Source organism: Myodes glareolus, chromosome 21, assembly GCF_982192425.1.
Source record: "Myodes glareolus chromosome 21, mMyoGla1.1, whole genome shotgun sequence".
In the NCBI taxonomy this organism is placed as follows: domain Eukaryota; kingdom Metazoa; phylum Chordata; class Mammalia; order Rodentia; family Cricetidae; genus Myodes; species Myodes glareolus.
The window spans coordinates 10,808,960-10,953,138 of record NC_142046.1 but is presented as its reverse complement, the minus strand read 5'-3'; the positions used below and the strand labels follow the sequence as shown (position 1 = coordinate 10,953,138).

General features: G+C 44.3%; 2 protein-coding genes across 11 annotated transcripts; both read right to left on the bottom strand.

Annotated features, from left to right (window-relative positions):
- Window positions 1-20,155: 20,155 nt before the first annotated feature.
- LOC148118658 (uncharacterized) lies at window positions 20,156-21,931 on the bottom strand. Its single transcript, XM_087900120.1, is given in 2 exon segments — window positions 20,156-20,959; window positions 20,961-21,931. Coding segments are annotated over 2 exon segments (1,137 nt in total). The 5' UTR covers window positions 21,849-21,931; the 3' UTR covers window positions 20,156-20,710.
- Window positions 21,932-53,618: 31,687 nt separating this feature from the next.
- Window positions 53,619-125,942, bottom strand: Gapvd1 (GTPase activating protein and VPS9 domains 1). Of its 10 annotated transcripts, XM_087899691.1 has the most exons (28): window positions 125,787-125,930; window positions 117,237-117,351; window positions 107,840-108,057; window positions 105,818-106,661; window positions 103,450-103,536; window positions 101,512-101,646; window positions 101,183-101,372; window positions 98,751-98,831; window positions 96,503-96,663; window positions 93,811-93,940; window positions 91,537-91,662; window positions 89,403-89,576; window positions 86,662-86,802; window positions 84,828-84,962; window positions 84,194-84,313; window positions 82,263-82,340; window positions 81,775-82,139; window positions 78,437-78,524; window positions 77,529-77,609; window positions 73,254-73,376; window positions 71,336-71,465; window positions 68,257-68,366; window positions 67,669-67,828; window positions 66,256-66,443; window positions 61,242-61,455; window positions 57,059-57,131; window positions 55,757-55,954; window positions 53,619-55,561 (listed from the first exon to the last, which is right to left on the bottom strand). In XM_087899691.1, the coding sequence occupies exons 3-28, from the start codon at window positions 108,022-108,024 to the stop codon at window positions 55,421-55,423; spliced, it is 4,458 nt and encodes a 1,485-aa protein (XP_087755817.1). In that variant the 5' UTR covers window positions 108,025-108,057; window positions 117,237-117,351; window positions 125,787-125,930; the 3' UTR covers window positions 53,619-55,420. The 10 variants fall into 10 exon arrangements, with proteins under 10 accessions (XP_087755817.1, XP_087755816.1, XP_087755818.1 ...); XM_087899690.1 differs by lacking the exon at window positions 117,237-117,351 and having other exon boundaries at window positions 125,787-125,942; XM_087899692.1 differs by lacking the exon at window positions 117,237-117,351 and having other exon boundaries at window positions 71,336-71,462; window positions 125,787-125,942.
- Window positions 125,943-144,179: the final 18,237 nt, after the last annotated feature.

Here is a 144,179-nt window from a genome sequence, read left to right as displayed (position 1 = left end):
GCTAGGACAGCTGTCACTGTAGGGCTAGGACAGCTGTCACTCTAGGGCTAGGACAGCTGTCACTGTAGGGCTAGGACAGCTGTCACTCTAGGGCTAGGACAGCTGTCACTCTAGAGCTAGGACAGCTGTCACTGTAGGGCTAGGACAGCTGTCACTCTAGGGCTAGGACAGCTGTCACTGTAGGGCTAGGACAGCTGTCACTGTAGGGCTAGGACAGCTGTCACTCTAGAGCTAGGACAGCTGTCACTCTAGGGCTAGGACAGCTGTCACTCTAGAGCTAGGACAGCTGTCACTCTAGGGCTAGGACAGCTGTCACTCTAGAGCTAGGACAGCTGTCACTCTAGAGCTAGGACAGCTGTCACTCTAGAGCTAGGACAGCTGTCACTCTAGAGCTAGGACAGCTGTCACTCTAGGGCTAGGACAGTTGTCACTGTAGGCCTAGGACAGCTGTCACTCTAGAGCTAGGACAGCTGTCACTCTAGAGCTAGGACAGCTGTCACTCTAGAGCTAGGACAGCTGTCACTGTAGGCCTAGGACAGCTGTCACTCTAGAGCTAGGACAGCTGTCACTCTAGAGCTAGGACAGCTGTCACTGTAGGGCTAGGACAGCTGTCACTCTAGAGCTAGGACAGCTGTCACTCTAGAGCTAGGAATTCTGTCACTCAGTGGGTGGAGTTGAAATATTTTCTGTCCCCAAATTTCATCATTAGGGAACAGTGGTGCCAACCTTGTCCCAGGCACTTTGGTTCCTCTTAAGAACTGTGCCCTCAGTCTGGAAGCACGGATTTTGCTCTAGGGGGTCCTCAGGTTGATTATGGCATCAAGGCCTTGTTTCGGCTCCATTTCCTGTCAGGCCAAAGAGAGACACGGGAGCGACCTGTGTTGGGAGTACTGAGCAGGCCCTGGGCAAGTGTCACCAGCTCCCTGGATGCCATCTATGCAGGCATTTCTGCACGCTCTCTTCTTGCGCCTCTGCATTCTACTGCAGGGCACCGGCTTTCTGTCTAATGGTCTCAGGAAGCAGATCAAGCTGGGTAGGAATTCTGCGCCCTTAAGCAGTAGCCACACACCTTATCTGTGCCTTTGACCCCCTGTCTGGATGGTGGAGTTAATGCTGGAACTCACCTCAGTGTCGCTGTGTGGGCAACCTCCCGTAAATGCCCCGAGCCCATCTCCAGGGCTTCTCAGCTGCATAGTGGACATGTCCTCTGCGACCCCAGCATCCTCTCAACCTTTCCACCACGTCCAGTACAGCCAGGCTCAGCATCCCATTACACTCTCACTCCAGCTTCTTCCCAGGTGGCAGCCTGGCATGGCTGCAGAGGTCCTTCCCACGCTCTGTCCCTACGTCTTACACCTTGATCTTCGGCTGCTCAGTAGACCTGGAAATCTGCAGGGCTCACAGACCCAATGTGGCCCACCGAGAGCACCGTGGTCACAAGAGAAGTCTAACATGGGTTGTGATCAACACCATGGCCAAACGACACATCTTGGGGAAGAAAGGGTTTATTTAGCTCACATGTTTGTCACCGGCCGTCACTGAGAGAAGCCAGGGCAGGAGCCTGGAGACAGGAGCTGAAGCAGAGGCCACAGGGGTGTGCTGCTGACAGACCTGCTCTGCATGGCTTGCTCAGCCTGCTACACTCTTAGTCAGCTCAGGGGTGGCATGGCCCAGAGTGGCTGGTCCTCACATATCAAACACTAACCCACAAGGCCATGGCAGAAAATTTTGCCTACAGGCCAATCTGATGGAGGCATTTTTTTCTCAGTTGAGGTTCCCGCATCCCAGATGACTCTAGTTTGTGTCAAGTTGGCAAACACCTAACCAGCACATGTGCCAACATAGGTCATCAGGGGCAGGTACTTGGGAGCCAGTCTTCCATGTCACAGCCAGTGGGAAGAAGAGAGCATTGGATCTGAAGGGACCCACTGACACACATGGACACCCAGCTCCCTGTGGGAGCTCAAGCAGTCTCTCTAATGGTTGGCTTGACTGATTTATCAAACCCTGGACCCAGAGATGCTTTCTACTGAGTGAGGCTCAGAGGCCGGAACCTCCATGGTACTGTGTAGAAAGCATCAAAAGACTACAGAAGACAGATGTGGAGGTGCATGCCTGTAATCTCCACATCTGGAAGCTGACATGGGAGGATCATGTACTTCAGGGTAGTCTAGGTACATAGCAAGACATTATGTCAAGACAAAAGCCAAGCGCTGGTGAGATATCTCAGGGGTAAAAGTGCTAGCTGCCAAGCCCAACAACCTGAGTTCAATCCTGGGAACCCACACAATGGAAGGCAAACTGGTGTAGGAGGTCCTTCTGTTCATGTGTTGCTTTCATTGATTAATGAATAAAGAAACTGCCTTGGCCTAGTTGATAGGGCAGAACTTAGGTAGGCAGGGAAAACAGAACTGAATGCTGGGAGGAAGAAGGGCAGAGTCAGGGAGATACTGTGGAGTCGCCACCAGAGTCAGACATGCTGAATCTTTCCCGGTAAGCCACTGCCACGTGGCAATATGCAGATTAATAGAAACGGGTTAAACTAATATAAGAGTTAGCCAGTAAGAAGTTAGAGCTAATGGACTTAAAGCAGTGATTTAATTATTACAGTTTCTGTGTGCTTACTTTGGGTGTAAGCTAGCCAGGTGGCTGGGATGAACAAGCAGCTCTTTCCTTACAACAGAAAAGTGCTAACTCCTGACTGCATCCCCACACACAAACAAATCAGCGTTTTAAAATCAGAGGTGTTCATAGAGGTCAGAACTGACAGCTGGTGGTACTTATCCTTTAAAATCCACCACTGACCCCCCACCCTCAGCCTCTTCTGTTTGCAGGTTGGAAAGGACAGGGAACAGAATCAGTGAATAGATCATCCAATCATGGTAACCCCAGATAAGTGTGCAACCGCTCTAGACATGGAAAACAGAATCCAGAACTGAAGTCATGTCATAGGGGTCACTGTGAGTTCCTGCCCCGGTTCCCATGCTAAGCAGCTCACAACCCAGAGGCCCTTGAATGAAAGGGGCGCTGGACCCCCATGAAGAAAGACCCCATCACAGTTTTCTCAAGGCACTATAAAACCGCTTCTATCCTCCTCCCAAGACCACTTGGCAATATGACCCTGTATTAAAAAAAGAACACCAGGGATTACAGGATGGTGACTCTGAGTTAAGCTAATTCTAGAAATCTCTCGAGATATTGATGCAGTCCAGTCTGAGCAGAGACTTCTGGATGAGTTCCGCAGTGAGCAAGCCACCACACTTCTCTCAAGTCACATTTGGGGTCCACACAGAACTCAGGGACCCTCCTCTTGGCCCTGCCCCTGCCTGCCAAGATCATGCAGGGGTACTGAGTGGCTGGGGTGGGAGCTCTTGGAGGTTCAAGCCTCTCTCACATGCCTCTCATTTTGACCGCTGACTTGAGTGTTTGGGGACAGAGCAGTGCCAGTCAATGAGGTGAGCAACGCATCATCCAGTGAGGTGAGCAAGGCAGGCACCATGGGGGCCCGAGTCCTGCAGGAATGCATCTACAAACTGCACAGAACACCTGCCCTCTGCACCTGCCCTCAAAAATTGCTCTGCTGCTGCATAGCATAGCTTTTGGCACAAATTCCTCTGCTCTGCTTGCACAAGTGATGCTTCCATCTTTCTCCGCTCTTATGTCTTGACTACTTATTTTGGCTTTGTGCTCCCAGAGAGCATTCCATCATGCATCTTGTTGAGCCCAGATGTCAACGTCCCTTCAGTTAGTGTGTGGGTCAGAGCAACCACAAACCATCCAGACTCAAACACATGACTGTAGAGCCCATTTCCTAATGGAGGAAATGTCAAGAAATGCATGATCTAGGTCAGAAAATGAGGACAGATGCCCTAGATCCCACTCACAGGGCTCTGGGGCTTCCTCGACCCAGCTCAAGACTGTGAGATGGGAAGTTGGAAGCAATGCTGTCTCTGCTCACTGCTGTAACTCAACACCCGAGGCCAGACTTTTAATAAAGTTGATTGTGCTAAAGTTTCAAGAGTAAAGGCCGGCTCTGCATGGCTTCTGGCCACACTGCCACAACAGTGGAGGGCGCCATGTAGGCGTGCTTGTGAGATAGACTGGAAGGAAGCCAGAGTGTCACAGGACAGGCTTTCTCTTCCTATAATCCTCTTGTGGGAACCACCCAGGGTCCTGCAAGAACGTATGAATCCCCCGCCCTGGGAAGACAGGCAGAGGTCAGCCTTGAATGCTGCTCCTGAACCATCATCCACCCCTTTGGCTTTTTGAGAATTGGCCAAAATTCTCAAACTGGGAATTGGGTCTGCCAGCAAATCCCAGGATCCTCCAACCGCCACTTCCCCTGTAGTGGGACCCACAAATTAATTGACTTTTTGTTTGTTTGTTTGTTTGTTTGTTTTTCTTGTCAGGGTTGAAAACCAATAAGCCATCTCCCAGTCTCCAGATATTTTATTTCAATATAAATTTGCTTTCCCACCCAAAATGCCTCTGCCCAATCTCCATCCATCTATGTTCAAGAAGCTTGTCAGTCACCATGGAGATATGCAGTCCTGCCTGGGCCCAGAGAAACCATTCTGTAGCACGTTACACACCACAGGGCTTGGGGAAATCCCCGTTCACCCCGGGGACACTCTGCCACTCTAAAACAGTGGGTTTGTTGAAGGGTGTAATTGTCCTTCAGAAGATTCCCGATACGTCACTGGCCACAAAGCACAGGACTTTGCACACAACACTGGCTGTGTTTCCACAGTCAGGAGTCAAAGGGAAACGGTGAGAATGGCTCCAGTCACTATTAACCCTAGCGGCCCTCAAGTAAAATGTTGGTTTCCCATTTCTGCAAGGAGAAGTGTTCTGAGCCAGGACCACAGCATCGGTGTCGTGCTGGCAGCTAAGCTGAAGCCAATGGGTGCTGTCTAGCCTGACTACTGGGGAAAGCTGGGGCACACAGCCATTTCTCAGTGACTTTGGCACCTGTACAGACACCAGAACCCATAACTGCTCAGGTCCTCACACAGAAAGCAACTGTCTTCAGATGGCTTACGGTACTCTGCGCAGGTGTGAGCAGCTGCTAGCGCCTGTGCTCCTTAGACACTGGGAAGAAAAGAGTCTGTCAGAAAAACGATCAGGCTCACAGCTGTCCTGTTTCTCCAAAATGTCTTCCACTGAAGGTGGCAGACTCCAGTGATACAGAGCCCACAGTGCTGAGGGGAAGATGGGCTGCTTTCATTGGTTTAATAAAGAACTAAATGGCCAATAGCTAGGCAAGAAGAGGTTAGGCAGGGCTTGGCACAGAGAGAGCTCTGAGATGAAGGAGGGCAGAGTCATCAGGAGATGCAGGGAGAAGCAAGATGAACATGCCATGTTGAAGAAAGGTGCCAGGCCACATGTAGAATGTAGATAAGAAATATGGGTTAAGGCCTGGAGGGATGGCTCAGCCATTAAAGGCTAGGCTCACAATCAAAAATATAAGAGTTCGGTTCCCAGCACCCACGGCTGTCCCTCCAGGTATTAAAAAAAAAAGAATAAGAAAAAAGAAATATGGGTTAAGTTGTAAAAGCTAGTTAGTAATAAGCCTGAGATATTTGGCTGAGCACTTATAATTAATAGTAAGTCTCTGTGTGGTTATTTGGGAGCTGGCTGGCAGAACACAAAATTACCCCTACACACAGATGTGGTGGGCCTCCTAGTGACTGCTGGTACCTGCGCCATCTGAGGCAGGAACATCCCTGACACAATATACCCTGTCCCCCATATTCTCCGGCATTTAATTGTCTGGTCCCCAGTTGGTGATATTGTTCAGGTAGGATTAGGGGATGAGCCTTGCAGGTAGAAGTTTGTCACTGGGGTGGGCTCCAAGCTGCTGCCCCTGGCTGTTGCTATTCCCCATGATGGTGATGGACTCAGCACCCTGGATCCCTAACCCAAACACTCCCTCCTTCAGCAAGTCGCCTGGGAGGTGGTGTTTCCTCACAGCAGCAGGGAAGTGACTGAGACACAGAGGTTTCTAGAAGAATGCTTTGTATCACTCTGCCAAGCAAGGTCTCAGTACCAGGATGAAGACAGTGTAGATGTGACAGGAGGTGACGGGGCACTGAGCCAACACTCACCACCAGCTGCCCAAGGCCAAGGGCAGCAGTGTTCCCAAGGAGCGACTTCCTGTCATCACCACCTGTTCCTCCCACCTCTCAGTCTCCCACACCCACTTATTCAATGGGGACTGGAGAGATGACAGCGCCTCAGAGCACTGGCTGCTCCTCTGAAGGAGTTAGCTCCACATAGCAGCTCAGCCACTCCAGTTCCGGGGACCTGGCATCCTCTTCTGGCCTCCACAGGCACCAGGCACACACTCATGCACTGTCCCAATCTCCAGTCCCAGGCTCCAACCATATTCTTCAACTCCAGACCCCAGCCACAGGCACCAGCCCCACTCTACCCAGAGGCTGCAGCCCTGAGTACAGGCTCTGGCTGGCCTAGACACCTGTCCTAGGCTTCAGCCCTGGATTCTACCCCCAGGATCCAATGGCAGGTTGCACTCCAAGCACTACCCCAAGTCTCTAGTCTGTTGCAATCCTATGCTCTGCACCTGAGAGAGGTATGGCCCTTGCTATAGCCCAGGATCCTGGCCCAGGAACCAGCTCCAGATTCCAGCCAAAGTTTCCATCCTCATGCTCCTCCTTAGGAGCCACCCAGCAACATTTCCAGACACTAACCACAAAATAAATCCCAACTCCCAGCCCACGATCTCCTTGCACTGACTTCAGACACCAGTTACAGGCCCGTCCCCAGCTCAGGCTCAGACTCCATGTTATCATTCATAAAGAGATGGGGCCCAAGGCTGGTGTCATGAGGGGCACCCAAGACCTCTGCGGGTCCCCTTGGCAGGTGGGAGACTGCGGCAGGTGAGAGACAGACAGACAGATACGCCATGCAGAGAGAGTTTATTTAGTGGGTTATGGAGGGGAAAGGGAAGGGGAGAAAGAGGGAGAGAAGGGAGAGAGGCAGAGGCTGCCTCTCCAGAAGGTTGGGAGTGGGCAGGGCTTGTCTCTTAAAGGGACAGGGCACCCAGGTGACAGACCAGGCCAGCGGATTACAACACTCCATCCCTAGACTCAGGCTTTATGCTTTTTGTAGGACTCTTGCAGGGCATAAAGCTTGAGTCCCAGCACTGCTTTGGGGCAGTTGCCTGTCAGCATGGATGTGGAGGCAGGAAGACCAGACAGTCTATGGGGATTGCAGGCCAGGCTGGGCCAGAGATTGTGCCTCAAACAAGCAGCAAATAGTGACGACCTGTCTTGAAAGACAAATGATGAGAATTCAAGTGCATATATACATATATGAACATATATCCAAGTGCACATAGACATATATGAACATATATCCAAGTGCATATAGACATATATGAACATATATTCAGGTGCATGTAGACATATGTGAACATATATTCAAGTGCATATAGACATATATAAACATATATGCAAATAAGCACAAGAAAAGATGCTCACTTTTGTCAGTCAAGCAAGGGAGGAATGTGAAGTGGTGACGGTAACTAAGACAACCACAGAGCAGACCCATTTCATGCCAGATCTGACCGACTCAAGTTCCAGAACCAAAGATGTGGCAGAAGCATGTGCATTTCCAGAGGCCAGAACTATCTGTCTACTTGTCTCTGCTGCCCAACCCAAGATGATGAGTGTCCAGCCTTCAACCAGAATTATGTACACAAGTGTGAGGCTGAAGGCATAGGAAAAGCCATGCCAGTGTTCCAGCTTCCAAACGTGTGTTCCAGCTCCCGTGCCTGTGTTCCAGCTTCCCTGCCTGTGTTCCAGCTCCCATACATGTGTTCCAGCTTCCTTGCCCGTGTTACAGCTCCCATACATGTGTTCCGGCTCCCATACGTGTGTTCTGGCTCCCGGGCCTGTGTTCCGGCTTCCCTGTCTGTGTTCAGGCTCCTGTGCCTGTGTTCCAGCTTCCCTGCCTGTGTTCCAGCTCCCATACATGTGTTCCGGCTCCCATACGTCTGTTCCGGCTCCCATACGTCTGTTCCGGCTCCCATACGTCTGTTCCGGCTCCCGGGCCTGTGTTCCGGCTTCCCTGCCCGTGTTCCAGCTTCCCTGCCTGTGTTCAGGCTCCCGTGCCCGTGTTCCGGCTTCCCTGCCTGTGTTCCAGTTCCCGTGCCTGTGTTGCAGCTTCCCTGCCTGTGTTCTGGCTCCCGTGCCTGTGTTGCAGCTTTTGAACTGACTGACAGGAATCAGTGACTGTGGAGTTGATTGTGGCCGCTGGAATGCTGCAGATCTTGGGCTGTCTTGAGACCTCTGACTAGCCACTGCTGCCCACCTTTGTGTGTGACTCACATGCTTGACTAACAAGCCTGGAATGTACTAAGAGAACCAAAGCCAAGGATGTCAGGACATCTGAAACCGCAACAGAAATGTCCCTGCCGGCAGTGACACATTCACTTGGTGTTTCTGAGAATATATCCAGGCTGGCTCAGGCTGGTTCAAACCAGTTCAGGCCGGTTCTGACCGGTGTAGGCCGGTTCTGACCGGTTTGGGCCAGTTCAAACCGGCTCAGACAGGTTCGAACCAGCTTCGACCGGTTCCAACCGGTTCGTACAAGATCAAACCAGTTCTGACCGGTTCATGCCGGATCAAACCGGTTCCGACCGGCTCAAACAGGCTCTGACCGGTTCCGACTGGTCCAACCAGTTCAAACCAGCTCGAACCGACTCCGACCAGCCCAAACCTGATCCTAATGGCTCAGACTTGTTCTGGCCGGTTCAAACCGGTTCTTGCTGGTGCAGACTGGTTCTGACCAGCTCAAACCGGTTCCAACCGGCTCGAACCAGTTCCGATAGGTTCAAGCCGTTTCCAACTGGTTCAAACCAGCTCAAACAGGTTCCGACCAGTTCAGGCCGGTCCAGACTGGTTCTGATTTTTTAAATTGGATTATTTGTTTTTTTGATGTCTAGTTTCTTGAGTTTTGGAGTTCAGCCCTCTGTCAGATGTGGGGTTGGTGAAAACCTTTTCCCATTCTGTAGGCTACTGCTTTGTCTTATAGACAGTATCCTTTGTCAAGGCAACTCTTATACAAGAAAGCATTAATTGGGGGCTTGCTTACAGTTTCAGAGGTTTAGTCCATTATCATCCTCATCCTGGTCAGGAGCATAGTGGCAAACATGGCATTGGAGTAGTAGTTGAGAGCTACACTCTGATCCACAGGCGGGGGGGGGGGGGGGGAGGAGACAGACACGATCTGAGGTGAATTAGTGAAATTCCTTTTTGTTTATTGAAAAGCCACAGCCAAGATTGAAAGTAGACTCAGTGATTCAGGGACGTGATCAAGCGGCTATTAACTTCTAGCATTTCTCCTGAGGCAGAAGCTGTAAGTTCAGCAACTATCTAAATGCCTACTGTTCTCAAAGGTTCAGTAATTCTACCAGGCACCCTCTGACATCTACAGAAGGACTACCATCCCTCCTGCTAGAGCTGAAGAGAATGACTGATTTAGCAATGGAGGCCCCAAATCCTTGGGAAAAGGACTTCCTAGGGGACTGGAAACTCCATTTCAATTTAAGAACAGTTTTCACCCCTCAAGGGGCATGATTCATTGTTTGCCCAGAACTGATCCCTAGTTCCCTTGTGTCTAAGGCTTACAGAGTGCTGCTCCCGAAAGGGAAGGTCCTGAAAGGCCTTACTCTTTTCCCACTGTACGTTCCGATTTCTCTGTACTTATTAACTGAACTCTTGCCCTTAATGGCCTCAGGCTCTGAATCTGGATTGAAAGCATTTTACCCTTGGGGTCTGGTATGTCTAGTAAATCTCTAACTTTCCTGTTCTTGGTGTAATTAGGAGGGCACATTGGGGTTCCTGGCTTCTCGGTGGTGGGGATTTTTTCCCAAAGAATTATTTTGTTTAAAGAGGCTGCTGTTTTATACATTTTCACCCTTCAAAGCCCACACAAAACTTCCCAAAAGAAAAAGCATAAAAGAACTCTCATAACACATAGAGAGAATCATTGAAAATGAAAGTCATAAAGTGTTGGAGAATTGTGGCCTGCAATGTTGATATGCTGGAACTTTGTCCAGCAGCAATGGTCGTCATGTGGTCATGCCATTTGGGTATCTGCACAGCAAGTGACAGAAGCAAAAAAAGCAATAGTCATATCATAACAAGCATATATATGTGCTATATTATATGCTATATACTATATATATACACACACATACATACATATTTACATGGGGGTCACTGAGTCGGGGTTATTGGGAACTTATCTTCCAGGGATTGGAGTCAGAGACAAATGGCTGGGGGTACCAGGAAGTGCAGCATAAAATGGAGCTTCTTTAGCCATCACGCCCTCTGACCTTCACACACTTGCTGTCGTACACACCCACAACACATAAATGTTAAAACATTTAAGAAATGTTTTATTAGAGTGTATTAATAATACAGAATAGTGTGTTTCATTCTGACATCTTCATACAGGTATATAAAGTTTTGATCGCATTCATACCTCAGTACTGCTTTCCCCTTCTGCCTCCCACTGATCCCCATTCCTTTCCAAGCTGGTTCTTTCTCTTGCCTTTGTGTGTGTGAAGCAACACGCTTCACTCTTGCAGGAGCATGGGTGAGGGGTTATTTAAAGAGCATGGACATCTTACTAGTGGTCTCTCCACTTAGAGACTGTTAACTGTCTCTGTGGATGCTTCAAAACTGTCGAAGATTTGTGTTATGTTTCACTATGGTGCATGTGCAAACACAAATGTCTGTGTGTTTGTGCAAGTGAGTGTAGTGACAGTGTGGGCCAGAAGAGAGCACCAGACCTTCTGGAGCTGGAATTATAGGTGCTCTGAGCTGTCAGATGTGGGGGCTGGGAACTGAATTCTGGTCTTCTGTAAGAATAGTAATAGCCTTTAAAGCTGGGCCATCTCTCCAGCTTTAAAACTCAGCCAACCAATGACTCACTCAATTTTTGTGTGTATGCACACACATACCTGCCATGGTGCATGTGTGGAGATTAGAGGACAATTCACTGTATCCCATTCTTGCCTTCTGCCATGTGGATTACAGGTGTAGAACTCTCAACAGCATGCATCTTTACCTGTGAACTATCTTGCCAACTCCTGGAAGCTGTTGAATAAAGCTGTCTCTGTCTTAGGTTTTAGCTCTTGCTCTGAGGCCGGACCTTTCTTCTCTTCTCTTCTCTTCTCTTCTCTTCTCTTCTCTTCTCTTCTCTTCTCTTCTCTTCTCTTCTCTTCTCTTCTCTTCTCTCCTCTCCTCTCCTCTCCTCTCCTCTCCTCTCCTCTCCTCTCCTCTCCTCTCCTCTCCTCTCCTCTCCTCTCCTCTCCTCTCCTCTCCTCTCCTCTTCTCTTGAACTCAGTTTTCCTCATCTTAGAGCCTTCCCAGGGTCCTTTCCATTGGTGCAGGATACAGCCTTAGCAAGTCAGTCAGTGGGAACAGAGGAGAACCTTGAGGCTGTTCTGGAAGCTTCAAAACCCGCTGCTTGTATCTGACCCATCTTGACGATGGCAGAGGAGGAGCAGGAGGACTTCATTCAGCTGAAGAAGGAAGGCTGGGGGATGGGGAGGACGCCTCCCACCACATCCTCTCTACAACCTGTTGTCCCTCTTTCTCTCGGGTGTTCCAGTGAAGTGCTGGGACTTGCAGATGCCCAACACGACCCAGATTTCATTAGTAGAGAAATGTTCCCACAATTTGGAGGCAAAAGAAAGGTGAGGGGTGGGGAGCAGAGGAAGGGTTAGGAGGGGGTCACATGGTCTCCCAGCAGCAGGGCCTGCAAATGAGTCCCCCACACTGAGAGCTGCTTGAGAACAGTTAAGAGTCCTAGGTTGCCAGACAGAGCACAGATGGACACCATTCTGGAAAAATGTGCCTCCTCCTCCTCCAAGCCTCAAGCACAAACTCCAACTTGCATTAAGGGATATGAGCAGGGATCGTAGAGACTGAGAAGTAAAGGTGCGTGCCGCCAAGCGTGATGACCCAGTCCAATCCACAGGATCCAGAGTGGAAGGAGCGCACAGACTCCAGCCAGCTGTCCTCTGGCTTCCGCATTGTCGCGGGAACATTAGTGATGTCATTGTATCTGGTGTGAACACTGGATGTTGAGATTGTTTTAGACAAGCCTAAAACCTGAGGAAATCTTCTATATCTGATCAGGATTATTTTCTGAGATTTATGGAGCTATTTTTCTTTTTTTTTTAAATGTACAGTGTTGTTTTGTCAGCACACATGTCTGTGTGAGGGAGTTCGATCCCTGGGAACAGGGGTTACAGACGGTTGTGAGCTGCCATGTGGGAGCTGGGAATCAAACCTGGGCCCTCTGGAAGAGCAGCCAGTGCTCTTCACTGATGAGCCGCCCCTCCAGCCCCGGTTTAGCTGAAGATTTGTGGACTTGACTTTAATCACAAGACATTCCTGGCAAATACGTAATTCTTGTACAATAAGGACTGAGAAGTTCGTGGGTCGTGTGTTCCTTCAGGCAACAATACACAGATCAGAACAGAGGCTCTGGTATGAGAAACTTGACTTTAAAGATAACTTTTCTGTAATTATCGATAACTATGCTTCTGCAGAGATGCTCAGGGTGCAGAGCGTTGCAGATTGTTCCCTTGGCACTGCAAAGTTTCCTTACATCCTCGAATGTCCCTCTGGTTGTCCCGAGCAACTCAGTATACCAACACACTGTGGTGTGTGTGCACACACATACGCATGCATGTACACGTACACATGGAAAGGACTACCCTGAATTTACTTGTCATATTCTCCCTCTGCCTGGCATCTAGTGGCGCTCACTAACTAAACACTAGCTGATGGCTCTCCCGATAGAGTCCCACAGGCAGGAGGGGAGATGACTTGGTCAGTAAATCCTTTGCACACACACACCAGTAACACCAGCCCTAGAGAAGTAAAGGTAGAGACAGGAGAGCCATAGGGACCCACTGCTTAGTCAAATCAGTAAGCTCTACCTTTCTTGAGAGACCTTGTATCAACAAACTAAAGGGAGCCAGGTGTGGCCAGTCTTTGATTTTAGTCCCAGCACTGAGAGGCAGAGGCAGGTGGATCTCTGTGCGTTTGAGACCAGCCTGGTCTACATCAAGCTTCAGGAGACCCCAACTCAGAGAAACACACACTCACACACACACACACAGAGAGAGAGAGAGACAAAGACAGAGACAGAGATCATGATCTCATATTCTGCACCATATACCAAGTCTGAGAGTTGCAAAGTCCTTCTGAAATTGCATGGCCACTCCGTCACATCACTCTTTTTAGGCATGAACGACAACACAGGAAGCTGGCTAACTGTCCTGTGTGTATATCATAGTTAGGATCTCACAGTTGATGAGGGTCATTCAAAAGGGAAGGTCCTTACCAAGCCCCTCCCAGATTTTTGTCTTATTTTTTGTGTATGTGTATGAATATTGTGTGTATATGCACATGCAGGTATTTGCACGCGTGTGCTTGTGCATGTGTGTATGCGTTTGTGGAGTTGAGGTTGATTTCAATTTCTCTTTTTCAGTTAATATGCTGACCTTTGCACGGGGGCTGGAAATCCGAACTCAGGTTCTCGTGCTTGCACAGCACACTCTTCACCCACAGAGCCATCTCTCCAGCCCCTGACATGTTTATTAAAATTTACATTTACATAATAAGAACTAATGAAGGACAAATTTAAAAAATTAGAATTTAAAAAAGCAACTTGACGGAAACAACCAAATGTGTGGACATGAATAAGGAAAACCGCAACACTTCCAGCAGCGCTGGTGATGAGGAGAAATGTCTGGGAGTACATTTGAACAGCAGCTCCTGATAGACCTTAATCAGGGAATGCAATCAATTACATTGGCTTCATTGACTGTGTGCTTGCATGCATAGGCACCAAGTGTGTGGAGGTCAGAGGACAACTTGCAGGAACTGGCTCTCTCTTTCCACCACCTGGCTCTGGGGAATGTGTCCTCAGACCCAGCAGTGAGTGACTTTATTCACCAAACCCTGTAACATGAGGGGGCTAGGAATTGAACTCAGGACCTTTGGAAGAGTTAGGTAATGCTCTTAACCACTGAGTCATCTCTCCAGCTCAGCTTTTAAAATCTTTATGTGTGGAGGTATTTTGCTTGCATGTAGGTGCCGCGCCAGCACGGCAACTGTAGTTCTTCTGAGTGAGGGTCGTTGGGATTAACACACAACACAACTTTAGGTTCTGCAGACAAACCTTTATTTCACTTTCTCACACAGTATATATAACCCTCAGCAGGGGAGGCCAAGCCAGCAAAGGCAGGAAGCTCATTATCATAACTCACATGGCTTAGGGGTAAACATCCTTAGAAACATTGCTGAAAACAACAGATTGTTCCTGTTTTCAACCAACCACAAGAGTGTAAAACAGATCAAGTGGGGGTGCAAAGGCCTGTCCTCTAGGGACACAACAATTCCCCCCTTTTATCTTAAAAGCATGAAAGCCCCTGTCTTAGGACTCCCCCAGATAGAGACTCTTACCCATCTATGGGAGGCCTTAATCCCTGTCTTAGGCGAGCTCTCAATACCAGGACAGTTGCCCGTCGTAGGGATCCCTCATGACTTCTGCAGCATCTGCAGCCAGACTCGGGGCGCTTCCTGATTACCAGAAGACAGCCCGAGCAACACTTGTTGAGTGATAGTGTGCTATACGTGGGATTGCCACATATAGCGGCAGAGAACCCAAAAACAGATAACCCCAATAGCAATATCAGCACAAGTGAGAGCATTCCAGACAATTGCTGGACCCAGCCCCAGAGCTGGGCCATGGCATTCCACTGACTGGATCCAGACACAGCAGAGACCCATGTGCTATTAATATTAATAATATGATGAGCTGTCTGCAGATATGCATTTAACTGTTTAACCACATCCGAAGCACCCACAACATCAGCAGGTGCAATGCAAGCTGCACTACAAGAATGAGAACAAGACACCCACTGCAGGAGCCAAAGGAAATCCACCCACTCCTGCAAAAGTGGAGTCTGTCAATCCAAATTCAAAAGTCCAAGTCCAATATGAGAGTCCAGAGCGCTCTGTGTCTGCAGGGCCCCATCAACCTCCCCAGATAGCACAGTCTCTGCAGTCACAGCCGTCTGTGAAATGGCAACTCCAGCAACCATGGCCGCAGTGGCAGTGACAGCGAGAGCAGCAACAATTGCTGCTGTTATCCCGAAGTCTGCCACTGTAGATAAAGGATGATCTCCTAATGTTCTTGAGACACCAGCTCAGACAGAGGAATCAAAACAGGCACTCGAATGATTAAAGCTCCATCAGAAACGTCCCAGCAATTACTCCTGGATGAACAATTAAGAATATCACCCTCCAAAGTGCCATTCCACAATACAAAGAAAAATAGGGCAAGAATGCAAACAGAGGATAGAATAGTTCTATTGCGTCCAGTAGTATAATTTATCTTTAGAGAGGTTTACTCACACCTGGGAAAGGTGGAATTTTTCATTGCGAGCCTATAGCCATACCGCCACATGCCTTTCCTACCTTTTAACAAATCAGGCTCTTGAGTGATGCATTCTCCCCACATAACTATGGAGTGGAAATTAAAATCTCTATCAAATTCCTTTTCAGGATGGGATGCAGTATATCTCTAAATCCTATCACCCTACCATGAGTATGATTATTAGTAAGCATTGTGCAATAATAAACATCCATGATGAAAGAACTCCTTCACCAATGACAGGTTAGCAAAAAGTGAGGGAAAGAGGGGGCTACTTTTACTAACTGGCATTAAAAGTGGGGTGTTTTTCACCAGACTCCCCATCACCTATGATTCAGTTGTTGTTACCAGAGTCGACACCTGAAGCAGGAGTGTCACGGTCTTCATCCTGGGTTACTGGCTTTATGCACTGCTCTGGCACCCAAACTGGTTTATCTACTCCTGGAGAAAAAGCACATACAGCTCCCCTCACCTTTGCCAACAAGGGGGTTGGTTCCATCCATATTCCTGTTTGCAGATCTTTCCAACGAACCCATCCTAGGCTCTGAGCCTAACTTGTGTATGGCGCTCCATAGGCGAGCACCCTTCAGCATCCACAGTCAAAAAATTTAAATAAAGAGAATGGTGGATAATTGAATTGCAGGGGAGAATATGAACTCCCCCCTTTTTATTTTTTTAAAATATTGCTTGAGGGTCTGATTGGCTCTTTATACAATTGCTTGACCCATTGGGTTATACGGGATGCCTGTTTTATGGGAAATTTCATAGAACGAACAAAAGGATAAAATTTTTTTGCTGATATATGCTGGGCTATCTCTCTTAATACTCTTAATAACCTCAGGTTTGCCCATATAGGCAAAAACAGATAGGCAGTGTGCAATGGCATCTTTTGCTTATTCTCCCGAATGCAAGGATGCAAAAATTACTCCTGAAAACGTGTCTACTGATACATGAACAAACTTAAGTTTCCCTGAGGCAGGCAGGTGTATAACATCCATCTGTCCAAAGGGCCCCCCTTTTGCATCACGGGACCTTTCCTGGTCTGGTGGTAGCTCCCTGAGGGAGCTGTGATTATTTTTCTTTCTCCCCCCCCCCTCTCTCTCTCCCTCTCTCTCTCTTTCTCTCAATGTCCAGGGCACCACAGTGAAAGCAGGCTTTATCCCCAGTTGTTCGGGGTCCTTGCCCAGGCCTGATGGCAGCGGCAATCACCTGGCCCTGAATGAAGTGCCCATCAATATCCCGGCAGATCCGGATGCATTCATTTAAGCTTTTTTCCTTATGTGGCCACAAGGCTTCCTTACAGTATTTATTTGCATTCTCAAATGCCAGCTGCTTAACTATGGACATAGCTGTGGTCACATCACCAAACAATTTCCCTGCCAACTGTAATAACCTATCCACATAGTCCTGAAATGGTTCTGAAGGCCCTTGTAAAACCTTTGACAGCTGATCCTCCGCCATCTTGTTTAGCAGGGCTTTCCAAGCTTTGGTAGCTGCAGCAGACATTTGGAGATATACGGCAGGATCGAGCACAATTTGATTGGTCAAGTTAGCATAAGCTCCTGCTCCAGTTAGCATGTCCAGTTAGTTAGTTGTGCTATGCCTGTCCCGGTTGAGCATTTAACCTAGCCATTTGTAAACAATTTTCTTGATAGTCTCCCCTCCACAATAAGTAATCTCCTCCTGATAGTACCGCACAGCACAGCTGCTGCCAATCCCTAGGTGTAAGATTCAATGCCGCAAGAGATTCTACTATGGCAAGAGTAAAGGGGGCCTGAGTGCCCTATGCCACCATGGCCTCTTTCAATTGCTTCATCTCCTTAAAGCTCAAGGCCACATGTTGTCTCAGCATCTGTCTTGGATTGTTTGGATCAGGTACCTCTATGACCGGAGCAACTGTGTGCCAGGGCTGAAAACAGACACTTCCTCTTCTTCCTGAGCCCTCTTTGGTATCCAACTCATCTGTCAGTCCCCAATGGACCTCCCTCCTTCCCCAGTCCTCATTATAAGCAAATGGGGCTGACGGCACACATAAGGAATCCTTCACCTTACAGCACTTCAGTCTTTTCTGAAATACCTTAATTTCTTGTGTTAGCTGTTCTTCCTCATCAGATAAACTATCCTCTGCACCAGAGCTGAGGCTGTCACCCCCATTTTCTGACTCAGAGGTTATTGCTATCTGGGTTGGGTTTGCGCCCGAAAGCAGGGAGACTTTGCGCTAGCCTTGGTCCTGAGCCAGATTCCAAAGTTCCCCCTGGTACCCCTGACATTTCTTTTAGGTCCCTATGCAACTCCTCTGCTGATCCTATGGACCGACAAGTCTCTTTCTCCTTTATTTCTTCAAGTATTTCTTTAGCCACAGTTACCTCTGGTCTCACTTTCACTTTATCAGTAAGTAGGGTGATGCAGATCAGGCACCATAGCAAAAAGGTAAATATAGGGACGCTATGGGCACCCTCCTTTTGCAGCCGTTTCTGCAACTCTCTTTTTACCTGTTTCCAATCAGAAATGTTCAAACTCCAACCTATCAAAAATAGGTGCAGCTATATTCTTAAGAAAATCCTCTATAGTTCTCTGTTTGACCGCAGTTCCTTGTTGCTCTAACAATTTTGATATCTCCCTTACTGCTTATGGATCCCATTTTTACCCCAATCCATCCTTATTGGCCTAGGACGACCCCGTCCGCTACCCCTTCTTTCTCAGATCTTGGTGGAACCTCCACTTTGCCACGCCAGCACAGCAACTGTCGTTCTTCTGAGTGAGGGACGTCGGGATTAACACACAACACAGCTTCAGGTTCCGCAGACAAGCCTTTATTCCACTTTCTCACACAGTGTATACAGCCCTCAGCAGGGGAGGCCGAGCCAGCAAAAGCAGGAAGCTCATCACCTTAACCCACATGGCTTGGGGTAAACATCCTTAGAAACATTGCTGAAAACAACAGACTGTTCCTGTTTTTGTTCCTGTTTTCAACCAACCACAAGAGTGCAAAACAGATCAAGTGGGGGTGCGAGGGCCTGTCCTCTAGGGACCCAGCAGTAGGTCTATGGACTTTTGTACCTGGCTTTTTATGTTAATTCTAAAAATAAACTCAGGTCCTTACATTTGCATGGCAAGTATCTTACTGAGCTTTCTCCAGCCCACTAAAGTTGTATTATTTCTACATCCATCTTTTTAATAAAAAACTAGCACGGGGTTTTAAGAAAGTGTTTACTGACACTATATTGAGAGCCCTAGTCCCTGCATTGTGTGCATGCTTGATGACTTGACTGCACTGGCATGTAAGAGCGTCACGGGGGCTGGAGAGATGGCTCAGAGGTGAAGAACATTGGTTGCTCTTTCAGAGTTCAAGTCCCAGCAACTGTACAGTGGCTCACAACCATCTGCAATGAGATTTGGTGCCCTCATCTGGCCTGCAGGTATATATGCAGACAGAACACTGTATTCATAATAAAAAATAAATCTCGAAACAAGACAAAACGCTTCATACCCTTGCATAAGATCCGAGTTTAGTTCCTTGTACCCATTCTGGATGTCTAACAAATGCCTGTAATTCCAGCTGCAGCGGACTGGATGTCTACTCTTGGAAACCCTGGGCAACATGAGTGTGCACACAAACTACCATGCCATCTCTACAGCTCTCTCCATCTTTTGACACCTTCTTTGAGAACACATGGGGTGGTGTACTCTGGGAGAGGACAGTTGGAAAAGTCTAACTTTTAGTAAGATCTCACTATGGTAAAATTGCAATTCTTAAGATAACTAAAATTTCCTACATTAAGAAAATAGGGTGAGGGGCTGGAGAGATGGCTCAGCGGTTAAGAGCATTGCCTGCTCTTCCAAAGGTCCTGAGTTCAATTCCCAGCAACCACATGGTGGCTCACAACCATCTGTAATGGGGTCTGGTGCCCTCTTCTGGCGTGCAGGCATACATGCAGGCAGAATATTGTATACATAATAAATAAATCTAAAAAAATTTTAAAAAAAAAGAAAATAGGGCGAGATGGCTCAGCCAGCAATATCACTGTGGCCAAGCCTGATGACTATTCAGATTCCTGGGGTCCTGCAACTTGGACACACACACACTGGAAGATGGCGCTGGCAGTGGCAGCATGCTCCTTTGAAGTCCCAGATTGACAGCCCCTCCCTCACACTGTTGCCACAGCTCGTGCAAGTTAAGCTGCCGACGGAAGCAGCAAAGGGTTCCAAAATGGCTAATCCAGGAATGAAGGCCCACCCCACGCGATTCCACTCAGAGAATCCATCCCACTGACTCACACAGCACCAACTCGTTCGCAGAGCTAGGGTACTGAGTCCAGGACACTAAGCCACTGAATGGCTCCCCTAAGAAAGCCAATTTTCAAAGCAACATCACGAACAAACAGATCCGTAGTGGCAGCGTTTTAGCCAGGGATGCTTCTCTGAGACACCACTACAGCTCCATGAGAACATTCCCCAGAAACATGCAGGGCTGGAGGACTCAGAGCTTCTCTTACAGAGCGCCTGTGTCACCTAAGATCAGCTCGAGGGGATCTAATGCTCTCTTCTGAGCTCTGCAGGCAGCTGACACATGTGCACACACCCCCTCCCATGACATAACAAGCATAAAAAGTGGCAAAGTACAAAGGACCAAGTAAATTTTGTGCTGGAAAAAGACATTTTTATTAGAAACAAATGACAAAGTACAGTCACACCTGGACAGTCGAGGACTATGACAAAAATCTGGACATTTACAAAGTCAGATTTTACTGGCTCATTAATTACAAAAGTACTTAAAAATTGCGTATAACAAAAAGTACCAACAGAATTATGACTAAGAATCCGAAATCCACAGTATACTGACACAGCAGGTTTTATACTTCTTAGGTTTATGAGATTTAGGGACTCAGCTTCATTTCAGGGGTTTGAACATGTTAACATTGCAAGAGTCCAAGTATTCCTCTATTTAGAGAGTCTGGGTCTGTGGTGGAGCCTATTGAAGACTTTCCCACACTGGGAATTCAAGGTAAAATGTTCCCCCATACTGCTAATAGTGATAGATTTTCCCTCCAGTCTTCCCATGTATGCTATCAAGGATGAGCAAAAAGCTTTTCCAGGTCAGTATTCATCTCCAGTTAAGTCCTCAGTGCTCAAAGGCTTCCCAACACGCTTTCAACTCATAGGCATTGGCACACCAAACTGTGGCCCATCTAACCAGTGCAGATTCACTGCGTTCACAGGCTCATTTTGAACATGAGCTTGAACGTGTGGAGTTGTTCTTCTTATGCTCAGCCTCTAACTCATACTGAAAGCGTTCCACCAATCGACTGTGTACATTCATGTGTCTTCGAAGACTCTTGGAGTATGAGAATGCCTTACCACATTCTTCACATTTATAGGGCTGCCCGTGTGTTCTCATGTGATTCTGAATGTAACTGGAACAACTGAAAGTTTTCCCACACTCCTTACATTCATACGGCTTTTCCCCCAATGTGAGTGGTCAAATGGTTTCGTAAGGAAGCACTATATTTAAAGGTTTTCCCACACTGCGTACATTCATAAAGTTTCTCTTTGGCATGGCTTTTTTCATGATTCCTAAGGGAATAGACACATAGATAAGCTTTCCCACACACCTTGCACTTGTAAGGCCAGGCTCCACTGTGAGTCCCTAAGTGTCTTCTTGCACATTGCCCAGAAGTGAAGGTCTTTCCACACTGCTTACATTCATAGGGCTTCTCTCCAGTGTGGGTTCTCTTATGTGCTTGAACATGGCTGGAATGTCTGAAGGTTTTCCCACACTGCTTACATTCATAAGGTTTCTCACCAGTGTGAATCCTTTTGTGTAGTCTAAAGGAACAATAATTCTTGAAGGTTTTCCTGCAGTGTTTACATTCATAAAGTTTTTCTGTTGTATGAAGCCTTTTATGCAGGTCGAGGGAACTGGAAGTCCAGAACATTCTCCCACAATCCTTACACTCAGGCATCTCTCCGGAGTGAATTATTCTATGTCCCCGAAGGGTATCCGCATTAGGAAATATTTCCCCACACAGCTTGCATTTATGCCTGTCTGTGCTATGAGTTAGCATATGCCTTTCAGCACAGAAGCGGTAACTAAAGGCTTTCTCACAATGCAGACATTTGTAAGGTTTCTCTCTACTGTGGATCTTTTTATGATTTTTTTTAAGGGAGCTGGGACACATAAAGACTTTACCACATATTCTACATTCACAGTATTTCTTTACATATTTCTGATAGTCACACGGTCTGTTTTGAGGGTTGAATGTAACATGCCTCTTTAGGGACTGACTCAGGAAGCTTTGGTTCAGGCATTTTCTTGTTTGTGACAGGATCTTGAGGTGCGGTTTCTCTACACTGGTCATTGTCTCTAAGTTCACAGTCTCTCTTTACCATTTGGATTCTGTAAGATTAAGAAATATAAGAGTTTGCTTAGTAACAATTTTATACTTATTAGTAGATATTAGATTTATACTGGGAAATAACAAGGTATTTTAGGCATTTATGCCCCCAAAGTGTGGGCAGACACTTTGGAAGTGTCTGGAGTAAATGTGTAAAGAGACAAAGCCCTGAGAGAATGCACATTGCTGACACGGGCACAGCCATGTCTCAGACTAATGACAATGGTAAAGCCCTCCTCCAGGCTGAGTGCTAATATTGACAGTGTGCTCAAGTATTACAAACGGCTGACTGGTGTGTGTAAAGACTAGCAACAGCAGCTTCCCCATCCCCGAGACTGCTGCCTACAGACACCTCCTGCAGACTCTAGCTCTGTGGTGTGATGATAAAGCACTCAGGTTCCACACGCTGCACACTGCCCACCTGACCCCAGCTTTCACAGAAGTGGATTCTCGGGTCTGAAAGCTGCCTGGAGTATCCTGTGAGTCTCTATCATCTCAGGCAGCAGTCTTGAATCAGTTCTGGATGTAGAACTCAGACGTCTGGACCATCTGTTCCTACCAGGGATTTCTCGGGTAGTCTTCCTTGATCAAATCTGATTTTTCTTAGCTCAGAATGAATCCACAGCCTCTCATTTCCTGTGGAAACAAAAGCAAAATCTCTTCTCCAAAGTAACATACCTTTTGACTTCAATTTTGAAGCCAAGATATTTTCAAAATACCTATCTTGGATTAATTCAGCAGCATTTATAAACAAAAGTCTTTTAGCAGCTGTTGCTCCTTCCTCAGTGTTCAAACAATTCAAAGAGAGAATAATAGTATACAGTATCAAGATTCTCTGTGTATTTTCCATCTCTGTGTGACTTTATTCTGCAGGAGCTCCTTCCGCTCCTTCAGCGAATAGCCACTGAGATACCAGCCCATTGGGGCGTGGTCTCTCTCTCTCTTTAAAAAAGCAGCGGCTGTCCTCCATTCTCTCTCTGGCTTCCAGCTCCACTTCCAACTCGTAGGCTCCTTTCCTGATCGCGCAGAGGGGCTGTTGTCTGGGACGGTAATCTGTAAGTTTTTTCCCCTTTGAATAAATAACCATTCTATTAATCATAATTCCAAACTGGTGTTTTGACTTACGCCTTCATTTGGCACACAACGTTTGGTTGTAGAGCCCCCCATCACCCCCGCTCAGCTGCCAGCCGCCAGCTCGGCTAGGCACAAGCCCTCCCTCAGCTGTGGCCTGTGCCCTGTGTGTGGAGCCAACAGTTCAACATAAACTATCACACAGTGGCTTTTCTTGCTGCAATTCTTTATATTTTCTCATTACATGCCTCAGATTGGCTTCAAGCCCCCACGTGGATTTAAACTCCACACCTCCGGAGCTCCACAGGCTCGGGACAGTCTCTGCCCGCCTGGTTTGCTCTTTTCTGAGTTGTTTTTAAATTTCCCTTGCAAGTGCAGTGCATGAGTGGTGTGAATCAGAACGCAAGCGGTTGCCTAAAGCTGCAACCCCTCGGGTCATGTGGAGGCATACATAGCTTCCGGGTTGCTCTTCTCTACCCCTGGATTCTGGGCTCCTGGTTCCGTGTATGGAGTTGATTTAATTATATTTTCTTAGTTGAGCAACTTATATTTCCTAGTTTTTAACAAATACTAAGGTGGACACTGAAACAGAACCCTGTTTCCGTCACCTTTGCAGTGGTTCTAGTCGCGACCTGGCAACAGTACTGCCTATGAGATAATAGGTAATATGGCAGTTTTTGTTTCCAACGCCAATTTTACTGTTTTCTTTATTAATACAATGGATTATGTCATGCAAGGTTTATATGACTATGGGGATACATTAATTTACTTGTTACTAGGTTTCAGTTTTCTCTTCAATATTCTGTCATTAAGGAAGATACGATTTTTACGGACTAATAATGAATGACTAGTTGAAAGAATTAAAATTATTGAAAACCAGGGGTTATCTGAACAAGTGGATACTATGATAGACAAAATTGACTCCATAGCCAAGGGTACTAGGAAGTTACCTGAAAGGGTTCAGGCTGTTGAATTTGACGTTCAGACGTTATCACAAAGTTTTGATAAGGTAACAGATAGAATGTACCTCCAGGATGGGAACCAAAAAACTGATACGTTAGTGAAATCCCTAGAAACACAGGTAGGTCAGGAGATTCAGGATTTAAGAGAGACAATGATAAAAAGATTAGAAATGATTGAAGAAATTATTGGAGCTGGTGAACAGAATAAGAAGGCACAAGGACAGGATACAATGCCACCACCAGCTGATAGAACTGGCTTACCCAGGGTTCTAATGACATACCCTGTAATTTATTCTGACAAAGGGTCAACTTCTAAAGGCTCAAAGGGAGTTAAAGAAGTTAGATGGATGCCAATAGCAATGAATGATTTAAAAGAAATTAAGCAAGCTGTCGTTAATTATGGCTTGCACTCTGCATTTGTTAAGGAAATGATAAGGACTTGGGTTTCTAATGTCAGAGCTACCCCCCATGATTTCTCTCAGTTAGTGTCTGCAGTTTTAGATGATGGACCTTCCTTGATGTTTGGAATTTATTTCAGAGACGAATCCAAACATATGGAACAGCAAGGAAGAGCAAAAGGTGCGGAGGTTTCCCAAGATCAAATTCTTGGTGTAGAAGCATATGCTGATCCACAAGTCCAAGCTCTTTATGACGAAGAAGTACTGTCCTTATGTCACAAAGCAGCCTTGAATGCTTTGAATAGAATACAAGATCCAGCAAAAATGGTCGAATCATATACCAGGGTTAGGCAGGGACAGAGAGAACCTTTTACTGACTTTGTGCAAAGATTAATTAAGGCTCTGGACATAGGGGTAACAGACCCAGAAGCTAGACCAATACTTCTTGAATCTCTTGCTTTTGAAAATGCAAATACAGAATGAAAAAAGATAATTGGGCCTTTAAGGTCTAGATCAGCACCTATGGAAGAATGGATTCAGCATACGATGAATGTTGAGATGTTTAGCTATAATGATGAATCTTGGGTAGAAGAAGCGATTTCCAAAGCTATGAGGAGACATCAAGCTACCAGGTGTTTTAATTGTGGCAAATTAGGACATCTGAAAAGGGATTGCAGGCAAAGAAAATTCTAGGAATAATATCTCCTCTGGGAATGACAAAAGTAGGAGACCTCAGCCTTCAGGTATATGTAGGAGATGCAGTAAAGGCCGACATTGGTCCAACGAATGGAGGTCAACAACAGACAGACAAGGCAACCCGATACCATTGGGAAACCCCTTGAGGGGCCTCTCGCAGTCCCCTAAGCCAAAAGTGGCCCAGTCATTCCCAGTTACAGTGGAAAATGTGTCTCACCAAGAAAATTGAAAACTCTAATGTCTGCCGTAAAAAGTAATACTGGTCTAAATGATGAATTACATGTAGAGAATGAGTCAAAAAGTCCAATAGGACAGAGTAAACATATATTTTGCAGACTTCTATTAACGATCAAAGACCAAAGCTAAGAGTCTGTATAAATGGCATTTTTATTGAAGGCTTATTAGACACAGGTGCGGATGTAAGTATCATTACTCCAGAATCTTGGCATCCGAATAGGCCTCTTCAAGAGGTAGATGTTCTGTTCCTGGGAATTGGAACCCTATCTCGTGTAAAACAAAGCACGAGATGGGTTGAATGCATAGGTCCTGAAGGGCAAATAGGAAGACTAAGGCCATATATAGCCAATATTGCAATAAATTTATGGGGCTGTGACCTGCTACAGCAATGGAATACCCAGATTAACATTCCTGTAGTTCCAGGAACTCATAATTCTGGGAAGGATATAATGAGATATTATGGGAAAAGGTCACCAGCCATTCAGGTTGTACAAGAACATACAGAAAATAGCAAACCTTTAGAGGTACCAACAGCCCTACCTTTAAAATGGCTAACTGAGAAGCCAATATGGATCAAGCTCTAGCTGAAAATAAATTACAGGCTTTGGAACCGCTGGTAGAAGAGCAACTAGATGTTAACCATATTGAAGAATCAATCAGCCCTTGGGATTCTCCTGTGTTTGTTGTAAAAAAGAAATCTGGTAAATGGAGAATGGTGACAGATCTAAGAGCTGTCAACAAGGTAATTCAACCTATGGGTCCACTACAATCTGAAATTCCTTTGCCTTCTCTATTACCAAGAGGATGGCCTCTTATAGTTATTGATTTGAAAGACTGTTTTTTCACTATACCTTTGCAAGAAAAGGATAGAGAAAAATTTGCCTTCACAGTGCCTACTTATAATAATTCTCAGCCTACTAGGAGATATCAATGGACTGTCCTCCCACAGGAGATGCTCAGTAGTCCCGCATTGTGCCAATATTTTGTTAATAAGCCATTGGAAATAATTCGTAAGCAATTTCCCAAGTCCATAATTTATCATTACATGGACAACATTTTATTATCTGATTCAAATAAAAATACTTTGGAAAGTATGTTTGAAGAAGTAAAGAAAGTCTTGCCTAGGTGGGTATTACAAATTGCCCCGAAAAGATTCAAAGAGGAGATTTTATTAATTACCTAGGTTACAGAATAGGGTTAGAGAAAATTCGAACGCAAAAGGCCCAAATTAGGAGAGACCCATTATGGACTCTTAATAATCTCCAAAGAGTGTTAGGAGACATTTCCAGTCTACAACCAGCTGTTGGGGTAACACCTGATCTAATAGTTCATTTAGACAAAACCTTGGATGGTGATAAAGATTTGAATAGTCCCAGAAAATTGACAGCTGAAGCAGAAAAGGAACTTACAATGATTGAGGAAAAATTACAGGAGGCACATGTAGATAGGGTGAACCCGAATCTTAGTTCCATCCTAGTCATACTGCCTTCCAGAATTTCTCCTACAGGGATTTTAATGCAGAGGGAAGATATTATTTTAGAGTGGATATTTATACCTCATAAACCAAGTAAAAAATTAAAATCTTATGTGGAAAAAGTCTCTGGGGGCTGGAGAGATGGCTCAGAGGTTAAGAGCATTGCCTGTTCTTCCAAAGGTCCTGAGTTCAATTCCCAGCAACCACATGGTGGCTCACAACCATCTCATAATGGGGTCTGGTGCCCTCTTCTGGCCTGCGGGTATACACACAGACAGAATGTTGTATACATAATAAATAAATATTTAAAAAAAAAAAAGAAAAAGTCTCTGAATTAAATATAAAAGGTAAACTGAGACTTTGTCAACTAGCAGGTATAGACCCAGCAGAAATTATCGTGCCTTTTACTACTGAGGAAATAAGAAAGTTACTGGAAGATAATGAACCATGGCAAAGAGCTTGTGCTAATTTTTTGGGAGAAATTAACAGCAACTATCCCCAAAAGTGATAGACTTAACCTCATAAAGAGAACTTCTTGGATTCTTCCTAGAATTGTGTGTGATGCTTCAATAACTGGAACCCAGACATTTTATACTGATGGAAATAAATCAGGGAAAGCAGGTTATAAATTGGAAGAATTGAGTAAGGTGGAACAAAGCCCTTATAATTCTGTCCAAAAGGCAGAATTATATGCCATTCTTATGGTGCTAAGGGATTTTAAAGAACCTCTTAATATAGTTACAGACTCAATATGCAGAAAAAGTTATCTTGCATATTAAAACCGCTGAATTCATACCAGATGACACAGAGTTGACTTCATTATTTATCCAGGTACAGGACATAATTAGGAATAGGCTTTGTCCAATGTACATAACACACATCCGGTCCCATACTGGTCTGCCTGGCCCTTTAGCACAAGGTAATGCTGAAATTGACCAATTATTGATTGGAAGCATGTTGCAGGCCTCAGAATTTCATAAAAAATATCACATCAATAGTAAAGGCTTAAAGAAAGTTTTCCATTGCATGGCAACAAGCTAAGGGCATATAAAGAGATGTCCTACTTGTTTCTTTCTATAATCAAACACCGTTGCCTGCAGGGAGTAACCCAAAGGGTACTCAAAGGAATGAAAGCTGGCAGATGGATGTGTTCCACTTTATGGAATTTGGTAAATTAAAATATGTACACCACACCATAGACACATATTCAGGTTTTCAATGGGCAACTGCCCTGAGCTCAGAAAAGGCTGATTCGGTAATCACACAATTATTGGAGGCTATGGCCATCATGGGTATTCCTGCACAAATAAAGACAGACAATGGTCCAGCATATGTATCTAAGAAAATGTAATGCTTTTTTGCTTATTATAATATAAAATAGGTATACCAAATAATCCTACAGGTCAGGCAGTTAAAGAAAGATCAAAACGTACTATAAAGGATATGCTGAACAAACAGAAAGGGACGAAAGATACCCACGGAAATAGATTGCATAAATCTTTATTAACCTTGAATTTTCTTAATGCTAATGAGAAAGGAACAACAGCAGCAGAGAGGAATTGGATAATGGAAAAACTTCTGAATTAAACCAACCTGTTTATTTCAAAGATGTGCTGACCTCTCAATGGAAGCCAGGAGATGTGCTACGTTGGGGAAGGGGTTTTGCTCTTGTTTCCACAGGAGAAGAAAAATTGTGGATACCATCAAAATCAATAAAGGTTCGATTTGAAGAGGAGAAACCTCTTGGAAAGGAGAAATGACAGCTCATCCACAATGATGATATTCATACAGGTGGTAAGAAAAACATATAGAATGGAGGCAGGGTTCTGTTCTTATCTCCACAGGAAAACACTCATCTTTGAAAAATTCAAGGGACCCTGGATATTTGAATACTGACAGATGGGAAAATAGCTGCCCAATAGGGACTATCAAGAAAACTGAATAGGTTCTGTAAGTAAAATATACTAAATCATATTTCTAAATTTATAGAGCTGGTTTTGGAGTTGAACTCTGGCTCAGTCCCTCTCTAATTCCAAGCCTGTTGTTAAAAGAGAAACCCAGAGTTTCTGGAGTTTCTGTCTCATGTCAAGAGCCATGATATGGGACAGAAAGAAATATGAATTTAGAAAACATTTTTACTTTTCTTCATATCTATCATACCTTTCATTAAATATATCTATTAGACTTTTCATTGAATAAATGTATGTCTGTATATGTCTTTATGATTAATGTTTAAGTTTTCCACAATGAACAATGAGTTTTTCCTGCAGTGACATTTGAAGTTCCCAGGAAGAAGATGGGGCTCCATAGAAACAACTCCACCCTGTTGAGATGACGTCATGATACTGGTAGCGCTACTACAAGACCTGTTTTGGGTACCAGCTGCACAAGTTGGTTCCAACTTGGTTAGCTGAAATAGTGCACATCTTCTACAACATTCTGGCCAGACCTCCACAAAATACTCAGAGACTATTTGCAATTTTAAAAGACATTGATCTTGAAATTTAACCGTCATTTTACTTTCACAGGATCCCCTAGAAAGAACGTCGCCCCCATGACAGCTGGAAGTAATTCTAGAGAACGATGTCCCCTGTCCCAGTAAAGTTTGTCCTTGGGTTTAGGGACATCATTTAGGGGATGGTTATAATTAGTATATGGTTGAGGGTTGGGGGAGAAATTTTATAAGCACAGGAATCTTTAAAAAAAGAGGGATAATTGTATGATGGGATAATAGATTTGTACTTGTGAGTTATTGTTTTTAGACAAATATATTCATATCGATTCTTGTATATTGAAACAAAGTTAAATTATGTTGACTATTGTATGCATGCATGCTTCTACCTCTGTTTAAAATATTTTTTATGTATTGATATATATATATATTGTATTGATATATTTATTTACCATATTGCATTGTACATTTCTACTTCTGATTAACATACTTATATATTGTTTATGTATTGATATGTATATTTACCATATTGCAATGTATACTTGTACATTGTTTATATTTGGAGGACATATTGTCCTCATTTATTGCACAGTTGTTTATTGTCTTAGTCTTTAAGTTAGATAGGAATTGAGAATTATATAGATCAATAGTCATCTAAGTTTGTCATTTATAATTAGACTAATCAGGTTCTTTAGATACATAGAGATTATATTCAGTATAGATAGATAATCTTCAACCTCTTCAAACAGCTGTAGAAAATGGCCTTAATCTAACTCAGAGTTCTGTGGTAGTGAGACACAATTGCTCCTGGCAACACTGATCTATTCCTGAGAGAATGTTGAGCACCAAAGACACTCCACCTAGAGCCTTTCTTCTTGGCAGAACTGACTTTTGGGTAAAGAAATGCCCATACCTCAACTACTGACAGAGTTACAGAGTATCCGTAAATGGATAAAACAGGACTGTCATATCCTGCCAAGACAGGGTAAGATAGTTTTGAAAAGTTTCTTGCCTTTGAAAATGGTATGTCAGTTACGTTAGGCCTTAGCCAAAGTTGGTTGCTTCAACGCTGCAAATGTGACTTTGGGTGTTTGCCCAGGTAGCCAGTTGTCTCTGTGATTTGTTACATGTTCTGGAAGTTGTTTGATTGCACGTCCCTAATTACTTGGGTAACATTATTTCCCTTCTCAGATCTTCGACGGGGTTGAAGATTATATAAATGTAGCTACTTTCCTCTCATGACTTGGCTAAGTTATTTATTATACAAGACTTAAGCTAGTTAGAATAGGATATTTGTACTTATTGTATATAATTTCGTAGTAGGCTTAGAACTCTCTTACTTAAACAAAAAGGGGAGATGCTGCAGGAACTCCTTCAGCCAATAGCCACTGAGATACCAGCCCATTGGGGCGTGGTCTCTCTCTCTTTAAAAAAGCAGCGGCTGTCCTCCATCCTCTCTCTGTGGCTTCCGGCTCCGCTTCCGACTCCTAGACTCCTTTCCTGATCGCGCAGAGGGGCTGTTGTCTGGGACAGTAATCTGTAAGTTTTTTCCCCTTTGAATAAATAACCATTCTATTAATCATAATTCTAAACTGGTGTGGGATTGTTTATGACTTATGCCTTCAGCTTTATTTTAACCTCTATTTCTTTTATTTTTACTTTCTGGGACAGGTTCTTTGTATTTCTTTGTCCTGGAATAACTCTGTAGACCAGGCTGTCCTTGAACTCACAGAGATCCACTTGTCTCTGCCTCCCAAGTGCTGGGATTAAAGGTGTGTGCTACCACACCTTGAAGTCATAGAGGTCAATCTACCTCTGCTTCTCAAGATTCTCAAATCTTAATCAAGGGATTAAATGTGTGTACCACCACACCCAGCTACTCTCTTTCTTTTTTTTAAAGAATTTTAATTTTAGCCTGCGTATATTTTTTAACACATAGTAAACCATTTGGAGGTTTTTTTCGTCTTTGAATCTCTCTTTACTGTATCTCTCTCTCTCTTTTATGACCACATGAGTCTTTAATTTACCAAGCAATATGGGTAGGACTAAAGCTGTGGCTTTGATGGCTGGATCCAGCCCATTCCTTAGCTTTCCAGCCTCATGGCAGAGGTACCAACCGTAGACATTTTTATTGCCACAACTCTATGGCGTTTCAAGGTCCCTGCCATCAAGCAAGCTGCAGCATTCTGCTCACAGACCACACTCAGTCGTTCTGCCTGCCTGACAGAGTCAGAGTTTGCCCTGGCAGGACGGCCCAGAAAGCTGACATTTTAAAACGGCACAGCTTTTTTCCTGCTATGGCTGAAAACTGCAAAGTATGCCGTCAGCTTTTCATCAACACTATTTAAGTGTTTCGTGGCAGGACCTCTTAATGAGCTGAAGGGTTTTGCAGCTAAAGCCGAGTCAGGAAGCCTCTCTTAGATGAGAGCCTTGCTTGCCTCTAGCAAGCAGAGCACACCTGAGCAATTGCTGCTACCAAGAAAACACGCTGTACTCTATTCTTTTCCAAGCTTTCTCAAGCTTTCTGTGGATTCACCATCTGTAACATGGTGGTGGGGAAATCACAGCAGCAGGAGCACGGGGCAGTCAGTCACATTTTGTCTGTGGCCAGAAAGCAGACAGAGATGGATACTGGTGTTCAGCTCACTTTCTTTAACTCAGCGTAGAACCCGTGGAGTGGCACCACCCATGTGGAGAGAGGACCTTCTCATCTCCGTTAACCCTGCCTGGAAACTTACAGACGTGCCCAGAGGTTTGTCTCAGAGGTAATTCTAGACTCCGTCAACTTGGCCATCTATTTTAATTGTCACAGTACCCAAGCACCTTAGATGTCTTGTGTTCAGAACATGTTCTCTACACAAAGAACACTGACTTTAGTGCTAGGCAACACTGAGCCGGGACGCCAGGGATCGGTTAGTAGTTTATGGGAACTGGCGTGAGTTGTGTGGTCCTCTGCTTCTGTCTCCATCTCTACCAAGAGACAACAACTCCTCCATTGAAGGACTGTAATGAGGAATGAGTGACATAATGCAAGAAGAGCGCCCAGCACACAGTGTAGCATAAAGTAAGTGCTCAGTTACAGGGGCCTCCTGTGCACCGGGCCATTCTAGCCGCAGAGGGGGCAGTGCAGTCTGGAGTTGCTCCCATTTCCAACAGAAACAAAGCTTGAGAAGTTGACTTGTTTGCCATCACACAGAGCCAATGAGAAGAGCAAGGACTTGACATTGCCTAATTACTACCTCTGGATTCTTGCTAATTTGGTGATTCAAGCCCATGAATCACTTTCCCAGTGCATCTAGCTCACTGGCAAAGTGGATTTGGGTACTAAAGAAGAGATCAGCTTTTGGTTCCCACTGGCCCCCATGTTTCACAGCCAGTCATTGCCAGGGAAGTGGCATCTGTGGCAGGTTCTGACTCACCATCCTGGAGACCCTCTCTGGGATCTAGAACCTTTGGCTGTGGGGCTGACTACTCTGATAGCCTGGATCCTCAGGGTCCTTTTGCATTTACTCTCACGTGTTTTCTTGTCATTAGCATGGTGTGCACAAGACATAGATCAACTGTGTGCTGGATGACATCGCACTCTCTATTTGAAGGGCAGGAAGGTTTCCAAGTTGTGTCTGGGTGCTGTGAGTCTCAGTGAACACTGCCAGAAAGGATGCCATCTGTCTCCCCAAGTTGTCAGGTCCTAGAGCCCGAGTCCCTCTCAAGAGCCCTTTTGAGGGAAGCTCTTGCTGTGGCAGGGGGTCCAGAGGTGACAAGGATGAAAAGGATGTGCTTAGTTTCTTTCCCTGTTGCTGTGATGACATACTCTGGCAAACTTACAGGAGAAAGGTTTGCTCATTGTACCCCTGGGTGCACATCTCTAGGTTACACCCCTAGGTGCACAGCTCTAGGTTACACCCCTAGGTGCACAGTTCTGGTTATACCCCATCACAGCAGGAAAATCAAGGTAGTCAGAGCTCGGAAGCTGGTCCATCGTGAGGACTGGAGTTCAGATCCCAGCACCCATGCTGGATAGTGCCTGCTGTAACTCAGCTCCAAGAACCCTGGTACTCTCTTCTCAGATCTCCACAGGCGTGCACACATGCATGCATATGCGCGCGCACACACACACAAATAAATAAAAGGGGAAGCCTATCCCACTCCTTACTTCCTGGCTTAAGCTGCAGTCACTTGCTCCTACACCTACATTCCGCCATACGATGTTATCCTTCATCTTCACCAAAGGCCAAACCAAGAGAGCACTTGATCTAGAGATTTGAACCCCTAAACTAGGAACTAAATTAACCTATTCGCAGTAACTTAACCTGCCTCACCTGCCCCCTCATAGTGATAAAACCAACTAGGACAGGGTTCAAGAAAATAGACCATGGGTCTCATTCCTTGATGGGGTCATTTCATGTGAGAAGAGTGCGTGGGCGTGGGGGCACATGCCTATCTATAATCCTAGTACTTTAGAGCCTGAGGCAGGAAGATCGTGAGTCAAAGGGCAGCCTGGGATACTCAGTGGGACTTTCTTAAAGGAGAAGGAGAATGAAGAGAAGGAAAGGGCATATGGATGGAGTTGTCACAGAAGTCGTGCCCAGCAGCTTGTTTAGGTCCTCCTCCTAGATTACCCGTTCTCTGTCGCTGTGATAAACACCACGGCCAACAGCAACATGGGGAGAAGAGGACTTGCTTCTCCTTACAGCTTGCTAACCAGCAAGAAAACAAGTCATGGGAGATGCTCAAGGCAGAAAGGTGGAGGCAGGAACTGAGGCTGAGCCACAAAGGAAGGCTGCTTACTGACAGGTTCCCTTTGGATTGCTCAGCTTGCCTTCTTACACCACCCAGGACCACCACCTAGAAGTGGCCCCATGCTGGGCCCTCCCACAACCCTGCTTCCAGGCAATCTGATGGGGGCATCATCCCAAGTGACTGGTTAGTGTCAAGGTGACAAAAGCTCAGCATCACCTTAAAGGTGCCACCTCATGATAGAGCATTAGTCTAGGTGGATGCAAAAGGCTAAAACCCTGGTCCTCTCATTGAAAAGAAGGGAGGTAGAGAGAAGAGAAGGAAATATTCAAACACAGACCAAGTAGGTGTCCGCCATGTGCTGTTAGAGAAAGACAAAGCATTTCTGGGAGCCAGGCTACAAAGGACACCCATCCACCTCAGCTGTGCTGTCTGCTTCTGGTGGAAATGGGGACAGTCTGTTCAAGTCACATAGGGATTCCTAAAGATCCTTCTGGGGCTGGAGAGATGGCTCAGTGGTTAAGAGCATTGCCTGCTCTTCCAAAGGTCCCGAGTTCAATTCCCAGCAACCACATGGTGGCTCACAACCATCTGTAATGAGGTCTGGTGCCCTCTTCTGGCCTGCAGGCATACACACAGAAAGAATATTGTATACACAATAAATAAATAAATAAATATTTAAAAAAAAAAAGATCCTTCTGGAACTGGGGATTTAGCTCAGTGATAGAACACTTGCCTAGCAAGCACATGGCCCTGGGTTAGGTTCTCAGCTTGGGGGTGGGGGAATGAGGGGGGAGATCCTTCTGGAAATAGATATCTTGCCAGCAAGGCTGAAGAAAAACAAAAGTAGGCCCTGACTTTTCTGTGCTGAACCAGAGACTAGGAAGAGCACTGTCTCTTCCTAGTCTGTTCCTCTGAGGACAGGCACGAAAGAGGCAGAGTCGATCCCCGCGTGCAGAAGCAAAAACAAGGCAGAGAAGCCAGTAGCCCCTTGCACCAGAGCTCTCTGTGGGGACCGTGTGTCTGCTCGGCCCCTGAGGCATTTTGTGTTTTGCTTCAGTGAACTGTGCTGAGGGATCAAAGAAGGAGCACCTCATGGGAGAGGTGAAATGCCAGAGGGGTAGGTCTTTTGAGGGATGTGCTTCCTCCCTCCAAACACACCTCAAGGGAGCTTCTGGAACTGCGTGCATTACACACCTCATTCTCTGTCTCTCTCTATGCCCCGCCTACACACTTCTGAGCCTCTGGCCTGCTCCATGCACCACATGCCTGCCAAGTAAGATGTTTCCTATGGATTTCCCCGAAAGAAACATTACATAAGCCCAGCATGAAGGAGCACACGGAGTCCCATGGAGTCACACAGAGACAGCAAAAGGTCACTCTTTATGTTCCATTACCAGACAAAGGTGCTAATTCGACAGGGCCTGGGGAGCACCCTGCAGCGTGATGATTCCAGGGTTTCCCATATACTCAGTACTTGGTTTTATAAGTGTGGAGCAGGCTTGGAACACTCTGAAAATGAACACACCTGCCATCCCCAGCGTTTGTCACCCTGAAGACTGCATGCCTTGCAAACACATTTTACTGTTCCTGAAGACTGCATGCCTTGCAAACACATTTTACTGTTCCTGAACGGAGGGTAAGGTCTTCCAGCCCAATTCCATTCGTGCCCCGTGACGATCAACTGAAGAGCTGGACCTCGAAAGTCAAGCCGTGTTTCCTTTCTTAATCCGTCGCTCATTTATTCCCTTGAAAATCTAAGACCCAGAGTCCCTGCTCACAAGCAACTCGGGTTCCTGGTAGGGAAGCAAGCAAATCAAGAAACATTGTAGTGGGTGTTCTGAGAGAACACACAGAGCTATGGGAACATAAGAAAAGAACCCTGGGAATTGGGGAGATGGCTCACCCAGGAAAATACCTTCTGTGCAATCATGAAAGCTAAGCTGGGTCCCTGGAAATAGCATTCCAAAGTGAGGCACAGAGGTACGTACATGTACTCCTAGTCCACGGACGTAGAGACGGGAGGATTCCCAAGGCTCACTGACTAGGCAGGCCAGCCAAATCAATGGATTCCAAGTTGATCTCTGGTCTCTGCAAATGCCACCTGCACAAACATGAATGTGAACAGACACACACGTGTGCATGCATGCACAGACATACATACACATGCACACACACACACACATACAAAGAAAAAAAGTAAAGAAACCATCCCTAATCTAGATTCAAGGGAGGTAGGAGAAGACCAGCAAGACATAAAAAATAGGGTGGCACAGGCAAGGAGCAAGGCATGGCAGAGCATGATTCTGCCAAGGCAGTGGCCCAACATAGACTCAACAGAAAGGAGTGCTCGTGAAGCAACCATTGAGATCTCCTCAAAGAATGAGCAGCAATGAGCTTCTTCCAGTGCCGCTCAAGGGCAGAACTCCACTGCCCTTGATGTCTCTGTGCCATCCACAGTAAGGCCAGTGATCCAGCAGACAGCCTGGAAGACCAGGCTTGCCAACATGCTCACTGCCTCTGCCCTCAGCCACCCCTCCTGCCCCACCATCTGCCTTGACCTGTGGCATCCGCCCACTCCTCCTGGCTCATTGAGACAGTTCCTGGAAAGCAATCAAAATAAAACATGTTTTGGTGGGTACGGTTTAGCGAGAGGTCCTTTCGGGTCCCGCTGGAGTGTCTCGCCATGCCTGTGTTTTCAACGTTGGGCTGAACTTTAAATGGAAACTTTAAATTCAATGTTGTAATGAAACTTTAAATGGAAAGTACAAGCGAGGCTTTTTAGAAATCACTCACCTGCAGCCTGTCATTATAACTAAAATTCAGAGACAGGAAGTGACTTCCCTGGCAATCTAGACTCGGCGGAGGATCTTCTGACTCTCTGTCCACTGAGCATCTTCGGAATGGCTTCTGTTGTAAACAGGAGTTGACGGTCCGGCAAACCCAGCGATGAACAGACATCCATGGCTTGAACTAGGAATTGTTTCTTGACAGATCCCTGGAGGTCCATAATGATCAGGCTCCCCTAGCAAACAGCCAATAGTCAATGTCCATTATCCAGGTATTCCAGATAGTACCAGGTAGTAGAAGGTGCCTCCTTCATGATAGATTTCATAGGAGACACTGGGGAGCTGTCTTAATCCATCTCTATTGCTACAATAGAATGCCTGAGAATGGGTTCTGTATAAAGTGAGGAAATTTCATCAGTTCCTCCATTGCAGATGCTAGAAAGAAAGTTCAAGAACCCGGTGTTGACCTCTGTTCAGTTTCTGGGGCCTTTATGCTGCATGAGCTCATGATGAGAGCTGAAAAGCAAGCAGGGATGTGCAGAAGCTAGTCCACACTGACCGACAGTCTCACTTCCTGGAGCCTGTCTCATGGGAGGCCACGAACCCAGTTCCATAAAAACTCCATGAGTCCCATTCACAAGCCTACTCAGTTCTTACAGGTCCCACGACCTCTTAACACTGTCACACTGGGGGCCACGTTTCATCCTGAGCTGCACAGGGAACCAACCATATTCCAGCTACACAGGAGACAAAGAAAAACAATATCCAAGTTGGGGAGTTTGCATCCCAACAACAGAGGTGGGCCATAAACATGAAGATGCACCAAAAAACTAACTCTAACACGGACCAGAGGCTGAGCAGGAGAATCAGGGAGACCTTCCTCAGTGTTGAGGAAGTATCCAAGGAGACTAAGAATGAGGGGATAAGCTAGAGAAAGTGGGAAGGAGGGAGAGGGCTGAACAAAGAGAAAAGTCTTCCATATGTATGAAGGTGGGGACGTCCAAGCAGGCTGGAGAAACACTGTGATCACAGATGTACATGGAAGTGGATGTGTCCTAGTTAGCTTGTAAACTTAATAGAACCCAGAGTCACCTGACAATGAACTCCCAGTTGAAGAAGTGTTCAGATTACATTGGTTAGTGGACATGTAGATGGAGGTCTGTCTTGCTTGCTAATTGATAAACAAGGGATTGGCCCACTGTGGGCAACACTATTCCCTAGGCAGGTGGCCCTGAGTTGTATAAGAATATTAGCTAAGCATAAACTTGTGAGCAAACCAACAGGCAGCAGCTCTCTATAGCCCCTGCCCCAGGTTTCTGCTTGAATTCCTGCTCTGACTTCCCTCAAAAATGGACTATGTCCTACAAGTGTAAGCCAAATAAACCCTTTCTTTCCCAACTTGCATTTTTTTTAAGATTTGCCTATTAATTATGTATACAGTGCTTTGCCTGCCTGTAGGCTTGCATGCCATAAAAGGGCACCAGATATCATTATAGATGGTTGTGAGCCACAATGTTGTTGCTAGGAATAGAACTCGGGATCTCTAGGAGAACAGCCATTGGTCCTAACCTCTGAGCCATCTCTCCAACCCCCACAAGTTGTTTTCGGATCAGATTGTTTATCACAACCACAGATGGCAAACTAGAATGGGAAGGGTGGTGCTGAAGGGTGTTGGGTGTTACTGTTGGGGTGAAGGGCCTAACATTGTCTCTGGAGGGTTTGGCATCAATCCTGAATACCTGTGGCTGAATTTTCAGCAAGAAGAGGGATAGAGATTACGTGGCTTTAGGTAGATAAACCTAGACATTTGTCTGGGGATTTAGGGTGGTGACAAGGACCTTGTGAGGAGGGCTGCAGAGTGACGAGGACGCTATAATGCAAAGGGCCATCCCAGCCAAGCCTTTGATGGGCTTCTGAAAATCGCCATTGCTGTTGCAAAGACACCAACAAAAACTAGTGAGCATATAGGATTTGATTTAGAAGTCCCATCCTGATCCTCTTGGAGACATAAAGACTGTGATGTCATTTCTGTAAACAGTGCAGAGAATCCTAGATTATGGAGTCTAAACCATGACTTGACAGAGTAGGAGACTGGCCCAGAGTAACTTTTCTGGTTTTTGCTTTTAAATAGTGCCCTCTAGAAGGGTGGGGTACCTCTTCTCCCTCCTGCACACTGACGAGGTCCCTGCCAACTTGTAACGCACACACAATAAACCTTGCTTTTGCATTTTGGTGAGTTGGTCTCCCTGGTGGTCTTTTGGGGTCCCCATGGACTAAGCATAACAATACTTAGCTTCCTTGCATGTACATATGTGTACCAAATGTGAGGTTGTTGGATCTCCCGGAACTGGGATCTATGTTTTCATGTCCTCATAGGGAAGTAGGGAAGACAGACAGCTCAGTGGTTAGAACACTGACTGCACTCACAGAGGACTCAGGTTCAGTTAGCAACACCCAATGGCAGCCTCACTCTGGCTTTTCTAGGCTCCAGGCACACATGTGGTGAACATATATACATGTAAGCAAAGCATTTATACACATGAAATAAAGAAGACTGTGCCGGTTCAAGATCACCCCGTAGTACATATGGAGTTTGGGGCAGCCTAGGCTACAGGACACCATGTCTCAAAGACAAAACACACAAAAGAAATAATAAAATAAACACTTTTTAGTATTTATATTTCTTTATTTATTTGCAGCAGGATCTCTCTATGTGGTACTAGCTAGCCTTGAACTAGATCTATAGACCAGGCTGGCCTTGAACTCATAGAGATCCACCTATTCTGCCTCCCAGGTATTGGGGGCCTTGAGAACCAGCCTCAATACCCGCTCAGAACTCAGAATAGGATGTCTATGGGCGAATGAGGATCTGAGGGCAAAAAAAAATTAATTCAGGTATGTTACCTCTGCATGCTCTTTATTTTGAGGGGGCAAGGGGAAAAAGTGAAACAAAGGGGCACAGAGAAGAAGAGGAAGAATGAGTAATCTCCATGAGGTTTCTAGTTTTTACGCACATAGTTGGAAAATTTCGTAGGCAAAGACAATGATAATATGCATATCAAAATCACAAAAAAGGCAGGTAGAACCTGACAAAGCAGTGCTCCGGAACAGGTGACACCACCCCAGAAAGAGCCAGCATCCAAGGGGAAGCACCTGACATCCCAAACCACTAGATAAAGTTACTAAACGTCCCTGGATCCACCCGTTCTCCTCAGCCAATCTCTTTGGTGATAACCAGCTTTGGGGATGCCCAGATTTGTTTGATAGCAAAAGTGGGGCAGGCTCCCTTCATGTTCAGTGCCTGTCCTCTATAGAAATTTCTACGTGTCTGTGAGCAGGTAATTTTGTGGGATTGACTCTATGTAAATTTGAGTGTTAGAACAAAGAGTGAATGTTGCCACTCTAAGGCCTCATGGTGGGGGGAACGGAGCAAGGTCACTCCTTTGCCTTGCAGAAGTCACACTGCTGAGGTGTTCTGGGAATGAATCCCATTTCGAAGGGAAGAGCCATGGCCTGACAAGGTTTTTACAGACGTGACAGTGACTTTCCCAAATGACAAACGTTCCTGCAGCTGTGCAGAACAGGGTGCCCCGTAAGTTGTCCACTGTGGTCTGCTTTATGAATCTGTCAGCTCTACACTTACTGTAGAGGCATGTGCCATCAGTGCCAGGCTAAAAGCAAATTAAAAAAAAAATACCAATTAGGCATGATGGTTCATACCTGTAATCCTGCCTCTAGGGAGGCTGAGGCAAGAGATTGCTATGAGTTTGTGGCCATCCTGAGCTACCTTAGAATGGACTGGGGGTATAGACAGCATGTCCACATACTCTAGAGCTAGGCCCGGGTGTCAGCACCTGCAATTCCTATTGACGAGCCGTGACAGCTGTCATGGTTACCGTCTAACACTGTCTTTGTGATATGGTTGTATTTATTTGGGGAGGATTTGTTTTTGCTTTCTGTTGTGGTTTTGGTTTTTTGGTTGTTGTGGGGTGTTTGTTTGTTTTGTTTTGTTTGAGGCAGGGTCACCCTATGTAGCCCTAGCTGGCCTAGAACTCACAATATAGCCTGGGGCAGCCTCCAACTCACTGGGAGCTGTGAATAAAGCCTTGTGCCACCATGCCCAGCCTTGTCTTGTGCTTTAATTACATAAATGTATTTTGGAAGATTTTAAGGGTTAACTTCTGTTCTCATCCCCAAAGATGTGTAGAAAGCTTCTCTCTGATGCCTGTGTGTGGCTTCATTGGTAGATGACATCAAATTAAGATGAGCCCAATTTGATTAGGATTCTTAGAAGAGGGGACAGACAGGGAAGACAGCTCTTGTGATGTGGAGGCCAAGACAGCAGTGGTGTCAGCCAAGGGTCACAGAGTGACAGACTCCACCAGGATCTAAGACAAGGGGAGATTCTGCCCAATGGAGGCGAGGGTGATACTACTGGCACCTCCTTTTGTGGCATGGCCTCCACAGCTGTGGAAGGACATTGCCATTGTTTCAAGTCGTTCATAACTTTGTCACAGCCCACAGACGTGACTGGGGAAGCTGCAGCTACGGCCAAAGTCACTGGAGAAGGACCACGTTGTTCTAGAGGTTTCTGGAACCTACACTGCACTGGGCACCTCTTACCATGGCCACCCCACCCAACCCCATCCCTGCTCAGAGTGACATCATCCTGGAAGGAGAGTCGGTTTCTAGCCTTCGAAGTGACACCAAAGGACAGGAACCTCTCTGCCCTCCACTGTCTCTCTCAGCCCCACAGACCTACTGTGACAACCATCAGGCATCCTTCTGGGTGCTTCCAAACCTTTGCAGGAACTTGGGAGCCAGGGAAGGCATGATGAGGGCCGGAGGTGTTAGGTCTCCCACAGGCTAAGCGACCCCACCCCAAGATTGTCCTGGCCACAGGTTCCTTCAAAGCCTGTGTACCCTGAACCTCATGGGATGGTATTCTTGGCCACAGCATCACTTCAGTGGAACCTCCACATGTGGCGGGCAAACATGCCTAGGTCCAGAGATGCTCACTAGGAACCATCACTGCACAGGGTCCTGGTGCACGCCCCCATGAAAGGGGCCTCTTTTTGTATTTTCTCTTTTCCCTACTCCACTCGTGACCCTAGAGCCTCGAACTCTGTCTAAAAGATTCACCAGCCTGGGAGGCAGGTTCAGGGGTTGCTCCTGAACTAGGAATGTTCTAGAAGGGCAATCAGGCCAGCGGGAAAATAGAGCAGAAAATCAAAGGGCAGATCTCCCTTGAAGTTCAGGTCCTTTGTGCAAAGTGCGAGCCCCTGGGCTTCACACGGGAGCCCGCTCAGCCAAAGCACCAGGCCCAGGAAGTTCACTCGCATCCCTTCTGGGCCCAATCACCAGCGATGGGGATCCCAGCCTCTGCCCCTCCAGTGGGAGGACTCCTCCAGCCTAGCCCTGGCTGGTGAACAACTTCCAGGTAGAGAGGAAGGATTAAATGGAAGGCGCAATAAGTGAAACAATTAGAATTTCTGCCTCATTATCATGGTAATCTTATCAGTTGGATAATGAGGTATTAATGGAGACTTAATGTGCATCTCATAACAGAATCCCTTGGAGAAAACACACAGGGAAATTGCTGTAAGCCCTCTTAATGATGGAGAAGTCCCCAAACACCATATTCCAAAGGATGAAAAATGCAGGCTGTAAATGAGGAAGAGCCAAGGTCAATAACACCACGGGGACGGCCCTAATGGCGGATTTGGAGATATATGTAATAAAAATTGCATGTTGCTTTTAGACCTCACCCTCTGTTGTTTTCAAATGTGCATTCCTGGTAATGAAACCCAGAGTGCAGACAGAGTGATTTGTATGTTTTGGAAGCCATGGGGGGGATGGCAACATGTCTAGAAACCCATCAGGCCCCCCACAGGGAGCCCTGGGAAATGGGGTGTCTCGCAGACAGGCCTTCAAGGGGCGGGGAGTTCCCTAGTTGGGAGTAGAGAGGGAAAGCCGATCCAGGGTCAAGGTCATTTGGGAAACACTAGCAAAGAGAGGGGACCCTGCCCCTGTGCTGGGAAGGGAAAAGTAAGGTGAAGACTCTCACAGAGAGGCCTGGGAGGCAGGCCCCGGAGCCATATCATGGGGCTTGATTCCACCCCAGAGGAACAGGAGCAAAGATCTCCAGACCTGTAAATTGATGCTTACCTGAAATCCCAGCTCTTGAGAGATACAGACAGGAGGGTCAGAAATTCAAAGCTAGCTTTGGCTATGTAGCAAATTCAGGGCCAGCCTGGGCAACATAGTAAATTCAAGGTCAACCTGGACTACAGAGCAAGACACAAAAAGAAAGAAAAGGGGAAAAAAGTGCATGGGGGGGGAGGTGATTGAGTTCTCTAGAGTCCTAGGTAGTTTTAATTGTGAACTTGACACCACCTCAGAAGGATCGCCCAGACAGACTGGCCTGTTGGCGGTCTGTGGGGAATTGTCTTAATTACTGATTGACTGGAGGGGGGGCACCCACTGTAGGTGGCACCATCCCTTGGCAGATGGTCCTGAGCCTGAGCCAGGCAAAAAAAGTTTGCTAAGCCAGCAAGCCGGGCTCCTCCAGGGTTCTGCTTCAAGTCCCCACCCTGGCTTCTCTCCGTGATGGGCTGTGACCTGGAAGCTAAAACGAGCCCTCCCCTCCTCTAAGTGGCTTTGGTCAGAATGAAGATAGAACCCAGGGTTACAGCTCAGCAGAGAGAATGCTAGCCTGGCATGGAGACCGAACCCATCACTAGCACCACGTACCAGGTGTGCTGGCACATGCCTGCAGGAAGCTGGGAAGCAGAGGCAGGTGGATCATAAGTCCAAGGCTCTACTTCATAACAAATTTTAGGCTAGCCTGGGCTGCGTGAGGCCTTGTATTAGGATGGCCAAAACAACACGGGCTGGAGAGCTAACTGTGAGATAGCAGAGCTGGCTGCCAAGGCTGGCTCAAGACCTAAGTTCCATCTCTAGGACCCACATGATGGAAGGAAAGTGTGTTAGCCTCTGAACACACATGTGCATCCCCCCACACACATGTAGTAAGTAATAATAATAAAATAATATAAGGAAGAGAAAGAGTGCCACAGAATCCAAAAGCTGCCGGCCCTCAGAATCACAGAGGAAAGAGGATCTGTGCCCCACGGTAGCCCCTGACCTTACACTTCCCACATTGGCACAGGGGATTCAGTCAGGGGCTGCAGGGAAATGGAAAAAGCCCGTGCGACTCGTAAACAACACGAATATCGATGACAGACGTGCCACACTTTGGCTCCTTCCCTAGCCAGTGTGTCTCCTTTCTGGCTTACTGTAGGACGCAGTAGGTAAGGAGAGTGTCCCGGGACACCGCAGAGATGTCTCCTTTCTGGCTTACTGTAGGACGCAGTAGGTAAGGAGAGTGTCCCGGGACACTGCAGAAATCACTTCTGACTTCCCTGCGACTGATCCTGAACAAGGTCCCCTGTAGAGAAATCCTCAGTCCTGGGTCACCCTGCCAGAGAGCAAGGCCTGGACTCTGTTTTGAGCTGGAGGCTTCGGCTGCAGCCAGCACACAGCAAGCATTCCATCATGCCAGGGTCGGTGCTGAGTCTGAGAAGCAAGGAGACAGACCCCGGGTCCTCTGCCTCTGTGACAGCCATTCCTGTAAAAGGTCAGAGGATACCAAAGTCACCAGCGAATGGGACAGCCACAGGACAGGCCTCCTTCCCTTTGGACCTAATGCACCCACTTCACAGACAAGGAAACTGGGATGCTGACTTCCCAATTTCACTCAGGAGCCCACAAACAACTGAGGCACTGAAGAAGGACGATAACACTGTGTGAGGCCAGACATGACCCCTAGGGAAAGGTCGGCCTGATCCTGAGAAAAGGCGGGAACTGAGCAGACAGCCGAGTCTTGCAGCTGTGTTCTGTTTAATCACAGACTGCAAATTGAATGAAGTGAAGACAGCGCTGCCTCTTTGAATTTCCCCCAGGCCCTGTTTAATGAATAAATAGGCATGATTTGTAATTAGCTTCCCCATTGTGTGAGGCTTCTGGAGCACCTGAAGCGAGTTAAGCATGCCCCCCTGCAATCTCGCCGACAGTATTAGCCAGTGTGGCCGGCAGGCTTTCCCTGCCTGGTCCACGGTGCGTGTGACCAGAATGATCAGCAATGCCTCTGCAGTGGACATATTGAGAAAAATTGGGTCTGGGGGGCTGGAAAGATGAAGACACAGCGCCCTCATCATGGTACCTCCCAGTGTGGGAGCTGGACTCTGCGAGGCCTGTTTATTTTCCTCAGCCAACACAACCTCCTCATCCAGTCCTTAGGCCCCCACCACCCCTGCTGAGGCAAAGGTTCTGCTCACTCAGGCCGCTTCACTGAGGGATCCAGGTGGAGCCGGGGGTCTTCACCCATCTGGGCCACCTCGATTTTGAGCAAGCTGTCATCTGCCGACTTGCTCTTGCCAAGTTCTCTGGCGTCCTGTATCATTTATCCTGTAATCAAGGCTGCTGGTCTGTCTTTGCCTAGTTTCTGTGCTAACCATGTGGCGGGGGCTGCAATTTCAAATCCTAATGTTTTCCTGCTTGGGGCTGGTGGGAGGGACCCCGGGCACAGGTAGCCGGCTTGATCGCTGCCACGTTTTCTAACCCAGAGGGTTCCATCCATCTTCATCATGGACTCAATCTGTGCCGGGAAGAGGCTGCCTCCCGGCGGGGCTGCTACACCCCGCCACCTGGAGGCTTCCTCGTCTGTATTCCATCAGGATCTGCTTTTCTCAGGATCTGCAAGTGAAGGGACCCCACTTGGCAAGCAGGCCCTCTCCCCAGAAACTGAGGGAAGCTCAGCGCCAGCCGGCTCCTGTAGAGAGGAGTGAAGGTCACCTGCCAGCTCCCTTTGTCATTGATACTGCTGCTGTACGAGCAGGAACGCGGGTCTTCCCTCCCTTGGGGACTAAAATCCAGTCTGACTTTAAGATTCCTGCTGGATGTCACACCCTAACAAAGGGACACCGAGCATGTACATTCTTGTACCAAGGGACACAGAGAGAAAGAGATCACAACAGAGATCATGAGACACTGCCATGGGAACCCCCCTCTACAGTTGGCATTGCCTCCTCTGTTCCCTGGCTCCCGTGATCCACCATGGTCCTGTGAGGCTGGCTTTGTAGAAGGCAGAAAGAATCAGATCCTTAAGAAACTAAAATACAGACTTGGAAATTCTGGAGATCTGGATTCAAATTCTGCTTCTGCCTCGTTCTTTAGTTGTTTTTCTGTTTTAAAACCTACAAATCACTCTGTAGAGTAGGCTAGCCTCAAACTCACAGATCTACCTGCCTCTGCCCCAGAGTGCTGGGACCAAAAAGCATCTGCTACCATGCTGAGGGTCTCAAGTAACCCAGACTATCCAAGAACTCACTGGGTAGATGAGAATGACCTTGAATTTCTGACCTTCCTGCCGCCATTCCCAGGTGTGGGGATTGTGGACATGCACCACCACACATGGACTCTCTCCCTCCCTCCCACTCCTCTCCGTTCTGAAAATAGTCAGAGCTGCACATCTTTAAGCCTAGCACTCAGGAAGCAGTAGCAGGCAGATCTCTGTGAGTTGGACACCAGTCTGGTCTAGGAGAGCCAGAGTTACATAATGAGACCCTGTCTGAAACAACAACAAAGTTGTCAGTGGGGCTGGAGAGGTGGCTCAGTAGATAAGAGCACTTGGTGATCTTCCAGAGGACCTGGGTTCAATTCCCAGCACCCACACAGTGGCTCACCACCACCTGTAACTCTATTTCCAGGGGCTCTAACACCCTCTTCTTGCCTCCATGGGCACTGCACACACATGAACACATATGAGTAAAATTTAAAAAACAAGTATTTTTAAGTAGTCCTCAGTAAGGAAGTAGACAACATATCCATATTACATTGTTTGCACCCATTTAAAATTAAGGTTAGAGCTGTAGTAGGATTATTTCATGGCGAAAGTATTCGCTTGAAGATACCTCTCAGACAGATTCTGTTCTGAGAATTATAACGTCTGGTGGGCTGTGGGATCTGCCCTTTACTTTCTATACAGCTTTGATGAGCTGCCTCGCTTTTCTGAGCCATTGGGGTGTTTAATTGTCAGATTGACACAATGTACCATCACATGGGTGATCTCGGTGAGGGAAGCTCTAGAGCAGGTTGGCAGTGGGCTTGCCTGTGTGTGTGTCGGGTGTTCTTAGCTGGGTTAATTGCTGTTGCCGCCACAAACGCGGGTGGCAACACTTCGAGGGCGGGCCCCGAACTGTACACAAGCGAGAGAGGGAGCAGAAAGAGGCTTGAAGTGTTCGTTTTCTCTGCTGCTTCAAGATCCTGTCTTGAAACACCACCATGATAGAATGATAGACTATAACCTGGAATTGTAAGCCTCTCTCTCTCTCTCTCTCTCTCTCTCTCTCTCTCTCTCTAATTATGTATTCAGTATCTGCCTGCATGTACACCTGCATGCCCGAAGAGGGCACTATATTTCATCATAAATGGTTATGAGTAACCATGTGGTTGCTGGGAATTGAACTCAGACCTCTCGGAAGAGCAACCAATGCTCTTAACCTCTGAGCCATCTCTCCAGCCCTTTCTCTTTTAAACGTGTTCTTTGTCAGGGTGTTTTATCACAGTAATGAAAGGGAAACCAGGACAACTGGGCCCACAGGGATAGCCATATTGTGGGAGGGACATATATATGTAAAGCACGGGGCACCACTCTTGCCAGATAAAAACGGCCTTAGAGGGGGCGGCACCTCTGTGACTAGGGACACAGCATCCCCCAGTGGAACCCCAGCAGAACGGGGCGTGAAGGCTCCTGGTGTCGGGACAGTACTGCTAGGTCTTTCATATGGGAGCCTTCGGGCGAAGGACTCAGGCACTACAGAAACTTTGACACTGGGAATGATGACTGTCTCACACGACGCCGGATGAAGGAGTCTGGTGTGTTCGCGTGTGTAACGTGGGGACCTGCACACATTCTGGGTCTGTCAAGAGCTGTTCTTGCCCGGCTCCTGCACAGCAGTGGAAGCTGAGAGCTACTGTGTTCCAGCCCAGAGCCCACAGGGCCGCCTCACAGACAGTGCTTTGTGCCTGTCGTTGGCCACAAGATGTCACCCAAGGAGCGGCAAAGCGGGGACCTGGGAGGAAGCTGCCAGACCTGAATCAACCAGCGGATGCCATCAGATCTCTGCAGAGCTCAACAGCAGAGGCCACCTAACCTGACTAGGTGGAGCTGTGTTCTTCCTGGGCAGACGCATCAAAGCGCTGGGAACGACTGCGATCTCACGCTCGAAGGACACGGAGGCCCCACGGGCTCTCAGCAGGTCCCTCGTGGGCTGCACGTAGACACAGAGGGCACCGAGCATGGCCTCGGCCCCTGCCTCGCGGCTTCCCACCTAGTCATTCCCAGTAGGTAAACAATGTTTCTTCGTGTGGCAGTCACTGGCTTTGCGACCCTAGGGGAGCAGAAGGAGGATCAGCCAGTGCATGGGCAGACTACAACCTTCACCCCGGAGAGTTCATAACCAGTAGTGGATGTTCCGGAGCAGACCCCGGGCTCTGACAAGGGATTTGATGCCGCAGTTCAGGCCATCTGAACTTCACCGCGAAGGGAAACTGCCGGGATACAAACACACCTACAACCTCCTTGCAGTCCAGCTACAGCCCACCTATACACACCTGCAGTCCAGCTACAGCCCACCTGTACACACCTGCAGACCAACTACAGCCCACCTATACACACCTGCAGACCGACTACAGCCCACCTGTACACACCTGCAGACCGACTACAACCCATCTATATACACCTACAGACCGACTACAGCCCACCTGTACACACCTGCAGACTGACTACAACCCATCTATATACACCTACAGACCAACTACAGCCCACCTGTACACACCTGCAGACTGACTACAACCCATCTATATACACCTACAGACCGACTACAGCCCACCTGTACACACCTGCAGACCAACTACAGCCCACCTGTACACACCTGCAGACCAACTACAGCCCACCTGTACACACCTGCAGACCAACTACAGCCCACCTATACACACCTGCAGACCGACTACAGCCCACCTGTACACACCTGCAGACCGACTACAACCCATCTATATACACCTACAGACCGACTACAGCCCACCTGTACACACCTGCAGACTGACTACAACCCATCTATATACACCTACAGACCGACTACAGCCCACCTGTACACACCTGCAGACTGACTACAACCCATCTATATACACCTACAGACCGACTACAGCCCACCTGTACACACCTGCAGACCAACTACAGCCCACCTATACACACCTGCAGACCGACTACAGCCCATCTGTATACACTTGCAGTCCAGCTACAGCCCACCTATACACACCTGCAGACCGACTACAGCCCATCTGTATACACCTGCAGTCCAGTTACAGCCCACCTGTACACACCTGCAGACTGACTACAACCCATCTATATACACCTCCAGACCGACTACAGCGCACCTGTACACACCTCCAGACCGACTACAACCCATCTATACACACCTGCAGCCCACCAGGAGAGGGCATGGGCATGATCTTCACAGGAAGTGGGAACTGCAGAGCCGCAGACCGGTTTGGAAAGAGATAGTTCCTGCTAACCCCTCCCATCAGCAAACATCTGGAGATACTTGCCTGTGATTGTGCAGGGAGCAGGGAGGGGCACTAGGAAGTCACTGCTGCCCTGAAGGACTGAGTGGGTGAGGCCTTATTGGAGAGGGAAGGAAGGAGTCGCTGGGTCTTCCAAAAGGGTATTTGCGGGAGACAGAGGTAACGATGGCGGAAGAGACAACTTTGAGGGGCTGGAGTGGAGCTGTAGGAAGATGGGCCTCACTGGCAAAGGTGGACAGACCAAAGAAAAAAGCAGCTTGGGCTGCTGCAGATTAGGCTATTGCTGTTAGTATTGCCTTGTGTGTGTGTGTGTGTGTGTGTGTGTGTGCACGAAGCCAAGAGAAGGTCAGGTGTCCTCCATCACTCTCCAACGCTCCTTTAGAGGCAGGGTCTAGGGTCTCTCCCTGAATCTGGGGTTCTGGTTTCTCACTAGGCCGGAAGCCACGGGCACCCAGTGGTCTTCCCTCAGAACCGGGACTCCTCTGACCTTCATCCCTCTCAGAGCTGGGGCTACAGCAGGGTGAGGACACTGGAACTGTTACAGATGTGCTCTTCCTGATAAAGCACTTCCTGTTCTGGGCCTTGAACCCCAGCACCTGGGAGCAGAGGCAGCAGGTCTCTGTGAGTTTGTACCAGCCTGGTCTACAGAGTGGGTTCCAAACCAGTAAAGGATACATAGAAAAATCCTGTCTCAACAAAACAAAACAAATAAATAAAAACAAGAAAAACCAAAAAGCCAATTCCAGGAGTCCACCACCAAAAATGACAATTTGATCATGATGGGTGACATCAGCTCCTCTGGCTAGGTTAGTCAGGACCCACAGAAGAAACCCTAGCTGTCAACAGACCCAAGTCACAAAATTTCTGTCACAACTATGAATCAGGAGACCCAGAGAAGATCAACTGAAAACTCACTTTGGCCATTCATAAGCGTGGCACAAAACTCCACACAAGTCAGAACGTGGCTTCCCAGACAACAGAAGTAAAATCACTGCATTTCAAGTTTGTTGTCTACTGCCAAAAAGCATGTTGCAGGCAAAATGGATTCTGTTTTTGTTTTTTATCTCCTTAGGCAGAGATTGCCCCATATGACCATATGATAAATGACTATAGTCTGTGGACTAACTTAAGCAGAGGGACCGGGTACCCAGAGCACTCAACCTGCCATGTTTACATGAGAAGAGGCATGCATACAGCCGGGGGACTTCAGGCCAGGACACCACGGCAGAGCTCAATGTCAGAGACTCCATAACCTGAGTTAGAGGGGCTAAGTGGACGCAAATAGTACAAGAGACACAGGCACCTCAAATTTAGCAAGAGAAATTGGAGTGTCCCAATTTTAGGCAAGTCAGAGCCACGTGTTAACTGAGTACTGTGAAGGAAAACAGCCCTCAGCCAGCTTTCAGATGCCTCCTGCCCAGGCAGAAGCATGTCTTCCTGGAAGAACCTTCCATCTGCCGGAGAGCCTTCACAGGGCAGCTGCCTTGCAGACAGGCCCGCCTTTCCACAGCCTGCCTCCACTGAGGTTAACACTGCAGCTGGAGAGCACAACAAAAGCCAGTGAATACCGAGCATCGATCAGGTAGGATGCGTGTTAAGACAGTGGCCGGTCAGTTCAAGGACTGCTGGTCATTCTAGTTCTTTCCAGCACCATATAAATAAGGTTTTTGTTGAGAGTCTTTTTTATCTAGCCCAGGCTGGCCTCGAACTTGCAGTCTTCCATATGGACAAGTATCTATGGCTAATTTCTTAAGTATAAACTCATGGAGAACATCAGTGACATTCAAGAGGTAAATCACATTTTCACAATGCTTCTGAACATGGAATACAGAGCACACGCAATGAAGAACACGGAACACAGAGCACACGCAGTGAAGAACACAGAACACAGCACACGCAGTGAAGAACATGGAACACAGCACACGCAGTGAAGAACACGGAACACAGAGCACACACAGTGAAGAACACGGAACACAGAGCACACGCAGTGAAGAACACGGAACACAGAGCACACAGCAGTGGAGGAGAACACCATCTCTGCTCCCACCACTGGGTTCCCAGACTGACACCCTGGAGCACTCGTGGGACTGGGCGGCAGGATGACTGTGGGCCCGTGGGTACAGGCTCCCAGGGACCTCGCTGGAGGAGAGCTAGCAGGGCTTCATGAACAGCGAGGCACAGAACCAGAGGCTGAGGCCGGTGTCACGTCTGCAGACGTGTCCACAGCTCAGAACCAGAGGCAGAGGCTGGCGTCACGTCTGCAGACATGTCCACAGCTCAGATGGCAATCCTCCATCACCTAAGCCCACCCTGCTCAGCTCTGCTCCTCCCACCACAGCCACCAGCTCTTGGAGCACTCACCAACATCAACCCGGCAAAGCTCAAGTATTTTGGGTTTTTATTGACTTGCTCGGCAGCCCTGCTCAGTCTCCATGGCCAGGATCACAGGTGTGAGCCACACCTCTCAGGCACTTGGCATTCAGATTTCCAACAGTCCACCGTGTGAAAGTGCCTTAGCTTCAAGAAAACAGTTCCTGCCAGGTGGTGGTGGTGCATTTCTTTAACACCAGAACTAGTTCAAGGCCAGTCTGGTCTACAGAGTGAGTTCCAGGACTGGCTCCAGAGGTACAGAGATAAAACCCTGTTTGGAAAAAGCAAATCAAACAAGCAACTGAAAAAAGTTCCTGATCTGCCTTCCCAGTCACAGCAAACAGAATAAGCTGCTAGGTCTCAGAGAATGGAGGAATGCAGACTCTCCTTCAGGAAGCAGCAGAGCTGAGCTGCAGGAGCAACAGGCTGCCCCTCCCACACCACACTGCCAGGCTGCGCGTCCATCTGCCTATGCAGTCCTCTAACTCATCTGACAGGTGCATGCCTTCCTTCCCTCTTCACACACCCGAGACTCCTAGTTGGGCTTTACTTAGTGCAGAAGCAACTCCACGGATGCCTGGCTCAGCTTGCAGGGAACGCTGTTCTCAGGCTGGAACACACCCTCCTGTTGGACTGGTGCGTAAACACTACAGGAAAGAGAAGTTACAAAGTCCAATTTCAATGAAGATGTTTAGGACACAACAGGGAGGGGACAACCATGTAGCACATCTACTTCCAATGCCCCAAAAGTCCAAGACCAGCAATTAATTACTGTGGTCAAGATTTTCTTCCTAAGGTAGGAAGAAAAAAAACCAAGATGTTTCCTAGTTTAAAAAAAGTTTAGGGGCTGGAGCTCAGCGGTTAAAAGCCTTGGCTGCTCTCCAGAGGACTTGGGTTCAATCCCCAGCACCCATATGGCAGCTCACAAATGTCTGTGACTCTTCTTCCAGGGGATCCGACATCCACACACAGATACACACGCAGGCCAAACATCAAAGCACATAAAATAAAGTAGTCAAACTAAAAACATTTAAGTTTCTAAGGAAAGATGGTCTATAATCTATTCCTATCACATTAAAAATAGAATGCTAGCTGAAAATATAAATGGATTCTTTTCCCTAATTCTACAGAATTGTCATAGCTGAGCCACTGCCTCCGCACTTAATAGTCATTAATTTTGTAAATTTTATATAATAATCTTGGTCGCCCAAACAATTCCCAAGGTGCCTTGCACACTTCAGCCTTCACGTGGAAAAGCGCTAAGAGCACAGTAGGAATCCTGAGGACCAACAACTCCATTTCCCAGGAAAACACACAAACGGAGTGCCCTTCAGTCTCTCACATGCTACAACTGCCAGTGTAAATACTGGCTAAACTGAGAAAGCAATACTTCAAGAACTCTCTCATGGGGGCTGAGAACACTGGCTGCTCTTCCAGAGGACGCGGCAGCAGTCCCAGCACCCACATGGCAGCTTGCCACCATCTGTAACTCCAGTTCCAGGGCACCTGGTGCCCTCCATAAACATGGTACACAGTCAGGCAGACAGGCGAACACCTGTACACATAAACATGGTACACAGTCAGGCAGACAGGCGAACACTGTACACATAAACATGGTACACAGTCAGGCAGACAGGCGAACACTGTCCACATAAAATAAAATCAATGAACCTGGGAGGAAAAGAGGAACCCCAGCCTGACCGCAAAGCAGTGATGGTGGATGCCGAGCCCCACTGGCTCCTGCTGGGTCTCGGGGGTTTGTCTGCGCCCGGAGCAGTGCTGCCTTTGACCCCCAAGTCCAGAGGCATTACCAGTACCAAACTCTACCTCACCACTTGCCTGGGTAGAAGTGTGGCTCTATGCCACAAACCCGCCACCTTTGCTCCACAGAAAAGAGCCCCGCTGCAACATCCACATCTTCATGTTTATTTCCACAGTGATAACATGGAATATGTTTAGCTACCATTACACACACAGAGAGAAAAACCTCTTGTTGATTTACAAGTTAAGTCCCATTAACAATGAATTTTAACTTTTCAAAATCTTCTGTTGACTTAACATCCACCGAACCAATGCTGAAGCGGATGTCAGACTCCCACCTCCTCACAGAACCAAGCCATAGCGTGGCTTGCAATGTACTTATGATGGGATGGATCGTCTGACACCAAGGCGAGGTTGACAATGACAGTCCACGAAGAACATGGCTTTCCTGACCCAACATTTGAAAGGATATTTTGCGGCTCTAGTTTTGATCCCTCCCTAAAAGGCAGACACCACCCCACATTCCTGTGTAAATTCCTATTGGGGACTTTCAGGGGCCGGGAGGAGGCGGAAGCATACAGAAAGCCCAGCTTCTTTTGGCACAGTGTGGCCGAGTTCTCACCCATCTGCTCGTGTCTGTGGAGACACAGGTCCCTTACAAGATGCCTGGATTGTTGCCAGCAACAAGGGACTTGACAGAGCGTGGGATCGCAGCATTTGTCAGAACAGCTGACCGTGGTCAGAAACACATAAGGTGGAACCAGTCAGTGATGGCCTACGTACAAGACTTGTGCTTGAGGCTTTGGTGTGGCTCCTCGGCCAGCTTCTCCGGCACCAAAGCCATTCTGATTAACTGCTGATGTACAATGCAAACCAAACTACGGAAACACTTTTTTTTTTTCCAGAAGAGGGCAATAAAGGCACAGAAACCTGCCAAAATAGATTTTTTTTCACATAAGAATAGTGTGGCTGATCAAAATAGTTTAACATTAGTAAAACCTGGATCAGTAGAGCAGACGATACAAATTAGTTTTAAAAAATGACATTCACTGAATTCCTGGTCTGTGCATTCAATGTGAATAATCATCAAAAACAGATGACAATTAAGGGTCTGAAAGGGACCCTGTCTGTGGCTTCTACTCAAGTGTGTAGGGGCAAACGGCATGGCACACCTGGCCATGTACTGCTCGTCCTATGTAATGCATGACAGAGTCTGTCCTGATGTGCAGGCTCAACACATGTCCATGGTGGCACATGCCTACATGACTTCCCCATCAAACTCCACACATGGAGAGTAACGAACTATTACACACGAATAAATATTTCTGGTTTTGCTTTTAAGCTCAGCTTAAATTTTGTCAAGGAAACCATTTCACAAGAGGGAACGTCACAGCCTACTCTCAGCAACTGTCCTTTATTAGAGTCTGAAGATGCCCATATTACATCAAATATAAATATATATTATATTTACACTTCCTTCTTCACTTTTTGACTCAGGAGAGTGTATCTATGGGAAGGGCTGTAGCACACACTCCTGAAACCCTCAGTGCAGCTGGCCTCCTGCTCCAACGCTGAGAGACAGGGTCTTACAAGACACACACTGTTCTTTCTAAAATGAAAGGGACAAATAGGGAACCAATGAAAGGAGATCTGGACGTTTCCTAAAAGATTCTGTTCTTTTTTTTTTTTTAAATAATATTTTAAAACACCTGGAAAAAACATGGTCCCTTTTGCAGTACTACTCTCTACTTGGAGACAAGAAATAAAATACGCAACTCAGGAAGGTTGAAAGAAGAGAGAACCAGCGTGTTAGTTTGTTAATCTGCTTAGGAAGAGCCACTGGAAACGTCTGGAAGCTGTACATATTAGACAAAACAATCTTCACACTGTCTTAGAGATCAGTTTCCTGGCAACAGTCCGACGCCTTGGCGGGCCTGGTCTTGGTCACTTCCTGTCATCGATGGTTTTAATAAACTCCACGGCAGCTGTGAACTGCATCCACCAGTAGGACTCCTCTCCAGACAGACAGCTGGCATAGAAGCTGCTGATGTACTGCACAGTGGACAGCAGGCAGGGCGGGTTGGCCTAGACAGGTGGAAAAGAAGGAAGAGCCCATTACTTGTGGGCTCTGCAGTCAGCACCTGTGACAAGATGCCACGCCACGATCTAGACAACGACCCCTAAACTATTTTGGAAATAATCACCTTCAAGGGATTTGAACCTATCTATGACCCTGCTCAGGAGGTCACAGGAACTATCAGACACTATCAAGAGACCCACCTTTATCAGCACAAACACCAGCACAGGGACAAAGTCATCCGCCCCAGGGACAGAGTCCTCGTTGGCCAGACTAAGGAGGTTCATGATGGTGGAGCACATCCTCAGGATGCACTGCACTTTGTCCCGCGGAGTCTTGTAAGCACTTATTGTCCTGATCTCTGACTGTGCAGATGGCCACGGGGCCTCACGAAGATAAACCTAAGCCAGATAGTAGACAACACACAGATCACAAACCCAACAGCAGCCTGCAGGGCAGCTATGTTGCCTGTCCCATCAAGCTGAGGACAAGGGACTGTTTTCTTCTCTCCCACCCAAGACATCGGGACAGAGACGGTACACCACAGAGCCTGGAGCTCAGAACTGTCCCATGTTTCTGACAAAAGTAGGATGAGACTTTCCAGAAGCACAGACAAGTCGGCAGAAGGCGATGTAAACATCATCATGGATATTTGCTGCAGTGGGTCTAGAAAAAAAAAACTCGAAGCCCAGGATGGTGGCAGAAGTCTAAAGCCAACCTCAGCAACACAGCAGGCTTGAAGCCAGATTGGAATACATAAGAACCTGTTACTACTTGGGAGGCAGAAGCAAACGGATCTCTGTGAATTCAAGGTCAGCCTGGTCAACATAGTGAGACCCTATCTTGAAAAACAACCACAATAGCAAGAACCTATCTCAAATAAATAATATAAACAAATAAGTAAATAAGCAAGACAACAAAAAACCTGCACCAAAGAAAATGTAAAACTTCAAAGACTTTATGTTTCATTATAAGGAATTTCTGTTTTTGTTTTGTTTTTCAAGACAGGGTTTCCCTGTGTAGTCCTGGCTGGCTTTAAACTCATAGAGATCCTCCTGCCTCTGCCTCCTGAGTGCTGGGATTAAAGGTGTGCACCACCACGACCGGCTACACTGTAAGGAAGTTTTCACAACAGAAGCCTTAAGCAGTTGACACCATGTGGTCCCCTCAGGACACTCATCAGGAGAAAGTGCAGGAGAGCTCATCTGAGCAGCTGTCCTGAGACCATGCAAACCTGAGCATTTTTTCAGGAACAGTTGTTATCTGGCAGAAAGTGTGCAAGGACAGTACATGCCTGCCAAGGAACAGAGCCACTGAAGGGAACCCTCCTGTGGGTTCTTCCTTTTCCACACTAGGTAAGTTAAGTCCCGGAAGTGCCCTCAGAACAGTGACAACCAGATGGAAGAGCACCGGGAAGTGGTGTTTTCTACTGTGCGGTGCTCAGGCGCCTTGCTCCAGTGGAGGCCCTCTGCCCACCATGCGCACTGCACACAAGTCTGCGTTACCTCTGGAATCTGCAGGGCTCTGTGGTTGGCAGTCACCACTTTAGACAGTCTCTGGATGTGTTCATGCAGAACCCTGAAAAGTACCCAGAATTCACACGTAAATGCACACTTCTGGAAATAGTTACACTTGTATTTATCAAAACAAAATATCTTACTCACTTCTAGATACAGATTACATCATGGCTGAGGCTCTCTTAGTCATAAGTATACTTTATTTAAGAAGGCTCCTCCTAGCTCAGCATGTGCTACAAGGTAAGTTAGAGGCTAGTCTGAATTATGTAGAAAACACTGTCCAGGGGCTGGAGAGATGGCTCAGTGGTTAAGAGCATTGCCTGCTCTTCCAAAGGTCCTGAGTTCAATTCCCAGCAACCACATGGTGACTCACAACCATCTGTAATGAGGTCTGGTGCCCTCTTCTGGTCTTCAGGCATACACGTAGAAAGAACATTGTATACATAATAAATAAATATTAAAAAAAAAAAGAAAACACTGTTCCCCAAAACAAGAACAACAAAAAAGGTCATATTATATACTCTGAGTAAGGCAATGGAAACCTGTAATTGCAGCCATAGATTAAGGGAGGGATTAGGAAGACACAGCCAGCTTGGACTACAGAGCAAGACTATTTCTATTTAAGATTCACTTAGACAAGATCAGGTGTTTTCAGGGTGATGGCCAGAGAAAAATGGCTCAATAAAAACAAAAACAAAACAAAACAAAAAAAGATTCACTTAGAGCTGGGCATGGTGGTGCACACCTTTAATCACAGCACTTGGGAGGAAGAGGTAGGCAGATCTCAGTGAGTTTGAGGCCAGCTTGTTCTACAGAATAAGTTTCAGGACTGCCAGGACTACACAGAGATACCCTGTCTTGAGAAGCCCCCCCCCCCCCGCCCTCCCAAAAAAAACCACTTAGAAATGCTGAGGGGCTGGAGAGATGGCTCAGCAATAAAGCACTCCAGAAAACCCAAGTTCTGCTCTCAGTGCCCAGGTCTGGCAGCTCATACTGCCTGTAAGTCTAGCTGCCTTCAGGGCACGGACCCTCACACACACACACACACACACACACACACACACACACACACACACACGTACATGCTTACACAGACATAAATAAAAACAAACATTGTTAAAATGTTTTAAAAAGAGAAATGAAGAAATGCTGAGTGAGCTGAGAGGATGAGGGGATATGGAGGATGCTGGAGTATGGAGGATGAGGGAGTACGGAGGATGAGGGAGTATGAAGGATGCTGGAGTATGGAGGATGAGGGAGTATGTGATGCTGGAGTATGGAGGATGAGGGAGTATGGAGGATGAGGGAGGATGAAGGATGAGGGAGTATGGAGGATGAGGGAGAATGGAGGATGCTGGAGTATGGAGGATGAGGGAGTATGGAGGATGAGGGAGTATGAATGATGCTGGAGTATGGAGGATGAGGGAGTATGTGATGCTGGAGTATGGAGGATGCTGGAGTATGGAGGATGAGGGAGTATGGAAGATGAGGGAGGATGAAGGATGAGGGAGGATGAAGGATGAGGGAGGATGAAGGATGAGGAAGGATGGAGGATGAGGGAGAATGAAGGATGAGAGAGGATGAAGGATGCTGGAGTATGGAGGATGAGGGAGTATGGAGGATGAGGGAGGATGAAGGATGAGGGAGGATGGAGGATGCTGGAGTATGGAGGATGAGGGAGTATGGAGGATGAGGGAGGATGAAGGATGAGGGAGAATGAAGGATGAGGGAGAATGAAGGATGAGGGAGGATGGAAGATGCTGGAGTATGAAGGATGCTGGAGTATGGAGGATGAGGGAGTATGTGATGCTGGAGTATGAAGGATGCTGGAGTATGGAGGATGAGGGAGTATGTGATGCTGGAGTATGTGATGCTGGAATATGGAGAATAAGGGAGTATGGAGGATGCTGGAGTATGGAGGATGCAGGAGGATGGAGGATGAGGGAGTATGGAGGAAGCCAGCAACCCAGGCAGAGAAAAAGGACCTGAGCTTGAATACTGCTCAGACAAAGAAAAGGAAGTGAGAAAACAGAAGGAAGTAACAAGTAGGAGGGGTCACAGGTCATAGACAAAGACCACAGCTCACAGGAGGAGACAGGACTTCACTACCTGCCTGCCTTCATTTCGATGACCATATTAAGGTTTTAAAAGTTAAAGATCTGCCTCTGCAGCAGGGGCTAAATCCAGCCTTCTAGCTTCTGACCCTTTCTGGATCTTACAGTTTGTAAAACCTGCAGGAACAGATGAGGCAGTGGGTAGGAATAAACTCTCTGTGGTACACATAGTATCAACATCCCAACTCCGTATCCCATGCCTGAGTCACAAACAGGTGCTCAAAGAGGAAAGGGGCCCAGGGCGAGCAAGCAACCTGAGGCCAAGAGCACATGGCTGGGGAGGCTGGGATAATCCTAACGCCCACTTCACAGAGAGGTATATTCTCTCAAACACGTCTGTAGGGTTGAGTGTGACTCAGTGGTAGAGCAAACATAAAACCCAATGTGTGAACATATGCATACATACAAAACCTGTAAAAACTACTAATAGCCTTCCTTGAAATCCTACCATACAGACTTCTGAGGGTCCCTGGGCACCTAAGTCATTGCTGGAAAACATGGTAATGTCAATATGCTTGGGGGCAGAAACCAGATTGTGAAGTAGCAGTCAGGAAAACAGAAGGAATGGCGCCGAAATAGCTCAGTTGGGAGAGCATTAGACTGAAGGAAAACAGAAGAAAAACAAAAAGGCTAATTCTCTACCTTCTGCACTCTTCATGGCAGCCCGCCCCCGCAGATTATTCCTTTTGTTTTGTTTTTTTTGTTTTTTTAAGACAGGTCTCACTAACGACTGTGCAGTCCTCGGCCTTCCCATGGCTGATTACAGGACTGTCCACCTTCCCCAGCTCTGCATTCTTTTCCACTTACTGTAATATCGAGATCAAACCCAGGGCTTTTGTAGCTTACAACAGAGCTACATTCCTTGCCCACAAGATAATTTTTAAAAACAGCTATGAGGTATAAGTCACATACCATACAATTGTGGATGCTTGTTGATAGTCAAATATTAATATTAATTCTCAATAAACATATAACGAGCACACATTTATATATGTTCTTGATGCTGTGACACAGTGACGAGTAGAAGTGGCTTTGTTGTTTCACAGGGAACAGGGTCTCAGGTAGCAAGCAGCCTGTGCTGGCCCTGAGATAAACCTCTTGCCTAAGCTGTCCAAGTGCTGGGCTTACCGGCATAAGACACCAGACTTGATTTAAAAGTTTATTTCCCACTCTTATGATGGACACAGCCCAGTAGGGAAGAGAGCATGTGGTAATGAAAACCAGTGATCGAGAACAGGGGAAGAGTTAGAGAAATGCAAAGGGAAACTGAAGGCCTAGGTTCGGACCCCTAGCCTCCCCATCCGTCCTTCTAGTCCCAGAGCTACAGTGGTGGAGACAGGAAGATCCCAGGGAATTGGTGGCCAGCAAGGTTAGCTGAACTGTCGAGCCCTAAGTTCAGCAGATACCTTGTCTTAGAAATAGATCAAGAGCAACTGAAAAAGACACAAGTTGACCTTTGGCCTCCAAATGCACACCCCATTCCCAGCCTCCCCACACAGAGAAGAGTGTTTGCCTAGCATGCACAAGGCCGTAAGTACAGACTAGCAGTGAGGAGCGGTGTGAATGAGGAACTGAAAATATGCAGGTCACAGCCATCTGTAACTCTAGGTCTAGAGGATCTGAGCCCCCTTCTGGACTCTGAGGGCACCAACACGCACATGGTGCACATGCAGACCAAACAAAATACATGTAAAATAAAAATCTTTGAAAAAGAAAAGAAACCATGACTCAAACAAATAGCAAACAACACCACAAGACTATTAAAGGTGTGAATATGAGTGATTTCTTCTGGAAAGGAAATGGTTTCCTAAGGAAGTGACTCTGGGGCCAAGTGAAACCACTAGCAAGAATTTATCCCACAGAGCAGACACAGAACACCATCTGAGGCAGGTACACAGCAGATCCTTTCAGAAACCACACAAGGTCATACTACTCTCTTCCTACTGTGCACAACCCTGCCAACGGGGTGCTCTCACACACGCTGACAGCACAGCTGATACATCTCCCTTTACAACTTCACACTCTACAAAGGTCCAGTCCAGCACAGACGCACTCACTGGTCACGGAGTATGTCCCCATCCTGGTTAGGGTAGAAAGCAAGCTTGAAGATCCGATTCATCACACTCCGCTCGATGGCCAGCTGGGCATCCTGCAGCTGCTCCTCACTGGCGTTCTGCCATATGACATCCTGAGCCATTGCACCGTACAGAAACTGTAGAAAGTCCTCCACTTGAGCAGTTTTATCGTCAGCGGCAGTAAGTTTCTGAAAGTCTCCAAGGAAAACAGTCATCTTTAAAATATGCCGCGAAGTAGCTCTAAAAGGACTCACAGTGGACCCCACATATGTACTCTATTCCCATCACCCTTATCTCCAGTGCTACATGGAAAAGTTAGAAATAAACACTGGCTTTATTTTTATCTCTTTTTTTTTTATATTTACTTATTTCTGGGGAGAGCGTGCAGCTGGCACAGCACACATGAGGAGGTCAGAAGCCACTTGTAGGAGTTGGTTTTCTCCACCATATGAGTCCCAGAACTCACACTCAGGTCATCAGGCTTGGGGACAAACGCCTTTATTCACCGAGCCATATTTCCTGCCCTGGTCATAAGTTTTAAAGCACACACTGTTCTGGATAGATGAAGGATTCTAGAAACTCCCATTCTATCCAGCCGGATGTGAATTCTCCCTCTGTCAGTACAGTCACACTGTACAATGCCTGCTCACTGGCCACTTCATTATGGCCATCAGCCATACGTCTGCAGCATTCGGTCTATATACAGCAGAAAGACTCCACTGAGCACACGATAGGGGAGTTCAGCCAAACACTTTCTGTTTGTGGGGCGTGTCGCCCTTAGGCTAAAGCTTGCCTATAAACCTGCAGGCGCGCTCCCACTAGCTCTCTCACCTGGCTCTGCGTCCGGACGGATCGTTTGGATTCTGGTGTAAGCTGGTGTAAGTCTTACTTCTGTTTATTAAAGCTGTATATTTTGTATTAAGATAGTCTGGGGACTTTTCATTACCAATCGCCCTGTGGCTTTAATACAGGTGGCCTTAGGACACAGCTCTATGGAAAGGGAAAGTGATCTGTAGAAATCATCCTATTTAACTAATTATGCAATTGTCCTAAAGTCAAAAGTTTGTGGATGAGATTTTAGAATTTACAGCCAAAACACCAAAAGCAGGAAAAAGTAAGAAATATGCAAACATTTGTTTCTTACAAAATATAGTTTGTTTGTTTTTTTTAAATATACACCATTTTTTTTAAAAAATTGTGAGGCCGGGCAGTGGTGGCACACGCCTTTAATCCCAGCACTTGGGAGGCAGAGGCAGGTGGATCTATGAGTTCCATGCCAGTCTGGTCCACAGAGCGAGTTCCAGGACAGCTAGGACTGTTTCACAAGAAACTGTCAGGGGAGGGAGGGAGCTGGCATGACCACACATGCCTTTAATGGGAGTTAGGGGGAGAAGATCAGTATAGTTCATGGCTAGCCATGACTACACAGTGAGTTTGAAGGTAGCCTGGGCTACATGCGACTTTGAATCAAAAATAATATTGAAAAAGTAATTTCAATATTATCCGGGACTTAGCAATTTAAGAGCACTGGTTGCTCTCCCAGAGGTCCTGAGTTCAATTCCCAGCAACCATATGGTGGCTCACAACCATCTGTAAAGTGCTCTGATGTCCTATTTCGGCATGCAGGTATACAAGAAGACAGAGCACGCATGTAAAAAATAAATATTTTCTTGGGTTTTTTTTTTGTTTTTTTGTTTTTCCAAGACAGGGTTTCTCTGTGTAGCTTTGATACCTGTCCTGGAACTAGCTCCTGAGTGCTGAGATTAAAGGTATGCACCACTAACTACCACCTGGCTAAAAAAATAATTTTTTTTAAAGTTAAAATTTGAAAAAAGAAAGAGTAGATCCAAATTTAACATCTCCAATTCTCTTTTAAATGTATATGGGTGTTCTGTCTGCATGTATTCCTGACACCTGCAGAGGCCAGAAGAGGGCTTCATGTTCCCTAGAACTAGAGTCATACACAGTTGTAAGCTGCCATGTGGGTCCTGGCAAAGAACCCAAGTTGTCTGGAAGAGCAGTCAGTGCTCTTAACTACTACTGAGTCATCTCTTCCCCCACTCCCTGCCCGGTTCAATTCCTTTTTTATTTTTTTTTTCTTTTCTTTTGGTTTTTCGAGATAGGGTTTCTCTGTGGCTTTGGGACCTGTCCTGGAACTAGCTTTTGTTAGACCAGGCTGGCCTTGAACTCACAGAGATCCACCTGCCTCTGTCCCCTGAGTGCTGGGAATAAAGGCGTGCACCACTACCGCACGGCTTCAATTCTTAATATACAGATACTCAATCTGAGAGAAAAATAATGCAACTTAGAGACGTAATATCAACGCTGACTACTTTTAGATGTCTGTGTTTGAAGCACTGGGGACTGCCAGGTCACTGCTACCACTAAACTTAGGTTCTCACTATGCTTTCACTTTTAATCTTCAGACAGGTTAGCCTTGAACTTCTAATTCTCCTCCCTGGTCTTAAATTCACTCAATATTCCCGGAAACCCTTGAATGTGGGATCTTCCTGCCTCAAGCCCCTGAGCAGCTTACAGAACTTAACACCATGCCCATAGTTTTGCTTTTTTTCTTTGAGACAATGTCTTACCTTGTAACCAAGGCTGACTTAAATTTACAGTCCTCTTCCAGCCCCCAAGTGCTAGGTCATAGGTATTGTGTTTCAAAGGTTAAGAGCCGGGCATGATAGCACGCAACTCAAATCCCAGGACTCAGGATACACAGTCAGAGATAGAATGATCTCTGTGATTTCAAGGCCAGCCAGGGATACAGAGCAAGACTTTGTCGTCCCATCTCCCCAAAAACAAAGCAATCAAAGAAAAAGCCCAACAAAGCACACACACACATAGACCACACACAAACGTGAAGTTGCCAATTGATCTCTACATTATTGCAGATTTCTGCTTTGCGTGGCCTGCAGTTTCAGCATCTGGCTCTATTGAATTAACACTCCATCCCATGTGATAATGTGCACCTAGGCAAGAAGCACATCCTGGAGGCAGGGTTGTCACGATCTGTGGACACCCATCCATTCTGAGCAGAGGTTGCTCGTCTTCCAAACCTTCAGTTTTCACTCCAGTAGCTAAGCAGCGGACACAAGGGTGGTTTCAATACCCATCCTGAGTTAGGTACCATGTCCATAGAGCAGACAGCAGTGTGAAGTGGGCAGTGAAAACTGGCCAGCATCTGCAGGACAATGATCTGGTCCTCCCTCCAGCGTGCTGGAACAGCACAGCCCACCACTGGGAAGGCTGTAGGTCCTGGATGAGTCCCTTCAAGTGCAGCTCTGAATTTAGATAGTGACCTCATCTGGACTACGCTGATGATGACAGCAGTTTCATTGGCTCATCTGTGGTATAAAGTTCCTTCAACATAGCTCTGGGAGCCGTTAGGTTTCCCTCTATCTTTCTTTCTCTTTTTTTTCTTTTTTTGATAAATCTTTTGTTATTTATTTTTTAAAAGATTTATTTTTTTCTACGTAGACGATTGTTTTGTTGGCATGTATGTCTGTGTGTCCACATGTATCCTCTGATGATAAAAGGGAAATGGAGTCATGGTCATTTGTGAGCTGCCACATGGGTACTAGGAATCAAACCTTGGACCCCTGCAAAACATTGGGTACTCTTACAAAGTGTTGAGCTAACTCTCCAGCCTATTTATGGTTTCAGCCAAAATTCTGGACTGTGTTCACCCAAAACTTCTCCCTGTCTTTTCAGAGAATCAATCCCAAAGTCATTTCAAGAACACAAAACCTTGGGCCTGGGAGATGGCTCAGAACAACAATCGCTGCCAACCAGAAGACCCAAGTCAGATCCTGTGGTGGCGATTATTGACCATCAACCTGACCACAGCTAAAACCCAAGTGAGAAAATCATTATTATTAATTAAATCATTTGAAGTAGAAAGATCACTTCTAATCTGGATCTTTTGAGGTGTGACTGTACACTTCTAATCTAGGCCACACATTCTGCTGGCAGTCTATATAAGAACATGGAAGAGAAGCGAACATCTGCTCTCTGCCTGCTGCCCTACTCTTGCTGGCAAGTGAATTCCCTCACTGGAATTACAGCCTATTTCTTCAGAATTCTGATGTATAATGGAGACTAGCTGAGATTTAATAACTACCAGATTCTTGGACCTTCCGTTTATGGGCAGCTATTGTTGGACTAGCTGGACAAGAAACTGTAAGTCATTCTTGTAAATCCCACACATAAATAAATATATAGTTCTATCAGTTATGTTCCTCTAGAGAACCCTGACTAGTCCAGATCCCACGGAGCCACACAGTGGAAGGAGAGAACCAACTCCATCAAGATACCTTATCCTTCCATCACATGCTGAGGCATGCCCCAGTCCCCAAAAATTTATAAATAAAAGTCATACAAATAAATCTTAGCTATAGATGGTTCAGCAGTTAAAAGCAGCCTGCTACTCTTCCAGAGGGTGGGAGTTTGGTGCCCAGCACCCAGGTGCACCTTACAACTGCCTGTAACTTGAGTACCAAGAGATCTGATCCCTCTTCTGGCTTTTACACACACACACACACACACACACACACACACACACACACAAATATTAAAAATCTCCTTTCTAATTATTATTATTATTATTACTGTGTATAGGTGATTTGCTGCACATGTCTGTGCATCATGTATGTGCCTGATCCCTGCATATGCTAGAAGAGAGCAAATCCCCTGAACTAGCACTATAGATGACTAGAAGCTGCTGCTATGTGGGGATTGGGAATTGAACCCTGGTCCTTAGGAAGAGCAGGCAGTGCTCATAATTGCTGAGCCATCTCACCAGTCTTCAAAATCTGGAAGGAAGGAAAAAAGGAAGGGCGGAACGGAGGAGGGAGGGAGGAAGGGAGGAAAGGAAGGAAGAAGAAAGGAAGAATGGAAATGGGTAGTTAAATAAGTCTCTAAATCAGCAAAGTAAAACAATTCTCCCATCTCACATGGCTGAGGAGATGTTTGTCTGAATGCATTTAGTTACCTTGAATGAACTCTCTGATCTTCTTTTCTTTGCTCTCAAGCAGTAGCCGTACACATACAGTGGTAAAATACCGATTGGCTACCTCTTTGTCCCGCAAAACTCTTTGCAAGAGCCTTTCCAAGTGAGCCTGTGTGGTCTGCAGTCCTTGTCGACAGCGGGTGAGATAAGCAATATATGGGGCTCTTTTCCTGAAGGGAAAAAAAGTACTACTGATCATCAGATGTATACAGCACACACTTACTACTTTCTTCAGCAACTAAGAGTGTTAATTTTTTAAAACAACTACTTTATGGACTGTGATTTTTACAAGTTGGCACAAGAGGCTGTAGACAAGCATCTTGGGAACTATCTGCACTGCCAGCTCAAGAAAGAAAACACATACATGGTTCTGTGGTAGGTATCATTGGCACCTAACTTCCTAAGTCTGCAAGGTCCTCTGCAAACTCATTTATTATGGAAACATAGTCTCCATACTTGTAGGACTCCACACTTAACAGAAAATTGGCTGCTGAACTAAATACAAATTATGTACACCAGATCACTAAGTAACCACTACCACTTATTTGTTTAGTGTTAGTGTAATGAGATCCCCTAAGACTAAGCTTCCATTCTGCCTGTGTGCGGCACTCACATTCCCCTATACTGGCGAGGCCTTGGCAGCAAAATTCCTAAGATTATATCTGCTTCTCTGGCCCTCTAGAGTCTTTCCTAACACGTGTAAAAAAAAAAAAAAATAAGTCATAACCAAGTCATCCTGGCCTCCCAGTGGCAGAAAACCTATTTACCTGCTTTTAAAAGATTATTACTATAAACACGCGTGGGTACAATTGTGCCAACCATGCATGTAAAGCTCACAAGACAGCTTCTGTGAAGTCAGTCCTCTCCTTCCACCTTTGTGTGAATTCTGGAGCTCTCACTTAGGCAGTCAAGCTTCCATGGCATGTGCCTTTATCCTGCGGCCCCACCTACCCTTCTTAGGAGACAGGATCCCTTACTTACCTGGAGTCTGCAACCTTGGCTAGTCAACAAGCCCCCAAGGATTCATATGAATCCGTTTTCCTTGAGAAGGAGTTGCAGGTACATTCCACCATGCCCGGCTTTTGCCTGGTGCTGGAGAACCAAACTCAGGTCCTCATGGTTGAACTTTACTAACTGAGCTGCTTCCCCAACCTCTTCTTTACCTCCTTTTATGCAAAGTTGAAGTAAGTTACACTTCTTTACTAGCAATAACTGTTGGTAACAATATTTCTAAATTGTGTTGTTTAAAAAGCTCTAAGTAAAGATAGTCACATAGCTTCATTTCTTCAATAAAGACCAACTAAAACAAGAAGTCCTCCCTCAAAACAAAGAAACAACACAAAACAGCACCAGCTTGCAGTCAGATCCATAAACTGGCCGGGTTGGGAACAGTACCTGTAGTCTTCAGCAATGGATGCCAGCAGCTTCCTACAAGTCCTATTGTCAAAGCGGCACACACAACGCATTGTTTCTTGAAGTTGAGCCATTAAGTTCTTATCTTGTAAATTAATTGCTTCAGCTATTTGAACTTTTAAGAAGCACACAATTTCATTGTCTAAAAAGAAACAAAAAAAAAGAGTTCTGTTAGGGTATCCACACCCTCTCAGCATTTGGGCTATCAATCCTGTTGCACAGCAAACCATTAGAGCCAAACAGTACTGCCATTCTTGTTAAGAAAATAAATAATCAGAAATCAAAGTACCAGGAGTTGGGGAGAAGGAACAGAGTCCATGTTGCTCTTCCAGAGGACTGGAGCTCAGATCCCAGCACCCACCCTTGACAGCTCACAACTGTCTGAACTCCAGCTCCAGGGGCTCTGTGGGTGTCCAAACACACATGGCAAACACACAGATACTTATATAAATCATAAAAAAGGGGGAATCAAAGTACCCTTAAATGACTTAAAATAAATGAATTTCTGTCAGTGGGCAGCTGAAGGAGGCAGCTGTGCATGTGGGAGAGAGAGTCATGGGGTTTACTTGCCTTCTGGGTCTGTGTGGTCAGGCAGTCCGTTCCTTGTTGAGTGGGTTAGCACTGGAAAGGCCACCGAGTCCGCAGAGCAAAGAGCAAGCCTCAGCTTCTTTTTTACATCTCTGAAGAGTAGGTGTAGGGCACATTAGTTCACTTACAGAAATGATCACATCCTTTTTTGTGTGGCTGGAGCTGGGACCCAGGACTCCCAGCTGAGCACACCTTCAGCCAGAAATGGCACATTTTACTGATTTGTACACAAACATAATTATGTTACCTCAGAACTCAAATGATTCTTTAAGAAAAGATCAGTTTCGGCTGACTGATACCTCACTGAGAAGCACCTCTAGTTCCTAAATGAGAGGTTTGGAAGTGTGCTCTGCGCAAATCCAGTCAGGTCACCACAATCAGTCAAAAATTCCTATGATCTAAGCAACTAAGGTCACAGAAAGTGCTGAGAGTGGACAGAGGGCATGTCACAGCACAGACACCTACAGCCAACCTGCACGCTGTCCACTAGTCTTTCCACACATGTCAGTCTTGCAGAAGAGAAGCCATCCATCGCCAAAACAGACAGACAGACAGACAAGCCACCCTTGCTGTGCTCCGCGGCTCGGAGGTTTTGTGCTGAGGTTAAATTCTCTAACATCCCACCTACTGCAGGCGGAGGCTGCCTTCTCGCCTTCCACAGCAACACAGCATTTCTTTCCCTGACTAGAACCTATGGCCCTTCTTGGTCCTGTGAGGGTATTTAAAGACGGGAATTTGATGCCGTGGATAAAAAACAATTGTTTCTTCTTCCATGGGTCACCACACGCCCACTTTATGACTTGGGCCTTGCCTTAGCAGATTTGTCCCTACTAAACAACTAATTTAGAAATCAAATTCATCAAACATAATATTTACCACAGTCCTAGTTTGCTTTCTATTGTTGTGATAAACACCAAAAGCAACTTGGGAAGAAAACATTTATTGGGCTCCTATGTCCAGATCACAGTCAATCACTGAGGGAAGTGAGGGCAGGAACTCAAGCAGGAACAGAAGCAGGAGTCACAGAGGAAAGCTGCTTGCTGACTTGCTCAGCCCCCCCACTTTAATGTATTATGTGTATGTGTGCATAATTAAGTGCCAGACCCCTTGGAGCTGAAGTCGCACATGACCATGAATCACCTGATGAGGGTGCAGGGACTTGAACTTGGGTCCTCTGGGAGAGCAGTGCAATCTCTCAGCCACTGAGCCACCTCTCTAGCTCTCAGCTTGTTTTCTAATACAGTCCAGAATCACCTGCTCAGGGGTAGAACTGCCCACAGCAGACTGGCTGGGCCCTCCCACAGATGTAGAATATTAAGACGTGTTAGATTTGTTTATGCTGTGGAACATTTGTTTTAATGATGCAAAGATGTGTTGCATTCTTTTATGCTCTCTTTGTTTAACTCTGTGATTCGTTGCCTGTCTAAAACACCTGATTCGTCTAATAAAGAGTTGAACGACCAATAGCAAGACAGGGCTGGCAGGCAGAGCGAAAAAAGGAGAAATCTGGTCTAGAAGGAGGAGGAGCAAGAACAAGGAGAGGAGGACTGCAGGGGCCAGCCACCCAACCATACAGATAGCCACGGAGTAAGGGTGAAAGATACAAAATAGAGAAAAGTAAAAGCTCAGAGACAAAAAATAGATGGGATAATTTAAGAAAAGCTGGCTAGAAATAAGTCAAACTAAGGCCAGGCATTCATAAGTAACAATAAGACTCCATGTGTGGTGTGTGATATAATTAGGAGCTGGGTGATGCCCCCAACAAAGTCAGAATAGTGAAACAACCAACAATATTCCTGTTCAACCACCAATCCTGAAAATGCCTCAGAGACACACCCACTGGCCAAGCCAGTGGAGGCAGTTCCTCATTTGGGGGTCTATCTTCCCAGGGGATTCTAGTTTGTAATAAGCTGAGAAAAATTAACCAAAAATTAACACAGGCTGCTGTTTTGTGCAAATGGTGGTACTGCAACTTGTTTAAGCTACTTGTTGTGGAAGGTTACTTTAACTACACAAAGATGAGTTACATTTGTTTGTGCTGCATTTGTTTAACAACGTAAAGATGTTTTGCTTTGCCTGCCTAAGGTACCTGATTGGTCTAATAAGAGGCTAAATGGCCAATAGGTAGGCAGTGGAGGGATAGGCAGGGCTAGTGGACAGAGAGAATAAGTAGGAAGAGGAATTCAGGCTGAGAGAGAATAAGGAAGAAAGAGAGGAAGTCACCCAGTACCAGCCAGCCAGGCAGCTGCCAGCCAACCAGACATGGAGTTGACACAGAGTAGAACATACAGAATGAAAGAAAGGTAAAAAGCCCCAAGGCAAAATGTGGATGAAGAAAAACAGGTTAAAATAAGTTATAAGGGCTAGTGGAACAATCATAAGATAAGGCTGAACATTCATAATTAATAATGTCTTTATTTAGGAGCTGGTTGGTGGCCCGAAAGAAAGCCTGCTACATAGGAGTACTCTTTTTAATCCCCGAATTAATGTTTTTGATATCTGATATCCACAATTGAAGTATTTTCTTTAAAAAAAAAAAAAAAAAAGTATTCCATTGTATAGTACTAGCTGGTCTGAAACTCTGTAGACCAGGCTGGTCTCAGAGATCTGCCTGCCTACTTCCTGAATGTAGAACTAAAGGCATGCATTACCACACCTAGCATGAAGTGAGTTTTCTTAGTAAATAGCATTTCATTTTTCTCTTTAACGCACGTGTGCGTGTATGTACATTGTAAGTACATAGATGACACAGGACAACCTCAATGTCATTCCTCAAGAGATGCCATCAACCTTGTTTTATAAGATAGAGTCTCTCACTGGCTTTGAGTTAGACTAGGACAACTGGCCAGTGAGCCCTGGGCTCCAGTGCTAAGATTACAAGTGAACACCATCATGTCAGCTTTTCCAGGTAGGCAATGGGCATTCACCTTAGGTCCACATACTGTGCAGCAACCACTTCATCGTCCAGCCGCTCTTTGTACTTAACAACTGGTTGACTCAAAATAATTGAAATGGGGATAAAAAGCCCAAACCCCAAACTTCCAACTCTGGAAAGAAATACCTGTAAGAGAAAGCAGCATCCTGGGGGTGGGCCGCTTGGCTAGCGGAGTCTGGGAGGTCATCGGCAGAGATGTTCTGCAGCGCTTCATCCCGGGGAGAGTCCTGAGCACTTTCACCATCACCCATGACTTCTAAACAAAACCCGAACCCAAGAAAAGGAGAACCCACGTCAATGAGGAAATTTCTGGTACTAGCAGGTGTTCAGAGCAACTTAATTATGAGTTAGCTTATCTCAAAATAAGAGTTCTTAGAGAGAAAAAAAAACAAATTTCAGATACATAACCAGGTTATCAACAACAACAATGTATCAAGCGAGCAGATATGAAAGCAGAGAATGGTTGTTCTTCTTATCCTAGTCCAAAACAGTCAATACTTGAGATAACTTCATAAAGCTCATATTCCAAAAATCAGAGTCACTAAGCCAGAGAACTAAGAGCCTCAAAGGCATTTTAAAAAATACTCTCACTTTAGAGACACGGACTCCAGTCCTGGCAGAAGATTCCTTGGTTGGACAAATGCTGGAACAGACAGACCCTCACTCTTGTCTCCTGATTTTCCTCAACACAGCCCTTCTACCACACCTAAGGCTTAGTCAGGGACTAGCTCACAAACACAGCAAGGCCCGATCTGTGTGTTATGTATTTACTAAGTCAAGTAATACAAGATCATACATACAAACATACAGTCAAGGGGCATGGGGCTCAGTCAGTAGATTGCTTGTTTAGCATGAAAGCCATAGATTACATCCCCAGCACAACATAAAATGAGTGTGATGCATGCCTGTAATTACAGGCAGGAAGATCAAGAGTTCAAGGTCAGGGCTGGAGAGATGGCCCAGAAGAAAATAACACTGGCTGCAATTCCAGAGGATCCAGTACCCTTACCCTTTTCTGGCCTCCATGGGTACTGTACACATGTGCTGCACAGACATACATGCAGGTAAAAATACCCAAACATATTTAAAAAAATCTTAAAAAAAAAAAAAAAGAGTTCAAGGTTATCCACTGTTTCAGTTAGTTTGATGCAAGCCTGTGTTACATGAGACTGTCTTGAAAAAAGAAAAAAAAAGACTTCTAAGATCCTGAATATAATAAAGGCACTGTATAGGAAACTATGACAAAATGTTAGTAGCTGGTAAGTCTAAATATAAGGTTTATTAACCTTCACTTACTGCTATTTAAAAAGCCCCCCACACACACACACACAAACACAAAAAGGTTAGAAATGATGGCAGATTGTCACATGCCTATAATTTTAGCACTTGGGAGAAAAGAGGATTCTGAGTTCAAGGGCAGCCTGACCTACAGAGTAAGACCCTGTCTTCCCCCACTTCTACCCTAAAAAGGAATAACAAAAAGATGGAAATCCTCCTTGCCATCATTTCCTCTTCAGCCTTAGGTATCCTCCTCAGAGCAGCTCATGCTACTGCTTGCTGATGAATCTTCCAGAAAATGCTCTCAGCATATGCAGACATAGACAGACTAAGCAAACTGCTTATGGTTTTATATGCTTTTGCTTTCCCTTTATCTTGAGGATTCCATATTTTTATGAATATGCCTCCATGAAAAGAGAGAACCCTGTAGAAAAGAGGTACCAAGCAACAAAGGTGCTGTGGCTCATGTCAGTTACCACAGCTCCACTAAAGTTCATAACTACATCAAATCACACTTCTCTAGACAGTAAAAAAGAATTCTCTCTCACTAAAACATGCACCAAGTTCCTCTGGGCTATCACCCCAGACTCATCAGATAACCCTAAACCATCTGAACATCTGGGGTGCTCAGGTTTAGTGAAAATGTATAGAGAGGTAATGTTAACCTGGCCTGACCTCTAGATGACCTATTTAAAAGGCTACTGCAGTCAGGACTTTTGTTGTCACCACAGTAAACTGATACTGTTAGATCTATGATAGTTATCACCTGCACTCTCGTCATTGGCCATTGCTCCTTCACTGGGGCTGGTTCGTTTAATGGCGTTCCGATATTTGTCCAGAATATCTTCAGCAACCTGAGCCTGTGCACTGAGCCTAGGGCTGGGCTCATCTGCAGGGGAAAGAAAGAGAGCGCATTATTTCCCCGGGTTTATACCAACCCTGCTGTTAGTACGACACCAGCAGCATAGTCCCAAAGGCAGATTAGGAGGTCAGACTAAAAAGGGCACAGATCTCAGTGTTACGAGGTGCCATGCAGCTGCCTACTCAACCCCACTGCTAGGTCTGAGAGCCTTCCCAGAGCAGGACACAGGAAGCAGCACTCCACCTCAGCACCACTGCAGCTCTGCAGGGCAGGAAGGAGTCTAAAGGGCTTGCTCAAGTCACAGTAACGGTCAGTTCATGTTAACAAAACGTCTACCAATGGTTCCTTTTTTAGGATCAGGGGACAAATAAAAGAATAGTCTTGCTTTATAACCCAGGCTGACCTTTAACTCATTGTGTAGCCCAAGGTCAGGCTTTGAGTTTGTGGTTCTATCTAGCCTGCTGAGTGCTAAGACTTGAGCCTCACCACCACACCAATCCCAACAAAGAATTTTTATATACACAATCAGATATCTCAGTGCTGAAGGAAAAAAATAACTATTTAAAATTAGACTTAAATCCTTTTTTAATTTTGATAAAATTAAAACGTTTTCTCTGTTCTCTCTTTGTGATTCCCTCTTTACATCACATCTGAACGTTTCTCTCACACTCCACCTGTTCATGACACTTCGGTCCGTACAACAGTCACTGGCATTGCTAGAGACCCAGGTGTCTCCCTGGTAGGACTGTTACCTTGACAACCAAATCAGATATCAAAACTGTTGAGCTAGTTTGCTGTCATGATACATGCTTGTAACTCCAGCGCTTGGGAAGGAGAAGCAAGAGAATTGTGAATTCAAGGCCAGCCTAGGTTATAGTGAGACTCTGTCTCAAAAAAAAAAAAAAAAAAGACAAGCTAGGGACATAGTTCAGTGGTTGAGACTCGCTCAACGTTTACAGGGCTCTGAGTTTGATACCCAGCTCCACACACACACAAATCAGCCTACATTCTCAAACAGTACTCATTCATCAACTACTATGGATCTTCAATACAAAATAAAGTTCCATAGTGAAACTCCTAAGACTGAGCTAGGTCAGTAGGTAACCAAGCTACATTCTGGTAGAATTCCATTTGAAAAGATTTCCGAAAATCTCATTAAAACCACTGCGCATGGTTTGCATGTACGGCAACAGCAGCTAGTACTCACTGCACGTGCACCACACAGCAGCGCACTGTGCCAAGCACCTGTGTGGACACTTGCTCATCAGACAACTGCACAGAGAAGCCCTGGCGTCACCACCTCACAGCAGAGCAAGCGTGCAGCGTGGAGACTGAGCAGCATGCCCAGGACATTTCACCTCCACAAAACAAGTGTCTGCTATTCGTGTTTCTATAAAATACCTCAGGTTATACAGATGATTCACAAAGCTGTGTTCTGTAGACTTTCTGTATGGGGGACAGGTCTCACTCTGTAGCCTATGCTGGCCTTGAACTTGTGGCAATTCTCCTGCCCCACCCTTCTTAGTGCTGGGATTATAGGTACAAGCATACCTGACTCCCTAAGTCATTTAAGATTGTCTGCTATAAGTAGTGTGGTCATGACAAGAGATTCAGAAACTCTTGTGAACTTTTTCAAAATATAAGTGCAACCATTGCAGAATCCTTTTAAGGAGCAGTATTTTTGGATATAGCTTTAAAAAGACTCATTATTTATTCATTTACTATTTGGAGTAAATAGTATACTCATGCATGCACATGCACTATGTGCACACCTGGTGCCTGAAGAGGGGTTCAGAGCCCTTGGAACTGGAGTTACAGTTGGCTGTAAGCCAACATACGAGTGACGGGAACTGAACCCAGGTTTTCTACAAGGGCAGCAAGGGCTCCAACCGTTGAGCATCCCTCCAGCTCCATTGCTATCTTTTGAGACCTCACAAGGACTGTAAAAAGGGATACATATAAATTGGCTAAAATGAGTCAGTTAAACTATAATGTTGTTTACTACCTCTTATTTTGATAAGCTGCTATGTAGGGTTGGGGTACAGTTAGTAGGAGACTGCCTGATGGCAGGTGTAAGCCTGGGTTCAGTCCCCAGCACTGTTACATAACATAATGACAACACTATAGGCACAAAGGTATTTCCAGAGAAAAATGGTAGGAAGAAGTTTAAGTGCTTCAATAGCAAAAGAATAGTTACACTACAGTGTAACAGAATCAAATAATTTTACAGCCAGTAAAAATGATTAAAAAAAAAAACCAACTGTACCCAACAGAAACTGGAAAGTGTATGAAACATAGTAAAGATAAATACGAAGTCACAGAGGTCTGATTCAGTCACAGAAAAGCCACCATGCACAAATACTGAGACAGACCACAAAGTCAGCTCTTAGAGTGGCAGGAAGATGGCCAGGCTCACACGGAACACCTGTTTATAACACTGAAACCTCCATTAGCTAGGATTGGATAGAATTTCTCCAATAAGAATGGTAAGATTCTTCAATCAGACCCAAAGAAAATGAACTACTTTGTGAAAAGAAAAGCTTCATTCAGCTTCCAATCTCTTCGAGAAACAAACAAACAAACAAACAAAAAACCCAAAACATTGCTCAAAGACCTAACAACTTACAACTTCTTCAAAGTCTTTAATCAACTATGTAATTCAGCTTGTATGCAGTACTCCCCTCTGTCCTTTCTTTTAAAGGCACTGGCCAGAAACTCACTCTGTAGACCGAGCTGGCCTTCAACTCTGCCTCTGCCTCCTGAGTGCTGGGATTAAAAGGCGTGCACCAGTATACTCAGTGACACTGGTGTCCTAACAGCAAGACCTGGGACAGAGGAAAATACACAGATACACTGCCCAAAAACAGCATCTTTTCAACTCTTCCCAATCACACTGAAATGCTCCAGCACACACAGGCCATGTGTGATTTGATTTAACACCCACGGTACCTAGTACAGTGTCTGGCAAGACTCAGATGATCAACAAATATTTGCTGACTGAATAGGACAGATGGGGCTGTGCTCACCAGGGAACTGTGGCCTATCGACCTGTCTCCTGCTGCTCAGACCCTTTATTATAGGAAAGCTACTGTATCAAATAAAGCAGGGTTATATAGACTGATATATGGGTACACTTAATATGCACAATCAGACATTAGAACAAGCATCAAAATGGGATGCTGCGCGTATTGTGCTGGTTGGTCACTTTTGAGAGCACCTTTTCTTTTCTTTCTCCCTCCCCACCCCCCAAGACAGGGTTTCTCTGTGTAGGTTTGGAGCCTGTCCTGGAACTCATTCTGTAGACCAGGCTGGCCTAAAACTCACAGAGATCCGCCTGCCTCTGCCTCCCAAATGCTGGAATTAAAGGTGTGCGCCACAACCACCCAGGTGACCTATTCCACTTTTAACTTAAAAAGCTTCATTATGACTTAGTAGAATGGGAAGACAGCACACCTTAAAATTAAGATAAGAAAAAAAAATGAGAAGTAAACTTCCCTCTAGACACTCTATGGCACTGTTTGTTTATACCAGCTCTCATGCTTGGCTTATAAGGTACCAAGGGAGCTGCAGAATGCAAGTGTGGGATAAGCTCTGCCATGGGTTAGACAGCAGTAATAGTGGTTCAAGCTATAAAAACAAAACAAAACAAAACAAAAAACTAGTGAGATCTTTAACTTTTAGTACAATGGTTGGCATTTGTGTTTGAACAAATACTTTAATCATGAAAAAATAAAACGATGAGATATCATAGTATTTCACTGTGATCCTGAATAAACTAGAGCAAACTATAGATGAAAATAAATTTAGTATCCTACAACCAGTGTTAGAGAAAACTAGCCAGTCAACAGTCCAGAGATACAGCATGCACAGCACTAGAGGCAGGGCCACACGCTTCAACAGCTCGTGGCATCGTCCCCTGGCGGTGAGCTCTCAGGCAGGCCTTGTCAGAAACAGGTTATGGTAATGAGGATGGTGATGGTAGTGGTGGTCTGTAGGAAGAACACACCAAGACCCACCGTGGTCCCTAGGGGGACCACAGAGCCATGAAGAACATACTCCCCATCGTACACACACAGACACACTCTTCTAAAAAGGCAACGCTTATGGCATCCAAGAAAAAATGTTATGAAATATGTGCTCTGGGAATGAAGGAGCCAGGAAGCCCATGGGTCTACAAACCTGTGAGTGTTGAGAATCTGTCAGGCCCCAGATCATCTTTGTCTTTTTCTTGTTTTTCTTTCTTTCTAAATGGTATAGGAGCTGGAAATTAAATAAAGTCAGTAGTGTGACATACAATATACTGCACTCCTCGGAAGTTAACTGGTGTGCCAACATTTCTAAGTGAAGGAGGCTGAAAGTTTAAAAGTTTAGAAATCCCGAACGTCAACTGATAATCATTGTTAAGATAGCATCAATGGTTCTCAGAGAAGCTTTCAGAAGCTACTGTGGGGTCATCTGCCATAGAAAGAATGGTTTAATGAGGATCCACTGGGAGTAAATCAAAACCATTGCCTCTTAACCTCGCCAAAAGAACACATTCAGAGTTCCTGCCTCACTCACTCTGCCCCATTAAATGGACTTGAGCATGGGCAGTAGCAGGTCTCAGCCTCCTATAAGTGCACAGCCTGGGGAAAGCCCTATGGGACAGGTCCCCAACTTTTGAGTGATCTCTTCTTTCAGGAAGAGAAATTTTTGCCGACTCAAACAATGTCAGGCTATTCACTAAAAATAAATGTATACAACGACCTTCCAAAATAGACACTAGCTACTTCTGTAGGGCACACATGTTTTCAATGCACATAGACATGAAGAACTTAGATTTGTTCCAGGAACATCAAAGTGGCTTGAATACATTAAATTAACAGCAACGATAGCATGCCGAGAGTCCTCCATGTTTAACAACAGTGACTGGCATATTTCCATTTAGGACACCACTGCCACTTCCCACAAAGAACAGGACATTTTAAAGCTCTGCCAGAGCATTCTCCCAGTGAAAGTATTTCTACACTTCCACACAGCTAGAGACAGGCCCAGCAATGTCACAGAGGCATGGTGAGACTTGAAGCTCTAAAGTTTTATGAAATTACCTTTAGGCATAGCTGACACGAAGCGTTTTCTCCACCAAGGCCTGCTCCTGTCTGATCTCTCATCATCACTATCCTTGCGCTCTTCAGCCTGCAGAGAGAGTCTGATGCTTTAGGTGAGTTAAGCAGCAGGATAAGTTGCTATGAAAAGAATTTCAGTAAGGCTGTGTGCCAGTCCTATTTGCAAAAAAAAAAAACAAAAAACAAAAAACAAAAAACAACAAACTTGTTCTTTTTGGGTGTTAGCAGGGGAGAACTCAGGGCCCATGGCCACTAAGCCACATTCCCAGCACAGGAAACTCCTAACGCCTGCAGCGCCCTCTGCTGTGAGGAAGAAACCCTCCAGGTCAGGCTGATGTGTGTGAGGGTAGGCGCTATCTATAACTGCTAGGAACATGGTAGATCACTCATAAAGGAAGTGTTAGAGCTTCCTTCTGGGTAGAGCTCAGTGGAAGGAGCAAGTGCTCAGCAGGGAACAACTCTAGAGTCAATCCTCAGCACAAAAGCAAGACAAAACAAAACAGGACACCCTAAGTAAAGGCAGTGTAGTGAATCCTAATGAGGGCAAAGACAGCGTGATGTAGCAATAGTAATCTGGAGTGTCAGGACCCGGCATGAGAACAGATCTCTCAGCCCTTCAGCTGCCTGAGAAAATAGCTCCAGTTGTTAGGGGCTTTGTTGTTGTTGTTATTGTTTTGAGACAGGGCCCAGGCTGTGGCCCAGGCTGACCTCTTCCTTAGCAATACTCCTATCTCAGCCTCCCAATTACTGGAATTATAGGCATGAGCTACCATGTTCAGTTCTTAAGTCCTTCCGCCCGCCCCATTGCTGGGTCTCACTGTGAACCCTTGGCTGTCCTAGAACTCACTTTGTAGACCAGGCTGGCCTCGAACTCAGAGATCTAACTCTGTCTACTGAGTGCCACCATGCCCTGTACTAAATCCTTTCTATAGATGAGAAACATGAAGTTAAACGAGGTGATCTTCCTCAAGGTACACAGCCTATGTGTGGCACAGCTGCCCATCAAACCTAGACCTGCCTCTGGTCATACAGTTATCATCAGCTCTGCTCACATTCAAGGACAGGGCCAGTAATTCTACTACTAGCTTATATGACCTCAGAAAATCTCTTAATTTCCATTTCTTTTATTTACAGAATTGTGACTAAAAATATATTCTTGGGGGGCTGGAGAGATGGCTCAGAGGTTAAGAGCACTGACTGCTCTTCCGAAGGTCCTGAGTTCAATTCCCAGCAACCACATGGTGGCTCACAATCATCTGTAATGAGATCTGGTGCCTTCTTCTGGCCTGCAGGCATACATGGAGGATGAACACTATGTACCTAATAAATAAATAAATACAAAAAATAAATTTTAAAAAATGCATTTTTGGCTGTTGGAGCAGATGCCTTTTCTTGCCCATCAGTCCAATCTTATTCTGAGTGCTTTCTACTTTGTAACTAACAGCCTCTATCTCTACAAAGGCTTCATATGAATGGAGAGGATAAAATTACTACTAAAAACACTTAACAACAGGTGATTCCTGCAATCAGAGAGACCGGGGCTCGTGTGGCAGGAAAGTTAGAGGTGACACTGGAATGTCTGTCTACATGTTTACACACGAGCTAGAGGTGGTGTTGGAATGTTTGTCTACATGTTTACATACATGAGCTAGATGTGCTGCTGGAATGTTTGTCTACACGTTTACACACATGAGTTAGAGGTGGTGCTGGAATGTTTGTCTACACATTTACACACATGAGGAATAACGAAAGCAGTTTCTCACTATTGAAGAGTGAAAGCAGGGGGGAAGGAGGGAAACAGAATAAACTTTTCTCTAGACTGAAACCAAGTGCTCAGTGTGCACTCACTGCTTCCTCCACACCGAGAAAGACAGAGATGAAGTGAATACGGAGGTACACAGAGGCTCACACACAAATCAGCTAGCTCTAGCCATTGAGAGGCTCTGAGTAGCAACATGCCGCAGAAATGAATTTTGACCCATCTCAGTTTCTAAAAACTAGTTTTGACTAAAGAACCTAAAGATCCTTGGAGAAAAATTAAACTCCAGGAAGAGACAGAGAATGCAGCGTAGGAGCTCAGCAGCTAGGGTACTGGAAGCGCACCAGCTTCCATCCCAAACTTGTATGCTGGCTCACAACTATTTGTAACTCTGGTCCTAAGGGTCCCGATGCCCTAATTTGGCCTCTGCAGGTACTCTATGTGTATGGTACACACACACACATCTGGGCAAACACTCACACACACATAAAATAAAAACAATCTTAAAATAATTAAAGGGTGAAAGACTGGCCGAGACAAAACTGAACAAGCAGCAGAGCGAAAGTGTGAAAGGCCTGGTGACAAGTGGCTGTGGAGTCCTGCTGCTTGAGACCGTGGGGCAGGGGCAGTGGCTCGCTTGAACTCAGGAGGTAGAGGCATAAGAATTATCACAAGTTCAAGACCAGCCGGGTCTACATAATAAGTTTCTGGTCACCTTGGGATAGATAATGGGAACCTGTTTCAAAAAAAAAAAAAGAAAAAAAAAAAAGAACAATAACAACAAACCAATAAAACAAATGAAAAAAGACCTGGGGAGACACGGTTGGGGTGATACAGTTGGGGTGATACGGTTGGGGAGACACGGTTGGGGTGACACAGTTGGGGAGACACGGTTGGGGTGACACGGTTGGGGTGACACAGTTGGGGAGACACAGTTGGGGAGACACGGTTGGGGTGACAGTTCATAGTGCTGACGAGTGGGATCACAGGCAGGACAGCATCAGAACAAATGTGTCATCTGTTGGAAATGTGCAACAAACTCAACAAAGAGGGAGAAAAGGACTGGGCTGAGAAAGAAGTGTTTTGTCTTCCCAACTTTATGACTTTCAAATAAAAAGTGGCAGACCTCATTTAATATCTCAAGAGAGTACTGGGAGTCAGCCCTAGGTGTTCCTGGATACAGAACTGCTCGGAGAAAAGATCTAAGACGAGCACAGAACCAAGCTGTACTGTATCTATTCAGTGGATGATTAGACTAGCAGAGTTTTTTTTCTTTGTTTGAGATAGGTTTTTCACTGTGTAGTCCTGGCTGTCCTGAAACTCACTCTGTAGACCAGGCTGGCCTCAGACTCACAGAGATCCACCTGCCTTTGCTTCCCGAGTGCTGAGATTAAAGTGCACACCACCACCGCCAAGCATGACAGCTCATCTTTAGTCACAACCACAGTCATCCTCAATCTTCAGTTCACAGGCCATGTTCATTTCAGACATCATAGGAACCCGTCACATAGAACACTGGCTGGCCAGAGACCGAAAGCTCTCCAGGGCTAGTGTCCCATACCTCTCCTCTTGAAGAGTCCTTACTCGGAGAAGAAGATGATGAGTGAGGTGCAACCACCAAAGAAGTAGCACCGGTGGCTGCCGCTGGAGGGAGCTCGTCATTCCCAGAACGTCGGTTGCAACTGGGGTCACTCATGGGCCGCCGCACAGAAGACACTACGTCAGAGCTCCTGCTGCGAACCAGTCTCTCAGGGTAAGAATGCCTCTGCCTGAAGGCCTCCATTTCAGCTGCGGTTAAAACGTGAGAACCAAAGGTGGGCAGCCTGGCCTCATTCCCTCCCACTGCACCTTCCAGGATTGGAGGATCCGGGGGTGGGTGCGAGGGTCGGGCGTAGTGAACCTTCGGCCTTACCACAGCAGAGGCCCCTGTAACACAGCAAAGAAGTATTACAGACAGCATGGAACTATTCAACAAAGGCATCAACAAAGGCTGGCAGTATCTTGCTTCTGTTTATGACAAGAGTTCAAAAGTTCTTGCCACAAGCTTACCATCATGTGAAGACAGTGGATCAAACATGGCAAGCAGAGACTCTGACTGCGAGGGAGGAGAGGTCAGCTGGTGGGCACCTACAACAAGACCAACCATGAGATGAAGCCAGATGCAGACAGCACATCCCATATTGAAGAAGGCACTGGTACTCTTCCACAGTTTCTCTCTCCTGATTAATTAGAACTTCAGAAGCTTACCAGAAATAAATGAAACATATAAATACCAAATTCTGATTATCCCACAAGATAGTGATGGTGCCTGACAGGGAGGCAGAGGTAGGCAGATCTGAGTTCAAGGCCAGCCTGGTCTACAGAGTGAGTTCCAGGACAGCCAGGGCAACACAAAGAAACCCTGCCTCAAAAAAACAAAAAAAACAAAGAAAAACAAGAAGCAAAAAAATTCTAATCACCCTACATTTTAATCTGCATGTAAGGATTCGCACTACATTGAGAGGGTAGACAAATGTGAGTGTTGCTACAGCTAGTGGGAAGAGCACAACCGTGAAACAGCAACCATATTTTTCCTAATGGCTCATGCCCTCAGAGACCAACTTCCCCGACCTATACAATCAAGCAATACTATCCAAACAAGAGGTGATTAAAGAACTGCGAATTTTGAAAGTATAATATTGTTTTCAGCAAATGACTTGATTTTAAAAACTAACTTCTAAATGTACTATTTTGGGTTACAGAGCTCCCACTCCCAAAAGAAACCCCTAAGTACATCTTAACACAACTAGAAATGTTAAATATTAAAATAGATTAATATACAGAGAATAAAACTCTCCTCATTCATGGATTTCCTTATTCCAGATTTAGAATATGAACATTTTAAAGTACACATTGATGAGTTATGCCTGAGAGTTAATTAACTGATGAAATATTAACAGTATATGACCTTTGTTGTTACTGTTTGTTGGGTTTTTTTTATATATTATTTAGTTTTATCTTGTGTGTATGCCTGTGTGTGCATGCAGAGTTCACGGAGGCCAGAAGAGGACACTGGACCTTCTTGGCCCTGGAGCTAGACACAGTTGTGAATCACCATGTGGGTACTGAGGATCTAGCTCCTCTATGAGCCTGTTTCCAAGTTGGCCAAAGTCAGAGAGTTCTGATTTTGCCTCTAGTTCCTATGAGGCTGTCTTGCTTTTACCTCAAAACAAAGGCCCCACCTAGTTGTTGAGCAGAGAGTTCTGCTCTCAAGGTTATTGTCAACAGCTGTGGCTAATGGCTGGTCCTTGGGCTCCAGGAATACAGAAGTAGATCTGTTCCTACCTCAAATAAGAGTCTAAGGGTCCAACTAAGTTCCAGTTTCTTTATGAAGATAACCTGGGATTCCACCCAGGGAGTGGTTTGCCTACAGAGGGTTTTGGTCTAGGGCGCAAGCGTGACCTGTTGACTTGTTTTGTTCTAGTAATAGATGTTAACTATGAATGTAGCCTGAGACCTTCAATTGGTCAGTTCCTATCCTTGTATCATGTTAATGCAATCTTTTGTCTTACTCCTACCTTTTAGAGTCAGGGATATTTTAAATAGTTGGAAATTAAACGTGGGTGAATTTTCAATACCCACTGAAAAATTTCCTCCTGATACTATCCTATATGTTCTGTTTCTCCATTTTCATTCACATCTTCATATTCTTCACTGTTTTTCTAAATTCCCACACCTCTACTCTGAAGAAAGGTATTTTTGTTGACACTGGCCCCTAACACCTCTGGAAAGGCAGTCAGTGCTCTTAACTGCAGAGACATCTCCCCAGGCCCACTTTGGTGTTTTTGAGACAGATTCTCATTATGTAGACCAGGCAAGTCTCAAACTCATAAAGATCCACCTGCCTCCACCTCCTGAGTGCTGGGATTATACGGCAAGGGTCACCAGGAAAGGCTACGATATAATCATTTTAAAAAGTTGTTCTGTCTTCCACTACTTACCATGGGCTATGTCATCCATGTCTGGACTAGTTACAGAATCTTTGCCCCCAAAATCAGAGCTGCACTCAGACCTCAGGTCTTCAATCTTATTGGGAATATCCTCTGATGTAGCACTTATACCTTTGAAAATACAGCAAAATTAAGTAAGTAAATAAACTACAAGAATAGAGTAGTTACACAAATTTATATGAAGTCTGGAGAAATTCTTCCTCACACTTTATATATGCCAGTTCTATACATGTGTGTTGCTGAGCACTGTGAATTTATCATCCTGTCATTCAAATACACTCATCTTACTTTAAACAACATTATAAGAATTACCGTGTTATACCTAAATATTGTAGCAGAAGCTACCAACAATATCAAGAATTGTAGAGGATCATCAACAGTTTCAAGAGGCTGTAAAAGCCACACATTAAGTTCTCAAAGATCATGAAGGATGATGATGGAGATCTCTCTTGGGGATGGAGATGCAGTGAAGGAGCATGACCTTCACGCCCAGTTCTGGGATCAACAGCTAGTACCATACCATGAAACAACAATGATTAAACCCACTATCTCTTTGGTAACACTTTATAAATAGGAAACAGAGGATGCCTTCAAATTCCTAGTCCTTAAAACAAGACAGACATACCGGACACAACACTGAGGCCTGGTGTGCTGGGGCGGGAACTGACCTCCCTGACATCCGTATCATCAGACGTGCTGCCCAGTCCAGAACAGCTCTCCAGCTCTTGGAGCCGCTCCTCCTGCTTTAAGTCTGGAGCCTCTAAACAGAAGACAGGAAGAGTCACCTAGTAATTCAGTGAGCATGGAAAATTCAGCTTTTGTGACTCAGACAAACAAGCTCTCAAGGTGTAAGTCTAAGCTACTTAGCAGAGCTAGTCAGATCAGGGTTTCAAAAAGGCAGAATTATGACTTTCTTCTGATATAAATCAGTTTGTTCTGTATAGATGTTACCTCTATAAGAAAGAAAGAAAAAAAGAAAGAAAGGAAGGAAGGAAGGAAGGAAGGAAGGAAGGAAGGAAGGAAGGAAGGAAGGAAGGAAGGACAAAACATATATGTTTTTAAAGACAGGGTTTCTCTGTGTAGCTTTTAGTTTTGAAGCCTGTGCTAGAATTCACTCTGCTGTAGACCAGGCTGGCCTCAACTCACAGAAATCTGCCTGCCTCTCTCTGCCTCCCGAGTGCTGGGATTAAAAGCACACACACACACACACACACACACACACACACACACGCGCACGCGCACGCACACACACACACACACACACACACACACACACACACACACCACACACAGCAACCAAAATACGTTCTTGGTTAACATGAAAACAGTATTAGAAGGTACAGAATAGCTTAGCGTTGCACTGATCTGTCTAAATTTTAATGTTTTCAAAAGCACTTTCAAAAGGGCTGGAGAGATGGCTCAGCAGTTAAGGGCACAAACTCCTCTTCCAGAGGTCCTGAGTTCAATTCCCAGCACTCACATGGTGGCTCACACCCATCTGTAATGAGATCTGGTGCCCTCTTCTGGTGTGCAGGCAGAACACTGTATAGTAAGTAAGTAAATAAATAAATGGATGGATGAATAAACAGTAAATAAATGAATATTTTTAAAAAAGTATTTTAAGATGGGCATGATGGCGAGACCCCTTCTCAAAAAGCTTACTTTTTAATAATTAGGTGAAGAAGTTTTGTTTTGTTTTTTTTGGTTTTTGTTTTTCCCCTTTTCTTTCTTTTTGGGGATGGTTTAAGACAGGATCTCTCCATAGATCTTGAACTTTTCTTGAAACTCGCTATGTATATCAGGCTGGCGTCAAACTCTCAAAAATACACTTGCCTCCATTCTCAGTGCTAAGATCACTGGTGTCTGCTGAGTTTCAAACAATTGCTTCAAATATAATTTAATACAGACTCAGAAAGCATTTGCTATACTATTATTTATTATTATTGTTGTTGTTATTATTATTATTTTGTTGTTGTTGTTTGGTTTGGTTTTTTGAGACAGGGTCTCTCTGTGTATTCCTGGTTGTCCATGAACTCTGTAGACCAGGCTGGCCTTGAACTCAGAGATCTGTCTGTCTTGACCTCCAAAGGCTGGGGTTAAAGGCATGCGCCACCACATCTAGTAGCATTTACTATGTTAATCAATGCTAACTAACAATAAACTTTTCCTTGATGAAAAGAAAATGTCCTACTTGAAATTTAACAATTGATTTTCTGGCATTTGCCTTATGTGTATGTGTATGTATAAGTCATCAGTAACTGTGGTAAATGCCTAAAATTCTAATACTTTTATAGACTGAGGCAGAGAATATTGAATACAAAGTCAGCCTGGACCAGACCCTGTCTCAAAAAAACAAAACAAAACAAAAAAAAAAAGTATACCAGTTGGCAAAATATATCTAATATAGAAATGAGGACCCCTTACACAATAAAATATGCAAATAATGACAGTATACTAACCTGAGTCACTTGGCAATACCTCTACGCTCCAAGCTTCACTTGTGGTCTCTGATATAGTAGAGCCAGTGCAAGGGTCAAGGAGAACCGACCCTGAACCTGGAAGGCACAGCAAACTGCCTAATACATTCTCTGCTGCTGCACCTGCACAGACCAGTGGGAACAAAATGTTAGAAGGGTCTGAGAACAGTGGTAAACAAAATCTTTACCAACAAGAAAGTGGCCAAGGAAGGAATTTCATTTAAGCATGATACTAAAAACACAAAGTTCCCAGTTGAATACACTGGCACAACCTCCTTTTCTTTACTTCATGCGCATATATGTGCCTGAATTATGTGCACCACACACATGGAGAAGCCAGAGCATATCAGAAGAGACATCAAATACTTGGAACCAGAGTTACATGGTGTTGAGAACTGACTTCAGGCCCTCTCCTCTGGAAAACAGTAAATGTATTGCCCTAACTGCTGAGCCATCACTCCAGGACCACAATCTTCTTTTCCTCCTGCTTAACTTTGACTCTCCACAGGGAAAACACATCTTTAGAGTCATGGCAACCTACTTTCACTGTGGCTTTTCAGCAAATCTTATCTATGTCCTTGGTATCTTTTTTACCTTTACAGTCCCACAGGGATGCCAGAGAATTTAACCACAGAAAGTTATATTAGCCAAAAATGTTTTCTTCCGGCATATCGGCAATAAATTCAGAGCAGTACATTTCAGGAGACTACACAGCTCCTGCACAGCACTCAGCCAACCGCAAATACTGCTTGTGGTCAAGAACAATACTACATTGGCATCTGGAATAAAGTAATACAAAACCAATTGAGAAATCTCTATACACTACTAAAAAACACAAGTGGAGTGAATGAAACATTACTGTACACTTGTGTTTAATATACTCAAGATGAGGAGAGATGGCTCAGCAGTTAAAATACTGGCTGCTTTTCCAAAGGAGTTAGGTTTGATTCCTGGCATCTACATGGCAGCTCACAGATAGCTGTAACTCCAGTGCCAGAGGATACAGCACTCTCTTCTGGCCTCTGCAGTGTCGTATACATGTGGTACACAGATAAATTAAAGATGGGAATTCTACACTACATTTGATTCAAGCTAATAAAAGAATAATTAACTCTGGGGCTGGAGAGATGGCTCAGTAGTTAAGAGCACTGGCTACTCATCTAGAGGACCCGGGTTCAATTCCCAACACCCACATGGCAGCTCACAACTGTCAGTTCCAGGGAACCTGACACCCTCACACCGACACACATGCAGGCAAAACACCAATGCACATAAGATAAAAATAAAATCATAAGTATAAATATAAATATATATATAAATATAAAAAAAGAAGCTTTCTATTTGGGTTGAGAAAGTTTTGAAATTAGTTACAAGTAAAAGTTACCTTTTACAAATCTAACATTAAAAGAATAATAAGGGCATGGAGAGATGGCTCAGCAGTTGAGAGCATTTGTTGTACTTGTCGAGGACCCAGGTTCAGTTCCAGAGCTCCCACAAAGTGGCTCACAAATGTTTGTAACTCCAGTTCCAGGGGATCCAATGACCACTTTTGGCCTCTGTGGTGATCAGGTACACATGCACGCACACACACACACACACAGAGACTGTCTGGAATTTGCCTAAGCCTGATGGGGTTGTAGGGACAAGGGAAGAATGGGAAAACAAAACTGGCCATGTGTGTCTAATTGACGAAGCCCAGGGTCAGGTACAGTGAGTTCCTACCATTCTCTGTTGTCTGCGGTTGATATTTTTCATGATTTAAAAAGAAAAGGAAGGTAGTAATTAAAAGGCTGTATGAATCTTTCAAAAGTCACAAAATAGCATTCTAAAAAGGGCAGGTTTTGAATGTCGTAACACAATAAACTGACATTTTAAAAAAGGAAAAACTGGTTAGTTCCACTTTAGAAGAGAATTAGTTCTTCTAGAAATGAGTTCATTTCACTGTTTTCTATGGTTTTGTGGTGCTTGGGAACAGTTCCTAGACCATCACACACAGTAGGCTAGTGTCCCAACAACAGCTACACCACCAGCCCTCCTTTTAGAGAACTTCAGCATTCTTGGAGCCCATATTTTATGAATATAGTCTACAGAACCTTCATTTTAAGGTAAGGTTTTTAGCCTCAAAAAGACAATAAGCTAATCACAAACTGAGTACATATACTATGCCTCAGAGATAAAACTTGACATGAAATTAACTCAAAAGACTCTTGTGTAGGTCTTTCCTTTTTTTCAAGACAGGGTTTCTCTGTGTAGTCCCTGGCTGTCCTGGAACTACCTATGTATATGTAGACCAGGCTGGCCTGAACTCACAGTGATCCACCTGTCTCTGCCTCGTAAGAACTGGGATTAACCTGACTTTCTTGTTTTTTAAAAAAAAGTATGTAATAGAACTGTGCTAAAAACATGGCACACATGGAGGTCAGAGGACAACTTGTGGGAGACAGTTCTCTTCTTCCCTCTATGGCTCCTAGGGGTCTGAGTCAGCTCAGAAGGCTTAGCAGCATGTGCCTTTCCCAACTCAGCCATTTTACCAGCGTGGCAGGGTTAACACAAACAGTAGTTAACACATGACTGCTTAGGTTAGGTACTGAAATGCCTTGTTCCACATGGAAGTCAGATACCTAGGCAATGCTGAAAGCCCTAGCTCTAGCCCTTCTGTGATGGACAAATGGGCCTGACAACTAGATTGCTATTCATTCCTGCAGGCCCTGAACATCAGTTACCTGCAATCTCTTGCAAACGATCTTCATCGACGTTCGGGTCAAAGTCACTTCCCAGGACATCGGTGCTCCAGGTCTCGCTCACCGTCTCGGATATGTCCCTGTCATCTGTTAGTCCCATCATGTCACGAATCTCAAACTTCCTCAGCTTATCATCAAGATTATCCTGTGTTGTAGCTATCAAAAACAAGTGTAAGCACTTTAAAAATGGTGGCACAGCTGTGACTTTTTGGTTGACTTGACAGAATTCTATCTTTAAACTTTGAGTTATTCATTTTATCATTAATAAGCACACATTCCAGCCTGCTCCCCACTGATCAATTCACCCCAGTAAAGATTAGCAGAGATCCCCACCTAACCACTGCTGACAGGAGATAGAGGAGCCCAGTCTAAATGAGAAAAACTAAGCCAAAGAGGAAAGCAAAGGTAAACACTTCAGGGTGGCTTACTGGATCCAATTATTGTTAATAATTAGGTGATAAACCCATATGCAAACTATTTCACTTGGCAATAGTTCTCAAGTGTGCATTCTACAATTTTCATTCTTTCCTAGACCAATTTTCTACAACCTGTTTGTGTATGCGATGTGCACATTTAGAAGCGCAATGTGTCCTCACTATTGCTTTTCACTTTCCACTGCACTGAAAACACAGCATTCTACCTAAGCAAGCTTTCAAGGACTGTGCCTCTGTGGCCCAGTGCTGAGGGTGCAGGCACAGGAGTGCTGGAGGCTCAAATGAGGGTGTAGCAAGCATTCTTATCTATGAGCCATCTGGCCAGCCCTACAACACACTCTGGTCAATTCCCTTTTTAGAAAATTTTGATTTGGTTTTTGGCGTTGATGTCTTTTGTTTTGTTTTAAAACTAGGCCTCAAAAAGACATAAATTTATGTTCCTCCCACTCACCCTCTCTGTAATGATGGGATTACAGGTAGAGGTCACCACATCTAGATCCCAATTCTCTCTTTCTTTCTTTCTTTCTTTCTTTCTTTCTTTCTTTCATTCAAGGTAGGGTCTCTCTATGTAGAGCAAGCTAGCTAGAAATCCTCTTCCTCCTGAGTGCTAGGCTTAAAGACTTGCATCACCATACCCACGCCTCAATTCACCTTCTTTTTAGATTAATTTATTATTTTATGTAGATGAATCTTTGCCTGTGCACCACAAGCATGCCTGGTGTCTACAGAGCCCACACAGGCTGTTGTATAGGTGCTGAAAACGAAACCAGGGTACTGTGCAAGAGTAGCAAGTCTTAACAGTGTTGTTTAACAGTGTTCTCTGAAATTGAAATATTCCAATTCAAATAAACAATAAAAGCTGAAAGTGCCTCTCAGACATGGAGAGTCAAGAAAAGCCAAACAGCCAAGAAGAATCTGAGACCAGACAAGATATCTAGAAGAAGCAGAAACCAGCTAATCTGCCTGGAAGAGGTTTAGACCAACTGAGTCACTTGGAAAGGACCTGATGAGCTGCCTGCGGACGAGGCAGTGTGCTCTAGGTTCTCAGCTCTTGTGAGCTGTCACTCCTGCTGGGGTGGGCTTTAAACAGTTGTGTATGAGTCATTTCTGCTATAAGTAACCCCGATAAAAGTCATAGCTCACCAAAGGACTTTGGTCTGTTGTGGGCTCCCTATCTGCAGTGAGAAGACATGTGTAATGTTCCAGGAACAGTGTCACACAACAGATGGCTGAGCCAACTCCCCAGCCCTTGACTCACTTTGTAACACCTCACATGTTAAGACTGTCACCTCCTACTTTGGAATCACTCAAAAGGCCTGTCAAAGATGTGATTTTTTTTTCTTTTTTCTGTTTGGGTTTTCAAGACAGGGCTTCTCTATATAACAGTTCTGGCAGCCAGGCAGTGGTGGCACATGCCTTTAATCCCAGCACTCAGGAGGCAGAGGCAGGTGGATCTCTGTGAGTTCAAGACCAGTCTGGTCTACAGAGCGAGTTCCAGGACAGGCTCCAAAGCTACAAGAAATGTCTTGAAAAACCACAATTAGTCCTGGCTGTCCTAGAACTTGCTTAAATTAAATTACTCTTAATTACACTTAAATGACTCTTCCCAAACACAGCCAACGTACATGCTTCTCTGAAATCACAGACTCTTCTCCTGTCAGCTGCACTCACCACCACTTTACCTTGCTCGTGTTCTAGCAGCTGCAGGGCTTCCACTCCATTACTCCCAGAAGGTCCAGCCCCAAGTTCAGACACAGACTCTCCTTCCAGGTCAAGAGAAGATACTGAATTGGAGCGATTAGAAGGGCCTACAGAAATAGTCATTCTGTCAGCATCTTTTTAAAACATTCATAAGTCATCATGGAACATTTCATGCAATGAAAACAGCCTAAAAAATGATTATAGTTTTTGTTCTGTTTGTTTTGAAAGGTTTTCACTACATGGCCCAGACTAGTCTTACACTCTCAAGTCTTCTGCCTCAGCCTTCTGAACCCTGCAATTATAGATGTGTGTCATCATGCCTGATTTAAAATACTTTTAATATTGTATTTATTTCCTTAAAAACATAGATGTCTTTGAGCCAACAGCTGATTATAAAAATTTATCTTAAAAAAAAAAAATAATAATAGCTGGGCTGTGGTAGTGCATGCCTTTAATCCCAGCACTCAGGAGGCAGAGGCAGGAGAATCTCTGTGCGTTCCAGGCCAGCCTGTTCTACAAGAGCTAGTTCCAGGATAGGCACCAAAGCTACAGAGAAACTTTGTCTCAAAAAAAAAAAAAAAGAAAGAAAGAAAGAAAGAAAGGGAAAAAAAGAAAAAGAAAAAAATGACTAAAGTTCTTGTACAACTACTGCAATATTTAAGAAGTAAACGTACTTTCTGCACTCTCACACAGGACCTAGAGGAGGCAGGTGACGCCTGGACATGCAGAACAGCACCAGCAAGTTTGTGAACCTGTATGCTCCGGAACTGCTACATCATTAGTGCCAAGATGAATATGGCTGAGGTTGACAAGGTCACAAGCAGGCTTAATGGTCAGTTTAAAACCTATGTCACAGGCTGGAGAGATGGCTCAGTGGTTAAGAGCATTGCCTGCTCTTTCAAAGGTTCTGAGTTCAATTCCCAGCAACCACATAGTGGCTCACAACTATCTGTAATGAGGTCTGGTGCTCTCTTCTGGCCTGCAGGCATACAAGCAGAGAGAATATTGTATATATAATAAATTAAAAAAAATATTTAAAAAATAAATAAATAAAACCTATGTCACCTGCAGGGCCATTCGCAGGATGAGCAAATCAGACAGTTCTATTTTCTGATTGCCTAAGGCTAATGGAATTGTTTCAAAGAACTCTTGACCAGGGGAAATCGGGAATTTATGTCATAAATAAAAGTAAATAAGTAAATAAAATAAAAAGTAGAAGCGTTCGACATTTCGACACACAGTAGAATGCTAAAATAAATTGATAGGCATATTTGAAGCTAAAAAATTCCTTTAAAAGCATATTATTGTTAGGGATGGTGGTCATGCCTTTAATCTCCACACTCGGGAGACAGAGGAAGGAGAACCTTTGTAAGTGCAAGGCCAAACTGTTGTTCTACATAGCAAATTCTGGGTCAGCCAAGGATACATTGTGACTCGTCTCAGAAAGATAAAAAAGAAAATTATAAAAATACAAACATGTTATTTAAGACCACAAATTACAAGGGGAATGTTATTGGCACACAAAAGTAAAAATGTTACAAAATGTCATTAACTTAATTTTGCTATAAATAATTCAAATATCAACTGTTAATAGTGAAATTACAGATGAGTTTATTTCCTTTCCACATTTTGTAGAGTGAACATACGTTACTCATATATTCCTTTAAACATTAATAAACTGGACTCTATACATAAACAAAAGGCACTAAATTATGTAATGACAAACTCTTACTTCACATTCTGGCTTAAAGCTTCCTTCATTATTTTCCCCTACACCTAAAGATTAAATCTAGGAATGCCAGGCAAACATTCTACCAGCTGAGGTCTATCTTCGCCCTGACTGCCCTTCTCAATCCATGAAGGCAGGTGTGAGTGTGTGGATACAGGAACACAACAGTAAAGAATTGCACAGCATCCTGAGATGCTCATCAGTCCACTCCCCATCTGCACATGCACCACAGCCTTCTAAAGGAGCTCTATAAGCTTTGACAGACAGCAAGTTGAAAAACACAACTTGCTGTTACTCATTTAACACTGAATGAGGACACGTTTCCATTATATATGACCAGCAGCCTCTTGCAATCTTACTTATATTTAGAAAAAACAGTCTTCCAGCCATGTTAAAGCTCATTAGAGGAAAATTTCATTATCCTCTTTAGTGAGAGGCATGATGGCTTAACTGTAAATTATAAGGCTCCTTTAAAGAACACAGAACAACTGGGATCACACACTCCCTGAATGCAGTAGCCCTTCACCTTCAGATATGCCTTCCAGATTATCACTGCAGAGGGAAAAGCGCAAGGTTTTGTCAGGTTTACCGTGGAGTTTGTTTTCATCAACAGGGACATCTCCTTGTCCTCCATCCGAGAGCTGCATGTTTAGAACCTGAGAAAAATAAAGAATAAAAATAGAATACAATTTTTGGTTTATCACAAATGAAAGACCACTGACAAAATAAATAAACCACAAGTGCATATTTGCGTTCTTGTCTGCAAGGCCTATCAGGCTTTCACATGGGACTCAGAACAAAGTCCATATTTAAGGCAACTCCAACTATGTCTTCCACTCTTTACCAGGGTCAGCAACTGACAGTCACACAGGGAAGCAGTAGGGAGGCACAGGGGTCGTAAGACTTCGGTGTTCTGTTCTGTCAGCTTGAGCTTAGTGTTCAGCCAAGGATCTGGCAGGTCTCATTGTGTTTTGTGTGCCCTCAGTCCTTGGCCCCCTGCCTCTATCTCCTGAGTGCTGAAATTACAAATGTAAGCCACCACATCTGGATTTATGAGCTCTGACTTTCCAAGCTAGCAATGAACTTTCTTGAAAAATAAGCCATCATTTATTGAATATAAGTTGTTGCTTCTAAGCCAGTAAGATCAACAAGTAAGAAAGATACTTCTCTTTAAACAAGATGACCTGAGATCAATCCCTCAAGAACCAAAATATATAGAGCATGTGCACACACACATGCACACGCACACACACACACACACGCGCACACGCACACACACACAGTCTGTAAGACACTGCCTACAATCGCAGTCAAGATTTCTTCTTTATGTTTGCCTCTAACTCTAAACTCTTTTAACAAATTCTTAAAACTCACTGTCACCAATGCTTACTCCCCCTCCCCATACCTTCCTTCTCTTTCTTTCTCTTGTTCTCTCTTTTTTTAATTTGATGAGACAGACTTTTTACCTAGCGTGCCTTGGAAGCCTATGCAGACAGACCAGGCTGACCCTAAGCATGTATTCTTCCTGCCTTCTTCCTCCCATAGGTGTGGACCACTATGCCCAACAGTCTCTTTTTTTTTTTTTATTTAAGTTTTTTTTTTTTTTAAATTAAACCATGTGTATGTTGGGGAGGGTACGTGTGTGAGTGCAGGTGTCTGGAAAGTCCCAAAGAGCCTATTAGATTCTCTGGAGCTACAGTTACAGTGAGCCACCTTATGTGGATGCTTGGTCCTCTGTAAGAAACACTATGCCATCATAGCCCCCTAATCTCATTTAATTTTTTTATCCACTTTGGGCTCAGTGGTTAAGAGCACTTGTTCTTTCAGAGGACCTGAGTTTGAGGCACCTACATGATGGCTCACAACCATCTGTAATTCTAGATTCAGGGGATCTAATGGGCCCCCTGGTCACTGGGCATGCATGTAGTCACAAATGTAGGCAGGCAAAATACTCACATACATAAAAAAGTAATCTTTAAAAAATTTTATTTCCCTAATGTTTTATTTATCTCTTTCATTTTTCCCCTAACCACACAACAAAAAGCATATGTTAGGAATTTTGAACTCTGGACACAAACCCTATTGCTCTACCAGCAGAAGAAAATAAACAAAGCATTCCCTACAAATCACTAGAGAAGTCTTACCAAACATCTGCACCACAATGCCATGGCTTTCCCTTCTGTCTTCTAGTGCCACTAGAACAAGGCCTTTTGGTTTAGGTGTGCTCACCGACTTCAGTGTCATGGTGGCCCTCCTCACTGTTCACAGGGGCTTAGCATGTGTGGACAGTAAACTTTAGAAAATAATGCACTCTCGGGAATGGAAATACAACTCAGTGGTAGAGTATTTGCCCACGCGTGAAATCCTGGATTTAATCTCCAGCCCCAATGTAGCAGGCACATAAATTCTCAGCACTCAGGTAGATAGAAGGATCACAAGTTCACATACTGGGAGTGGGGGTGAGTGGGAGGGAAATGGGGGAAGTGAAAATTTTAATTGGCATTATTTATAAATAAATAAATATGTAAGAAAAACAAAAACAAGTTCATATACTGGAGATATGTACCTCAAATTCCAGTCTCAAAGAGGAAGGAAAGGGAAGGAAGAAAGGAGATGTTTTGAAAGGAAAGGAAAGAGGGAGGAAAAGAAAGAAAAGAAGAATTGGTATAACCTGAATGCTTGAATTCTCCAAAGATTGATGTGGTGAAATCCTAGCCCAAAGAGTGACTGTTTGAACAGGGGTTGCACATGAGGCTAGTGTCTTCCACACTCAGCACATGCACCTTTTCCCCACATGAGGCCAGGAGAGGGGACTACAGGAATCAGATCCTAAGAGGACACCAAACATGTCTGGATCTTGGACTTCTTGGCCCCCAGAACAATCAGAAGAAAAAAAAATTCTGTTATTTACAAACTACTAGCATTTTTAAATTTTATTTTATATATTTTTCATTATTTTTTTATGTATTAAAAACCTCTATGTTACATGCAGTGGCATATACCTACAACCCCAGCACTTGAGAGTTAGAGGCAGAAGACCAGAGTTCAAGCCAGCTATGATTATATGAGACTCATTATCAAAACCCAAAATAAAACAAAGTGCCAAGCAGTGGTGATGTATACCTTTAATCCCAGCACTAGGGAGGCAGAGGCAAAGGATGGTGAATTTCTGAGAAACCTTATCTTGAAAAACAAACAAAAAAATAACCCATTCATACCTCATTTTCTGACATCATCCCTGGAGTAAGTTGGGGACCTGTCCCTAAGGAAATGACCAGCACCTCTTCTGGTTGTACCTCCTGGATGGTTTCTTGAGATGACCCTTCATGGTCCATATGTAAGTCCATTAGCATATTACTTCGGCTTCTGCTCCGAGTTGCTAACAAATAAAATAATTTAAAAGAAAAGGTCAAAATAAAGAAAATGGCACAAGAATACAAAAATGTATTTTCTCTTAGTGTTGAACATTCATGCATGCATAAAAGATGATGTTTAAAACATAGACAGGAAAAAACAAGCACTAACTAGGTCCTTCTAGTCACTCTCCTGAGACTAACACAGATTCTCCTTCACAACTGACCAGTAGAGGGCTAGAGAGATGGCTCAGCGGTTAAGGGGACTGGTTGCTCTTGCAGAGGACCTGGGTTCAATTCCCAGCACCCACATACCAGCTTATAACTGTTTTAAGCTCCCGTCCCAGGGAATCTGACATCCTCTTCTGGCTTCTACAGGTACCATACATGCTCTTGGTACATAGACAAACATGCATCTAGGCAAAACACTTATACATATATAAAAAAAATGTTTTAGCAACTGATCATCAGAAATAGTGTTCCACCTCCACTGGACAGAAAGGCTGCGCCTGGTCCCAGCTGTGGTGCAGGAAAGACATCCTAGCCAAAAAAGCACTACCGCTGGGCAGTAGTGGGTAACACCTTTAATCCCAGCACGCGGAAGGCAGAGGCAGATTTATCTCTGAGTTCGAGGCCAGCCTGGTCTACACAAGAGCAAGTTCCAGGACAGGCTCCAAAGTTACAGAAAACCCATCTTTAAAAAAAAAAAACAAAAACAAACATTACCTTGTTTCTCATGTTTTTAAGACACTTGAACTATTTTTAACTGCCAGCAGCCTTCCATACTAATAAATAAGTTTATAAGTGTTTAAAAATGTCAGGTGAAAGCCTGGCACACAATGAAGCAACATGCTTGGTCCTGTTTCTGTAAGATAAGGCTGTACTATGTAGCTCAGAGAAGCCAGGACCCCACTATCAGCACTGCTCCAGCAGGTGGAAACCTTCTGGATGCTGAGATGACTGACAGGCACCCACGTCACACCCAGCAAAGGAATTATACAACTACTGGGAAACCAGGGCCAGTTTCTGAAAGCACATTTCTTCCTTCTGAAACCTATCAACATCAGACCTTCCCAGAGACACAGGGATAGATACTGCTGTATTCTACACGATGGATCACTTGCTGCCAAGCACGGTGACCTGAGTTCAAGTCTCAGAATCTACTTGGTAGAAAAAGAAAACTGACTCCAAAAAAGTTGACCTCTGACCTCCACCTGTGCATGTTGCGGCACCCGTACACACACGCACGCAAATGCACACACAAGATGATTTCTGTGTAACAGTCCTGGCTGTCCTGGAACTCACTCTGTAGATCAGGCTGGCCTCACATTCAGAGATCTACCAGCCTCTTTTTTTCTTTCCTTTTTTCCTTTTTCTATTTCTTTAGTGTGGGGGTATACCACAACACTCTTGTAGAGACAGACAGAGGACAGTTTGTGGGAGGCAGTTCTCTTCTTCCATCATATGGATCCCAAGGACCAAACTCAAATTGTCAAGTTTAGCATCAAGTTCTCTACCATCTGAGCCATTTTTCCAGCCTTACAAGTAATACTTATCTCCAACTATTTTGATGTATATATTATATTTAAAAACTTATCTACCTACCTACGATGCCCGAGCCAGAGAAGCACTCCACCACTGAGCTATACTGGGCATCACATCCTATACATCTTTTAAGAAATTTTGAACAGTGAAACATCTAATTTTTGTGACAAAGTGACCTAGCCTTCCATGATTCTCTCACAGCGATCAAACTCAACATACTGCAGGTACACTACAGTGACTGAGAACACACAGGACAGACAGAGGGCATGTCGAGACAATCCGCATCTCACAAAGCTGTAGCTGCCCTCATCGCTCTCGTTTTCAAGTCACTTCACACCGACTTATAAAACCCTAAGGCAGGCCCACCATGTCTTTCTACGCCCCACCCTCCACATCTACTGAACCTCATAAGCAGCTCTTATTAGCACAGATGAAAATTATAAGAATGCAAATGATCAAATTTCATGTAGCAACTTATAGAAAGCAAAAGCAGCATGCACACAGAATACACCTGTGAATATTTCTGAAGTACAATTACGGAAGAAAAGGAGAACAGCCTATTACCCACCAAACGGGGTTACTAGAGGAATATGAGCGGTAAGATTGGTGGCTGAGGAATCCCAGGCAGTGATGGCCGCTAACTGTTGTCCTGGGTTACAAAAACATTAAATAGGAAGAACATCAACCCTCTCAACATTGGAAACATTGTTTAGAACATGAAATTAAATGCAATGATAAGGCCACATGACCATACGAAACACACTAGGCAAGCATTTGAAATCTGCTCCCCACTAAACCCAACTCTGATAACATTTTCAAGTGACAGAAAATGAAAAAAAAAAAAAACTAATTTACAACAGTGAACAATGGGGAAGAAATTTCTACCAAAAAAATTAGTGTTTTTCATGTTACTAAAGTTTAAATCAATAATCCACAATATTAAAAAAAAAATCACTAAACATAAACTTAATTTTATTTTCAATCAAAAGAATTTTTTTTTTTTTTTTGAGACAGGATGTTTCTGTGTAACAGCCCTGATTGTCCTGGCACTAGCTCTGTAGACCAGGCTGGAGTGGAATTGAGAGATCCACCTGCCTCTGCCTCCCAAGTGCTGGGAATACAGGTATGCAAAACCACCACCAGCTAGAAATTTGTTTTAAAAAGTTTGTGCTGTCATGAGCTGGGTATTCATTTAGCTACTTCATTTAGAACTCTATCTTCTTCCTAAATAGATACCATTTTCAGCTTAAGTTGTTTTATTCCAAATAAGATGTTCATCTGTCTGTATAAGACATGTTCCCACCTTGCAGCCAGCCATCATTGGCCTGGAACTTCTCTTGTGAACTAGACTAGCCTTGGGCATAAAGTGACCTCTAGGGTCTTGGGATTTCAAGTATGAACCACCAACCATGACTCAAATAATATTTTTCTATGTTTTTAAAGATTTATTTATTATGTATATAACATTCTGCCTCCATGTATGCCTGCATGCCAGAGGAGGGCACCAGATCTCATTACAGATGGTTGTGAGCCACCATGTGGTTGCTAGAAATTGAACTCAGGACCTTTGGAAGAGCAGCCATTGCTCTTAACCACTAAGTCATCTCTCCAGCCCCCTATTTATTTTATTTCTGAGACAGTGTCTCACTATGCAGCACTGGCTGCCCTGGAAGTCACTAGATATACTAGGTTGGTCTTGAATACACACCATGTGTTCATGGTGCCGTATCCCTTTAATCCTAACATTTAGGAGGCAGAGACAGAGACAGGCGAATTTCTGTGAGTTCAAGACCAGCCTGGTCTACAAAGTGAGTTCCAGGACAGCTAGGGCTATACAGAGAAACCCTGTCTCAAAAATCAAAAACAAAATAAAACAAAATAAAAAACCACTTTAATAAAAAAGTTTTTTTTAAAAAAAAAATTCTATGTGTATGAGTGTTTTGTCTGCATGAATGCATGCCTAGTGCCCACGGAGGTCAAAAAGTAGCACCAGATCCTCTAGAACTACAGTTATAGTAAAGAAAGCCAAAGACTTGATGATACCATATTCCTGCTGATATAAATACATATTATGTTAAATGAGAAAACATCAATTTTAAGAAACTGTGTTCATAAAAAAAATCAGTTAACAGAAGTTAAAACAAAATCCTCTTCTTTAAAATGTGTAAAGTTGAACTGGGGATATGACTCAGTGACCGGGTAATTGCCTGGCATGTGCAAAACCCTAAGTTCAATCCTGACACAGACAAAAAAGAAATGAATGAAATACAAAGCTGTCTAAGCTGACAGGGCCTTGCTGAGCTTCTCATCTCAACAGACGCTGGGACACTCCTGCGCCTGGAGCCTAACACTCTTCTCTGCTTCTCGCATCCATCCACTCCTCAACAAAGAATGCAGGCTTCACTCTTCCTTCTATATCTGACTGAGTTATAACCCCATGAGTCTCTCCGTGGACACTAAGTAGGCAGAGCACTGCTCTCCTGTCCTCCCTGACTGCCTAGGAGGAGCTAAGCTGAGAATATCAGGGCAGAGATAAATGCTCTGTTCACCCAGTGTCTGACAGTGTTCCAAGTGCACCACAGTGACCACACCATGACTGGATGTTTGTGTGGATTAAATAAAACATAAATAAAAGGCTCACTCAGTGCCTGTTCAGGATACATGCTGAACTTTTGCATGTATGTGGATAGATAACACATACTAAGGGAGTAAAGCCTAGTTAAATATATATTTAAAAAAAAAACTTTTTTTAAAGCAGGGTTTACTATAACTCAAGCTGACCAAGTACTACCCAAAGATAACCTTAAGCTTCTGATTACCCTGCCTCTACCTCCTGTGCTGGTATTAAGGTCCTGAGCCATCATACCCAGGCTATGCAGTGCTGGAGGCTGAGCCCAGGACGTCAAAAAACTAGGTAAATACTCTACCTAGTGGCTACACCCCACCTTTGAAGAAACAGTAAACTTAAAGAAAAGCTGCAATATGGAAAGCTCTCCTTACCTATAGGTAACCGGTTCTTTTTGTTGGCTGGGGTGGCTGCTGGAGACATCTGAGGAGTACTGTAGGGAGTGACGTCTAGACTGCTGCTCTTCCCTGGCTTAGCCTGGGGCAGGCTTCCCAACAAGCTGTCAAGAGCCATTCTATCTTCCTTCAGCTCATCTCCAGACATCACACTCTTCATAAAGTTCACCTGTAAAAAGAAAGGACATTATCTAGTGAAATGAACTGTCAAACATAATACATACTTCTGACAGGATATATTCTTCTGTGACCTGCCAATGGGTGGCTAAAAGAATTTCAAAAAAGCGTCAACTAAATGATGCCGTTACCAGAGTAATAAGCTGACTGTAACTTATATAAACCACAGTTCTGCTCAAGCCTTCCAGAAGATTAACGGAGTTCATTGGTGGAGTCTCCACTGCACGGCCCCCAATCACGACATCAAGGAAAGCAGCGACACAGCTCTGTCAAAACAGGAAGAGATCAAAGCCAAAGTCTCCCTCAAAAGACGAGAAAAATTCTGACCAAGGTGGATAAGCATGAAAAAAAATTAACTTCATGAAAATTATTTTAAATCCAACATTTTAAAAACTGCAATTCCTTATGGAATGATGCAGAATAAGCTCAAAAAAATAAAAATAAAGTACATGTAACTTAGAACCTAAAATTCTGAAAAGGCAGATGGGGTGTGGAATGGAAGACATACTAAGAATTTGCTGACACACATAGACCTCTAGAAGAACACACAGAAGAGCAAAACACAGAACTTTCTGGAGAGGAAGTGAAGGTGAGAAATGAGAAGTATTGGGAAAATGACACAGAACAGATTTTATTTTATTTGGTTTTCCCTTTAAATGTTTTCATGTATTTATCTGGGGTGCACATGTGGAGATCAAAAGAGAACCTGAGGGAGTCATGTCTCTCCTCCTGTGGGTTCTGAGGATCAAACTCAGGTCCTCAGGCTTGGTGTCAAGTGTCTGTACCCACTAATCCATCTTTCTCTAACTGTTTCTTGGGTTTTGAGGGTTTTTGTTGTAGCTTTATTTTTTCCAGACAGGGCTGGGAAACCCTGGATGTCCTAGAATTCATTCCATAGACCAGGCTGGGCTCAATTCAGAGATCCACCTGCCCCTCTCTCCTGACTGAGTGCTGGGATTACAGACGTGCGCCGCCACCACCTGACTGTTTCTTGGATTTTTTTGGTGTTGTTATTCTTGATTTTTGAGGGAAAAAAATCTATTCACCATGGTATCCAGGCTCGCCTCAAACCACAGTAATTTTCCTGCCTCTATCACTGAGGTACGGGAATTATAGTGTATACTACTATACTCAGTACAATATCAGTTTTTATATTTTTTTATTACTTTGTCCTTAAGACTCTTTTGATTTTTATTTATGTACATGTGTGTTCATATATATATATGAGCATATATGTGCTGGTGACTGCAAAGGTAAGATGAGGATGCAGGATCCCCTGGGAGCTAAAATTACAGGTGGTTGTGAGCCACATAAGGTGGATGCTGAGAATTAAACTCCTGTCCTCTGAAAGAATAGCAAGCACTCATAACTTCTGAGCAATTTCTCCAGCTCCAATATTTGAGTTTTAAGCCAACTTGAACTGATAGCCTACTCAAAATGTAATGAAATACCTTTTTTACTCAATTAACTGAACAATGCCATAAATGAAGAACATTTAAAATAATTTAATTACAGCTGACTGTTAAAATAGTAACAAATTAGTTAAAAACAAAATTTAAAAAAATAATCTAATAGGTCTTGATTCTTATTACAATGATACCCCTTCAATATTTGTAAGACAGTTTAATCATTAGAAAAATCTTTCAAAATTTAACGGTTGCTGATACAATATTGTTAACTAATTTAAAAGCAAATTAATGACTGAATTATTTAACTTTCATATCACCTAGAGACAAGATTTAATAAAGAGAATAGTTAAGTTCACTAATACTTGACCAGAATTTTTTACAAATTGTATTTTTTACTCTTGACTCAGAGTCTTTCTAAATAGCCATGGCTGGGCTGAGAAATCACAGTGGTCAGCTGCCCTGCTTCCTAAGTGCAGGGATTAAAGCTGTGCACCAAGTGAGGTTCTCTGTTTGTGATGAGGACTCACACTATTGTCTAAACTAACCTTGAACTCAAGGCAATCCTCCTGCCTCAGCTGAGATTACAGGTGTGGATTAGCATACCTGGATACCTAACAGTCTACAAAACAGTAATTCACGCAACACAACATTCATTCCTACTTTGTCAAATTTTCCAAGGCTATTTTTAGTCCGAGGATCTCCTTCTTCAGTGCCAGTCATTGCTAACTGCTGCAGAAGGCGGCCGACCTGCAAACAAAAGCAGTGGTGAGCTTATGTGGGTGCACACACCAACACTGTCCATTCCAGTCCGAGTGTCTGGTTTTATAACATCCACATTCATCTCATCAGGCAAACAAAACAATGCTCCCAATAAAATGTGTGTCTCGTCTATGTCAGCTTTTACTATTTTCAGATGAAGAGGTAGAGGAAGCAGAAACTTTGCTGTAGTTTCTTGTTAACACATGACAGGAACATTAGGAAATTGAAAGTACAGTATATTTACTTCTGATACTATACTTTTTCTGTGCTTAAAAAACATTTTAAACTAGACAGGCAACAGCGTACACAAAGGCAGAAGCAGACAGATCTCTGTGAGTTCAAAGTCATCTTGGTCTACAGAGTAAATTCCAGGACAGCCAGGGCTACACAGAGAACCCTGACTCAGGGGGAAAAAATAAACTTTATTATTACTATATGTATGAGCATATTGAGACAGGGAGCTCATGTATGCAACAGTGCATGTGGAGGTTGGGAGCTGGCGCTCTCCTTCTATCACAGGTCTCAGAGATGGAGTTCACATTGTTATACCACACAGCACTTCCTACCCCAGAACCACCTTGCGAACATGAGAACATTTTAAAATTATCTGCAAAGGCTAACCCATGCAATAAATGACTTCAAGGCTAACACACAAGTCCATAAAGAACTCAAGCATTCTCTTTATAGTTTTCTGTTGGTTTCTGAGACAGGATCTATGTAGCTCTGGCTATCCTGGAACCCTCTTTGTAGACCAGGCTGGCCTCCAACTCACAGGGATCTGCCTGCCTCTGCCTCCCAAGTGTTGGGATTAAAGATGTGTGCCAACTTGCAGGCAAGAATTAACTTATTTTAACATGTGTGTGCCTGTCCATGGAAGCCAGAGAAGGTGTTGGATCCCCTGGAACTGGAGTTGGTGGGCTGCCTGATGTGGGCACAGGGAACTGAACTTAGCTCTTCTGAAGAGGAACACTTTTACCTAAAGAGTCCCTCTCCAACCCCAATCAATGATTTTTTTTAAGGTTTATCAAGTCAGGCAGGTAGTTTGCACCTTTAATCTCACTCAGCACTCAGAAGGCAGAGGCAGATGGATCTTTGTGAGTTCAAGGCCAGCCTGATCTACAGAGCAAGTACCAGGGTTACACACAGAACAACCCTGTTTCAAAAAAAAAAAAAATAGACTGGGCAGGTATCTGGTGAGATGGCTTTGGCTTTGGAGTTAAGACCAGTGGCTACTCTTCTAGAGGACCTAAGTTCAATTACGAGTTCTTGTATAATTCCAGTTTCAGGGGATCCAATGTTCTCTTCTGAAGACATGTGCAGATATACATGCAGATAAAAACGCTCCTACACACACACACAGACACACACACACACACACACACACAATTAAATTAATAAATAGTAAGGCTTTGGATAAATCCCCCCACATAAAATAAATTAAATCAATAATAAGACTTCATACAAAACACCCCACATGTAAAATAAATTAATAAATAAGACTTCAGGTGTAACTTAATAGCCAAACATGTGCTTAGAATGTGTGAGAGGTCAGGGTGCAACTTTCAGTAGCTGGTTCTACTAACATGGGTTCCAGGGACAGAACTCAAGTTATCAGTTCTTCACAAGGCCTTTTACTTGCTGAGTCATCTCCTTAGCCCAGAACTCAGATCTGTAGATCTGTAGATATGTACCATCTTCATAGAGTGATGTCTACTGTCAAGCACATGAACATTTCTGCAGAAAGGCCTAATGTTCCAAGGAATACTAACTCTAAGTAGCCTCCTGTTCAGCTCCAGTTGTAAGGTACAAAAGACAGTCTCAGTTTCCAATCAATCTGGACTCTGAAATTACCAGGAGAGGGATGATGGGCTTGTTCTAGAAAACTCAGTCAACTCAATGTCCAAGAGTTCAAGGATTTCACTGAAAACCAAGGCAATACTTTATTACTATAATATCTCAAAATCCTAATATAATTGCTTTTCTATCTCATGAGAATCAAATATTTAGAACAATTTGGAAAGATGATAGCCAGGCATTGGAGACACACCTTTAATCACAGCACTCTCTCTACAGAGTGAGTTCCTGGACAGCGAGGACTACACAGAGAAACCCGGTCTCAAAAAAAAAAAAGAAAGAAAGAAAGAAAACGAAAAAAAAGAAAGAAAGAAAGAAAAGAAAAGAAAGAAAAGAAAGAAAAGGAAAGTTCCACTCTATATAAAGATCAGCTGATCTTAAACCAAATGTTGCATTAATAATCACAACAGCACACCTGCATCAGGTTAAATCTCGCCACCTCATTGATAGGAGCATCAGATATTATTCCATACTGCTCTGGATTGACAACTGCGGGACAAATGAAGCAAGCCAAAAGAAGATCGGTGCACATGGCTCTGACTTCCCCGACCTCCAGTCTGTCTACACAAGAGAGAGTTTTGTACATCTGTGACACAATCCACCTCAGACTATGTGGAAAGCAGTAAGTGTTCTGTTTGAGATAACCAATAAATTTGTTCACCAAAGCCACCAGTTTGGCCTCATTGGAATCCACCATTTCTTGAACCTTTTGCCTGAATCTATCTGAGCCTTTCTCTCCAAAGAGCTTTTCCTGCTGTGCTGGGGAGAACCTCTCCGTTAGCTTGTTAGGGTCTGTTTCCAGATGGTCTTCGTCTTCTACAAGGAGCTGCATGATGGGCTCGTGTAAAGTAGCCGTAAGAAAAAGTTTGGCAGAAAACAGTCCTTCAGAAAACAGTTTAAATAAGATGCTGAAGGCACAAGTTCCTCTCCTCAAAAGCCGCCTGGGGTTGTCACTTTCTTTCAGTTCAAATTCAATCAAGTATCGTAAAACCTGAAGGAGGTAGTTTTCATCTTCTTGCATAATACAGTTGCCATACAAGGAGGTAAAAACTGTGTAGATAACGCTTTGTGTGCTCTCTTGATTGAGTTTTTCTCCAGCAACCAAAGAGGAGGCAATAAGACGAGGATTTTCTCTTAACCGACTCAAGAATTCGCCATAAGCTGCTTCCTGAAATCCCAGTTGCTTATATCCATCAACAAACTGTGTATCTTCCAAAATCTTGGCATGCTGGCAACACTCAGCAGGGGAAGCTTCAGCACTAGAAACATTAGCACACAGGCAAAACAATATTAATAACAGCAATAATACAACATAGGCACTCAATGGGAATGACTAAGTCTGAGTTCATTATTGTGCCAACAATGAAATCTCTTTGAGTTGCTAAACTCTTTGAGAACAAAATGGAAATGAGTAAGACACACCTAAAAGTAAAGAGGAAGCAATCAGATTTGACACTGCATTAAACAGATTTGATGCAGTGTCTATTTAAAAGTACTGATAACATTATCCAGAGTGAGCCTCTATGGATTTTGCTATAGCTTAAAAACTGCTTACTTACTGAGACAAGAACATTCCCAAAAATTTGAGTACTAAAAGCCATCAAAACAGAAGCTGGAGAGTTAGCTCGGCTGGAAGAGCCTTGCCTGGCATGCACAAAGCCCTGGCTTGACTTACAACATGGAAGGCTTTCGCATGGCCTCCCATGGTGGGAGTCAGCACCTCCCAGCAAAGCTAAGAAAGAGCTGTGACTCCAAAAGACATCATCAAAGATCAGTTCTGCCTTTTAAAACTTTTATAAATACAATCAATCATACAGCATACATTCTTTTTCTATCTGACTACTTCTAACATTATACTAATATTGCTACAGTTAAAAACTGCTTCCTGGAACAATATAGAAAGCACCAGGCACGCTAGTGGTACATAGATACATATGTGGGCCAAACAACACATACACGTAAAATAAAAGTTAAAAATATAAAAAATTTTTTCTTTAAAAAGGATATACAATTCTGAGCCGGGCGATGGTAGCACACGCCTTTAATCCCAGCACTCTGGGAGGCAGAGGCAGGCGGATCTCTGTGAGTTCGAGGCCACCCTGGTCACAAGAGCTAGTTCCAGGACAGGCTCCAAAGCTACAGAGAAACCCTTCTCAAACCCCCCCTTAAAAAAGGATATGCAATTCTAAACCATGGAAATGTGTATAATATCACAAAAATCACAAAACAAGTGTGATATAAAATGCTAACCCTTACATTATAATTTTCTGTATTACTATTTAAGATAATTAATAAACAAAATAAACTCCATGTATTTTATGACCAAAGACTTACCTAATATTGCTTTAAAACCATGCACTTAAGAGTGACTTAGTTATAGTCAGTAGTACAGAATTAATTGTTCACAAAATGCATGACCTAAAAATTCTTACTTTACCTGGTTATAATAAGCCGATCCAAATTAATCCTCTGTTGCTTTGCAATCCACGCCGTTCGATACAGCTTTTCAGCTGTCTTCAGCACATCTGCGTTTAGCCTCTGAATGAGCTGTTTCTCAGAGCTCACGTACAAGCGCTCCTGTTTGAGGTGGTGGGCCAGAGTGTGGATATCTAACTTCACCATCTTTGAATTCGGAAAAGGTACAAAGGCTGATCACTAATAAAAAAGACAAAATTCAAAAGTTTTTGACATATAAGTTACTTTTCTAAAACCAAAAGGAGCAGAATATATCACAATTTTGATTATGGAGGCAGGAGGCTGAAGAGATGGCTCAGTGGTTAAGAGCACTGACTGCTCTTCCAAAGGACCAGGGTTCAATGTCCAGCACCCACATGGCAGCTCTCACTGTCTGTAACTCGAATTCCAGGGGACCTTGCACCTTCATACAAATATACACGTAAACAAAATGCCAATGCACATAAAATGAAATCTTTAAAAAAAATCTTTAAATAAGATGTTAATTTAGTGCAACCATTGACTCTAATTAAAAAATAATCCCAGCATTTGAGAGGTTAAGACAGGAATGTCAGGAGATCAAAGTCATCCATGGTTACCAAGTGACTCTGAGGCTACATGAGACCCCATTTCAAAAAACCAACAGATTGTGGTTCTAATGGGAAGGCGAACAGCCAAGGATGACTCTAGGCTGATGGACAGACATGGGCTTAAAGTAATTAAAAGACTAGTTCTGAATAAAGGCCTTATTAGGAGCTTAAAAAATAACTTATAAATTTTCTAAATTTTCTATACTGAAAATTTGGTGAGCCTACACTACTGTCATTTAAGAAACACAATATTTTAAAATATTGTAATTTAATTTTGCATTTACATATTGTAATGATCTGTTCTGTCTTTTTAAGAGACAAGTCACCCCCACTCACTCCCCCTCCACTGAGGCAAGCTGATCTTCAGCTTTCAGCCTGAGTCCTGAGTCCCTTCTTTTTCTCTCAAAGAGGCAGCTTCTGTCCTCTCCCTTCTCGACACTTCTCCCCTTCCCCCTTCTGTTTCTCTCTTTCTTTCTCTCTCTCTCTCTCTCTCTCCTCTCTTCTCCCCTCTCCCCTCCATAACCCACTAAATAAATATCCAACCTCACTCTGCATGCAGTGCCTATCCATGTCTCTGTCTCTTGCCTCGCAGAGTGCCCATCTGTCTGTCTCTCCTCGTGGGACTGGCTGCCCCATTGAGGTCTCTCGACCATCGCGATTCCCTGCCTGGGACTCGCTGCCCTTCGTAGCCCACTGCAGTCAATTGGGGAACTGCACCTTCCCTGCTTGGGACTGGCTGCTCTCGGGACCTGCTGCCTGCTGCTGCTCAGGGACCTGCGGCGTGGTCTCATGGCCCGCTGCCCACTGCCACCCCTTGAGGATCCGCAGAATTTTACTTTTACCATAACACATATGGGGACATGTCATAGCACATGTGCAGAAGTCAGAGGACAAACTGTAGGTGTCTGATTCTCTCAGCATATAAGTCTCAGGAATAGAACCCAGGTCCTCAGGCTTGGTAGCCTTTACCACCTGGGCCATCTCACTGGATTACAAAAAAAGTGTGTGTATGCCCATGTGTGTGAGCCCGCACATGTACATACACATATGCCAGAAAAGGGCATAGGTTGTTCTTCATGATTCACTGCCATTTTTTTTTTTAGTTGGTTTTCCAAACTGGGTTTCTTTGGAGCCTGTCCTGGAACTCACTCTGTAGACCAGGCTGGACTCAAACTCAGAGATCTGTCTATTTCTGCCTCCCGAGTGCTGGGATTAAAGGCATACGCAGCCACTGCCTGGCAGTGTGGTGTAGGAGGGTCTTCATTCTATGTGTTGCTTTCATTGGTCAAATAAAGAAATTGCCTTGGCTTTTTGATAGGGTAGAATTTAGATAGGTGGAGTAGACTAAACAGAAAGCTGGGAGAAAGGAGGCAGAGGGAGAGAGCCATGAAGCTGCCAGGTCAGACATGCTGAATCTTTCCCGGTAAGCTATGAGCTCGCGGTCACATACAGATTATTAGAAATGGGTTAAATCAAGATGTGAGAGTTAGCCAATAAGAGGCTAGAACTAATGGGCCAGGAAGTGTTTAAATGAATACAGTTTCTGTGTAATTATTTTTGGTGTAAGCTAGCTGGGAGCCGGGCAGCGGGAAGCGGCCCACCACCCTCTTTTTACAACAGAGTGGCGCCCAATGTGGGGCTCAAACCCATGACCCTGAGATTAAGAGTCTCATCCTCTACCAACTGAGTGCCAGATGAAGGCGTAAATCACAAACAATCCCACACCAGTTTGGAATTATGATTAATAGAATGGTTATTTATTTAAAGGGAAAAACTTACAGATCATCGTTCCAGACAACAACCCTCTGCGATCAGGAAAGGAATCTAGGAGCCAGAAGCGGAGCTGGAAGCAAGAGAGCGAGCACACAGCTACCGCTGATTTTTAAAGCAAATGAGACCATGCCCAAGTATGCTGGTATCTTAAAGTCTATTGGCTCAAGGAGTGGAAGCAGCTCTCGCAGCAGCAGGATCTTTACCAGAACCTGGAGATCAAGTAGTCTTGGCTAGCTAGGCTGGAGCAGTCCTCCTGTCTGGGTGGGTCAACACCCAGAGCAGGGGTCACAGGCATGCACTAGATACTGGACTTGTTAACTAGATGCTAGGATCTGAATTCCTGATCTGATATTACTCAACAAACATTCTTAACTACTGAGCCATCTGTCCAGCTGACATATATATCATTTTTTAGAAATACTGTCTCACATAGGCCACGCTAGCTTTGAATTCTTTATGTACCTAAAGATGCTCTTGAGCTCCTGCTCATCCTGACTCTACCTCCCAAACTGGGGTTACAGGGATGAGCCATCATGCCCCATTTATGTGTACTGGGGGTTGAACACAGGATCTGTGCATGCTAGGCAAGTACTCTACCATCTGAGGTACATTCTCAGCCTTTTTGCTGGTTTTCTGAGACAGTCTCCTATAGTCCAGGCTAGCCTTAAATTCACCTTGTAGCTGAGAATGACCTGGACCTCCTGATCCTCCTGTCTTAGTCTCCCAAGACCTGAAATTAAGGTATGCACCTGCACACCTAGTGGGTTATTTCTGAATTAGAGTTAACAAAATCAAATACACTCTAAATCTGTCTCGGGAGGAACCTCTGCTCATTAGCCATGGAGTCATCCTTGCCTACTTTCACAGAGCAATACACCTGTTGACTCTGTCTTTGAATAATCTTATTACTTTTCCTCCTTCCCCTGGGAATCTGTCAGCATCTCACCTGAAAGAAAGCCTATAACTAGCTGATTTCCTTGCTCCCTATTTTGAATTCCCAAAGTCTGTTCTCCCAGTAACACTAAGTGTACCTTAAGGTCACATCATTTTATTCTTTAACTAGAAACTATCCCAAGGCTTTACCTTATACTCAGAATGAAATCTAAAGTCCTATTGAAAGACTCTAAATATATTTGTAAGCCCCCTCAACCCTAAGAAACCTTACACTCACTCTCTCTTGGAAACAGGACAGTCACGCACACACACGCACACACACACACACACACATGCTGGACTGCTCATCCTCCTGTGTCCTTGTGAATAATCTTCAAATATAACTCCATTCTGGGAATTGAGGCAAAGACAACCCACAGATGTTGACTCAGTTCCTGATGTATTGGTTTAGTCACTAGAACAAGGCCAGGATGGCCCACAGATGCTCCCTTATCTCACCTGACCACGCAGCTATTCTCCTGCCCTGGAATAGACCAATCACTGCTAGTGACCTTTTAAATAAGCCAATCCAATAAGTTGGAAAAACAACCTTCAGGTGCCCCCCTTGTGTCTGTGGCTTTTCGCTTTAAAAGATGGACTGTAACAGCTATCGATAGGATGTCCTTCATATTCCGAACCTGAAGGGCCCTGTTATGACAGAATAAAAATCCTCTTGCTTTTGCATCAATTGAGGCTGTGTGAGTGGTGTCTGGAGCAACTCCTCCCTGATGATTGGACTTCTAGTCCAACACTACGTAGTCTTCCCTACCTACAACTTTGACACTCCAGGCCCCTACCACAAGCATTTACCACAGATACCTACTTGTTTATTAACCATCTTTACTGGGTGGCTTCTGGGTGGCTTCCACCTCTCAACAATGTATGCCAGAACTTTTCTGTGTTGTTCATTCAGGCCTGGGTGAGGGCCTAGTTCACAGTAGTAACTGAGTAAATATTTGCCAAAAGTATGAATGAAATCAAACTATTCTTATTTATCTAATAACTAAACAGTTACAAATAGCATACATAAATTAAATCATTATTTAAGCTATACCCTTGAACTGCCAAACCACAAATGTTTTATATTAATAATAGAAATACCTATATTTAAGATAACAAAACAAGCTGAGAGGTGGTGGCACACACCTTTAATCCCAGCATTCAGGAAGCAGAAGCAGAAGGATCTCTGCGTGAAGCCAGCCTGGTTTACAGAGTGAGTTCCAGGACAGCTAGGGTTACACACAGAAACCCTGTCTCAAAAAAAAAAAAAAAAAAAAAAACAATTTAAGAGCAATTATTGTGAAGTAAGGACTACAACTCAGTGGTAGAGAACTGTCTAACCTGCTGGAAGCACTAGCTTCAATCCTCAGCACTAAAACCCAAAAAATGACAATTAAGGAAATGAATAAGGTTTTTTGTTGCTATTTTTGTTTTTTCAAGACAGTTTCTCTGTGTAGCCCTGGCTGTCCTGGAACTCACTCTGTAGACCAGGCTGTCCTTGAACACAGAGATCTGCCTCTGTCTCCTGAGTACTGGGATTAAAGATGTGTGCCACCATCTCCCAGCTTTGTTTTTTTTTTTTTTTGTTTTTTTTGTTGTTGTTGTTGTTACTTAGACTTTCAATGTCAAGAATAATCTTAGTTTTTCTCGCTGCACCCCCAAGCGGGTGGCAGATGTGCTCTCACAGCCTCATCTGACAGCTCAGGAAGTGCTGGAATCCACTGTCTGACTCAGGTCTGTCTGACTCCGAAGAAGCACTGCTCTCAGTCAGCTAGTCTCAGCATTTGTTAGTCATGTCTACTTCGATTTCTTAGTTGTACTTTGTGCTAAGGATTTTTTTAATCTGCTGGTTTTATAGAATATTATTTGACTTCTAGCAGTATCTACTTAGTTTAAATTCAAACAGAAATACTACATAAACTGGGAAGGCTATAGAGAAAATAAAGTCTTTGCATACTGTTGGTGGAAATTTAATTTTGTGTCATCTGTATGGACAGCAACAATATTATTCTCCAAAATTTTAAAAGAGAATTACCTCATGACCTAGTGGCCCCATTACTGGTTATCTACCAAGGACACAGAGTCAGTGTGTGAAAAGCAGCCGCAGCATTTCACTGTACCAGCCACTGTCTGGAGTCACTCTAAGTGCCCCATCAATAGACAGTGAATAGGGAGCTGGCTGTCTCATGTGGACTACAGGTATCCAACTCAGGTCACCAGGCCTGGCAACAGGCAGCTTGACCCCCTGAGCCACCTTGTTAGTCCTAACGACATGGCTTTAGAGACTTTTTTGTTTTGTTTTTGAAATAGAGTTTCTCGGTCAGTCAACTTTACAGACTGTCCTGGAACTCACTCTATAGAACAAGCTGGCCTTGAACTCAGAGACCAGCCTCTGCCTCCCAAATGCTGGGATTAAAAGCATGTATCACCACCGCCCATCTTTAGTGATCATTTTAATAAATTTAGGCCTAGCTGGGTGTGGTGGCGCATGCCTATAATCCCAGCACTCAGGAGGCAGAGGCAGGCAAATAGATCTCTGTGAGTTTGAGGCCAGACTGGTCTATACAGCGAGTTCCAGGACTGACACCATAGCTACTGAGAAACCCTGTCTCGAAAATAAATAAATAAGAAATCTTAGGCCACAGGCAAGCTTGCTAAGCATTTTACTTTAAACAGAATTATAAGCTTTCCTTTCTATAATAAACTGGTCAGAATGTCATAAAAAAAATCTGACCACGGCTTACCCTGCAAAACAAAATTTTAAGAACTATTATTGGGATTAAGGAGTATAGGTTTTGTGTGTGTGTGTTGGGATATTATTTGGCATATATAATATAAATGGAATATTATCTGGCCAAAAAAAGGGAGAAAAGGAAAATCCTTACACGTGTAGCACGGATGTTACTAAAGGCCATTATGTTAAATGAACACGTGTAACACGGATGCTACTAAAGACCATTATGTTAAATGAACAGCCCAGCCAGGAAAACCAACTACTGCATGATCTTGCTCACACACAGGTGCAGAAAGGCTGACCTCACAGAAGCAGAGTCTGAGGTAGCAAGGACAGGAGGAATTAGGAAATATTACAGTTAGAAGAAAAAATAAAAGATCTATTCTATAAGCATAGTAACTATAGTTACTGACAATATGTTGAATATATTGATTGGATTCCTCCTCCCTTCATACAACCCTTTGAGATAGGGTTTCCTACAGACCAGGCTGCCTCAATGTAGCCTCACTATGTAGGTGAAAATAACCACTACACTGACTGACAAAACACAACACAGTATATCAAGATGTTCATATTTGTTAATTGCTCTTGATTTCTTAGAGCATATTTCTAAACCCCTTAACTTAAAATTCAAAATCAGTCTACCTCAGCCTACCCATTCAAGCCTATTTTACACTGCTACATTATATGTCTTATGTATAGTGTGTTTACAAGTGTGTGTGCATACATGCATACACCATGGTGCACGTGTAGAAGGAAGAGAACAACTTTCAGGACCTGGTTCTCTTTCCACTGTAGGATCCAGAGACGAAACTCAGGTCATGGGGCTTGCAGAGGCAGGTGGATCTCTGAGAACTCAAGGTCAGCCTGGTCCACAGAGCTAGTTCCAGGATAGCCAGGGCTACAGAGAGAAACCTTGTCTCAAAAAAAAAAAAAAACAAAAAAAGGGGGGGGGGAAGAAGAAAGAAAAGAGTTCAGGTGACATCAAAGAACTGGTACCATTTGTGCATGGTAGTGTACACCTGCAAGTCTAGCATAAAGTCACAAGCAGAATCACTGCACATTCTAGGACAGCCAGGACTACTATGAGTTTCAGGCCAGCAAGAGCTACAAAAAGACCCTGTCTCAAATAACAGTAGTATAATATACTTAACAATGTTGTAAGAGTCAGGGTTCAGCCAAGAAAAACCATCACAAATATATATTGTTCCTAAAATTTGCATGCATTTTCTATATTAGTTAATTTCATTTTTGAAAGGGTCAAAAACTAGACTCTAACCATGTAGGTTCACTATTCGCCACTTTTCTACAAAAATTACATATACACATACACACACACACATACTATACACTACCCATTAATATTAAATCAGACTTTGAGGAATAATTTAAGCTTCTCAGCTCATACAGTTAAAACATCACTTAGGCTGGCTAGGAATGACAGGCTGTTACAGTATCCTTCCACAATGGTATGCGAAAGCAACAGGCCAACTATGGCTTGCAAATCAAAGTTAGCCTGAGGTTTGTGTGTATTCATAAAGGTTGGTCTGGAGGTTGTTTTTGAGATTTTTTTTTACAAAGTTAAATTTGTTTTTGACAATTTCATACATGTTTGTAATGCAATAATCACTCTTCCCTGCCACTATTACCCTCCCATCCCCATCAACTACCCCTCTCTCCCCATTAGTTCCCTTGTCAGATTAATGACTTTTGATTTTATGACTCATTTAATTTAACTTAATAAAGATTTTAAAAATTTATTTATGCCTGGCATGATGGCACATACCTTTATTTCTAGCACTCAGGAGGTAGAGGCAGGTAAGTTCAAGATCAGTTTGGTGTACATAGAACATTTCAGGTCAGTCAATTAGGGAAACATATCTCAAATTTATCATCATCATCACCATCATCATTATGTATTGGCAGTTGGGCACATGCCACAGTGTCCACAGAAAGATCAGAGAACAATTCTGTGCAGTAAGTTTTTTTCCTTTCACCTTTATGGAAATTTCAAAGACCAAACTCAGGTTGCCAGATTTGCAAGGCAAGCAACTTTACCTACCTCAGACTTCTAAAACTTTTAAACATTTATTTTAACTTTGTGTGTGCGCATATGAGTGCAGGTGCCCACGGAGGCCAGGAGAGGGCAGTAGGTCTGCTGTAGCTGGAATCACAAGTGGTTGTTAATCACCCAACATGGGTTCTGAGAATCAAACTCAGGCCTCTGCAAGAGCAGCACATGTCATTAAGTAGTCCATTGAGCCACTTCCAGCCCCTTCATAAAGTTTTTTGGAACACAGCTATGTCCATCTAATCATGTTGTCTATAACTGTTTTCATGGTGAAATGGCAGGGGGAATAGTAGCCAGTCTTCTATAGTTCATTTTTCTACATAAAAAGATTGCCAACCTCTAACAAGCAGGTTTATCTCCTCTAAGGAAGAGTATGGAACAACCTAATAAGGCATTCACTGCCTCTGCTTAAATTCTAGAATTAACGGTGTGTACTACCACACCTGATGATGTGGAAGTATTCTTTTTTTTTTTCAAAGATTTATTTATTATGTATACAGTTTTCTGCCTGCAGCCCAGAAGAGGGCACTAGATCTCATTATAGATAGTTGTAAGTCACCATGTAGTTGCTGGAAATTGAACTCAGGACCACTGGAAGAGCAGCCAGTGCTCTCAACCTCTGAGCCATCTCTCCAGCCTGTTATATATTCTTAATTAAAACATAGAGCTATAGGGGCTGGAGAGATGGCTCAGAGGTTAAAAGGATTTCCTGCTCTTCCAAAGGTCCTGAGTTCAATTCCCGGCAACCACATGGTGGCTCACAACCATCTGTAATGGGGTCTGGTGTCCTCTTCTGGCCTGCAGACATACACACAGACAGAATATTGTATGCATAATACATAAATATTTTAAAAAAAACATAGAGCTATAAACAATTTAATTACCCAAGGTTAAATTAGTTAACATGTAAAGTTGAGACTAAAATCCAGTTTTATAATTCGGTTTCCACAGTAATACATACATAATCAAAATCAATATCTCTCTCTCTCTCTCTCTCTCTCTCTCTCTCTCTCTCTCTCTCTTTCTCTCTGTCTCTCTCTGTTTTTAACCACTAAGCCATTCACTGTCTCCCAACTACGAGTGCTTTAATTTATGGTCAAGGTGATCACTTACAGTTGCCCCCACTGTTGGGAAAAGAAGAGGATGGAAGAGAAGAGGCTAACAGAGAGCAAAGGGATTAAGTGTGACCATCATATATTAAAAGCATGTAAGAAATTACCAAAGAATGAATTAATTAAATGTAAGTAAATTACAGTCACACTCTTGAACAAGTACTTACATGTAAATCAGAGTGTAGACATTGTCAAGTTTTCTTGGGAAGCTTCCCACTATCTGGCAAGGTAAGTTTTAGTTGGACTTCAGGACTATATAAAGAATCTCAACTCCTTCAAATTCTAAGGAGGAAGTGACAGAGAAATAGATCAGCAATTGAGAGCACTGACTATTCTTCCAGAGGACCTGGGTCCAATTCTTGGCACCCATATGCTGTTCACAATTGTCTGTGACTTCAGTTCCAGGGAACCTGACACTCGTGACAAGCGCACATACAGGTAAAAACACCAATGCACATAAAATGCAATAAATAATTTTTTAATTAGAAAAAAACTGCTAGGAATTAACCCAGAATATTACCAAAAAGTCAGGCAGTGAATGTTTTTAATCCCAGTATGGTGCTTTCTCTCTCTTGGAAGAACATTCACTAGGTCACAACTGCCTTGGCCTCCAACCCCAGGAAGATCTGGTGCCCTCTGCCAGCCTCCTCAGGCTTGTACGCCAAGATTGCACATGCACACGCACATATGCATGCACACAAACACACTTAAAAATTAAATAAGGGGGCGGCTGGAGAGATGGCTCAGAGGTTAAGAGTACTGGCTATTCTTCTAGAGGACCTGGGTTCAACTCCCAGCACCCACATGACAGCTCACAACTATCTATAACTCAAGTTCCAGTGAAACCGGCTCCCTCAAACATCAATGCATACAAAAATAAAAAATAAAGTAAATAGGGAGCTGAAGAGATGGATCACTGGTTAAGAGCATTGGCTGCTCATTCAGAGGACCCAGGTTCAGCTCCAAACAGAAGTTCACTGCTGTCTGTAACTCCACTCCCAGGGAATCTGACACCTTCTTCTAGTCTTCCATGACACAATACACACTTGTCACACAGACATACCTGCAAGCAAATCACCCATACACATAAAATAAAAATAAATAAATAATTTTTTTTAAAAAAAGAAAGAGGGCTGGAAATATGTCTCAGAGGTTAAAATCACTGACAGCTCTTCCAGAGGACCCGGGTTCAGTTTCCAACACCCACATGGCAGAAGCGGGAGGATCTCTGAGAGTTCAAGGCCAGCATGGTTTACAAAGCAAGTCCCAGGACAGCTAAGGCTGTTACACAGAGAAAGCTTGTCACAGAAAAAAACAAAAAATCAGTTATAGGAGTGTGGTGATGTGGGATGTCCTTCTGTATGCTGTGAATATGTGTTGTTCTTATTGGTTGATAAATAAAGCTGCTTTGGCCTATGGCAGGATGGAATATAGCTAGGCAGGAAATCCAAGCAGAGATACAGGGAGAAAGGAGGCAGAGTCGGGGGAAATGCCAACAGTCACTGGAGAAGATGCCAGAGCATTACAGGCAAGCCACAGGGCACGTGGTGGTATACAGTTTATTAAAAATAGGTTAATTTATATGTAGAGCTCGCCAGTAAGAAGCCTGAGTCATCGATCAAGCAATTATAATTAATATTAAGCCTCCAAATGATTATGCATTAAGTAGCTGTGGGGACTGACGGGAGGGAGAGAAACTGGTCCAGTGGGACTGGATGGGACAGAGAAAAGACTTCCAGCTACAGAGTGGGGAATGGCACAGCATCTCAATACAGAGAGGATGTGGGGATCAGAGGGCGGCTCTCTTGAGCCGGTTTCCTTCCACTTTCACATTGGCTCCAGTACTGAACTCAGGTCAACAGGCTTTCACAGCAGGCACTCTTTGGCTCTAAAATAGCTCTTCAAAAGAAACCAACCAGTAAAATGCCCTCATTAAAAAAAAAAAAAATTCTCATTAGATCTGGAGAAATGGCTCAGGAAGTAAGAGTACTTGCTGCTTTTGCAAAGACCTGGGATAAGTTCCCAGCACCCACATGCTGGCTCAAAACTGTCTGTAACTACAGTTCCAGGATCTCAAATGCCTTCCTCTGATCTCCTTGGGTACCAGGCACTTATGCAGTGCATAAACATGCACATGGGTAAATGACTCATACATATAAAATAAAAATAAATAAACCTTTAAAAACAAATTAAAATGCCTTCATAAAAATGGAATTCATATTTCTCCAATATTTTATATAATACCCAAGAAAAAAATCTCGGTAAGTTTTTAGCTCTTACTATCACTGCTAATTATTTTTTTTAATATTTTTTATGGTTTATTTATCTTTATTTTATGTGCATTGGTGTGAAGGTGTCAGACCCCCTGCAACTGGATCTTCAGACAGTTGTGAGCTGCCATGTGGGTGCTGGGAATTGAACCTGGGTCCTCTGGAAGAGCAGTCAGTACTCTTAATCACTGAGCCATCTCTCCAGCCCCCACTGCTAATTATTTTATATTTTAAAATGATGGAACAAAAACTCAGAGGCTAGAGAGATGTCTCAGCAGTTAAGAGCATTTGTTGCTCTTGCAAAGGATCCAGGCTCAGTTCCCAGTATCCACAAAGCAGCTTACAACTGTCCATAACTCCAGTTTCAGGGGATTCAATACCCTCTTCTGGCCCCCAAAGGCTCCAGGGACACATATGGTACACACACAGACAAGTAGGCAGGCAAAACACTTGTATACATAAAATGAAAAATAAAATAATTTAATTTTTAAAAAAAAATACTTTTAAGCCAGGCAATGATGGTGTGTATGCCTTTAATCCCAGCACTAGAGAAGCAGACAGGTGGATCTCTGAGTTCAAGGCCAGCCTGACCTACAGATCGAGTTCCAGGACAGTCAGGACTACAGAGAAACCCAATCTCAAAAACCAAAATATAAATAAAAAACACTCAGAGAGAGCCTTAAAGTTATTTCTGTTGGAATCTAAGTTGGAGTATTAGACCCTTAAATGGCTAGTTAATTGGTACTTTATTTTAGTAGAGAGTCAAAGTTAGATTCCTAGCCAAGCATGGTTGTTTACACCTTTAATACCAGCACTCAAAAGGCAGGGTAGGCAGATCTCTGTGAGTGAATTCAAGGCTCAACTGGTGTACACAGCACAGTCCGGGCCAGTCAGAGATACATGACAAGACCTTGTGTGATGGTTTGAGGAAAACGGCCACCAACGGGAGTGGCACCACTAGGAGGAAGTGTGTCACTGTGTCAAGCTTCTCTCAGTGTGAGTCAGTGGACCTTCTGTTGTCTACAGATGCAGCGCTCTCAGCTCCAGCACCACGTCTGCCTGCACACCGTCATGCTCCGCATCTTTGTCATAATGGACTGATTAAATGTTTTCTTTATAAGAGTTGTCATGGTCATGGTGTCTCTTCATGGTAATAAAAAACCCTAACTAAAACACCCTGTATCAAAAATTTAAATAAATAAATTTTATTTATTTATAAAATAAATAAAATTTATTTATAAAATAAATAGAATGAAAGGTTCTTTAGAACCTTTGGGTTCTAAAGAAGGAAGGAAAGATGAACTAAGTTGTTTTCCTTCTAAGATGGCCTCCAACCTTCATGATACTCCTGCCTCACCCTCTAAACACTGGGATTTGTGGGTAGGCAACATGTCAGCCTCTGAGATGAAATACTTTCTTAAAAAAAAAGAAACAAGGGGGCTGGAGAGATGGCTCAGTGGTTAAGAGCATTGCCTGCTCTTCCAAAGGTCCTGAGTTCAATTCCCAGCAACCACGTGGTGGCTCACAACCATCTGTAATTAGGCCTGGTGCCCTCTTCTGGCCTGCAGACAGAATACTGTATACATAATAAACAAATAAATAAATATTTAAAAAAAAAAGAAACAAACAGGAAAAAAAAAACGCCACCAACAACAAGAACCTGTTTGTTCTTTCTTTAGCTTTTCTGGTATAATCTCTGTTGCTCACATGTGAATGGTTCACACCTGTAATCCCAGCATGTGAAAGGCTAAGACAGGAGTACCGCAAGTTCAAGGCTAGCCTGGGCTACATAGTGATACCCTATCCCCAGGGGGAAGAAGAAGCAATATTCTAAAAAAAAAAAAAAAAAAAAAGGTTTACTTAGGGGCTCAGGAGATGGCTCTGAGGTTAAGAGCACTGGCTGCTCTTCCAGAGGTCCTGAATTCAATTCCCAGCAACCACATGGTGGTTCACAACTGAGATCTGGTGCCCTCTTCTGACCTGCAGGCACACATGCAAGCAGAACACTGTATACATAATAAATAAATCTTTAAAAAATTTTATTTAGCCATTAGTCAGGCAGCGCAAGCCTTTAATCTCAGCACTCAGAAGGCTGAGGCAGGTGGATCTCTGTGAATTTGAGGGTAGCCTGGTCTACAGTGTGAGTTCCAGGATTGCCAGGGCTGACTACACAGTAAAACTGCTTCAAACCTTCTTCCCTAAAATACATATATTTTCATGTATTTATGTGTATGAGTGTTCTTCATTCACACCAGAAAAAGGAATCTGAAATCATTACAGACGGTTGTGAGCCATCTCTCCAGCTCCACAAAATTGACATTCACTTTTGGAAGCATTCTGAAGTTCTTTCTGTCTGAGGTACTACAGCCTTTATACATAAAACACATTTTCTAAGGTGGTTCAGAGTGAGTTAAAATAGGTGAGTATACTCTAAGTTCTGAATTTTCTTAAATGTATTCATGAGTTCCTTGCCTGGATGTATGTGTACCCCGTGGGTGTCTGGTATCCAGAGAGGTAAAGAAAGAAGGCACCAAACTAAGCATGGTGGCGTACACCTTTAATCCCAGCACTTAGGAGGCAGAAGAAAGAGGATCACTGTGAGTTTGAGGCCAGCCTGGTCTACACAGCAAGTTCCAGGACAGCCAGGGCTATTACACAAAGAAACCCTGTCTCAAAAAAAGGGGGATGGGGATAGTACAAGATCCCCTGGAACTGGATTACAGACAGCTGTGAACTGCCATATGGGTACTGGGACTGAACTTTGAGTAGCCCACAAACTTCTAAAATTTCAAAACCATAAGCACTTATAATGGGAATGTAGCTCCATGGTAGATTGCTTGCCTAACATGTGCAGGGCCCTGGATTTGAGCTAAAGTATCACAAAGAAAACAGAAAAAAGGGGGGAGGGGGAGGAAAAAAAAAAAGAAAAAGAAAACAGAAAAAAAACAAGTGTTTAGTCCAAATAATTGCTTGGGAGGGTACTATTTGGCTCTGATTATGAAGTAAAGGAAAAGGGCTTCTAGCCCTTGGTCCTTTTTTAATATTTTGACTTTTTTGGTCTACTTAATCCTTCAAGAGTCACAAAAAAAAATGGGACTAGAGAGTTGGCTCAGAGATTAAGGGCACTGCCTGCTCTTCCAAAGGTCCTGAGTTCAATTCCCAGCAACCACATGGTGGCTCACAACCATCTGTAATGAGATCTGGTGCCCTCTTCTAGCCTGCAAGAACACATGCAGGCAGAACACTATATATAATAAATAAATAAATCTTTTAAAAAGTCACAAAAATTTGATAAAATATACATTAGTAAACAAATGAAGGAAGAGGAGAACTGAATATGTTTGATGACATGCTTTCTACTCGTCTCTGTGCGGGTGTAGCATCATTATACGGGAGCAGGACCAAGCAAGCAACGTTCTGGAAAGACAGACAATGAGGAGACAATATGTCTGCTTTATAGTTACAAGAGTCTAAGAACAGTCTTTTCTCAAGAAAATAGCTTACTAAAAAGTACAGAAACACATACACAGGCTTAAGCAGAACTGTGGCCTAGGCTTGACCTTGGGTTTGACCCATCGTGTGCACACACACATTCAGTTTTGTTGTTGCTGTTTGGGTAAGGTTTGTTTTTGAAATAGGGTTTTTGTTTGCTGTTTGTGTCTGTTTTTGAAATAGGGTCTCATGTAGCCCTCAAACTCACTCAGTAGTCAAGGCTTGCCTTGAACTCTTGTTCCTCTTGCCTCCAGTAATGATGGCTCAGATTACAAGTATATACCACAAACAGGAAATGATGGTGCACCCCTTTAATCCCAGCACTCTGAAGACAGAGGCAAGTGATCTCTGTGATTCACTTAAAGAAAGAAAAATAAGGATCTCTTCCTATGTAAAGTTCATACCATCTTCATGATTTTAAGAAACCATAAAAGGGGTGTCTTGCTTAGCATGTGCAAAGCACTAGGTTCCATCCACAGTGATGCAAAAACAATAAATAAAGGCCATTTATTTTAAGAAGAGGAGGACAGCTGGGGAGATGGCTCAGTTGGCAGAGTGCTTCCCACACAAGCCTGAGGATCTGAGTTCAGATTCCCAGCACCGATGCAAAAAGCCAGCACAGTGGCCAGTGCCTGTAATTACTACACTGGGGCAGCAAAGACAGGAGGATGCTGGGGCTTGCTGGCAAGCCAGTAAGAAATCTTGTCTCAAAACCTAAGATGAAGCTGCTAGGTGATGGTAGTGAATGCCTTTAATCCTAGCACTGGAGTAGTTCGAGGTCAGCCTGGCCCATACAGTGAGTTCCAGGCAGCGAGGGTTACACAGAGAAACCCTGTCTCAAAAAACGAAAATAAAAAATAAGGTAGAGACAGGAAGACATTCATCATGAAACTCTGGCTTTTAAAAACACGTGCATACACATGTAAACACATGAACATGTACATACCTACAACACACACACACACATACACACGAAGAAAGAAAATCAGCAGATACTAAAATTCCCTTTCACAAGTTTAAGGGTCACAACCACTTGAAAGTGTACAGATGCCTCAGCACAAAAATCAAAAGGCCAAAGTACTCACTTCCCTTTCTTCAGCACAGTAGTTCTTTGCTGATTCCCCAGTAAACAGATGAACTTTCTACAGTCTGGTCTAGCTTTCAAAACTACTACTCCGGTGCTTTAAAAAAAAGTCAGGAATGGTGGCCTATACTTACATCCCCAGCACTTGGAAGGCAGAGGGAGGAAGAGCTATACCAAGTTTGAGGCCAGCCTGGTGTACATACGTAGTTTTAGATCAACGGGGCAATTAGATCCTTGATTACAAAATTCTTTTGTATGTATATTGTTCCACCCTGTCTGCTTCTCCTCCTACCCCTCCACCCCCACACCCCACCACCACCACCACCATCACCACCACCCGGCTTTCTTACCGAAAGACAAAATCCTCTTCAAATATTTGTTTGTTTTTTGTTTATTGAGACAGGGTTTCTCTGTGTAACAGTCCTGGCTGTCCTGGAACTCAATTTGTAGACCAGGCTGGCCTTCACAGAGAGTCTCCTGCCTCTGTCTCTTCCTCCCGAGTGCTGGGATTAAAAGTGTGGCGCCACCACCACCTGACCTAAAGTTTATTTTTATTTCAGGAATTCTCCATCACTTTGTGCCATGGATTTACCTCTTTGATCTATTGAACCTTAAGGACTCCTTAGATTGCTTTTAAATGCAAAATTCATACAAGTACAGGCGGATTTCTGTGAGTTTGAGGGCAGACAGGTCTATAACAGCTAGTTCCAGGACAGACTTCAAAGCAACACAGAGAAACCCTGTCTTGAAAAAAATATATAATAAATAAATAAATTTATATGAGTATAAAGGAAACCTATTATAACAACATAAAGATATGAAAAACTGACGTGTACAACTACAGCATATTACATATTACCAAAACTCCCAAACTCAACGACATTCATCGATAAACAGGTATGATATAGTAAGACAGCTCCAACTGTAAACGTGACACAAAAATATCTGTAATTTCTATTGGTGGCAAGTTCACACGGGTTGCTAGTATTATTGTGGTTTGTTGCCTGCTTTCAGAACTGAAGGCAACAGTGGGTTTCAATTACTGGTTTGTAAATAAAGGTGTAATTTTACCCTCATTCTCGCAAAAGAACCAGTACACTCACTCTATCTACATTCAATCCACTGAAACTTTAGTGCCAAGGCCAGAGTTTCCGAGGCAAGTCTCTTTTGCTCAAACTCAAAAGTTTCATCTTATTAAGCTTGATTTCACTCAATTTTAACGTTAAAGAACAGAGTCCTCCTTGGACCTACCTCTCATCTCACACCTCACCGTATCTCACTTTATGTAGGATAATGCACTGAATCCCGCTCGTTTCTGAGGTCTGCCCAGCCAGCAGCCGTGACAATTCTGCCCGTCAATAAAGACGACATTGAAAGAAGAGGGGTGGGTGGAAAGAACGGACACTTGCAGACCACCACCAGCAAGTGCACAGACGCCAAGCCCAGCGCGCGTTTGCGAGTGCGCGGAGTCCCCAGCACCGAGCGTCCGGCGCTTCACGGGCGGCGCTCCGAAGCCATTCGGTCCGCTCCTGGCCTCCGCGGCTCGCCTGCCCACCTGCCCCTGACACCCACGGAGGCGACCCGCGCTACTGCGCCCCTTCCCGCCGCGTCGCGCTCCCGCCCCATCCCCCACGGCCCTGTGTCCCCGCCGTCTCAGGCCGGCCGGGGCCCGCACGCCGCCACCTCTCCCGCGGGGTCCGACCGCGCGGCTTCCCACCGGAGCGCCGCCCGCCCAGCACGGGGCAGGCCCGGGGCCCGGGGATCCGGGCGGGGCGGCCGTCAGGCGCAGGTTTCGGTGCTAGGCCGGACGGCGGAGCTGCCCAGCCTGGAGCGGCGCACGCGGCGCGGGCGGGCCGGGGACGCACACTCACCGAGTAGGTCATGCGGAGGACGGCGCCCAGGTCCCCGCCGGACGGCCACTCGGCCTCCGAGCCGTCACCCTCGCTGCGAACTACCACCGCCGCCCAGCCGCCGCCACAGATCGCCAGTCGGTTTCCCTGCCTCCTGCGGCGGCGCTGCCCCCTCACCAGTGCGCGTGCGCGGCGCCGCGGGGCCCCCTGGGATCGGTGGTCCAGCCGGCGGCCGCCCTTCCGCTCCCGGTAGAGCCGCCTCACCGGGAACTGTCTGCCGAACCCCGCTCGAACCCCGCTTTCACCTTTCGGCGTACCTGGTGCTGGAGATGACGTGTGCAAAAAAAAAAATATGACACTCCTCGCTTGCCCGGACATCGTCCGATAATTCTCTCTCTTCCCCCCCCCCCCCCACACACACTCATGCACGCACGCACTCTCCCTTTAAGTTAAAAGATATGTCAGTTGGGCGGTATCTTCATTTTTAGTATTGAATCTAATTTCTCCCTTCTCATTTGGTCGATTTTATTGTAAACCATACAGTAACATTACCTAGGTTTAAATTTTGTGTAGTTTTTAAACAAAATGACATGTAACACGTCAGGTTAGCAGAAACGAACAGTCATAGAAACCTTAGCATTCGAACGTACATTAAAGGTCATCGGTGCAACTCCCGCCCGTGCAAGGATACCCTGCAAGTTCAGCCAGATGGCCTTCCTGTGTCACTTCTGTTTCGGAGGTTCCGATATTAGGCAGATCACAACCTCTAAGTGCAGCATCATCCACTGTTGGACATCTCTAAAGGTTAAAAGGTTCTGCCTCCTGCTGAACTGAAATAGGCTTCCCTTTTCTTCCCTCTCTGTACTAGTAGTTAGGCTGCCAGTAGCAAGGTTTGGTTCTCACTTGACAGCCTTTCAAAACATTGAAGACCAGGAATATATCCAACAACGCAAGGAGGCCACAAAAAAAAAAATTAAAAAAAAAAAGAATGAAAACCCATCTTCCCAACTATTTCAAATGTAAATCAGATCCCAGCCTGCTTTCCACTACTCTTCTGTGCACCACCTTAAAACTCATCAGAATTTAAATGGCATGGTAGCTCACACCTGTAGGAGCTGAGGCAAGAGTATTACCAAGAGTTTATACCAGCCTGAGCTACATCAAGTCCAGGCCAGGCGAAACTATCCTGTGAGTTAAAAAAAAAAAAAAAAAAAAAATCCTGTGACTCACAAAAGATATTTTTTGACAGAATTCGCTTCCTATTTGCTACTTCATTACTAGCATCGTGAGTAGTAAGGCAGATGTTATTGCTACTATGTTGCCATTCAACAGAGTCCAGAAGTGAGTTCAATTAAAGATTATCAGTTGAGTCTGTTACATTGTACAAAGCACCAAGAAGATGAAAGAGCAAATGGATACAATTTACAATCTAAAGTGGAGAGGAACTCCCATAGATTAAGAAATGTAAGAATAAACTAAATTACAAAATGCTGTGAGAATCCAGAGAAAGAGATCTATTAAATTAAGAAACCAGAATGCAGACTGGAATTGGTGGCTCACGACTTTAATCCCAGCATTCTGTGAGTTCCAGGATAGTCAGGGTTATATAGAGGAGAAAAAAAGGAGTAGGAGGAAGAAGAGAATGGAGGGAGGGAAGAGGGGAGAAAGAAAGAAAGAAAGAAAGAAAGAAAGAAAGAAAGAAAGAAAGAAAGAAAGAAAGAAAGAAAGGGAGGGAGAGAGGGAAGGAAGGAGAAAGGGAAGGGAAGGGAAGGGAAGGAAAAAGAAACTTGACTATGGCTGGACCTTAAGATAGAAGATGGAATCTGTAGATTGCATAAGGCCGAACCCAGCTTGTGGGTTCTCTGTGTTCAAAGGCTCCGGAGCACGGAAGTAAAGGAAGGGCTTTCAAAGAGTCAAAAAGAAGACTCCAGGAAGAGGCATTTGTCACCAAACCTGACCGCAAGAGTTTGATCCCAAGCACCCTAGATTGCTGAAGAAGAAACGAAGCCTGCAGTGTCCTCTGACCTTCACTGTGGTAAGAACTTGCTCCCCACACAAATGAATAAACAAATAAATAGAATGTGTGGGTACATAAGTAGATTGTAAATGCATAAATGAATATGTAAATATGCAAGTAACAGGAAGACAGAGGTGCTAAAGGATCTTAAGAGTCCTGAAGGAAGCAGATTGTGCTTGATTAGTGAAAAGAGAACAGGAATGTTCGGTTCCTTGGTACAGACCTGTTCTGTCAGCTACAAATGGAACTAAACGAGATGGGCAGCTTTAAATATTTCCACTGAGCATTCCCAAGGAATATAACATTCTTACCAGAATCCTGGATCACTACAACAATGATTCTTACAGGCTGTGAGTGTTTATGTGTGGGAGAGAAAAATATGATCAAAATTAATAAATTTGGGGGGAAATGGTCAGAATTTAGAAACTAGAGCTAGTACTGCTCTGCTAGGCAGATCACCTGTTCTCTTTCTAGAATTTGTCATGTGATAATTTTTCTTCTTGCTGTTGCTTGGGTGTGGTTTACACCTGTAATCCCAGCATTTGAGACATGGAGATGGGAGTATGGAGAGTTCAATGCCAGCATGGGATATTTGAGACTCTGTTTCAAGAATAAATAGAAAATGAACAATGAATTCTATCCAAAGACATTTTTCTTTCTGATACACAATTCAGCCAACCATGATATGCAGAGATGTAAAATTATTTGTCCATGGTCTCAAATTCTCACTGAATCTTTCTGGGCATGGTGGTATACACACGTAATATCAGTGCTCAGGAGGCTGAGGCAGGAGAATCACAAGTGTGACTCCAGCCTAGGCTACAGGGCAAGACCTTGTCTCAATTGACCACAGCAGTGACAGTTCATATTGGCTCTTCATCAGAGTTCAGATATTCAGACTCCCGATTCCAAGCTGCCCATTAAAGCACTGTGCCTCAGGATCACATAGCATCAACAAACTCAGAAATTAAACTTTGAAATCATTGCATTCTGTCCTTGTGTGCCTAGCTAGTCTTATTAGAGAAGTAAGACAAAACAAAACCAGCAAACAAAAACTGGATGATCTGTCAACTTCATTATTAATTAGATGTGTTGAATATAAAAAAAAAAACCAAACTAGGAGGGACTTTAGTTCCAGCACTCCAGAGACAGAAGCAGGCAGATCTCTGTGAGTTTAAGGCAAACCTGGTCTACAAAGCAAGTTCCAGGACAACCAAAGATACACAAAAAACCCTGTCTTGAAAAACAAAACAAAAAACTTAAAGACAAAGAATTTGTTTTAAAGGTCTTTGGGGGCTGGACATGTCATCTCATGCCTTTAACTCCAGCGTTCTGGAGGCAAAAGCAAGAAGTAAACTCAAGGCTAGCCTGGTCTACATAATTAGCTCCAGTCCAGATAGGGATACACCGTGAGATTTTGTTCTCAAAAAAAGAAAAAGAAGAAGGAGGAGGAAAAGGAAAGAAGGAGAAGCAGGGCCTGGTAGTACACTTCTTTAATCCCAGCACTTGGGGTGGCAGAGAGGCAAGCGGGTCTCTGTGAGTTTGAGGCCTGGTCTACAGAGCAAGTTCCAGAATCGCCAGAGTTGCATAATTAATTTTTGTCCCAAAAAAGCCACATAAAAGTTGTTTTTATTTATTATTTGCTCGTTATATATATGTATGTGAGTGTACATATGGAGGTCAGAGGACAACCTGTAGGAATTTGTTTCCCCCACTACAAGGTAGGGCTTGGGATTAGAACTCGGGTCATCAGTCTTGTCAGCAAACACCTTAGCTTTCTGAGTCCTCTTCCTGACACCAACCCACAGTTGTCTTTTTATTGTTGATTTACTTATTTGTTTGCAGTTCTGGCGATGGTACCCAGGGAACACTAGCCAGGCCTTCACGTGCTGTACTAGTGTTCTATCTACTGTGAAGGCCACACACCCAGCCCGACTTGATTAAAATCAATAATTGGTCCGTAAAGTCCCCATACCATTAACCATTATTAACCTGAAACTTGATTTACTAGCTAGAAATAAATATGCATTTGGCTTTTTAAAAGATTTATTTTTATTATTTATTTAATTATGTGTGTACATGTGCATCTGTGCACATGAGTATAGGTGATCAAGGAGGCCAGAGGTATTGACTGGATCTGCTGGAACTGAAGTGATAGAGTCATCTGATGTGGATGCTGGAAACCAAAGTTGGGTGCTATGGAAGAGGAATATTCCCTCTTAATTACTGATCCATCTCTCCAGTCTCATGTGTTCAGCTTTTTGTTTTCTTTCTTGCTTTATTTATGCAATTGATGGGGATGGTGGGGGAATGACTTTGTGTGAGTGTATATGTGTGTCTGTGTTGTGTGCATATGTGTGTCTGTGTGTGTATGTCTATTTGTTTATGCATGTATGTGTCTTCTGTATGTGTATGTGAATGTCTCTGTGTATATGTTTATGCATATGTGTGTGCTCTGTGAGTGTGAGTCTGTGTGTATGAGTGTCTGTGTCTCTGTATGTGTGAGTGTGCCTGTGAGTACTAATGTGTCTGTGTGTCAGTGTCTCTATTTGTTTATACATGTGTGTGTGTTTGCAGGTCAGGAGACAACTCTTGTGAGTGAATCTTTTCCTTCTACCATATGGGTTCTGGGGATCAAATTCAGGCCATGAGGCTTAGAGACAAGAACCTTGACCTTCTGAGCCATCTCTCTGGGCCTATAGGCTTGCTTTTATTGATATGTGATTAGAGTTTGTATAACAAAGATCACCTAGTTCCTACTACAAACCATTCCAGAAAGAAAAAACGAGGCCCTATCTAGAAAGAAAGAAAAAGGAAGTGAAAGATGCAAAAAAGAAAGAAAGAAAGAAAGAAAAGGAAAAAAAAGAGTTACCTGAGACATGATTTTACCTATTTTAACCATAAAACAGATGGAAACAACTCTATTTCATCCAATAGTTATTAAGACAAAAAACCAGCCTGGCAGTGGTGGCACACGCCTTTAATCCCAGCACTGACAAGCAGAGGTTGGCAGGTTTCTGTTAGTTCAAGGGCAGCCTGGCCTACAGAATGAGATGCAGGACAGCCAGGGCTACACAGAGAAACTCCCTCTCAAAAAACCAGGGGGGCAAAAAGATGAAGCAAAACAGAGAAAAAATTCCCTTAATTTCTTCCTAGTGCTACACAGTGAAAGCCATTTTTGTCAATTTGTGTGTGTGTATTTAGGAAACATAAGATCACTTTTTACATCCTACATATGTTCTACAATTTTCTTTTTATTGGACACTGTATCTCAGGCCTCTTTCCTTATCAGTACATAAAGAATGACCTCATTTGCAGGATATCATGGCTCATTCCTTAATCCCAGCACTGGAAAGCAGAGGTAGGCAGACATCTGTGAGTTTGAGGCCAGCCTGGGCTACATAGTGAGACTTTAGTAAGATGGCTAGAGATATAAATCAGAGGTATGCTGGAGGCCATAAATTCAGTCCCCAGTGCTGGGAGAGCAAATAATGGCAATGTTAACTGGTCAGTCACTATAGAATTCTAAAAACAGAACTTCCATGTGATCCAGATGGGAAACTTCTGACCGTGTACCTGAAGGAATCCAAGTGTCCTGCAGAGACTCCCATGCCTCTGTATTTGTTATAGCACTATTTACAACACCCAAGCTATGGACACAGCCTATATGCCCACCAACACATGGGTGAATAAAGAAAATGTAGTCCAGGCATGTTTGTAAGCATTGCGACTTGGATGGAAAGGGATCCTGGCAGTCAGGAGCCAAGGAATACCACAGACTCGCTGTAATCATAGCTGCCTGCAGTCCTGCTCCAGGGAAAGCGTTCCCCAAGGTAACAACTCTGCCCCTGCAGGGGAGACTTTCCGGATCGAAAGAGTTACAGTTTTCCTCCACCCTTGGCCGTTCCTGCTCCGGTGAAAAAGACACTACTTCTCTGCTCCACTCTACTCAAGCGAAAGGACTCACCCAAACCTCATTCAAGAGATTTATTGGGCCAGGAGGTGGTGGTGCACACCTTTAATCCTAGCACTTGGGAGGCAGAGGCAGGTAGATCTCTGTGAGTTCGAGGCCAGTGTGGTCTACAGAGCGAGTTCCAGGACTGGCTCAGCAACTACAGGGAAACCCTGTCTAGAAAAACCAAAGAGAGAGAGAGAGAGAGAGAGAGAGAGAGAGAGAGAGAGAGAGAGAGAGATTGTGAGAGAAGAAGTATCCAAGAGGGTGGCTGCCTCTGCCAGGATGGAAAAAGGTTATCACCCAACAGAACAGACACGGGGTTTATATAGGGCCTCTTAGGGACAGAGTTTTCCAAGGTGAAGATTTTCAGGGTGGGAATTGGTTGGATTTCAGTCCCTGAGCTTGTCTGGATTTTGTGCTTTGGGGTTGGCTGGTTTCTTTCTTTCTTTCTTTCTTTCTTTCTTTCTTTCTTTCTTCCTTCCTTCCTTCCTTCCTTCCTTCCTTCTTTCCTTCCGTTCTTTCTTCCTTTCTTTCTTTCTTTCTGTTTTTTGAGATAGGGTTTCTCTGTAGCCCTGGAACTCACTCTGTACACCAGGCTGGCCTTGAACTCACAGAGATCCTCTGCTTCTGCCTCCCGAGTGCTAGGATTAAAAGCATACATCACCACCACCCAGCTGGTATTGGCTGGTTTCATGCTCAGGGATTAGTTGGTTTTTGTGGTCAAAGATTGGTTGGTTTTCATGCTGAGCTGGTCAGAGACAGAGTGTATTTCTTTGGCTCTGGTTTCAGGGTCAGGGTATGGCTCTTTGGCTTTGGTTTCAGGGTGAAAGTGTGTTTCTTTCACTGCCTCTGGTTTCAGGGCCAGGGTATGTTTCTTTGACTGGTCCTTTTACCCCATACTGGTGGCACATACCTTTAATCATCTGACTTCTATATGAGCACTATAGTATGTACATGCCCACATACTGTACATGCAACCTCTTTCCATCACCACCGCCCTCAATACTGTAAGTAAATGTAATTTAAAACCAAATGGATATATATACACATTATATTACATATATATAATGTATATATATGTGTGTATATATAATGTATACACACACACACACACACACACACACACACATGCACACAAACACACACACAGTGTCTCACTATATAACCCTAGCTGGCCTAAAACTCACTATGTAGACCAAGTTGGCCTCAAACTGTTAGAGACTCAACTGCCTCTGCCTCCTTACATCTGGCTGTCAATAGATAAATAAATACATAATCTCATAGGTGAGGAAAACCATACACATGCCCCACATTATGGAGGAAACATATGCGTCAGAATCTACCATAATGGAGTCAGGTAGAGAGCCCAACAGCCAAAGCCGCTGATTGTATAAGCTTGACTCAGAATTTGATCCCTCGAACCTATGCAAATGCAATGCCTTACATCTATAATCCTAGCACTCCTACTGAGAGATGTGTTTTGGATACAGGAGTATCACCTGAAAGCTAGTAGGCCAGCTAGTCTTGAGTATGCAGATGCAGAAATCAGAGACATCCTGCCTCAACAAGGTACAGGAAGAGAGCCAGGTGGTGGTGGTGCACGCCTTTAATCCCAGGTAGAGGCAGGTGGATTTCTGTGAGTTCAAGAACAATCTGGTCCACAAGAACTAGTTCCAGGACAGGCTCCAAAGCTACAAAGAAACCCTGTCTCAAAAAACAAACAACAACAACAATCAAAAAATAAGGTACAAGTAGAGAGTCAACTCTCCATTGCCTCCAGAAACACATGGTGATTTCACCGTGAGTGTCCCTGCAAAGGAGCTCGGATGGTCAGGTTTGGTCGCAGGTGCCTTTCATGCTGAGAAACCTACTGCTTCGTTTCTTTGTTTCTTTCAGAGCAACAAGGTCTCATCTATCATCTCATGACTTACTTGTTACTATGTAAACTACACTGACCTAAACTTGTGGCAAATTTTCTGCCTCAAGTTCCTGCAATTGCAGCTATAGCTACCATGCCTGGCTTATATTTACAGTACTTTCACTGTGTGGTCCATCCAGGCTGGTCCTCAACTAACTATCCTCCATTGTCAATCTCTTTGATGTGGGATGTCCTTCTATGTATGTGTTACTTTTATTGGCTGATGAATAAAGCTGTTTCAGTCAGTGGCTTAGCAGAGTAAAGCCAGGCAGGAAATCCAAACAGAGATATAGAGAGAGAGAGTAGGCAGAACCAGCCAGTCGCCGAGGAAACAGGACATGTAGAGAATGAGGTAACACCATGATCACGTGGCAATACATAGACCAACAGAAATGGGTTAATTTAAGATGTAAGAGCTAGCTAGAAATACGCATGAGCCATCAGCCAAATGGTGTTGTAATTAATATAGTTTCTGTGTGATTATTCGGGTCTGGGCAGCTAGGTGACACTAGTGTAGTCTCCATCTATACCTCCTGGGTGTTGGAATTACAGGCTGTTTTCCTTTCTTTTTTTAATATTTATTTATTATGTATACAATATTCTGTCTGTGTGTATGCCTGCAGGGCAGAAGAGGGCACCAGACCCCATTACAGATGGTTGAGAGCCACCATGTAGTTGCTGGGAATTGAACTCAGGACCTTTGGAAGAGCAGGCAATGCTCTTAACCTCTGAGCCATCTCTCCAGCCCCTGTCTTACTTTCTAAAGGAAAATAAATGAGAGGCACAGGACAGGAAGGAAGAGGGAAAGTCCTGTCCAGATAAGAAGTAGAATGTTGCTGGGTGGTGGTGGCAGAGGTGGCAGCACACTCAGGAGGCAGAGGCACAGGCAGGCGGATCTCTGTGAGTTTGAGTTCAGCCTGGTCTTCAAAGTGAGTTCCAGGACAGGCTCTAAAGCTACAACAAAACCTTGTCTCAAAAACCAAAATAAAAAGGGGGGCTGGAGAGATGGCTCAGAGGTTAAGAGCACTGACTGTTCTTCCAGAGGTCCTGAGTTCAATTCCCAGCAACCACATGGTGGCTCACAGCCATCTGTAATGAGATCTGGTGCCCTCTTCTGGCCAGCAAACAGACAAACAGAACACTGTATACATAATAAATAAATAAATCTTTTAAAAAAAAGTTGAATGTTTAGACCCAGACTGAGGCTTCCTCGCATTTCTTGGACAGAGTATGAAACAAAAAATTAAGGGTACATGATTTTGGAAAGAGGCTTAGTCTTGTTTTTTTTAAATGTATTTATTTTATATATATACAGTGTTCTGTCTGCATGTATGCCTATAGACCAGAAAAGGGCACCAGATCTCATTATTGATGTAGGAGAGTTTTATGTATTTCTGTTGCTTTCATTGACTAATTAATAAAGAAACTGCTTAGTCTGAAAGGTCAGAACATGGGTGGGTGGAGTAGACAGAACAGAATGCTGGGAAGAAGGGAAGTGAGGTAGTCGCCATGACTCTCCTCTCCGAGACAGCCACAGGTTAGAATCTTCCCGGTAAGCCACCACCTTGTGGTGTTACACAGATTATTAAAAATGGATTAATCAAGATGTGAGAGTTAGCCAATAAGAGGCTGAAGCTAATGGGCCAAGCAGTGTTTAAAAGAATACAGTTTCTGTGTAATTATTTCAAGTAAAGCTAGCCGGGCAGGTGGTGGGAAGTGGCCTGCCGTCGTCCATTCTACACATTATGAATGATTGTGAGTCACTGAGTCACCATGTAATTGCTGGGAATTGAACTCGGGATCTGGAAGAATAGCCAGTGCTCTTAATCTCTGAGCCCATCTTTCCAGCCCCCTAGTCTTAGGTTCTTCATTATGTAATGTCAGGGATTTCTGTTTTGCTGTCCTGCTAGGATGAAGTGAGTTATATGCATGAGAATATTCTGGGAAGTGGACGGTAGTGTTAATACTCCCCACAGACAGACTATGAGAAGACATTTGAAACTATTCAAAGATTTATTTTATGTGTCGTGGGTGTTTTGCCTGCATGCATATATGTGTGCCATGTGTGTGCCTGGTGCACACAGAGGTCAGAAGGGAGCATTGACTCACCTGGAACAAGCAGTTAGGATGGCTATTAGCCACCATTTGGGTACCAGGAACTGAACCTCAGTCCTCTGCAGGAGAAGTCTGAGCCTTGTTCCAGCCCTGAGAAGACATATTAATCCAACTCTTCCAATAAAGCACTGCAGGAGACTCAGCTTAGTGTGTGTGTGTGTGTGTGTGTGTGTGTGTGTGTGTGTGTGTGTGTGTAGGCCTTTGGGGTCAGAGGACAGTTATGAGGAGTTGGTTCTTTTCTGCCACCTTGTAGAACTCAAGGATCAAATTAGGTCATCATGTAACAGGTCCTCAGACCTTAGCATGGCTGACTCCATGGTGGAAGTACTATTCAGGCAGTAAAACTCAGTATGTAGAGAGCACCACTTGCTGACACTAAAACACAGGCTTAACCCATCCAAGTCTGCAGTTCTGGGAAAGTCTCTAAGGTACTAACCTAGTCTTTTGGTTTCCATAGTTCTGCTTCTGGCTAACTGTTCTTGTTAACTGAAGTGTGTCAACCCAGAACAAGGTTTTTTGTGCTTAATAGCTCCCCTGAGAAAGGCTTGATGCTACACTGGGATCCCTAACACAGTGTAAACACTGGACAGCTAATAAAGACTTTCTGTTGGCTTAAACCCTTGTCTCAGCAATTGTCTCTGGTGAGCACCCCCAAGAACTGTCAGGCCTATAAATAAACACCGAGACATCTCACCTGCCCCCAGAGTCAGTTGTCAAGATTTCTCTGAATTTGACAAAAGCTGTTGGAAATTTTTTTTGAGTGGCACACCTAACTGTGGGCCGACTAGTGCACGCCTATAAATCCAGTACGCTAGAGGCAGAGGCAGGTGGATCTTTATGAGTTAGAAGCTAGTCTGAGCTACACAGTGAGTTCCAGGTCAATCAGGGTTGTATAGTGAGATCCTGCCACAAAACAAGTGACACGTCTAGTTGCTTCTCTTATATTAAAATACCTCTACAGGCATGGAGGCACACACCTTTAATCCCAGCACTCAGGAGACAGAGGCAGGCAGTTCTCTGTGAGTTTGAGGCCAGCCTGGTCTACATAGTGAGTTCCAGGACAGCCAGGACTGTTACAGAGGAACTATGTTTCAAAAAACAAAACCAACCAACCAACAAATAAATAAAATAAGACACCGCACATAGATTTGATCTTATATTTAACTTAAAATGCATGTATGTACTTCAATGAAAATACAAAATTAAGTGGACTTTATCCTTCAGTATATTTCCTCAAACATAATAATTTTTAGTTTTTCATTTCTCATCTCTCATTTTGTGTTGTTTTGTTTTTTGGAGACAGGACTCCCTGTGTAGTTCAGGAAGGCCTGGAACTCATCATATCCCCTCTTCCTGTCCAGGCCTCCAGGTGCTAGGTTTGCAAGAGTGTGCACTAACTCCAGCTTGTCTTCATGCACACACACACATACACACGCACACACACACACGCACGCGCACCACACTATGACATACACAAAATCACACATGCACACACACGTGTTGTGTGTGTGTTGGACAGTTCAGGGAGTTGAACTTAGGGCCTGTTCCATTAAAAACAAGCACTCTACCACTCTACCACTGAACTACAGGCCCAAGTTGCCTATTTTTTAGATTTCTTCCTTCTTCTTTTTTTTTTTTTCTTGAGATAGTGCTGTGTAACATTCCTGACTGTCCTGGAACTTGCTCTGAAGACCAGGCTGGCCTCAAACTCCACCTGCCTCTGCCTTCTAAGTGCTGAGACTAAAGGTGTGTGCCACCCCCAAATGACTATTTTTAGATTTATTATATTTTATTTATTTATATTCTATTTTATGTATATGAATGTTTTTGCCTGAATGTATGTATGAGCACTAGGTATGTGCCTAGTGTGTGCAGAGACCAGAGAGTTTGTTGGATCCCCTGGATATGGAGTCATGGACAGTTGTGAGCTACCATGTGGTTGCTGGGAATCAAACCCAGATACTCTCTCTGCAGGAGTAACAAATGCTGTAGAGTACTGAGTCATCTCTCCAGCCCCATCTTGCCTATTGTTTAACATAAGGCACGTATGTACTATATATCCTTGGTGTTATGTGTAGTTCCAATCCACTTTCTTTTTTAATAATTAAGTTTATTTCATATGCATAAATGTGAAGGTATCAGATCCTCTGGAACTGGATTTACAGACAGTTGTGAGCTACCATGTGGGTGCTAGGAATTAAACCAGAGTCCTCTGGAAGAGCAACCAGTGCTCTTGATCACTGAACCATCTCTCCAGCTGCATCTAATCCACTTTCATCTCTGTATAATGTTGGAATATACAAACCAGGCATGGTAGTTATTGCTACAGAGATTTCAGCAGTCTCAGAAGGCAGACAGGCAGGCAGGCAGGCAAGAAGGAAGGAAGGAAGGAAGGAGGGAGGGAGGGAGGGAGGGAGGGAAAGAAGAAGGAAGGAAAGAAGGAAGGAGGGAGGGAGGGAGGGAAGGAAGGAAGGAAAGAAGAAATGAAGGGCAACCCAGCCAGCCAGTGAGATGGCTTGGCATGTGAAGGTGCTTATCTCAAAGCCTGAACTCCTGACTTCTATCCTTGGCACACACACGGTGGAAAGAGAAAATCGATTCTCACAAATTGTCCTCTGACTGCCACATTCACCACACCATGATATGCACAAGATCACACACACGCACACCACACTGTGACATGCACAAAATCACACGCACACACACACACGCACACACACACACGCACACACACACGCGCACACACACACGCACACACACACGCACACACACGCACGCACGCACACACACACACACACACACACACGCATACATAATTGGCTGGGGAAATTGCTCCATGGATAAAGCACTTGCTGTGCAAGAGGACCAGCATGTTTGAATCCTCCAAAACAAACATCAAAAGCAAGACAGAAGCGTGCTTTCATAATTCCAGTTTTCCTACGACAAGATGGATAGCAGGGAGATGAGAATTCCAAAAGTTCATAGGCCAACTAGACAGATGTACCCAGCAGTAGTCAGCCTTCAACACACAAACATATAAACAATACCTAAGCCTGCTGAGTCCTACCCTAGCTTAGTTTTATTACTGATTAATATATATTTTTTTACTCTTAGGAGCACAAGCAAAACGGGCTGGTTTAAATTACTACATAAAAGTCTCTGTTTCTTTATCAGAATATTTATAAAATATGCAGCTGTTTTCTGTCCTCTGAGCCTGAAGCAGAAGATAATAACCTACTCTGTAGAGGTTAAAAACCAAACTTCCCAGGGTTGGTTAGATGGCACAGTGGGTAGGAGCATGCACTACTATGGAAGAAGGACCCAGGTCCCATTCTAAGCACCACATAACAGCTAACAGTTTGTAACTTCAGTTCATGTCCTGATGCCCTCTTCTGGCTTCCAACGGTGTAGGTGGTGCACAGACATACATGCAGGCAAAACACCTTATGCACAAAATAAAAATAAACCTTAAAAAAATCAAACTTTCCCCACCTCCTACACCACTATTTAAGGAGGTGGAGGAAGAAGATCAGGTGTATACAGTCATCCTTTGCCAGTCAGGATCACAGAGTGAGAGACACGGTCTCAGAAAGCAAATGGGTTGGAGAGAAGTCTCAGTGGCTTTGAGTATACACTGTTCTTCCAGAGAATCTGAGCTCTAGTCCCATGTTAGGTGTTCACAACTACCTGTAATCCAGCTCCAGGGGATCTAACGTTCTTGTCTGGCCTCCAAGGTGCCTGTACTCATGAGCACAGACACATAATTTAGAATTAATAAAAATAAACCAAACAGGGGGCTGGAGAGATGGCTCAGAGGTTAAGAGCATTGCCTGCTCTTCCAAAGGTCCTGAGTTCAATTCCCAGCAACCACATGGTGGCTCACAACCATCTGTAATGAGGTCTGGTGCCCTCTTCTGGCCTTCAGGCATACATGCAGACTGAATATTGTATACATAATAAATAAATATAAAAAAAAGAACGTATTAAAAAAATAAACCAAACAACAATAAAATCAAATTTCCATAGTTCAAAGGCTCAAATGTAGTGATATTTTGTTTATAATCTACCAAATAAAGCTTGCCTGAAGATTAGAGTGCAGAGATAAGCCACCAGTGAGTCACAGAGACCAGGCAATGGTGGAACACACATTTAATCCCAGCACTCAGGAGTCAGAGGCAGATGGCTCTCTCTGAGTTCAAGGCTACATGAGAATGATCCAGTCTAAAAGAGAAACACCAGGTAGTGGTGGTTCACACCAAGTACATCCCAGTACTTGGGAGTCACACGCCTTTAATCCCAGCACCAGAGAGATGGAGACAGGAAGGGATATGACTAGGTGGAGAGAGGAATATGAAATGGGAGGAGCCGGGAATACAGATGCAGTCTGAGGATTCTTAGAGACAGGCTCGCCCTTTTGATCTGAGGATTGGTAGAAGTCAGACTCTAGAAGCTGGCGCTCTGCTTCATTGATATTTATCCCCTATATCTGACTCTGGGTTTTTATTATTAAGACCAAATAGAATTTGTACTACACTCAAATCCTGAGTTCATAATTTCTCAGGTGTGTAATTCCTAGGACAAACTTCTGTATTTCTTGGGCCTTCAATTCCTAAAATTCTGACACGTGGTGGAAAAATGCTTTCATAAGAGTGAAAAGAAGCTGGAGGGGTGGTGGCGCACACCTTTAATCCCAGCACTTGGGAGGCAGAGGCAGGTGGATCTCTGTGAGTTCGAGGCCAGCCTGGTCTACTGAGCTAGTTCCAGGACAGGTGCCAAAGCTACAGAGACCCTGTCTCAAAAAACCAAACAAAATGAAAGAGTGAGAAGAAAGCTGAGCACTGTGACACCTCTTCAGTCCCAACACTCAGGAGGGAGACAGAGGCATGAGGATTCCGTGACTTTGAGGCCAGTCTGGTGCACAAAGCGAGCTCCAGGACAGCTAGGGCTACATAGAGAGACTGTCTCAAAAAATCAAACAACAAAGAAACTGTGTACATTTGATCATAGTGGCTACTCGCTCTTATGATGTCCTTAAGATTCAGCAAATATTTTTTGTCTGTGTACTTACCTATTGTCACCAGAATTGTGCTTTAGGAGATGCCATAATATACAAAGTACTTATATTTTATTTCCTTTTTTTTTTTTTTTTTTTTGAGACAGGGCTTCTCTGTGACTTTGGAGCCTGTCCTGGAACTAGCCCTTGTAGACCAGACTGACCTCAAACTCTCGAACTCACAGAGATCCGCCTGCCTCTGCCTCCCAAGTACTGGGATTAAAGGCGTGCACCACCACTGACGGCTTGAATTTTATTTATTTTGAAACTAGATCTCAGTATGAAGCCTGGCTGGCCTGGAAGTCAATCTGAAGACCAGGCTGACCTTGAATTTACAAAGACCTACCTTACTAGCCTCTGCCTCTTGAATCTTGGGGATTAAAGGCCTGTACCACTTAATACACCTGACTTCAATTACATACATCAGTGTGTCTATTGTATGTATTACATATGTGTGTGCTTTTATTATGTATATAAATTATATATGTGTCTTTAAAAATTGTGTATGGGTCTTTACTTGCACGTATGTGTGTGTATCATATGCATGCCTGGTACCTGCAGAAGACACTGGATCCCCAGGAACTGAAGTTACAGTTGGTTGTGAGTGCTGGGAATTGAACCCGGGTCCTCTGAAAGAGCAGTCAGTGCTCCTAACCACTGAGCATCTATCCGCCTCCATTTAGCTTGCATTTTAAAGGAGACTATAGCTGGACATGGTGGTTCATAACTTTAATCTCAGCACTGGGTAGGTAGAGGTGAAGGGTCTTTGTGAGTTTAAGGCCTGCTAAGTCTATATAGCAAGTTCCAGGTCAACCAGGGATATGTCGTATGCTTAGCTAGCAACATTGAATCTCAAAAAGAAGAGCTAAGCAGTAGTGGTACATGCCTGTAACCCTAACACTCTTGAGGCAGAGGCAGGCAGAGCTCTGAGAGCTCGAAGGCAGCCTGGTTTATAAACACTGTCTTGCTATAACACCCCCTACATAGGAAAAGAGAAGAAAGTAAAGGATACTATAGCCACTGACATCTTTAATTCTTTAGCATAGCAGGTCTCAACATGTGTGTCACAACCCCTGACCCTTTCATAGGGGTCACCTAAAACCATTGGAAACACAGATGGGCTTAGATCATAATGCACAACAGTAGCAAAATTACTGTTATGAAGCAGCAAAGAAAGTGATTTTATGGTTGGGGTCACCACAACATGAGGAACTGTATTAAAGGGTCATAGAATTAGGGAGGTTGAGAACCACTGTTTTAGAGAGTTGGTCAGATAGCCGAACTTGGTGACACACTTCAAATCCCAGCACTTGGGAGGTGGGCAGGAGATATGAAGTTCAAGGCTAGCCTTGACTACAGAGTACTAGAGGTTACATGAGCCCATCTCAACCTAATTCAACCCAACCCAAAATTAAGTTAGCAATACGTGTGTCTGTGTGTATGTGTCAGAGAGAGAGACAGAGACAAGAGCAAGAGACTGGGGATTGAGACCAGCGCTTTGAGGAAGCTAAGCAAGTACTCTAAAACAGAGTTGCAACTCCAGCTTCCTCTTTTGAGCAGTGTTTTCACTAAGGTTCCTAGGCTGGCCTTGAAACCATTCTGTAGTCCAAACAATTCATAGAACTTGTGATTCTCCTGCCTCAGCCTCTTCAGTAGGCTGTGCCACTAGGCCTGTCTCAGGTATCGCCTTCTAAATGTTAGAAAAATTAGTTGCACATTTACTCTATCAATCAAAAGAGAGGCTAAAATTGAGGTTTTTTTTTTTTCTCTTGTTTTTTTTCAGGACAGCATTTCTCTGTGTAACAGTTCTGGCTGTCCTGAAACTTGCTTTGTAGACCAGGCTGGCCTTGAACTCACAGAGATCTGTCAGCCTCTGCCTCCCAAGTGCTGGGGTTAAAAGCAAGCACCACTACCACCCAACATGAAATCAAGTTTTGTAATTTAGTGGAAATAGACTGTGATACAGATGTGCTTGAAACTTCACAAAGCTTTCGTGTGGCCAAATAATGGGTGGTGTTTTTGGTTTGATTTGAGATAGGGTCTCAATAAGCAGCTCTGGCTGTCCGGGAACTATTTAGACCAGACTGGCCTTGAACTCACAGAGATCCTCCTGCCTCTACCTCTCAGTGCTGAGATTAAAGTGATGAACCACATCCCCAGCTGTAGTCTCTTTTGAAATTCAAGACAAGTGTGTCCGCAAAGATGCTTGGTGGTTAAGAGCACCAGCTGCTCTTTCAGAGGACCTGGGATTAAAGACGGCAGCAGTAAACTGGGCTTAGTGATTTCTCTCTTGATACTGGACTGATGCAACCTAAGGGAAGACGGTGTTATGACAGTGTTACAAGCCTTGCTGAAGAGGTGTATGATGCAACCTGCATGGAAAGGATGGAGCTGACTGAGTCACCAACATAACTTTGAAGAACAAGAATGGAGAAAATTCCTGAACACTGACTCACACACAGGCTTGACAACTTCAGTGAACTGTGTGTGATGTCTCAGTAGTATCTCGACAGAGCACCTATGAAGCTCAGAATACCTTCAGTAGGGATGCTGGAGTTGTTTCCTGCCCGTGACAATGTCCTAAGCATCTTCTCTAATCATGTATGTAATAAGCACAAGGGTGGCAGGTCTAAGGGCTACAGTCCAGGGGATGGACATCAGTTGCCTAGCATGCACAGAGTCCTGGCTTCACGAACCAACTAGGGATGATAATGTATGCCTATGACTATTAATCCCAGCACCTAGGAGGAATAGGCAGAAGGTTCAGGAGTTCAAAGTCATTTGTTACACAATGTTGGAGGCTAGCCTGGGCTACATGAATCTCTCTCTCATTAAACAAACAAAAAAGACAGACAGACAGACAGAGAAAGAGAGAGAGAGAGAGAGAGACAGAGAGAGAGAGAGAGAGGAGTCAATAGCACAAGCTATGGAGTAAAATCAACTAGGTTACCAATTCCACCTCCACCACTAATCAGATCAATGACTAGTCTATTTAACCACTTTCCTCCCTCATGTTCTCTTCCGGAAAATGGGAAAAAACCTACCAAGAATGAAGAGAAGGACTAAATGATACATGAAAAAGTCGAAGTTTGGGCCTTGTGTACAATGCCCTGTCTCAAAACTAAAGAAACAATGAGTACATAATAAGGTTAAGTAGTAGCTTCTGTTAGTATTTTTTTGCAACATACTATTATTACATAATAGTAAAGCATCAGGAAGACTTTTTTTTTCTCTTTTGGATGTTAAATACCTTTAGCATATCAGTCAGGGTAGGATGGTGTCAAGAAGGGATGAGGAAGGACTTGCTAGAGAGATAGAGAAAAATGATACATCCTAGGGTGGAAGTGGTCGCTCTA

What these genes read in the sequence shown, in the direction of transcription:
- Gapvd1 (XM_087899690.1), bottom strand. Translation starts at nt 108,024, where the DNA reads ATGGTGAAGTTAGATATCCACACTCTGGCCCACCACCTCAAACAGGAG. An exon ending in GCCTTGGAAAATTTGACAAA is followed by an intron (nt 101,647 to 103,449) that starts GTAGGAATGAAT and finishes CTGTTTTGACAG; the next exon opens with AGCTGTGTCGCTGCTTTCCT. An exon ending in AGGACTCTTCAAGAGGAGAG is followed by an intron (nt 78,525 to 81,774) that starts GTATGGGACACT and finishes CTCTCTCTGCAG; the next exon opens with GCTGAAGAGCGCAAGGATAG.